Below are 124,837 nucleotides of genomic sequence, written 5' to 3' on the forward strand. Positions count from 1 at the left end.
AGCAAGATCATGCAGCCTAGGTATAGCACGCCCAGGGCTTTACCCTCAATGTTCCTCTCTGCAGGTCTTCAACGACCGCCCATTACTAAGGGGTGGACCGGTTTCGGTTGAATTTGCATGTTATCTAAGCCATTACAAGGCTTTGTTTGGCAATGGTATAAAGCTTGGTACTCCACATTACTCCAGACTTTTTGAATTGAGAAAGCTTCCTGGAGAGGAAGCGAAACGTCTTCTACTATGGAAAACAAGTCCAGTTGTTTTTTTTTTTTTTACTTTTTTTTTTTGGAATGACCATGACCTGGATCACTGAGAATCTTCACCTGCTCTCTGCAGGTGTTGGGCCCACATAGCGGGGGCATGATGTTGCTTCTTCTAAAGCTTGACCACCAGGGGCTCAACAGCGAGCCCCCCAAGGTCCGGCTCCATCAGGGTTCCAACCAGTCACCAAGAGAAGGGCCAAATTTGGTACCAGGAGCCACGCTTTTGTCCACACTGCCAGTCCCGCTGAGGCAGCGCTGCTTTGTCCATGAAACACTCCTCACTCATTGGCTGGCTAGCATACAACTTTTTTCCCCCAACGTACCAAACGGGTTCTGCTTTCTTGATGTCTTGTGCGTCTCTTGGCCAGAAAAACAGAGGACACACCGCTATCACCACGCCACAACAGTGCTATTTTCTGGGGCACATAAGGGTGCACCATGCTTAATCCCAAATCATCTCTTAGGATGTGTAGAAGTAGAATAGTACTCAGAAGATTACTTTATGTGCACAGTGCTGGGTTGTCCGTCCACCTTTGAGGGCTGTGCTGCCGGGTTCCAATCAACTGGGCTTTCCTGTGATGTCTGTGGCTGCTGCTTTGCTGGCATGCCAGTGTTCCTCCTGCTTCCCTAAACCAGGGAATCTAGTTACCTGCCAACTAATAAGTCTCTTTACCACAAGTGTGATCAGCTGCTGATTGCTGCTCTCCGCTCCACCTCCTGACTCTAAAGCCAAATCAATGGCGTTCAAAACAGGCTCGCTTTAAAGAGGAATTCACAGGGGGGAAATAAACTAAACAAATACAACACACAATATAAACAAATCATGCATTCAGGCTCCAACCCAGCAGGCTTTAGATTTTAAGTATAGTCTGGTTTTAATGTATGAATCAGTTTTTTTAAGTGATCTTTATCTCATAATGTCTTATTTTTGCTCTGCAGAGATATTGACAAATAAAAACAATGAACGGAGATCACGATGCTTGCAGAATCTGCAACCTCTAATGGTTCGAAGAGAGAAACAGCTGCACCTGCCACTGCTGTGGCATTGAGCAAGGATCTGTTTCGGCTGTTCTCTAATTATAAAACTTATTTAACATTGCAAGGCCATCTTCTTTACTTCCTTGGTGACACTTTAGAAAATTCCATCATTTCATACTACGTTACGGTCACATTCTCGCCTAACCTTGAAGTGTGTTGCCAAAACATAGCATTGAAATAATAAATGTCTCTTGAAAAACGAGTTTCTGCATATCGCTTGAATATATCCCTGAGAGTAAAACCCTGAATGTTAAATAGGGAGTCAGAGGACATTTTTGCCTTTTAAAGAAAACATTGAGAACAGTATTTTTTCTTCAACGTGGCCATATGAGTCACACCATATTTTAATGAAACAAACCACTATTTAAGAAAATAGAAGTTCAATACATGCCTCTTAGCTATTCGTGGAAAGGATTTGCAGTGGCTTGTGAGAGGAAATGATGGGACCACTGAATTTAGCTCATGCATTTGTTGGTTCTCCTTATGCCTTTGTTTTATTTTTTTTTAGCCTAAATTTCTCCTCCTTCTGTATAATCATCTGGTCATCCCTTAACTTGACAGAAAACAGAGATTTTATTCATATTCATTTTTATCTCATGTTTAAATCCTCCATGTGCACTAGATCACAGCTGCATTTTTCTGGTTGTACCAGAGGACGTCTTGTAGGGTAAAGAAATTCCCGCAAGGTTGTTGCATATGGGAAGATCTCAACAAGTAAAGTCTGGTTGATTGATTGATGCCTCCACCTCCATCTGCAAAGCAAGTTTCCGTCATCTCACCACGTGAGCTTTTCAGAAAATGAATCAGTCTCCCAGGAAACATGTTCTTAAAACGAGAATGTTATGTGTGGAACGCACAAATAGTCTCAGCTTTGTTGGAATATGACTCTAGAACAATTGGGATTTGAAGCCATTTTTTATTTACAATGCATACCTGTGGTTAGCATATAAAGCACTGAATGCATTTTCAACCCTAATCACCATTAGAACAAACAAACATTAGAAATACAGCCAGAACATACACATTTCACATATTATTACTTTAAGGAAACTTTTCGTCATAGCAATTCTTAAGTTGTTTTATTTTGAAATCAGCTGAAGCTGTGTTTTTAAAAAGCCATTATAGTTATTATTTTTTTTTTTTGAATGCCACTCACGTTCACTCATTTTTTTTTGACATTCTCCATTATTCACACCCACCCTCCCACACATGCACACACAAGCGCAGACTATCTCAGCATCTTGCCTGAGGCCACCTCAGCTTGTCGACTGAAACCACAGTTTTTCTGCTTTGTAGTTCCACAGAAACCCACATTCCCACAAGAAACAGCTGGTGTACAACATTTTTAAATTACTTTTCATTTTTATACGAACCCAGGATGGATGGTTTATACCGTTCAATAAACATGTTTATTGGCGTTTTTAACTGACTCCTCATGTTGTGGAGTCAGTTAAAAACAAACCCTTCACCCTTTTAGACCCCGTTCAGACTTGGCATTAACATGAATTCTGGCAGATTGAGCTTTAAGTAGGAATGTGCCCATCTGGTGGTAGAATCTAGGATCCATCCTGTGGTCAAATAATGTTTATTTTTTTTTGTTCTAAATGCAAACAACTATTTGATGAACATATATTTGTGTGAATTCTCCAAGTTTTATCGTTCAGACTTTAACAAGGATAAGATTCAGCAGAGTTGCATATTTTGGAGTTCCTTAAAAATCTTCAGGATTTTTTTAAGTAACTTGCGGACTAAATATGCAAAGAGGGTTATATTTAACTCCATGTAACCTACCATATTTTGAGACGGCACGCTGAATTGTGAAAATAGGTGAAAAGGCAATAGAGAAACAAATGCTACTCTTTGAGTTCCTCTGGTGGAAACATTTCCCAACAAATCAGGATGTATTTTTTTTTCAATAAAAATTGAGTCTATTTAAAATTTTTTGGTAAAATCAAACCCATCGTCAAATAAATATACTGGAACGTCCAGAGCGTGTCTTCAGAAAGTTTATGAAGGGATGGAAAGTGAGGTCACTCCTTCTTGAATGAGATGATTCGTTAAAACCAAAATGATAACGGGATTTCAGAAGTTTTATTGTGTTTTGGGACAAAAAATTATGGATATCCAAAATTCAAGGGCTATGAAGTCATTAATTTTAAACTAGATGTTTACATAAACTGTTTAAAACAACAAAAAGTAATTTTCTTTAACTGAAAGACAGAAGAACATAAAGTTCTTTCTTGTTGGGACCTTTCATACTTCACAAGAACTCACACACAGACCTGGGAAGTCGTCATTGGTCCCTTCAGCTGCAGTACACCCACTTCATATTTTCTGAGAACACCATATAAAAATAACAATGTTCAGTCCAGAATATCAGAATTAACCTGCAAGGATTTCCAAAACATGGCTCCAAAAGCAGAATGCCATAATTGTGTTCTTACAGATATGTACAATGCTTAAATGCTTCAATGTTTTGAGTCAACAAGGGGTATCAAAATTATTAATATTTTCTAAATGCAATGCAATATCATCTTTGGATGACAGAGAGAGATTTTTTTGAGAAGTTTTCATGACTCACTTTACAGTGAGAAGTTAACATACGCTAACCTGCGTTCAAACAATTTTCGAAAGTTAAGATTATGAACCGTTCTCCCTCCTGTTGAAACAGGAGCAAACTTGGGATCGGATGCAGAAGACGGGTATCTGTTGTGTTTGTTCAGCGAGTTCATTTTGTTTCGTTCACCGAGAGTGGTTTGTAGACTTTAACGCAAAACCAATCAAATTCATCCCGATTTCAGGATTTCTCTGACCTCTGATGAAGCCCTCCTTAGTTTTATTAATCTTATTAATGCTCCATGCTTTGTCCACATCAAAAACCACTGAAAAAGGCTTTGAGACAAGAATTATCTGTTGGGCGTCTGAACGTGCGCCTGCATAGTAGTTAGTGTGATCGAGTTTCGGGAGAGTGGGTGAGGATGGTTTGAAGCGATAGACAGAAGACAAAAAAAAAACTGTAAATGGGTCTCATTGTGGGTGGACTTTATGGTTTATTTGTGGGTACTTGGTTGCTTAAAAGGCTGTTTGGAAACATTGCTATCAAATGGTTACGAACTGTTGCTGATAGCGAAATGGTCTGTCTGTACATCCATAAACTTCCTGACGGTATTTCTCTGCCTGGCATTCTCCTCCACAGCACATTACTATTATCTCTACAATACCTGCCTACTATGCAGGAATGTTTGTTATGAAAGTAATGAAAGCTACAGTATATTGGGAGGAGTGTGAAGTCACTTGAATTTTATTTTATGAAACAGTAAAATTTTTGGAAGGATAGATGTTTGACTGATCATTGTTGTTAAAGATTTCCACTTCTTGAACCCCTGTTGAACCTATTGCCATCCCATGTCTTGTTGTTTTTTCCCATATCAATTGGGCATAAATGATACACAGGTTAAGTGTTTACTCGTACCGTAAGTATATGAGACAGTTTAGCCTTCATTCATGTTGTTCCTCCAATCATGTGAGCAGCTGTAATATTGACTCAAAACACGAGACCTTTTTCCTGGTCGGCTCCAACAAGACAGCTTTAGAAACGGAGGAATTTGTTCCTTGGCAAATCCAAAACATGTGATATTTACGCTCACTTCAAAACACCTTGTCTCTGCTGCTCCACAGGATCAATAGTGATTTAGCTTAAAGGTTTAGCTTGCTCAGGTCAGCAAGGCCGATCTACAGACATGAATATTATTTACAATAATAAGCATGCCAGTTTAATTGCGTCCTCAGTTAATGTTGAGGCTGCTCCTTCAGGGTCAAACTCATTACTCCTACCTTTGCAGAGCAGTTCACACACAGGCCAAATGGGTTCCTGTAGCAGCAAGTAAACTCTTTCCTAAAAGTTACAATATGTAAATCTTTAACAAGGAAATCACAATAATTTTTGCTAGAGTAAATTATTATTTTCTTGTCCCTTTAAGATATTTAAGAGACTAAAAGCTGACTCATAATTCAAATGAACCTTTTAGAGATTGCGTGTGGAATCAGCTCCACTGAAACGCTTGAACATCAAACCAATTATTTAGCTTTTTTTTACTGCTTGTGTGTGCATTATTTTGAGTAGCTGTACATTACCAAATACCATTCAGAGAAAGGCTTATTTGCTGTAAATAGTGTTTCTTGCGTGTAAACAGGGTATTTTTCACTCGAATAGCAGAGAGAGGATCATTAGCAAAATATTAACCAGAGATGAATAAAGATTTATCAGGGTGTCAGAAAAAACTACAATTTAAAACTAGTTTTATTTTGTTGCAGCTGTGGGATTTGCAAACAAACAACTGCACAGGTTTTCACAAGTTCACTGTATCATTTTATTTTTTAAAAGATTACATGTTAAATCATTACAACTCACACTTAAAAGCTATCTTGCATCACAGCAAATGGAGGAAATCTGCTGTTAAAGTAACTTGGCAACAGTGGGAAGAAAAATCCTTTACTTAAAAGTATAATTTCTCCAGAAAATATGTTTGCCCTGAAGAATCGCAGTTAAGTTATAAAAATGTATTGATTCAATTGCAATCAGCTCAGGTACATTTTTTTGCAAAAGTTTTTACTTGATATGGACAACTGATCCGGTCTCAAGATTTCTCCCAGCCCTGTCTGAAACACACTGAGCAGGATATTGTTTTAAACACTCAGAAAGGACCACACTGAATCTGCTGATCGTCTGCAGCAGTTTGTGTTATGTGAACATGAATAAGCTGTTGTATTACATATGAAGTTTAAACGAAAGTTCAAACTGGAAGATTCACCCCCGGTGCACCTGTTTCCACTGATCGCCTCGTCATGCGTCTGTGCGCCAGCCAATCTGCGTCAAGTCCTCATCCTACCATCCCACATGACTTTGCTTATGAGGTGCCTCACCCATGGATTCTCCTGCTCTTCAGCTGAGCTTTATCCCTCCTCCACCCCATCTCCTCCTTCATGCTCTCAAGTTTCACCTGACTACTTCTCCCCTACGCCCTCCACAACCTGTCTCTGGACCCCAGGGGGAAGACTTCCCTAATCCTAATCCTAAAATTAACATCCAAGCTCGTGGACATCTGCAGCTTTCACGTCTTCTGCCAGGGTCCAAGCGCCAAAGATCTTTTCTAATTTATGTCAGTAAATCTCTCTAAATGTGGGGGGTCATGGCTGAGTGGTTAGAGCAGCACGCTTGCAGTCAGAGAAGGTTGCAAGTATCCGGTTCGATTCCCGGTCCCGGCACTCTGGGTCCCTGAGTAAGACCCTTAACCCCAGATTGCTCCCCGGGCGCCGCAAATGGCAGCCCACTGCTCCCCAAGGGTGATGGGTTAAAAGCAGGAAACAAATTTTGTTGTGATGTATGTTTCAATGACAATAAAGATGATATTACTATTATTAATTGCCTCTTTTTGTCTATGCGAGTCTCTCCAGATTGAATTTATCTTATATAATGTTATTTTAACTGCACTGTGATATTTGCTTTGGTTGTGTTTTGGGACTCAATAAATCACTGTTTGCAAGGAGTCCTGAAGGACTTTACAATCTAAAATTCATGGACAGTATTTTCATACATTCATGAATAAATGCATTACCCTGCAGAGACATACAGTAAGACATCAAAAGGCTTAACAAGCCAGGTTTTGTTCAAAGCAATTAATTCAGTGTACCAGATGATGCTTTAGTCATACTGCTATGCTGAGCTGCTGTTGCCATCAGCTTATTGCTTATACATGTAATTTATTGTTAACAGCCTTACATTTATGGTTCCAAATTTTGAAAATCCCTCTGTCTAATAAGCGGTAATCAAACCATCTGACTACTTTCTACAGAACTGTGTTGTTCTTGTTGTTGTTCTCTGTAATGTTCTGTTGTGGTTTAGGTTATTTTCAGTTAGTCAACCTTTCTGTTTTAGGGTTTATTTCTGTGTTGTGTTGTTTTTGATTTGTGCTTAGTCTGTTTGTAGTCATCTGGTCTTAGTTATTATTTATGTCAGCTCGTGTGCATTAGTTTTGGTCTTACTTTCTTTATTAGTCTGTATGTTCCTTCTATTGCTTTCACCTGTTTTGGTTAATTGGTCCCGCCCTGCTCACCTGTTCCATCCTCCTATTTAAGCCTGCCTTAGTTGTTTGTTTGTTGTTACAGTTCTGCAATTTGTTGGAAATTCAAATTAATGCAAAAAAGTACCAAGTCACGGCAATTTTTTTTTAAATGCGATAAATGACTTATGTGTAAAAACGTTATTTGAAAATGCAGCAAAATTTAACTTGATTCTGAATTAGAGCAACAAGACAAAAAGAACTTTGCTCAGGATTTTATTTCATGTTGAGAAGGGATGAGAACAGTATCAAAAAGGCTCAGGAATACAGATATCCACTTTTGTGTAATTTTCTCAACCTTTATATGTACGTAGAGTAGCTCACATCTTATATATCTGATTGATGCATAGAAAAAGCAGGAGTGTAAAATGTGATCCCAGGAAGAACAATACAACACCTGTGTCCACTGTTTATTAAAAGTGACAGAAGCAACATGAACATACATAAATATATACACTATATTGCCAAATGTATACTGGGTCGTATACCAAAACACACAAACGCTTTAATGAGATTCTTTTTTTAATGCAAAAGTCTTGAATGTGCTGTTGGCCACATGATTTGAAGCTACAATACTTTTGACTCTTCCTGGAAGACGTCAGGTTTAGGAGTTTGTCTATATTAACTTTTAACCATTCTTCCAGAACTCGCTCTGTAAGATTAGCCACTGATGTTGGATGAGAAGACCTGGTTCTCTGCAGACCAATCATACTAAACTCGCTCATCCGTGTTTTAAGGGACCTTTTTTTTTGTGCTGGTGCACAACCACGTTAAAACAACTCAAGATTGTTACCACAATGTCAGGAGCATAAAATGTTCCAAATGTCTTGGTATAAACCAGCATTAGGGGCTCCTTTCAGTGGAACAGATTTAGAGCACCACCCCTAAAACAGCCCCGCACCATAATCCGCTCTGCAACAATCTTTGCATTTGACATCATTTAAGCAGGTTCTCCAGCTAAACCCAAATTTGTTCACTGGATTGCCAGGGACACAATTTGACACTTGGGAGAACACTCTCCATTACTCCAGAATCTATTTGGGTTTTGTTTTACACCACTTTATTTGACACTTGGCACCACACTTGATGATGTTAGGCTTGGATCCACCTGCTGGACCATTGAAACCCATACTGTGAAGCTCAATCAAATGATTTTACATGACCTACCACTTTGTGGCTAAGTTACTGTTTTTCCTAATCGCTTCCACATACCTCTAATGGCACTAACAGTTGAATGTGGAATATTTAGTATTAATCCATCCATTTTATCTTGCCTTTGTTAGATTTATAGCTTTAAATAGTTCTGTTATTCTGTTTTAATCTCTTACTGCCTGCCTTAAATCTACTGAAAAAATCAGAATGCCAAGATTTTTAATGTTGGTTAAATTCCATAAATGTGATTTATGTAATTTAACCAACAGTGCTGGTACACTGAATTCATTTCTGCTGGTAAAGAAACCGTATGAGGTGGTCAGCATGGATGTGAAGCACAGTAAGATAAGTTGTCCTTCATCTTGTGTAAATGTGGCATACAGCAGGAGAAGGCGCTCCATATCTGGATATTTGACCTCCACAGTGGTTTGAATTATCCAGGGGCTCTTGCTGCTACAATGTTTGTGTGTGTGCAGGGGACTTTTCCTTAATGGATTGGTTCACCTTGTCGCCTCAAAGGAAAGTGAATTTTAAAATGACGTGAATGATTTGCTGCAGCTTTAGTCCCCACATCTCAGTAAAACTGAACATCCACAGGTGATTTCTAGCAAATTGTGTTTGAAAAGCATTGCCCATAGGCATTAATGAAACACTCCAATAAACACATATAAATGACCAATAAACATTTTTAAACGTCAGCATGTGGATTTAAACGAAAATGCACACATCATAATATCTGCCAAAACGCTGCTGTATGCCAAGCCGAGAAGCAGCCGGAGCTGTGCAAGGTTAGAGGGCATGCATATATTAAACTGCATCTTTTATGAAGACCCTCAGCACAAGAAAGCAGAGGCAGACTGAAGCTAGAAAAGCAACAATGTCAAGAACTAAAATTAGTCTCCATCTAACTGCAGATCAGATCTTACCAGAGAATGCTGAGCCAGACATCAGATCATTGTCTTCCTCATCACATCTCCAGGTTGATACAAAAATAGGATACACCAACTAGACAAGGAATAGAAAACTTTATTGCCATTTGTATTCAAAGGACTTTGCTGCTGTGACAGACATGGACTCTCATCTCCAGGTCAAGGTTTTTCTGTCACAAGCCAATCCCTTTCCAGTAAGATATTTCTTCCAACGCATATTCTTATACTTTACTATTGTTCTTCTTCTGCCTGTTTTTTTTTAAATGTGTTTTTATTTATTTGTTTTTCATGTCTTTGTTTCTAAATTTGTTTTCTTTTACTATACTACATTCAATAAACTACCCCCCCCCCCCCAAAAAAAAAGACAATTAGAGTACTAAGTAAAGCATTTATGATTTTGTCTGAAATGAGCTGTTTCGGACCTAAAATGTTAGCATTATTCAGTTCTGTTAATCAAGTGTCAGTATATGAAGGTTTGAATCACTTTTTCAAACGTACCAATGCAGCAGATAACAATCATAGTCAACCGCACTAATGGTTCTGTACTCTTGAAACTATATGAGGTAGGTAATTCTGCAAAACTGTGGCAGACAATGAGGTAAGGGTTAGCCAATTTCTTTTTATAAAATGCTGCATTTAAAGAAAACAATACTAAAATAAAAAATAAAAAATGCAAACAATCCCCAAAACTGGTACCTGAGATGTCCCAGTTTCTGCATATTTTACCTAAAATGTTGTTTTGCAAGGATTGCTTCAGTCTCACTCCCCTGTGATGCTTCCTTCAGTATTCTTATGCTGCCATATGTCTTATCTTCATTCATATTTGCCTTCATTTATGTTTTGATATGTGTGAGAAATTCAAATGGGAACCCCTGTTCTTTCAACATCATATTCATCCGGTTCCCAGACTTGCAGACGTTCTCTCCATGTGGGATCTCATGATAAAAAGACTGCATATATGTACATAGTTTTATATTCTTCTTCCTGAACACACCGAAGGATTTGAACAAGTCATACACACCTACATATCTCTAAGGATACTATGGATATTTTGATAATTCTCTGGGTCAGAACATGTGTCTTTTTTTTTTTTTACAGGGAAATCTTTATAAATTAAACCAGTGACCTTTACGGCCTGAAAACGGATCATCAGGCAAATAAGTGAAGCTTATTAAATGACAAGATAACCTAAGAGGAAAGGCAAATACTGATGTGATACTGCATGATACAGGAAGTGAAACTTTCACATGACACTACACTTTTTTTTTTCACATGACACTACAGTTTCTTGGCACTTTGTAATCACTTTTCAGTTCACTGGATACTACGGGCTTGATCTGGGAAACATGAAACGTTGGATGGACACGGGAGTGGGGTGGCAGGCGGAGACGGACATATGACGGGTTGATGATCTTCTCAATTTCGTACGGACTGGTGAATACGGGTGCAAGTTTCTTGGCGGACGAATTGGTTAGGACGTCTCTAGAAGATAACCAGATTCTCCTGACAATGGAGAATGTACTGGTTAAAGGAAATGACCGGTATATGGAGTTCATCAGTAGGCAGGAGAGGGGGTTGGTAGCCTAAGGCTACTTCAAAGGGCGAGAGTCCGGTGGCTGGGGAGACATGTGAGTTTAAAGCATATTCAACCCACGGCAAAAATGTATTCCAGTCACAGAGGGACAAGTAAGTGAGACATCGGAGGGTGGTTTCAAGTTGTTGGTTCATTCGTTCTGTTTGGCCATTAGTCTGTGGGTGGTAACCGGAGGTGAGGGTGTAGCGGGCACCGAGAGGAGAACAGAAGTGTTTCCATACCTGGGAGACGAACTGCTGGCCCCGGTCAGAAAGAATATCAGAGGGGATTCCGTGAAGTTTAAAGACATGTCTAATGAGAAGTTGGGCGGTTTGTATGGCGTTGGGCAGCTTACATATGGGTATGAGGTGGCAAGATTTAGAAAACCGGTCCACAACTGTTGGTATGGTTGTCATGCCTTGTCATGAAAACAGACCAGTGATGAAGTCCAGGGCAATGTGAGACCAGGGGTATTTTTGAATGGGAAGTGGGTTAAGGAGTCCAAAGGGTGCCTGATTTGAGGGTTTATCCTGGGCACAGACTGGACAGGCACGAACGTACTCACGTACTTTTGTTTCCTGTTATGTAATGTTGTAAATTTACCAAAAATAAATTAGATTAAATCAAAGTGAAAAAATGCAATCAAGTTAGTTTCTTTAGCAAGTCTGATGACATTCCAGCAAAGCAAACTGGTGTAGTGTCAAAAGTAAATCAGTCTCACTGGGGTTATGATTGTTAGATATTTAACTAGATCTCAAAGTAGCAAGCAAATAAAACTAAAAGTCATGTTTACTTTGTAATCTTTTAATCTGACGAACTAAATTCCCCAAATAGATTTGTCCTTTGAGTTTTAGGGCACACGGCCCATTAACAAAGTAGAGTAAGAGGATGGTAGACTCAGTGTCCTGTATCAGCTCCCTCATAAGTCTCTCAGCTTTATCAGCATGTGGGTTTTTTGTTACATTGCCCTCACTTTTCTGTCATGCTTCAGCTGAGACAACGGCTCATTAGTAAAACCGCCTTATTGCTTAACTTGACAATGCTACACTACATGAGGAACTTGTTTTGGAAGTTTCTTATGGTGCAGACTTAATCTTCATGAGGTAAACATGTCAGAATGATTAACAATAATTTGCTTTCACACTAGCAGCCAACATACAACATTATTTTACAACCGTTTAAACTTCTCAAAGCAGGAAATGTAATGATTTCCTTTGAGTTTTTTTTTTCCTTCAGCGTGAACACCACACCCAAACCTGGAACAATTAGGAGCACAATTTCATGGCGTGTTGGCTGGGCTGCAACAAAGCAACATTAAGCTTACTCATGTAAGGAATGTGTCTTTTTTCTTAAGCTCGACGAGAAGTCTGTAAGTTTGTAGGCTATACGAACAAGCTTAACTTACAGTCCTCATCTAACCCAATTATTCTTCTTTCAGCACTTTGCATGTCTCAGTATTAAAAAGCTCTTTTATGTTACTGTGCAACCATGTTACTGTCGACTCCTCTTCATCACATTATCTTCTGTTGCTTGAAACCTTCATTTAACAGGTCATCCCAGGATGCCATCATTCTCTTTGGATGTTTCATGTTTCCAAGCAAAAAAAAAAAAAAGCCAAAAAGACTTTGAACTTTATGTTAGGGAAATTTGTGTGGACAGGTTTTTGGTATTTTTATTGTGTAATCAATGATATGACACAACAGAGTCTATTGTTGATGTTTTTTTTTTTTTAATAATGGACAATATGGCTTTCCACCCAGGGCACAATAAACCAGGGTGTGCCACTAGCACTAAAATAGAAAAATAGTTCTGTCATGTCCTGGCCTTGGCCATCTGTAACTCAACTGTGCCATGATTATTAGTTTGTTCCTGTCCACGTCTACCAGCTGCTCATCAAGTTAATGCGCTACACCTGCGCATGCCTTTATGTTCTGAGATTCCACGATCACTAGATTATTCGTGTGAGTAAATGTCCAGCAGCCCTCGCCTACCTTGCTTTGTTCTTGACCAAATCCTGGATTTCTCTGTCTCGTCTTGCCTCCATCGGACACCTCATCGGCTTTCTGCTCTCTGGACTGTCTCAAACCCTGCCTAGCCCCCGGCCTACGGATCCCTCGGTCATTGAACCATGCTTGCTTCTCAGACCAGATTCCTGCCTCAGCCTATCTGCTGTGAGCTTTATTATTTTTAATAAACTTTTTAATGGAACACTGTGTCTGGCTCGAATCTGGGGTTCTCTGGCTATCAGCGCATTACAAGTTCCTTCCCAAACAAGTTTTCTGCTGTCTGTTTGGCAGCACATTGAGTCAGTGGAGAACACTGCTTCTAGGGTTACACACACGCACACTCATTGGGGCAGTGGGTGTGTGTGTTTGGTTGTGAATGGGTACTGTGGGGACTGGTGGGGTTACAGGAGGAGGGGCTGCATCCATGTGGGAAACACTTCTGGGATGTATACTTTAATAGATATAATCTTCATCTTACTGATTTCTTTGCAGCTTTTAACAAAATTATGAGGTCATAATGAGGTGTTTATGTTCAGTATTTTCTTTTTTTTTTCATTTCAATTTTTGTTTCAAACAAATCCCAACTTGTCTGTTGTAAATTGTGGATTTAAAACAATCTTGTATTTTTGTATCTGTTATCCTCCTTACATAACACACAACTTTAGGTATTGCTATATTGTTTTCTTCCCATCGTACACAATGACAGTTTTCATTCTTGGTGAACAGAGTTCTTTGGATGGGAATTTTCCTGATAGGAGTCACATGGTGTTGATTTCGCAATCTGTACTGGGTTTTGTTTTGGATGCTGAAAAAATGCTTGGCGTATTGATAATCTGACGGTAAGATAACTTTTAACCTCCTTATCTGACTTTGCATACCAGTGATTCAGTTATCTATGCGAGTCTTTAGCCTATCCCCAGGTTTTAATGTTTTTTCTTAGTTCCAAAGCCATAACATGTTCCCCACTCTTGTAAAACCTCATAATATCCAATATACTGCTATGAACCTAGAGCTCATTTGTGTACATGATGGATAAATACAGTCTTCATGCTGATTTGGAATTTGAACAAGATGCAGATGAGAAGAACAAAGCTGCTTTATTGGAACAATGGTGTTAAAAAACATGTCTAAAAAAATACCTGTAAAAGAGGGGTTTCAATATATACTGAGGGTCAAGAAAAAGCACAATCTGTTAAACGTGTCTTTATTTTATGTGGAGTTATTTTTACCCCAAACATTTGCAGATTTATATAAAATACTTTAAAATGCTTTATTACCTTTTTTCAAAACTTTGGTATTGCTATTGGTTGCACAATATCACAGCTGAAAACTTGGAAGGAAATCCAGGAAATCTTTGTATAGTGGTATACTTTCACATGACTACCCATTCTTGAACCAAACAAGCTAGGCTCTCGCCTTCCTGTTGCTGTATCTTCTTCAAACACACCAAGATGTACATAGCAAGCAGCACACATGATCCTGCGGAATGATCAGCGCCTTTGACAGGTTTCCCTCCTGGCCTTCCATATGGCAAACATCTGTTCCCCTCCAATGGCTGCACAAGCTGCTGCAAGGTTAACACTGCCAGGGGTTTTCAGAAAACATCACAGTACACCGTGTTAAGCTTATAGGAGTTTATGTGGATCGTGCTGTTTCTGCTTGCAGTTGTTTTATCCGATTCTGCTGTGCCACAATGGCTGCAGCTTACAGCCACCCACGAAAAAGCATTTCAAAGACGCCCCCGACCACATTACCTTCTCCTTTTTTCAATGCTTTTTCCTATATGGATCCCATAGTCTCTGTATTAAAATGAGGGGAAAAAAAATCTGTAATTTTCACACTAGCTGTTTTGAGTAATATAGTCAAGGAAACACATGAGATACAAGCCTGTGCAGCAGTCACGTGCTCTAAAATTCATTAGGACAGCTGGAAGGACAATTCTACATCTGTCAGAAGTGAGCAAAAAATGTTCAATTATATTTGGTCAGGATCAAGCTTAGAGTTATGTGAAGCTTACGGATTTTAGGACTCCTACTAGAAGCTGAAATCACCCATTTCACAATAAAGAGACCAGATAAATGGATGCATTTAGCAGCTTTGACTTGCATTACATTTGCCTTCCAAAGGAGCAGGTTTACCCAGCTGCAGGCTCTCCACCCTCACAATAAGTGCAGTGTAAAGATTTCAGATCAGTGTGCAGAAAGACATCTGAGATGAGGAAGGAAAGAAAACCTGCGGGATGAATTGATTCTCGATGATAATCGATTCTTAGCCATGCAACAGTGTGAGATGTTTCTTTTATTTTTGCAGAGATGTTATTTGGACTTGTAATGTATCAAGCAACTGTCTCTTTGTGTTTTTCTCAGTTGTTGTTATTAGCAATCATTGCCCCCCCCCCCCCCCCCAAAAAAAAAAAAAAATGCTTGAGCGCTCTTATATCAACTGCAAAGTAATCAAACTGTGCTAGTATGTTTGGAAGCTTAACTTCATCTCATGCATACATCTGTATAGGCTGTAGGTTTAATCAAACAGTGTATTATTTTATGCATGGGTATGATTATTGTGAGCATATTATTTACAGGCCATGACGGTGAACTCAAATGCCATCTAATGCCCCCACCGCATACTGAATTATTAATTGTCATAAACCAATTACATGCTGCTACAGTATGTGTGATATGTTGTGTTCTAAGTGAATGCAACTTCACATAAAACTTAATTTTCTCGTTTGTTTCGGGGGTTGTTTTTATTCATGGATATATAACTTACCCATTAATTTGGTTGTAAGGAAAATAATTTCTATTTCATTCTAGTTTTTTTCTATGACTGATTCTTCTGACCCTCTCTGCTGCTCCCCTCCTTACTGTCTACCATCTCAGCTTATTATCTGCGTCTATTTACATAGATATAACAATGAATAATTAACCAACAGCAGCAACAAATCATTCACAAGTGCTTCACTGGGCACTATTTTTAATTCTACTGAGGTTTAAGGGTATTATTTTGAAAGGCCACACCAGAAATTGCCCTGCTATTTTCTAAGTAACTTTGTGCAGACGGTGAGCGCTTCAGGGAACAGCTCAGCATTCGGCCGCTTTCAGTCCGACTAGCTCCACTCTCCGGGTCAGCAACATGAGCGAGAGTTAATTTAGAAAAGCAAATCTTTAATCATGACCAGAGCAACAAAACTGACAAAATAAGTGATTTTGCACTTTATCTGTGGATCAGAGAGAATCTGTACCATCATTAGCTTTCTTTCTTTCTATTTGTTTTTGGGTTTTTTTACTTGTTGGTTTTCAACGCGGTTGGATGCGCCCTGGCTGTGCGTTCTGGTTCTGCGGACTCTGACTGCGGTGATGGACCGGCCCGGAAGCTGAACGGTGGGCTTAATTTGTGGGCCCTGCCAGGTGCACATGAAGAAGTCTGAACCCAAAGGTAAATAAACTACTTTAAAAAGATTTTTAAAGCTATTTCTGTGTCCAAAAGTGAGCAGATTCTAAAACATTTGATTGGCGTGTTCTGTCTGTCATCACGAACGAAGATCCTGGACTTTTCGGTGATTTAAAAGTTTGTGGCATTTCCATCCTAACACTACAATTATTAATATATCTGCAAATAGGTGAGCTGCGGCTGACTTCATGGTCAATCGCGGTTGGAGGCTGGATGCGCGCATTCCTTTTTACGCGGACTTTAAAAGTCATACAATTTAACTTTTCCTTCGGTTCTTATTAAGCGATTTATTAATATACCAAGGTTTATTTTTATAGGTGATCTGTGCGCCCTAATGCTACAGATATAATGCCGCGTGTTGCAACCCAGCTGTTTTGTAAGACACGATAACAAATGTGCATTGTTGGTGTTACAGCCTATCTGATTAAGTGAATGAACACACTTTGCTGCTTGCATTTGTTTTCCTGCGGGACTTACAGGCTTAAAATGAATTTGGAAGCGAGCATTCTGTGCGTTTGTAAATGTTTTAAGTTGGCTTCGTCTTTGTTCCATTTCCAGTAAACAGGAGACACTTCCCTATTCCAGACGTGATGCCTTGTGACCCACAACTCATTCATGTATCACGGCGGGCAATCTCTGCCATACTTCTTTTCTCATCTGAACCGTGCCGAGAAGAGTTACGCACGCCTCTGACTCTGCAGCGTAGGCTGCCTTCAGGTTCCGACAGCGCAGCAGCAGCAACCAACAATAAAACAAATGAGAAATGCCCCCCTCAAGGTATTTACGGTGGTCTGTCAGACAGAAATGAGGGGTTTCCAGCAAAGCTTCTCTGGAGAGCTCTAAAACCTAAAAAGTTCCCCCTTGATCAGGAAGCATATGTGGAGATTTTAGTGCGAAATATCTACAAAAAGAAAAATACTTTGAGCTATTTACATTTTAATACATGTGTAAAAGCTCTATACGTGTCAACTTAATATTTTATTTAATTTCTAGTTTATTTTCGTTAAGTTGGACACGTACCGGTAAATACTAATTGTGCAACATGATATTTCGTACGCTTGACATATTTTAATTAACAATTAATTAAATCATTATTATTTGTATTTTATAGTTAATTCAGTAACTGAGATGAGGGGTGAATTGCTGCCACTGAAAAAAGACTCACAAAGATTTAAAGCCGCCTATCGAAGTACGTCGTTCTTCTTTCTGCGTGACTTCTTTGATAAAATCTACATTTGTTCCTAACGTGTGTTTATGTCGCATGAAATGAAGGAGAAAAAAAGAAAGAAACCCTCACATGACTGGATTCCTAAAACCATTTATTTTCTACATTCTAACCATACAAGTGTTACATGATCTTGATGTCACATGAAAAAGGCTGTCTTTGTTTGTATTTTATTTAACCTGTATTTGGTGAATGTGTTGTAACAGATTACAAAAGCTGTAACCGTTGCTTTTGTGACAGCTCCATGCAAATGAAATCATTTATGAGACAATTTTTAAAAGAAAACATAGTTATGTATACACTTTAAACACTGAAATAGCATCTTTTGTCATCAAATGCTGCATGTTTTAGCTGAGGACACGTAGCTATTTACATATTCTAAACTAATTCGGCGCCCACTGAATACATCAGCAAACTGACTTGTCAAAGGTTTATTCAGCGTGGGCTATTTGTATTTGCCCCTTTGATATCTCATACCTACACATTTCTAGTTTGTCTCAACCTATTCCCATGTCGGCAGACAATTTATTTCCCCCTATGTCCTTGTGCATAGGCATTACTTCTTTGGGGGATTAATATTATGATAAATTGTCATAGAAATGATCAAATCTGGTGTATTATTCATATTAATTGTTCTTTGTTTACTGAAGACTTTAAATTACACCCTATATCCAACGGTGGTGCTCCTGGTCTCTATTTGGGTTTTATTAAATATGGGAGATCATGACTCATAAAAAATCTAAACAAAACTGCATGACCTCCTGCTGCTGTGTGTGATACATCACATTTGTGTAACAACATTTCCTTAAACGTAAAGTGATGTGACAGAAAACGTCTTTAAAATCCTTGGCTGTCTTGTAATGCCCCATGGTGTATATGAAATAATGCTAGGCTCACATAAAAAGTCCCATGGAAGACGTTTCCTTTTCCAAAATAAAATTGGGTGTTAAAAATACTATAACTGCAAATAAACAAAATGGCAAAAGAGCAGGAGAGAAATGGTGGCAAGTTCAACGTTCATGTTTATTCTTGCTACTAACCCCCAGGTTCCACAACGTCTGTGCTTGCTAAGTTCCGTTCTTGTCCGACTGACGAAGCGACTATGTTATGTCATTTAATCAGAATGGTTGGACATTCTCCGTGGCTACACCGTCCTTCACCTTCAAATTACGAAACGACTCCAATTTTCTGTTCCATTCCGGTCTGTTGCGCTCCGGCCAGTCAAGCTCCACAATTCACATCGTAGCAAACAGGAAGAAGAATGTCAACAACCTCGGGTTTGTCAAAGTTAACTGCTATAAATAGAGATATTTTTTATTAAATATTTGCGATAACATTAACTGTTTTATTTAAATATCGAATGCAAACCACTCTTTTTATACCCTATCAGGAAGCAGATTTTTCATTTCAGTTTGAAGCGTGGTAATCCTCTGCAAATAGACTTGCATTTTTCTTGTAATGACAATGATTGCACATGCTTTTCTCGGGCTCCAAAAAACTCTGGAGAGGAGCTGGATGGAGTAACTGTGGCTGTTGTAGGCTTTTCTTTTCACGGACTCAGGGAGGCCGAATTGAATGGAATTGACACATACAGGAGCGGAGGATGTGGAATTAAGTTTATTTTCCTCTTCAAGGTTCCTGTCCAAGGTCATTTAAAAGTAATCTGTCTGTTTCAATCTTTGAGCGCAAAAATCACCCCATATTTGTGTTTTCCTTAAATTAAATCCTAAGATCCCTTTAAGTCTGCCTGTCTATGTCTGCTTTTTCCGAACTCTCCTGCCCGAAGGCTCATTGTTTTCCCTCAGACATCTCTTTGTAACAGCAAGAGCCCATAGGATTTTATTTATCTGGCCAGGATGGAACAACACTGGGGACATTTGCAAAGGAAGGATATTGATTCAAAGAGGCTGGTCTACAAACATGTAAGGGGGCGAAATGAGATAATGACTTTTTTCCATTTACTCCAGCCAACTGACCTGAAAATTCAAGGTTTCAGTGGAAGTTGTTCAGTCAATATATGGACAAAAACAAAAGGGTGTTGTGAACTAAAGACTGGGCAAGTCTTAATCAGCAATCTGACTTTTAATTAACATAACCTGATCAAGGTAATCAAATACATTTATGATGTGTTCATTATATTTAGTCAAGGGTAAAATTAGCTGCTCACTCAGAGATTTCTAAACACTATAAATCCTTTGATTAACAACCACTGGTGTGATCATATGCACAGATACTCAGATCTTCTGAGGAGTCTTAGGGTGCAGAAAACCAGCTTTCTTTGTGTTGCCATCTTGTAAATACTCGCCATCCTGAGAATAACACCAGGATCTAATTGTCAAGAATAACAACATAATACGTCTCCTTGTACTCTGAGTTACTAAATCAGTTTAGACATAATTTACTGTCCACATTTGTGACCAAGGGGAAAATAAGCTGATTTGAGAAAATGTGGTTAGGTCATTAAAATATACAGTCTTATGATTTTGCATCTATAATACACTTTATTTGATTTTCTGAATGCATCTGTGTCATGTGTCAACGCAATGCTTTAGTCACCTAAAATATTGGGGGAATTATATCCTAATTATGCAAATAAGGTTGTGCTCATGCACAACACCAGGTTGTGTTACCTGCAGACAGTAGATGTTAACTCCAGCTTTAGAAATTTAGATAAGTCTTTTTGATTTGATCGTCTCAAATGGATGGATGGGTGGGCCATCTAGAATCTCCCCCTAACATCTGTCATGATCAACTATAGTTACCACAAACTACTTCAGACTCGTTACACAAAAGCTTGGAGGCAGTAGCTCTCCCTTGTGAAGCCAAGATGATCTTTCCTTTTCCTTTGACACACCTGCATTTTGTTTGTTATTGGAAAATGTGCGGAAAAGCACTTTTTATCAATTTATTTGTTTTTAGCCGATGTGTCATGAAGTACAAAGGCAAGGAAGTGTGACTCTAAACCAGGGGTCACCAATCTTTTTGAAAATGAGAGTCACTTCATTGGTGTTGTGTCATATGAAGAGCTACCAGTACTGACCTTGGAACTGGAAGAGTCAGAGTTCATCTTAACTTTATGTAAAATATGCTTTGTCAATTAAATCTATAGAAATGCAAGTGTGAATAAACAGGAAGAGTAACGGAATAAAATAAAGTTCTTGATTTTTTAGAGCAGGCTTGTGTGCACCACATGTGGCCCTCGGGGGCTACTCGGTGCCCTAAACTTATTGTTACAATATTGCCATTAATTCCTTCCTGTTTAAGCTCAAAAGGTAAGGGTAGACTTAATCTATTTGGCTGGTAGAAATGAATAAAAAGTAGACTACATCCATAAGAGCAATGACTTTGTGTCTTGATGACTGGCAGTGTTATAACAGCTACAGAGTCACAAGCACTGTGCTCAGTTGCTGATTTTCATTCATGCTTGACATTGTAAGCTACACTGGAAGACGATGTGAACACACACTGACACAACAGCGCTCAGTTGAGCAGCCTGTTTTTACTGACTCCTGCAGTGTGTTTTTGATCACAGGGCAGAAATAAAGCCCCGTGATAGCAAAGTAATTAATAAATGAAAGTCTTGCATAAACATTGATATTTCCAACGTCTTTATTCCATCATTCAGCTCATCAGCTGCCTGAGCACACTTCCACTCCTCTCTGCAGCCGCCCTGCGCAGAGCAAAGCCATTAGTAGAATCCTGCTTCAGAAATAAATGAAACACAAATACATTTGCACCCACAAGCATCTAATAGCAATGTATAAATTACCAAAAATTGATGTTTACAAAGCTGATCTGTGTTTCTTGCAGGAACTCCACAGTTTTAAAGTGTGCGGGGCCATCCTCATAAAAAATAAGCATAGGTTATATTCAAAAGGATATGTGCATATTTAATGCATATTTTCTTTTGTGGGCTCCTGCATTTGATCCGTGTGTTATTTATTTATTAGTGCTGCTTAAATTACAGGGTGAGTGAAAATAGCCCAGTAAGATTGTCTGTCTTCTGCACATTCCCATGAATACGATAAAGGTGCACAATGCATGATGAATGACAGGGGTTCCCTTACCATGATCCCATTCTGCACAATGAAACAAAAAAAATCTACATACAATGCTGTGAAAAAGTATATGTCCCTTCCCAGAGTTCTTCAATTATTATTATTTTTTCTCACAATTGTTAAACAAATGTCAGTATCAGAAAAAAGATAACGTACAATATATATAAACTGATTTTAAATATTAATAACAATAACAACCATTAAGGAAAAAGGGTTAGCACTCGACATTCAGCTTTCTTCACTTTTTAATGTGGGCAAATTAAAAAAAAATAGAAGACTACCAGCAACTGCTGTTTATCACTTTTTGGATGTTCTGCTTAATTGTGAACCCATCATTTTGTTTGGATTCTGAAGCAGTGAGGACTGACCATTCTACTTGAAAAAGGTTATCCAGACCAACGTGGCTCTTTGTCAATAGTCTTTGCTCCCCTAAACCTAATAAAGATTGTGTTGCCTGTGGCACCAACAACTGCCTTCAAGTGAGTTTGATAACTGGCAATCAGTCTTTTACATTGCTTTGAAGGAGTTATGGCCCAATCATTTTTGCAGAGTTGTTTTAATTTTGCCATATTATAAGGTTTTCAAGCAGCTTGTTTAAGGTCATGCCACGGAACATTTAAAGCTAGGGTCAGCATTTTTTCGGATGTTTCCCCACGTCCCTTTTTGAATAACTGTGCATGCGCAAGACCGGCTTACTATACATCGCTCTTTCGCTCTTTAGGGGATTGTGCATTCAAAATCTTCCTCTTCTTTTCATAAACATGAACGTGGTTCGCTTCATGCGACTCTCAGCCATGTTCAAAGTCTACGGTGAGAGCAGTGAAGCTACAATGAACGGCGAAACCTCTAAGCTAACCATGTGTTGCTTTTTGAAACCATTTAGCCTGGTTCATGTTTTCAGATAGGCTGCATCTACTTAAAGCTGCAGTAGATAACCACTGTAAAAAGGGTTAGATGTGTTAAATCTATTATGCTATTTCTTAAAACAGTTGCTATGTCCTGACAGTAGAAGACAGATAATCTGTATAAACAGACCTCTCAACTTTTATCAAAAGTTAGGAGTGAGATTATGCTAATTTGGGGGCGGGGCTTGTTTGGGGGCGGGGCTAACCTGACCCTGGAAGAGCCGGTGGAGTCAACTCCATCTCATTTTTATCCCACCAGACAATGAAGTAGACATGTATTACTTGTGTTAAAAAGAGAAAGAGACATATTAATACTTTATTGTTCAGTTAATGGATTAAAACATAAATAATACACAATTGTTCAAATAATACTGAATAAAATTAAGTAGATTTTAATTATTGCCCAAGTTATTATACTGTTACACATTCATCTATGGGTTGTTTATCATTGTAAATCTATAACCTGATTGGTGGATCAGGCTGAGTTTCATCAAGCCTTTATGGTCCCCTCAGCAGCAACACTGAAGCACACAGAGGTTCCCGCTGCGTCTTTATACACGATCCAGCTGCTGATGTGTCCCTCCTTTCAGCTCAATGCACTTCTAGACTGTTACAGTTTATAACATTCTCATCACCTTTCACAGCGACAGGTTTCTCAGTCAGTCGCCGCGCTGACCAGACAAATCTCTATTGCTCTCGTCAGTGCGCTCTGGGCGCACAGAAAGCACCTGCTCTGGGAAAGGAGGGGAGGGAGAGGAGCAAGCGCGGAGGCACAGAAATACGGTGCATGTAGTTAAAAAATGCAGAATTAATAAAAACGAAACTTATAAACTGACCAAGTGGCGTTTTAAACTGCATCTGGTTAGCAGAACTGTTTTATTATCCAGCGTGCAGCCATGACTGGTTCTGAATGAACCGGTCATCTGGCAGCAGCTCTCCCTCCGCCCCCTCCCCTCCTCCTGTGTACGCGGTACAGGACCTTACCGGCTCACTTTTACCACTGTTAAGACTAAAATTATTCATAACTCTGATCACTCTTCCTGCTGCTCTGTTAAAAAAGAACTGCAGCAGGAATTACTGATGGTGAAAGAAGCCGAAACAGCTCAGCAGAAGGCGGAGTTTTGTGGTCCGCAGCCCAGATGGGCTTTGTGATTTTTATGCGTGAGAAATTCCATGTTTGCGTGTGAGCGTGTGAAGTTAGTGAAATGCGTGTGTCACACGGTCAATGCGTGAGAGTTGAGAGCTATGTGTATAAATATGAAGCTCCTCTGGCTCTTCTCAGTGGTCCTACTGCCAATGGCGTACCGCGCACGTGACGTCACCATCTCAAGAGCAACGCCCCTTGCCACTTTGGTAGGACAAACAGGTAGACAGCGCCCGTAGCCACCAGCCATTACACGCCCAATAGAACCAGCGATATGACCGACTTTATAGCCGTTAAACTTTCGCAAGACGATGTCCCAGCCACACGGTTTACTGGTCGCACTGTCGAAGAACACACCAACCTTCAGCTCAAACGATGGCTTGAGTGTCGAGGGCTTAAAAGACCGGAAAACTGGCCGAGCTGATCGAACGGTAAGTCGTTGTTTTTTTTCCCTGCTTGGCGTTCATGGCGTCGTCGGCCGTTTTTTTTCTGTTTGTAATCACCGTCCAGGAATCGGTATAAGTTGCCAATAGGTAGCTACAAACAGTGTTGTAGTACTCGAGTCCGAGACTCGAACTCGAGTCCGAGTCATTAGCTAAATTTAGAGACTCGTGACTTGACTTGGACTTGAGCACTGATGACTCGAACTTGGACTCGGACTCCTACATTCAGATCATTCTGACTCGGAAATTGAGAAAAAGACTCGACTTTTTTTTATATCATTAGGCTATAATTTTAATATGTCATTAGAATATTATTTTGGTGTATGATTTTAATATCTAAACCGCGCACGTGACGTCACCATCTCATGAGCAACGCCCCTTGCCGCTAAGGTTGGGCAAACAGTGTGAGAGCGCACGTAGCAACCAGCCATTACACATGCAACATATACAACGATATGACCGACTTTACAGCTGTTAAACTTTCACAAAAGGATGTCCAGGCGCCCATTTTACTGGTAGAACTGTGGAACAACATACCAACGTTCAGCTCAAACGATGGCTTGAGTGTCGAGGGCTCGGAAAGACTGGGAAACTGGCCAAGTTGATAGGAAGGTAAGTCGTTGTTTTTCTCCTGCTCGGCGTTCATGCCGTCATTTGCAGTTTTTTTCTGTTTGTAGTCACCGTCCAGGAATCGGTATACATTTTCCGGCCCGCCGAACAATTTAGTCCGGTCCGGTGGCCATGCATTATCATTATCCAACGGCTGTATCTCCTCGCTGCATCGACCGATCCACACCAGATTTGTTGTGAGTCATGGGGGAACGCTGCCGAACGCGTTTGTGGGAATCGCCCGGTGGACGGGCGAGGAAAATGCGTAACAGCATCTGCGGTGGCGGGCGGCCGGCGGTGTGCGAACCCCGCCCGCTGGCCGGCCGGCACCGCGGCGGTGTGCGAACCCCGCCCGCCGGCCAGCACCGCGGCGGTGTGCGAACCCCGCCCGCCGGCCGGCCGGCACCGCGGCGTTGCGCGAACCCGCGGCGGTGGCCAATAGGCCGGAGTGCGCTTGGCTGCGAGGGCCGATCGACGCCGCTTGCGGCTTTAACATCCTTCATATGCGGCCTATCAGCGTACCTCGAGTCGCTGTTGCGCGTTCCATAACAACAATGTTTAAAAACCATGGTTAGGCGACGTCTTAGACTTGGAAAAAGCAGTCGTTTTACCGAGTAAAACCAAGGGTAACTACAGCGAAAGAGTTATTAGTGCAATGGAATGTTACTGCTTCATGTCATACATCACACGTCAATAGTGACTCGACTCGGACTTGACTCGGATGAGTAGTGGACTCGGACTCGACTCGGATTTTTTTTTTAATGACTTGGACTTGACTCGGACTTGAACACTGGTGACTCGAACCTGGACTCGGACTCGAGGCATAGTGACTTGACTACAACACTGGCTACAAAACAACTGTTTACATCTCAGCTGCCATGATAGCCTATATGCTATCATGGTAGCGGGCGCTTCATTCGATTGCTCGGCTGACAAAGGTAAATGGTATTTAAAATACTCTTACCTGTTCACTACTTGATGTCGCTGGAATTGGGTCAGGATGTTCTTCGGTTGGGCCCTTTCCTCCAACAAAATGCCTGCTACATTTGTACGTGAATTTGGTAACTTTTTCCGGGTTGAACTGTTGTGTAGGCAGACCGCACCGGTGTACCCAGCGCACACATTTCTCCTTGGCAGTCTTGAATTTCGGGAAATTAATGAAGAAGACATCCTTCATATGCGGCCGATCAGCGTACCTCGAGTCGCTGTTGCACGTTCCATAGCAACAATGTTTAAAAACCATGGTCTTAGACTTGGAAAAAGCAGACATTTTACGAGTAAAACCAAGGGTAACGCACAGCTCTTTTACAGCGAAACAGCGGAGGACAGAGCAAGCTTGCCCTACTGCGTACCACGTGATATGACGTCTCGTGACGTCACGTTCTAAAAATAGCTCGCTCGCGGTACACCATTGCAGAAATACATACATCACTCCCGGTCAGAAACAACCAATCAGAAACAGGAGGAGTGTCTCATCAGTGTCAATCACGCTCATGTTGCTCACACCCCTCCCCCTGCACAGCATGTGCCATCATTTAAGCTCCAGTGCCGGTGTGCTGCAGCTGTGTGCAGAGAAATGGCATTGAAACAACCTAACATTAAAGGAAAGTGTGGCATCTGTTTAGAAAGCAAAGACATGTAAACAGAAAAAGACTGAAGATGATGAATAGCAAGCTAAAATGAAAGAATAACACTGAGCCTGAAATAAAATAAAGATAAACAACGGAGCAGCACTGCAGTGGGATAGGAACTACTGTAGCTTTAAGTAAATTCTTGATACTACAGATCAAGCAACAATGAGGCCTTAATGTGGCATCTGTCAAGCTAAAATAAAAGAATTACACTGAGCCTGAAATAAAATAAAGGTAAATAACGGAGCAGCACTGCAGTGGGGTAGGAACTACTGTAGCTTTAAGTAAATTCTTGATACTACATATCAAGCAGTAATGAGGTCTTAATGTGGCATCTGTCCAGAAAATGTTAGTGACTACTCATGATTTAACAAGGGGAAGAGGAGGGGTATCACTTCTTCAAAATAGGTCTTGAGTTGAAAAGCTTTTTGTCTTAAAAATGAAAGGCTTGTATGATAGTAAAATCTTTTTGATGATTTTAAACATTATGTGCTGCGATGATGTGATCTGGGAACCTGATATTCAAGCCAATACTCAGAGTATGTTTAAAGGTTTATTGAGGTGAATGGAGTAGATGACAGGCAGGTGATGACGACAGGAGATGGTGGATGACAGGCAGAGACAGGTTAACCAGGTGAGGATGGCAGGAACTCACTAACCAGAAGATGGTACAGGAGACAGGCAGATGACCACATGCAGACGATGCATTGCAGACAGAACCAGACTTTACTAGGTGTAGCAGACTGAAGCAGACTTGAGTAGAAGCTGCAGATGAGTTCCAAGTGAGGCAGAGCGAAGCATGAAGAATCCAGGAGCGACCTTTTCCAAGCGGTGCACACAAGCACTTGTAACAAAACTAGAGAGGTCAAGGCATGAGCAGGTCCAAGGAATAATCAGGCAAAGCGACGAGAAGGCAGTGGGGGACAAACATACGCAGGCAGCCGGACAAGACAAGACGTTCTGGCAGGGAGTGGACGAGTGAGGCAGGTATATGTAGGCAGAGGATCAGGTAGAATGACTTTAGGGTCAGGTGGATCCTATAATGGTGTTGAGTGGTGGCTGGGAAGTGACTGAAGAGAGTGGGGAAGGAATGAAAAGTCCAAAAACCAAAATCATGACAAGGCGTGCCAGAAAGGCACAGTTAGAATAAGGGCAAATACCTTTTCACAGCACATTTTGTATGCAGCAGATTTATCTGTTACTGGACACAAAACAGATTTCATTTTATGTTGAGAGCTGGATTGTGTTATTGTGTATATTTGATACGCATACATGCTGAAAGGAGGGCTGCTCTATCAACACAGTCCTTTATTTAATCAACACAGCCGAGACAGTTTTCTGATGCAGCCTGTGTTCAATCGCACACTGTTCGGCTTCTGTGACTTTAGAGGATCTTTTTTTTTTCCACCAAAGCCAACCTCAACCAAAAATACTGCTTGACTTATGTGAACTAATAGTACATTAAACATGACCAAAGATCATACTGACAACATAAATTGCAATGAGTGCAGGTACCAGTAATGTCCCTCGCGTGTGCGCGCGCACGCACACACACACACACCTTAAGAGCCCATTAGGAGCAGATTGTCCACTGCCTGGTTGAACACAGATATTTTCTGTGTGTGAAAATCACATTAATTAATCTCCCCAATGTGATGTTGATGTCATTGAATTGACATGCTCTGGTGGCTGTCAGGTAAAATAGCTGCAGGGTACAAGGACATGGAGGTGTTAGACTTACAGTTTTTTAAACCTCCCCTCTCCCAAACTCCCTGAGCTGGGAGCGTCTTTGCTTTGCTGAAAAAGGTTTCCAAGAATGGGAATGGCATGGATGAACTTAACACCAATCTGGTGTTAAAGGGCATAGCTATAACTTTTCTAAACATACATCCACAAAATTTCTAGAATGGTACACAATAAAATTATTAATTTTAATGAAAAAGAAAAATATAGTATATAAATAATTGTTTTATACATTTTGACAGATCGAGAATATATAAATATTTACCTCTAGCTACGATGCCAACGTCTACACGAAAGGTTTCTGCACAAGTAGGACTAGTAGATTGAAGTCACGTGAGACGGTGCTCAGGCGTTGCCGGATCATAGTAGCTCCATGATAGCGCTGACAAATGGCTTCTTCTCTGAGCTACATTTCTCAGATTCAAGTGGCAAAGGGTTAGTTTCTATTAAGGAAGCATAGGAGTTCAGAAGATATGCTCAGGCTGCCTCTTTCCTTCTGGACAAGTAAGTTAAATATTTGCCAATGCCAACCAAACCTGGCAACCGGCTGGCAAACAGTACAAATCAAAGTTGGAATTAGAGTGGGGGAACGCGAGTGTGCCACCTACTGGCTGGCTGGAGTTTAACTTCAAGCGCTCTCCTTTGACATATAAACCTGCAGAAAAAAAAAAAAAAAACCTTTTACTAATTGATTTTTGGATAATGTTTATTTTTAAAAATAAAACAAAATGATGAGGCCAAAGCCCAGTATTTTGGGTATTATGTCAATTAGAATGAAATACAATATGCCTGAATTGCTGGAAATGATTCGCACATCTGTTCTATTCTGGTGGTTTAAGCTGTCATATTCAGGGCCGGCAGCTTAAACCACCACAGCTTCAAATTATTGTATTCCCCAAAAATGCCAAGTCCTTACTTTTGTGGCGTTATCGCCACAAAGCATTTGGACTTAGGGCACCGAAATGGCTAACACCGCCCCTGCATGCATGGGGTCACTGTGGCTCAGTGGGAGGAGTAGTTTCCTCCTTTCAAATGTCCATGTGCCCCTGGGCATGACACATAACCCCATTTTGCCTGCAGAGCTGCGTATTAGTGCATAAATGTGTGTGCGTTTATGAGAGTGATCGGGTGAATGTGGCTCGGGGGAAAACAGCTTTGTTTCGTCTGTATGACTAGAAAAATGCCCTATAAATTCAGTCCCTTTATAATTTCACGTAAATCCCTAGATATGTAAAAAAAGATCTGCTGGGTTTTAAGAGCCATCAAATGGTAGAGGTTTAATCAATAGTACATTCAGAAAAAAAAAAAAACATCTGGAATACTAGAGTGAGGAAGACTTATTTATTTGAATTAACTTCAAGACCACTCTTTTTTTCTCTATTAAGTAATTGCTGCTTCTTTTAACACTTTCATTAAAAAAAACTGAGTCATAAAAAACAAAACTTACATTTTAATGATGTTATAAAATCACAACAATTTCACGGCTGCATTCTTGTTATCTGAACGTTGTGACATGGATGTGTAGTGACCAGCCTGTCAGACTCAGGGAACTGTCTGTTAAGGTCATAGATGATTATTTCCAAGAATTGAGTTTCTTTGACTGACAGCAAAATTGAATTGATTAAATTGACTTAAATTAGGCAATCACTCTCACTGTGTACCTGCGTCATCTCTCCTGCTAGTTAAAGCTTTCTAAGTGATAATTTTTACCTCGCCATATTCACACACAATAGAGATTAAAAACCCTTCTCGTTACACCTGCATTATTCTGTTGTAAGTCTTTCTTTATCCTTTTCCCTTTTACTGTATTACCTCCTTACTCCACGTTAGCCATCTCTCCATCCTCTACTACACCCACCCACGCACTCGTCTTGCATGGGCTGCTCTCAAATTACCTCACTTCTAATCTCCCTATATTTTCTCTTTCTCATTCATGGAGCATAAAATTGAACCTCTCCTGCCTCTGACCAGTCCGGTACTTAGTGCACTCTGTGACGTGTGTGTGTGTGTGTGTGTGTGCGCGCGTGTGTGTGCGTGTGCATTCATCATTTTATTTATGTCTAAATGATACAGGTTCATCAATTTGCTTAAAGTTTTTGGTCTTAACTTTTATTTGACCTACAACTGAAAGTTTCACAATTGGGAGGAGGCAGCCTTTCGGGATATTTTAGTAAAGATTAATGTTCGCTATGAGCTTTAAAAACAAATGATGTGTGATGAGATTTAATATGAAAATATCTGAAGCGTAAGGGGAATGACTGCACAGTAAGAAAAAAATCTCACTAAGAGATAGCAGAGTGCTGAAGAGAGGAACTGGTCACCAGAGAAATGATAAAGCATTAAATGTAATCCTGTTGTTTAACGCTGACTGTATTTGGTAAAGTCAAAAGAAGTGGAATTAGGTTGGGGCTATAAAATCCTTATTAATTGCTTCTCAATGTTACTGTTAAATTGGACATGTGCACTTTTGAGATTGACAATTGTTTTTTAGAGAGAATTGCATTTTTTAGCTTAGATTGTGTAGATCATTCAGTGAACATCATCTCAGCTGCTGTAAATTGTCACTTTTCTGTCAGCAGAACTAGCAGTGAACAGTTGGCCAGGAGCAAGTTTATTATATCTTAGAGTAATTGCATCTGAGATATTTACAATATCAATGAAATGTTTTTTTTTTATATTTCAGTAATTTGGTTTCAAATGTGGTATATAGATTTATTTTGCACAGAGTTGTATGTTTTATTGGTTTATTTCTTTTTGTTTTGAAGATTTTGCCATACGGATAATAAAAACCCACAACTCAGTGACTTAGACTATTTGAATATCAAGTTGATACACTAGATTTTGTGCCAATCCTCCCCCAGACTAATTTTGTTGTATTTGTTGTATTAATTGGCCATTAATTGGCCATTGAGTGCGCTCCCAGACGCAATCTCCCCTCCACTCTGGGGCAGCAGGACCCTTCCTGTCAGTCTATATGTGAAATCCCCGTTGAGGTTTGAGCCTCCATGCATTGACGCAACCAGCAGGAAAGTAAGCCACTATCTGTTTTACTGCTGTGTTGTTTTATGGGTTAAAACTCTGTGTGCTTATACTTTGAAAAGCTGGACATTTTTTCTCGTCTGTTAGATTGTGTTTGTTAAAACTACACAAGTAATCTTAAAAAGAATCTGATGCCAAAATATCCATAAAAATGTATTTCAGTTTACTCTCCGTCATATAGATTAAATTATTGTGTGTGTGGTGTCAAAGAAACATCAGCGGACCTGTTGATTGATCAGCCAACAGCTCACTTTTTGTTTATTTGCATGCAAAGTGGATAACAGGAGGAATGTATGACTTGTTGTTTGGTTGGTTTACTTACAATGTAATCAGCCCGGAGATGCTGTATGTTAATACTGAGTCTGAACAGTGCAGAGGAAACACAGGGGAAATAACTGAACAAAATTATAATAGAAAAGCACATGGATTTGTATAACAGTCACTGCAGGAACATGGCTAAAACCTAAAGTAACTAGAAAGGGAAAATATACAGCTTAACTGCAAATCCACATTTCTGAACGTATATTGCAGGTGCTATAATGAACCGTGAAAATGTATGTGATTTCCTTTTTATATATTTTTAATTTTTAAAAAGGCAGTGTCAAATATTTGTAGCTTTCTTCAATGTGGCTTAAACAGTGTTAATAATTTATTTATTAAATGCTTGGATTGTTTTGGCTTTTAAAAGTAAGAATTTAAGGAATAATGTGTGTTTGATAATTGGACTATTTGTAATGTGTGGATTAGATGTGTGCATTTATTTAAGACACAAAAGGAGTTACATTCAAAATACAGATAACACCTTCATGGTGACAGATTCTACCTACAGATGACAAGTGAGGAGGACATGTCCTCTTTGAGGGATGTGCCTAATTTTAGGGGTCGGACAGGAAAAAATGGGAGGAGGAGATAAATATTTGTGATTCCCTTTGTTCTGCCTCTTTTATTGCTGGAGTGTGAGGAATGACCAGCAAGGAGCCCAGCGCTGAAACTTGTGGTAATTTCTCAGCCACATCTAGATTAAAGTGTTAGTCTAACATTGAATTTGTGTCATACTTTGAGGGTGTTTTATAGTGGTAAGCTGCTTAGAGGAAATAAACAGACCTATGGGGAGCGACCAAATTTGAGTGCCATTGGGTGTACTAATAGAACAATAATCCATCAGGGGGTATCACATGGTAAGAGTTCTGCAATGAAATCACATGCAAATCCTTTTTGTTAGAAATATAATAATTACTCCTAAATTAAAATGTATGCATACTAGGCAGTTAAAGGCAAATTTGTGAGTGAATAAAGGGGAAACATGAGGGAATGTGACTGAATGTTCATGTGGCATCATTGTAAAAAAAAAAAAAAAAATCTTTGTAGAGTAAGCACGTTGACTTCCTCTAAGGCGACAGGAGCACTTTTCCTACAGCTCGTGGTGTCCCAATAAATGTTCTTCACTGAGTGCAGTCAATGGACCAATGGGCACAATGGGGTAAAAGTGATTTGAAGCTGGTGAGTAAGCCACATCCTCAGAGCTGATCCATTATACATGAGGAGCTAATTTATAATATGATCCACTTTGCATCACCCTGAGGAAAAAAAGGAGAAGATGGAAAGAGAGAAAACTGGGTAGGAAGTGAAGTTTGATCTGTCTGACACTGAAGTGTCTCACCTCAACCTTTTTTAGACCACACAGACAACCAGTTTTAGTTTTGTGACAACAATGTATCCATATTTTATAATCTCCTCCACTATGCTTTTCCACATTTTGTTTTTGATATTTTAATTTTTCAATTCAATTTTATTTATATTGTGCCAATTCACAACATGTCATCTCAAGACACTTCACAAAGTCAAATTAAACCAAATCATACAGACAGATTTGTCAAAAACTTTCCTGTCTAAAGAAACCTAGCAGTTTTGACAAGCAGTATTCACTCCTCCTGAAAGAGCGTAGAGCCACAGTGGACAGTCGTCTGCATTGTTGATGGCTTTGCAGCAATCCCTCAAACTGAGCATGGTTGAAGTGATAGTGGAGAGGAAAACTCCCCTTTAACAGGAAATAAAAATCTCTAGCAGAACCAGGCTCAGTGACAGAGAACATAAAGTAAAAGGTTTAAATAACAACAAACAATGCAAATTGAAGAACAGTAGGAGAACTCAGCAGAGTGAGAAAAATAGATCTCATGTTCTCCAGCAGCCATCATGTTCTTGATTTAACAGGAAGCCAATGAAGGGAAGCTAAAATTGGAGAAACATGATCCCTCTTGTTGATTTTCATCGGAACCCTTGCTGCAGCATTTTTGATCAGTCGAAGGCTTCGAACTGTATTTTGTGGACTTCCTGATAGTAAACAATTGCAATAGTCCAGCCTTGAAGTAACAAATGCATGGACTAATATTTCAGTATCACTCTTGGACAGAATATTTCTAATGTTGGCAATATTTCAGAGGTGAAACAAGGAAACCCTGGAAACCTGTTTAATATGGGAATTAAATAACACCAATGTTTTTTACTTTATTACGAGAGGCCAATTTAATGCCATCCAGATGAAGTGATTGATTAAGAATTAGAATTTAAGGACTCTGCTCCAAAGATTACAATTTATGTCTTGTCAGAATTTAAAAGCAGGACATTTAAAGTAATCCATGTTTTTATGTCATCAAGACATGTCTGTAGTTGAAGTAATTTATTGGATTTGTCAGGATTTATGGATAGATATAGCTGAGTGTCATTAGCATAACAGTGGAAATGAATCCCATGCTGTCCCAAGGCCCAAGGACTGAACCCCGTGGTACTCCACAAATTTGGCAACTTTACTAAAGAGAAATTTAGGATTTTTTTATTCTCCACTATTTATGATGAAAAACACGCAGCTCTTACTCTGTGAATGGTCTTGCTATACAAAAGTAGACTTTTTTTCCAGATTAGGTAAAATTCATCTAGATGTGTAAAGTGCCATTTCCTCTCAAATTTTCTAACGTTGTGCTTCAAAGAACGCAGCCCTAGATTAAATCAGGGAGCCAGCATCCTATGAATAATCACCTTCTTTTTCAAGGGGGCTACATTATCTAATGCAAAACACAATGAGGAAGTAACACCATCAACAAAAGCTTTAATTTGTGAAGGTGAAGAAGTAGCATTGCTGCCTTCCGCTGGGCATTTCTTTGATAGGAAATTAAAAGGGGGACAAACTCTTTAAAGTTTGACACAGCATTTTCTAATAAAGATTTACTATACTGAAACCTGCTTTTGGGGAGTTGATAACTCAGTTAAATTGAACTCAAAGATTTTTTTTAAATGGTCAGATAGGACAGGGTTGTGAGGAAATACTGGTAATTATTCAATCAATGCCATATGTCAGCACAAGGTCCAAAGTGTGAAGGCAGGAATGTATCTGTTCATGCACATTTTAAGCAAAACCAATTGAATCTAGGATTGTTTTAAAGGCTGCATTAAGGTTATCACATTCAGTGTCAGTGTAGAAGTTTAAATTATTAGAGGGAGTTGACTTATTTATACTAACATAGTCTTTTTGCAGCCAGGTTTCTGTGAGACAAAATAAATCAATCTGATTATCAGAAATCAATTCACTAACTAACAATCTTTGAAGGGAGAGAGACCTTATATTTAATAAACCACATTTAATTGCCTCTTCCATCAGGTTAGAGATACGTCCTACCAAGGTGTCGAACCAATAGACTGAAAAACTCATTTGTCCCTACAGTCACTGGCTTTTTAAACAAACTGTAGATTCTCAGCTTCCTGATTTAAGGACGCTATCTAGTTAGTGCACTTTAACTTCAACTTCAGCTTTTATCTTTCATTTTTACTTCAAGTCTTAGCTCCAGTCTTATATCTTTTACGAATGTATGTTTTAGAATGATATCTTTTAACTTTTATAAGTCGCTTTTTATCCTTCTTTCTTGTCTATTGTCTGGATTGTTTATGTGATTGTTTTATGGTTGCTGCTACTATTACTTGCTACAAACGATTTGCCCTTCGGGGACATAATAAAATAAAGACTAAAGTCTAATCACAGGCCAGGATGTGACTAAGTTTTCTGTAAAAAAAAAAAATGCATGGACCCTTATAACATAAAAGGTCAGGATTCACATTTTTCCAAGTAAGTGAATATAGAAATGTTTATAGATACATCTTGATTTGTCTCACTGATTATCATTTTTAAAGTTGCTTTTTTACCTAAGAAAATGGTTGTACAAAAAGGAAATATAGTCTTCATTCATTATGCAAACATTCTAGCCTTTATGCTACTCAAAATAATTCAGTATTCAAAATTCAATGACAGCTTCAATATAAATTTAATTTAATTAAAATGCCAAGAATATGCTGCAACCTAAAATGGACATAATTGAAAGTGGGCATCTCTTTGAATCTTGCTGGCTGCACACAGATCCTTTTAGTTAAAGGAATAGGGTCAGCTAAGGGGTTACATAAGAAGCAGTATGCAATAAATAAAAGGGTTTTTAAAGCTGTAAATTATGCAAAGCTATGCACAGTGAGTGTCATGATGACATAAAAAAAAGCACGGAGTAAGCAATTATAGGTATTTTTTGTATGTACTGGTCACAAGTAATTGGTAGTAAAACTAATAAGTGGTTGCTTATGCAGTCCTATGTGGGGACTTAGACAATTTTTAACTGATTCCATCTCTTTAAGATGAACAAATGATTGAAGTTGAAGCAGTGAAACAGGTGTTCAGGGTTTTCAATGCCGAGATCCTTCAGGCACACTGGTAATAATCAACATGGCTTTGCTGAAAGCTGTTTTGGTTAGAAACCTAGGGTTAGGAAGGTCTTTGGAGTTTCTTTTCTAAGTTTAGGAGTTTTTTCACCCAATGAAAATAGGCATATAATTGATCAATTTCAGCTATTCATATGTTAGAGGGCATAACTTTCACAGACATTCCATGTTGTAATAGCCTGGTATTTCCTCCTTTGGCTTTGCTTATGTGCTTTGTGCATTTTGAAACATGCACTGCTCAATAGAATTTCCCAGGCAGGTATATAGACTGGAGCAGCCAAAGTCAGATGTAAAACATTTAAAAGATTTTCATCAAGCCTGAAGAATTTCCTTGCCAGGGCACTTTGAAAGATGGGCATTACAACTTTTATGAATTTGCTTTTATAGTCAAATGCCACTTTGTCATTGTTATTTCATGAATTGCTGAACTATGACATAATCACTTTTGGTTCTGTAGATGCTCCATGGATCTTGAACAAGTTATATGCACAAAGACACTAAAAAAAAGCCTGAAAACTGACAATCCTTATTTTTTTGTAGGAACACACTAAGACCAGAGAATCTGACCAGATCCCAGGGCAGCATAAAAAAAAAATACAGTCTTAGATGCTTTGGGGATGGACCACATTTGCAGACAGTCGGAGACAAAAAACATCATCCCATATTTATTGGCTTCCAGTCATAGTAATTACATTGTCTGGTGTCAGAGTATATTTAAATCTTGTGACAAATGGAAATCTTTATTTTAGCCATGAGTCATTTTCTGATATCATTTCTGTCATTCTTTTTTTTCAGAAAAACATAGCATTTAGAGAAGTTTTTACTACACCGTCTGTTGCAAAGACATCATATTTTTGACGTAATAATAGTTGACGTTTTTAATTCTGACACCGACAAGAGTGCCTAATCACATGAAATCATTGTCAGGAATGGTGCATTTTATTTTTTTTTATTTGATATCTTATTTGATTGATTTCATGTAAGGGAACAATAAAAGAAAATAGATGTCCAAGCTGTGACAGGCAAAACACACTGCTTTTGTCACACAGCAGGAAATAAATGTTGCTTTTCCCCCTCTGGGATACGTTTAATCTATGAATCTTTGAATATGTCTGTATTCCATTATAGCTGCTGTGCATCTTGATGCTTTGCAGAATAAATGAAATGAAATATCAAAAAATAGGAAAACGACACAACACACTGAGCAGAATATGTGGGATCATTGAACTAAATCTTTAAGGACTGGACCCTAAGAGGCTCTAGTGCATTTAATACATCTGTAAGTGCCTGTAAGTACCTGCTGAAAACCTGAATGTCTTTTTTGTCCTTGTCACCAACGTATGGCAGAATTCACCAGATTAAGGTGTCATCCCCACTCGAGCAGCTGACATGTGCTCAGGTCTGGCTCTCCTTATATCTGAATAACGTTTCACATCCAGGTCGATGGCAAGTATTCAAGAACCGCAACAAACAGTATTGATCTTGACTATCAAGAAGTAATCTACTTGCAAACATGAATTGCTTTTGAGGGGTTTCTGTGTTTTTGTGATGTTGGATTTATCGACTCAGTTACATCCTAAACCAAAGTCTCCCTTGGTACATGAGAACAATCAGCTCTGGGAGCAAAGCTCTCTGCAGACATGAAGAGTGGGTGTAGCGAAGGCCCATCTCACATCATTATGCCACAGACTATAAGTAAGGTGGATTAAGACCCTGAATAAGATTTGGGTTTAGGTTTAATTATTAGTCGCAAACAACTGAGTAAACCCCTGTAGGTTTTTCACATTTTGCCACATTATGATGAACATCAGTGTGTTTTGTTTGAATTTCAAGTCATGGCTTTTAGCGTTCTTTACAAACCAGAACATCTGAAAAACTTGATTACAGCAGTAAATCTGCCAGGGTATGTAAAGATTGCATTCTTAGTTCCTTTTCCTTAGGAAAATAGCTCAAGCTGTGTTAGATGGAGAGGGTCTAAGAGCAATGATTTTTCAAAATCTGCCACAAATTCTCCTTTAGGTCTGGACGTTGAATGGTCCATTCTGAAGTATGAATATTCTTTAATTTAACCCATTCCGTTTTTTGGTCTGGCTGGATGTTAAGGGTTACTGTCCTACGCCAAAGTTCTTTCATGCTCATCTCTGTAGTCTGTGGCAGCCTTTAACCCCTTTTTACTCCAGGATTGTCTGGTAGTTTAATCCATCCATCTTTACATCAACTCTGGTCAGCTCCGCCTTTTGCAGATGAGAAAAGCATCCCCACTGCATGATAAGCGGATGACTTTCTTTAGAGCTGGCTCAATAACAGAGAGCAAGATGAAGCTTGGGCATGAGACACAGAGGTGTGAGTAGACGTTAAGGAGGAAGGATGTGATTGAACATCTCACTTCTCGCTCTTGGGTTTCTGCGCATGGAGGCGGATTTCATGGGGATGTAATGTTTGTGTTACACCCATAGACTGTTGAGTGAAAATCCATTCACCCTTAATGACATATGAGGAGAACACTTAAGTTATTAAATTATTGTAAAGTCGTGCTGCTAAAGGCACCCTTCAGATTTATCAGCATTCTGTGTAAAGATGTGTAAAAGCCCTAAAATGAGATTATCTTTTATTGTAGTTACATAATTTCATAATCTCCCTCAGAAAAAAAAATGTGCATCTCTCTAACAGAGAGATTTGGAGATTTACCTCACTGTGCAACTTTAGTCCATATTTTATTTAACGGTTTCAGAGTAAAAGAAGTTGGATACCAATTCACAGCACACTTTCCAAATTTTTTTCATTGCACGTCATTTTCCTATCACTTCACATTAATGCACTACTTTGTGTTGGTCTAGCACATGGAATTGCGATAAAAAATTGTGAATTTTGTACTTGACAAAATATTTAAAAGTGCAATTGATCTGAACACTTTTGCAGAACACTGTGCATCCAGGAAATGTTTTCTCACTGCAGAAGAACCAATCAAACTAAAGTAAGTGTATCATGGACAGTCATTATGGAGCTTTAAAATTAAACATTCATCAACTTCAAAAATAAGCCTGAAATCATCTTGGTACAGAAAGGTTTCATAGAAGCTGACAGGTTTTTGTCTTTGGTTTCACTTATTTCCCTCACGTCATTAGTCTTCCATCAGATGAAAGTATAGCACCCACTACTGTACATGGGATTTTATAGGTAATACTTACTTTTTCTATGCAAGCCTTACCTCTAAAGTCCCCCACGGACAGTTTTATGACTGCATATGCGGTGTCACTCTAAAATCGGCGACAAGAAGTCTTTACATCAAACTGTTTTATATGTGACACCAAGCTTAATATGCTGGGCTGCTCCAAGCAGGCGGTCACAATGACGCGCGGCATCACAGTCCCTCTGTTCTCACTGACAGGTGTGTGGTGGGAGCCTGCTGGAAAAGAAAACGGCTCACTAATAAAACATTTCACCATCCCTTCTCCCACTTTGTCCCACTGACAAAAAGACTGGGAGTTGTAGGGATCTGTCACAATGTACGCAATATGAAGGATAAAACATTCATGGTGAGTCAGCACTGAGTCCGAGCGGCTCACAGAATGCGCACAGTACGTCAGAGAATGTGGGAGCCTTTACATAGAAAGTCTGAGAGGTCAGACTTAATGTCTGTGCTTTCTTCTCAGGAAGTTATTGGAGCAGAAGTTATTGTACCAAAATTCTCAATTAGATGGTGAAAATGGTGGCATAGCCTGTCTAAATAATAGACTAATGAGTATTTCTGTGCCTATCCAGTTGACCCCCTCCCACACACACACACAAACACACAGACAATGATGTATTGCATGACCATCATATTAGAGTTAAACAGAAGCATGCCTGCTATCTTGATGCAGTAAAAGCTTAGCTGAATTTCCTAAATGAATTTGCACCACAACAACTGCACTGCTTATAAACCCTCAAGGCTTCAGTGTTGGTGGCAGAACGGTTCTGAACAAATCTATATATGCTTGGTTCATGCTACACAGTCAGATATACATTTTGTGTAGTGTGTTAGTAAAATTACCACATGACCACCGTATTCCTGGGACCTGGTGATAAAAAAAATAAAAAATAAATCACACTGGCCTTGACATGGAAAAAAAAAAACAATCTCTTCAAATATTGCTTTATACTGATGGCAAGGACACCTGAAAAGTCAGTTTTTGACAAAATCTGCTGAGAAACATTCAGAAAAACTTAAGAACTGACTAAGTTTTAGCATGAAAACAACATTATAGGACAGCAAACCTAAACCAGTTTTTTTAGATTATTGTATAGACAAAATTACTGCATAGTCTACATTAATTGTAAAATCCTATACATACCTATAAATATTTTTAACTAGGTATTTATTTAGAGAGTATACCTGTGCGAGTTATCCTTGTCATTGCAACAGCAAACAGGCTTAAATCAGAGACAATGATGTTTTGCACCACTGGATGGAAACGCTCCACACCATAAACAAAACTCCACAGACTTAATTTCCAAAGTCCGACACCTCAGACTTACACCGGGTGAAACAAGTGTTTCTTTTGATGTCCCTCATTTCACCTGGGCGTTTTTTTACAAATTGGCCAACAAAACTGGTAGAATAAGACAACACTGCGTTTAACACAGAGGAGAAAAACATTGTCATCCCCATATGTGTCAGAAGTTTCTGAAAAACTCAAGAGAATTTTCTCAAAATACAACATACTGGTAAATTTCAAACCAAATGACACCCTTACACAAAAACTTGTTCAACCCAAAGACAGCTGAGTGGGATTTTGTATGCAGTCCAAAGCAGTGAGGACTGCTCAGACTCCTACATCAGAGAAACCAAACAACAACTACATATACGCAGGGCACAGCCCAGGAGGGTCAGACTTAGTCTTGCCCCTACTCAGTAGCTCGGGGCAAGACTCAAGAGCAAAGGACCTACTTTAGATGATGGTGATGTCCAGATTTGGGACAGAGAAAACAGATGGTTTGAAATAAGCCATCTTGGTCTAAAGCATAAAGGGAGCACTGAACAGAGGGGATGATTGCACTTCCATCTCCCCTGATGTACAATGTATATCAGCAGTTTTATCATGATTCAGGTGACCACACAAAGCAATAGCCTCTAACGATCCAGGAGAATGGTGGGTAGGTCATTGATTTTCATCTGACTTAGAATGCGCTTAAGGCCGCTACCTACTCCAAGAGACATTTGTTCTCACTCCCGCAACGAATGACTTCATTTATTCTGTCAGCCTCGTCTTTGAGGGTCTCTCGCCACAACGTCTGGGCAGAACCTTTTCCCAAGGGGTGTCCGACTACTGTGATTAGACAAAATTTAGATGGGTGTGTTTAGGTTGAAGAAACGGAAATGTCTCACATCTGTGGAACTGCAGCCGCGCAGTCCCACAGATCAACTCTGGTGGTTTAAGCAGCCTAACATGCCAATTCTACTCACTTGCAGCATTTACTTTATAAATGATCCTAGCAGGGCAGTATAGACGTAGCATCGCATGTACATGGTGTTCGCAGCCTTTTCAAATAGGGGCAGAGCACACCGTGGGCTTTTATGTCTGCCAGCTCTTTGCGTGCTCCATGCTCAGCTCTCTGCCTTTCTTCCCAGCCCGTCCGCGATCTTCAATGATGTGGGGCTGACTTCTGTAGCTGAGGGTTTCGTGCAATATGAAAAGACAGAGCCAAAACAAAGTTTTTTTGTGTTTTTCCACCCTGACTAGGAGGAAAAAAACCTCTTCTCTTCCCTTTCTTCTCATAGAGTATGTAGCAAGCTTTAGGAGGATGGGCCTCCACATCCTTAAAAACAGCAGTGCTCCAACTACAGGTTGTTCAAGTGTAACCCAAAAGAACTAGCAAAGATTCCTGGATAGGTGTTGTAACGTTTTCAGAAAAAACTGAGTGGTAGTCAAGTTGCCTCTGATTCAAACTTGTTTGCTGTTATTTACAGAGGATGAATTGTTAATTTATGTTTTTATTTGTAGTTACTTTTAACAAACTCAATGGAAGACTTCAGTGTGTCCATATAAAAAAGCCTCAGTACCAACAAACTTATGCATTTGTTTTCCCTGTCCTTTCGTTGTTTGTTGTTTCGGTCAGTACACAACACCAGTCAGCCTTTGCATTATTACCTTATCCAGCCTCACCAAAATTAATATATTTTCTACTTATATTTACTTTTTAATCTTTCTCCAGAGGGAGAATGTTGCTTTTTTTAATGAGACCACTCTTGTTAATTTTTCTGTTTTGATGCTGACGCTTCAACGTGATGACAGACATCTGTTGCAATCTCTGAACAGCTTAATGCAAAAAAGTGCAAGATCAGCAACTATTTTTTTTCATTGCATATTTATTCATGTATTCTCTTCTTCAATATGTGATTAATACAAATATTCTACTTATGAATCAGATAAGCCAAGACCAGCAAGCAAGGTTTTCCAGAGATCGGCAAAGATTCAACGCAAATACATAAAAATAACCAATTAGATCTAGTGCAATAATGTCAGGACTCAGCTGGCAGGGCCAGGCAGCCTGTTGCCATCTCTGCTTCGTCCACAGGTGTTCGCGGTTGGCTGGTGGGCGGAGTAGGCGCACCTGCAGCTCGTCAGCAGCACCGGAGCTGCACTATAAGATCTGCACTCGGACAGCGGGTGGATGCCTGAGTGTTACCGTTGTGGTATGCCTACCAGCCTCGACCTCACGCCATTAGACTTTGCTCCCTCGCTAAACCGCTACCTTTGTGTCTCCCAGGTACCTCCTCGTGCTCCTTCGTCCTCCTTCGAGCTCCTCAGTCCTACTCGTGCTGCCTCTTGGGATTTCCCCGTCCATCTTGAGTGGAGCCTTGCTTCTCGGACGAGACGCACTCCCGACGACTCCCAGGTTCCATCCGCTGTCCTGAATCCTCCGGTGCTGCTCGGACCTCTCGCCCCGCTCTCAGCCGCCCGGACACCTACGACCAACATTCAGCTGAGTCCACACTGCCGTCCTCCCCGGTCGGGTTTCTTGCACCTCGTGGTAAGCTTACGTTCCCCTGAATACTTTCCTTGGGGCTTTCCCTTCCCAGAATTAACGTTCTCCCCTTACCTCCAGATCGACCTGGTCCCCGCCGCCCGAGTTCCTGCCCGAGTATCTTCCAGCCCGCAGATTAGCTTCGCCGCCTGGCATTCTCGCCTGTGTAAACAATAAACCTTTTAAAACTTACCTGTCGTTACCGAGTGTGTTTCTGCATGTGGGCCCGACATCTCAAGGCAAACATGACAAATAATAAAGCTGTTTTATTAATATTGCGAATTAAAAAATAAAATTGCATTAGTTGCTGTTTATGCTCTTTACAGGGGGCATATAATACTTTTAATTTCTTCCTTTCACATTTAAATAATTTAGTTCTGGTCTATATAAAGTGGAACTACAGTGCTTTGGTCTGATTTACTTTTGCTATTTTGTTACTATATTTTTGCCTCACAGTCCCTCTTTTTACACCTGTCCTGAGGTGCATCTGAGAGCAACTCGATTTGGTGCTGTCTCTTTAAATTTAAATGAGGCACTTCACTCCCAGCACCCCTCCATGTCTCAGAGCGTTCCACTTCACCCCGTTCTGCCATTTTTGTAGTATGCTTGGGGATGGTCAACTAAATTCTGTAGGTTAATGCGCCAAACAACTTATTATTTAGACTTACTGTATCTAATTGTTGCTCTGACATCCTTCAGCTTGAACTACAAAATTGCAGCAAAAATAAAAGTGGCCGATTTGCAAAACTGGTTGGTCAGAAGTCCATGACGTTGTTTAGCAGTTCAGCAGCACACACAGTGGCATAATTGTCCAAAGAAGCGTAATAGAAAACAATGACCCAAACAGAATAAAACAAAAAATAACGTTTTTCTTCCGAGAGAGAGAGAGACTGGAGCTGCTTTCCGGTTCGTTTCATTCAGTTCCTGTTTTCTTGATTAAAAAGACAGTTTAGCATTTCTGATCATTAATGGTGCTTCAAGTTATTATGTTAGCTCCATAAGGGTTGTTTAAAGGGTTTTCTGGATAAATAGTAAGATAATTCCCATAAGAGATAACTTGACAGGTACTGACATGTATTCGGACGACTTTGACCACATCACTCCAGCGTCAAGATAACACTGCTGCCTGTTGAAGATTCAGGGAAGCCATCACTGTGGAATCAGAGGTTATTTTCCTGATCGAAAATAAATCTGTAAAAGATACTGAAGAAAAGAAGCCAATTAGATATGTGAAAGGTTAAACCCGGGCATTTGTTGTCACATATTTTAGATTTTATTGATTTCTTTGGAGAGTTTCTCTTTATTTCCTTTTTTCATCTATTGGTCTTTGACAGTAATGGAAAGTGCAGTCACTCCTATCGGATCTGTTTTAGTGCCATTAACACTTGACTGTCCTTGGTCTGGGTACCTCCATCACTTTTGAAAACACTTCGGAAAAACACAAAGACAACAGCAGACTTGTCTCATCGTCAGGTGTCTGGGCAGGTTAGATCCATCGTGATTGCTGCTGATGGCAAAGCAACACTCCTGCTGAGTCTGTCTCCGCATATCAGTGCACAAATAATAGTACCCTCATACAGACACATCCTTGCAGATTTCTACGGGTATAGTGTATCCCGGAGGCTGTGGAGTGCTTAGTAATAGCTGCTGGCTCTCTGCGGCGCATGCTGAGCTTCATTAATAACAGAGCACGGGATGCAGCTTGGACAAGAGACAGTGAGATGTGCACAGACGTTATGGAAGAACGATGGGATTAAACACATCGGCTCTTGCGCTCGGCTTACCGTGAATGGAGGGGGAATTCATAGGGGTGCGGGGACTGAGTGGTTGCGCACACAGACTGTTAAGTGAAAATCTATCCCCCTTTAAAACAGATCAGAAGGAGGACACTTAAGTTATTAAATTACTCTCAATTCATGCTGTTAAAGCTGTTAAGGTTTACACTCAGGAGCAATAACAGCACCTTCCATATTATGGGCAATCCAGGTAAAGATGTAAAGCCCTAAAATAAACTCAACTTTTATTGCAGTTGCATAAACTCTTAATTCTCTACAATTCTCTAGCAGATAAATTTAGAGATTTTCCCTCCTCATCCTTGTGGCAAGAATGGTTTGGGTCCTCAGCCAGTCATGTTTTTATCCCATACAGTAGTTTAAACTTTTAAAATACTGTTCTTAGAGAATAGTAGGTGACCAGTCCAGGGTGTACATCACTTCTGGCCCGTAGATTTGAAGATGGGCAGCAGCCACTTCCTCTACCATGACAACATTAATCAGTTATTGAAAATTGGAGCATGGATGAATGGATGGCATGGGTAGTTTTAGACAAGTAAGGATTTTCTTACAAAAAATGAATGACATGTTTTATAATCTTTCACATTGTAAAGCGTGTGTTAGAGAAATTAGCTTTTGTGTGACATTTTTATAGAACAAAATCTCCTCTTCACATAATTTATATTTCACTTTACATAATTTGGATGCCCGGGGCGCGTGTATCTATAGCTCTTGAGGAACACATGATGCCAGAATGCATGATGGGAAGATGGCATGAGGGAGTGGTTAGAGAGCACGGCGCCTGCGTCCTGCAGTGTCCAATGTCTGCTACTCTGTGATTTTCAAACAAATCAGAGCCCATCACGGCATTTAAACAACACAGTGAGCTGTGTCACATCATTTAAAAACAAAGTAATTCTACAGACATTATGCATTTGTTAAGTGAGAAGCTATAAACATATTGTGTGTGCACTACTTATTTCTTGCATTACATGCATGGAAACATTTCAGTCTACAGTTTACAGCTTGTCTTCTATGCCTTGCACAGCTGGATAAGCTTCTTGCCCTTGGTCAATAAGCTTATGCATCATTAATTCTGATAAAGGTCGAAATTAAAGTTAACTTGAATAAATGTGAACAGTTGGATAGACCAGATGATCCTGTCCCCTCGCTGGCATTTCAACATCTCACACGTCTTGTTGACTGCAACCAGAGCCCCCACACATGTCGGGTAATTTTGTCACTGTGCAAAAATGTATGTTTGAGCATCTAATTCATCCATCCATTGTCTGTACTCGCTTTTCCACGCGGAGGGGGGTATCTTTATTTGTCATTGGTTTAGAGGGGGGTTCACCCTGGACAGGTTGGCAGTCCATCGCCGGAGTTTCTGATTGTTGACTGCAATTTTAGACTGGAGGCAACTCATGTAGAATAAGTTTGTTGCTGTACAGATAGTGGTATTTTTTTTTAGTTAAATTATCTATAATATTCAAAGTATAATTAAGAGAAATTTTATTTTCATAATAACTTAAGGAGAAAAAAACATGGTTCCTCCTGTTTCCACTTGTCATTAAGATTTAAACATTGCTATTGGTCAGGGATGTGACAGTACTAAGACAAGGACTCTGTGAACTTGATCTAATTCATCAATAGTTATACTTTTATTACTTCATTTCCATTTACTGAAGCAGTTTCTCCATCAATGATGAACCCCCCTAGCCACAGAGCTCATACAATCAAATAAGCATGACTTCTTATCACTACATCACATGGTGAAGGTATGCTATAAGTTAAAATGTTCCTCTCAAAGGGGAAAACAAACTGATCCTTTACTGACTACAATGTGTGGGGAATTCATGGAGATTTAATCCACGTGCCTACTTGGTTTCCAGAAGGAAACCACCTCATGTGATGCAGAAAAGACCAAAATTAGCCCAGATGTTGTTAACTGGAGAACGTTTAATTGGCAAAGCCATGTAATAATTCCTCAATTCCAACTACTTTGTCACTTATACTCAGCTGTAGACATGCAAACAAAACTGTCTGGGCAAAAGCATTTGTTTAAATCACAGTTTTTGCAGAGAGAAGACCGGCAACTGTAGAAAAGATAAACTGCGAAGGAACTTGATCGTTTTAAGAAAGGAAAAATGCTTCCACACGAAGCATTTGGTGCATGAAATGTACCGAATAAGGAAATGTAAAACATTTCCTTTTCTCCGTCATCCAAAAGACCTTGTTTTGAACTACCAATGTTTTTCACTGACACACCTGAAAACGTAAGTAAAATGTTAAATGCAACCTGAGAATTTGCGAGCTGACTTCATTAAAACTACCGAATAACCCCACCATCATAGAAAAAATATTCTGGGTCTATTTTCAGTCTGCACATGCTTGTAGCCTCAAGCATGAAACTATGAGAGATAAACACAAGCTCTTAAGATTTCAGTTGTGTCTCCACTGCTCTGAAGTGTTTACAGAAACCTGTACAATGTCCTGCATTGTCCTTTTCCCCACGTGCTTGTCATACAACCATGCAAAGTATAATTAACAGTTTTTTTTCCCCCTATAAACTGCATTCCAGTGTTGCTGACCAGTTAAGGGGGCAAATCTGGGTTTTTCATATTGGCCATGTGGTTCGCTGTCCAGAGCGGAACAGGCTAGGGAATGGGGTTACCTGTCAGCTGTAGCTAAACAGGTTATCTGTTGCACAGACGATGGGAGATGGGTCCCCAACAGTGTAGTGCCATGAAACTATAAAGTCATACAACCCGAGGCCTAATGATGCTTACGATTTTCAGGCTCCCATTTACTGCTAAATGAAATACATTTTCAATGAGTCTGGCCTAAATAATTTAATCTGGTCGCGAATTCCGTATTGTGAAACCTTTACTCTGCAAAGCAAATGTATAGCTAGCACATGGCAGGTGATGAGAGGCTCTGAAAGAGAGGCTGGTCCAGGAAAGGCCCTTGACTGGTTTGATACATTTTTTTAAATAACTAGGTTTTTTTTATATATATAGGCATGCTTGAATTCTGTCACTATCTTACTTCCTTCCTCTGTTGTAAGCTGAATTTCGCATTCAAGATTTAGACCATTAGAGTAGGGAAGGTTGTCTACGAGAGTAACAATATAGGTCTTGTTATAAGTGCAATCACATATTCATATTACGGGTGTAATATATAAATGCTGATCTTGGCAGCAGTGTTTGACAATGTTCAACACAAAGTCAGCCTAAATTACTTTCTGCTAATCACAACTTTTTACACAGCATTGCAAACAGGAGTTACACATACTAATTTAAGTTGAATGGATGCTCACCCTGCGATAGACTGGCGACCTGTCCAGGGTGTACCCTGCCTCTCGCCCATTGACAGCTGGGGATAAGCACCAGCACCCAGCGCCTGAACTGTTGCCATTTTGTTTTTCAAACTGTGTCATAACCGAAGGATATACTGGGCAAATACGCTGTAGGGCTTTGTCACCATCTGATTTTTTTTTTCTGCAGTTATATCAGCCGGTCGACTGAAGGCATCCTTGAATTAAGTTTTGCCCCTTCTTCCCCAGTGGTATTTTTTGGTCTAAAAGCCTCAGCTCCAGGGTACCAGGAGCCCAACTTAAACCCCTGACACGACAGTGGAAATTCTGCAGCACCGATCTAGTTCTGGCCTCGTTGTCTCTGTCACGACAACAGCAGTAATTTCTTTACATTCTGAGGCACCAACCAAGCAATGCACTGTCAAATAGGAACATTTACTTTTAGTGATCTTCATAAAATAAGATATTTTTTTTCCCATAATGGCGATGTAACTTTTTGTTTTCTTCGAATGTAAGTTCAGTTTAGCTACTCTGTCTTCTTTGTCAGTCTGGGACAGCCTAAAGCTTGTATAACAGTGAAATGGATTAGTTTACGCGTGACTTACTTTTACTGACCAATTTGATGTATTTTTAAGAAACTCATTCAGTGTTTAAATTATTAGACTTGTTGCTGAGTTTTAAGTTGCCTTTGACTGTGTCTAGTCTTTCTGTAAACAACTCAACAAATCTAATTATCTGTAATGTGGTTAACAAGGATAACAACTGCAACCATACAAACCCAGCTGACTTATGAGCCAGGCTCTCTGGGGAGCGCAGCATCACTAGCTGTCTTTTCTGTGAGCCTTTCTGAGCCACACAGGAAAATTAAGCTTTGTGCCTCTTCGTTTCAGTGCCTCTGGCAAATATGACTCTGTTTAGATTTAACAGACTTATCTAATTAGGTTTTCCTTTAAATATGAAATTTATGCCACCTGACAGAGAAAAATGGTTTGTTTTTGTTCCACAGTTTATTAGGCTTACTTCTGCGATTTGCAAAGACTCTAGTTTTCTTCTTTTTTAGTCAGTAACCTAATCTATAAAAAACAAAAGAAATGTTCTATTATTAAATGAGTCTGAAGTCCAGCACGGTTTAGGGAAGCTTTATAGTGGTCCAGTCCGATTTTGAAAGAGCTAATCACGTTTGATCTTTTTGCATTATGGAAGTAACACGTAGAGTTTAAAATAACTTGACTGTGATTAAAATGAAAAGAAATACAAATTGTAACTTACAATGAAAACATAATTCTATGACTACTATACATCTGAGTTCATAGAAAGATATCTCCAGATCTCGGATCTGCGTCAATAGTTTTGTTTCAGATTAAAAACTCACTGTCAAAATCAGACACACAAATTAGTGAATGAAGGATATATATTTAAAAACAATTCATAATCCTGCTCCTGCAAAAACTAATGAGATAAAGAAATGATGTGTAGTGACACTTGTGCATTCATTTGACCATGTTAAAAATAAAGTTATTCTGATAATTAGACTTAGACAACTTTATTGTCATTTTGTATGTACAGAGTGCATACGGAACGGAAAGGCGGTTTGACTGCGCTTCCGCCGTCGGTCACACTGCCTTTGCTTGCTCCTCCTCCGGCGTGTCCTGTTTGGCGAGTCCGCTGCATCGTGGGCCTCTGGGACTTGTGCCCGAAGCACTCTGAAGCAACATAAACAATCGAGAGTAGTTGTGGTTACGAGTCCAAAAACACTTGATGACCGTAACTCCAGCAGGCGCTGGCGATCAAGTACTGACCTACTGGGTCGATGTATGGTTTCTAGCGTGTTATTTTGTAAAAAATGCACGCGGGTTGTCGGTAGCTGTACGCAGCCACTGCTGTTCAGGGCGCCGCCGGAACAATTATGTTATTGGATGAAAATAAAAGGTCATAGATAAGAAATCAGTTTAAAATGCTAACACAAAAAGGAGCCTTCGTCAGAATTTTCTTCTTTTTGTGGTAGGATTGTATTCCTGACCAAAACCCCAAAGAGAAACAACGGGGTCTGCATGCCAGTCAAAAACAGTGAGACTGTAGACATTGGTATGTTGACTGGTACCAATTCTGCTGGAAAACAGAAATCAGTATTTCCATAAAACTTCTCAGCAGAAGGAAACATTAAGAGCTCTAAAACGTCCCGATGGAGAGCAGTGTGGATTTCAGAAACACATGCCCAATACCAGCAGATGACATGGCACCCAAATCCTCCCTGACTGTGGAAACTTCACCCTGGACTTGACACAAAGCTTTTTTTGGACCGCTCCACTCTTACTCCAGACTCCTGGGAGTCTGGAGTAAGAGGATTTCGGACCGAACGGCACTGAACGTACTGAACGGCTTTCCGTTACACTTTTTCCTTAGCCTGGGTAAGACGCTTCTGACAGGTAATGAAATAGTTGTGTCTTTATCCTGGACATGTCTTTGTGTGGTAACTCTTGTAGCTCTGACTCCAGCTTTATCTGGACTTTGTGAATCTGCCGCAAACTCTGAAGTGATCCTTTACAACCACCTTTAAAGCTTCATTTATTCCTGTTTCCTTTTCACCTTTTTCTACCACAGTTTTTCCTTCCTCTCGGAATCTTACTAACAAGCTTGGATACGGCACTCTGCCAACAGCCAATGTCTACCTTGTGACCTTTTGCTGCTTACCCATCACTTGAACGGTATCAATGACTGTTATGACCAAAACATCTTCAAACACAAGAAAATATCACTCTCTGTGTACTAGTACTTCATAATACATGTATACAAGTTTCACTTTTTAAATTGAGTTACTGAAACAAATAAACTTTTCAGGGATTTTCTAGTGTATTAAGATGAATAGGTATTGTTTCCATATTCGTTGGAGTTTTAAATAATCAATTTCCAGGCATTGTTGGAAGACCTTGCTTTATTGTGTTTATGAACACATTTCAAAGACTGCTTTGATTTTTTCGTTTCTAATGTAGGTTTTCCTTCTGCTTGGACAACTTGAGCATCAGAAACAAAGACAAACTTAGAGAAAATGTATCAGAACTGCAAAATAGAGGCTTGAGTGGACCCTCATTTTAGTTCATATGATATGATATTTTTGCATCCTCTGGTTAGAAAGAGTGAGACAGAATAAATGTCGCTCATGATAAAGTACCAAAACATCCCAAAGGTTGTTTAAAGATTGTGTATCTCACTTTTTCACTGCTGACCTTCTTTGTGATTAGAACACACATCTTTTTCCCCTAAGATAATTTTGCAAAGCAACAAAATGCCTTTATTAACTGTCAGTCAGTGAGTTCAGTGGTTCCATTCCCCCCTCATGCAAAACAAAACAAACACAAAAAGGAAAATAAATAAATAAAAAAAAATCTTTAACACTTGGTCATTGATTGATCAAGAATTAATGTTTTTCAGTAGTTGACCAAATAATATTACTGAATTCAGACCTTTATTTATACTGATTTACGAAAAAGCCAATAGAATGCAGCAGTTTAATCTGTTTTTATGTATTTTCAGATTCTAAGAACCAGGCAACAAAACATGAATGATTTAAATGTGATTTAGTTAAGCTTTAGAGCGGTTTGAGCTTTTCAACTTATGTCAAATATGTGAAGGTTGACGGTCAGCGAGCTGAGTGAGGCGTAGTGAAGAGGCAGGGGAGATTGTTCAGGATCTCATTCATCATGTTGGAATATTTGTAAATGAAGTTGCCATGTTTCTTTAGTCAGTGTTAATCTAAGGTTGTGCACCAAAATCCCTGATGAGAGCATCTTATTTCTGAAAAAGTGTAGATTCTTGTTCAAGAAATAGTCTTTAAAATGTGAAAAACAGCATTGAATGAAACTACAAAAACACTTAGGAGATGGCAAAACAAGATGAAAGAATACTAAAAAGCAATATTAAACATGCTATATACTATATTTTGATACAGTATATATCAGCAGAATACATTTTAAATACTATATTGTACTGGTAGAGAGATGTAAAGGATGAATTATACATGATTGCTGTCTTTCTACATGTCTTATGCTGCAATTCCTTTTGTTTTATTAGTTTCGAATGGGATTGTACTTTATTTATAATTATTATTTAACAGGTCCTTTCTGGCTGTGTAGCACTAAGAATGGCTTTCTTAGTTTGAAAGAGAGCCCAACATATTTACTTTCACAGGTGGAGCATTACTGCCAACAATGTGTTGTTTTCGATAATATCCAATCAGATTTGCTACAGACTGCCTAAACCTTCACAAAACAATCAAAGCTAGCATTTAAAGCCGTCTCTGTATGGGTTTTCTGAAAGTACAGAAACCGTGTGGGAGGGTTAAAGTCAACCCACCACTGTTGTGCTTCTGACATAGCAATAAAGTTAGTCACCACCATGTATCAGATTATTTGTGCAGGGGTGGGAAAGCCTACTGGCTGAAGGGTGTGAGGGAGTTATTAAAAGTGGGACCAGTTGGCCCTTGTTTTTGCCCCACAGATCATATATATATATATATATATATATATATATATATATATATATATATATATATATATATATATATATATATATATATATATATATATATATATATATATATATATATATATAGATCCTCTTGAAGAGTCTTAGTCAAAAGAATCTGCAGCTGCAGTTGAATGGCCAGAGGCAGCTCAAAAAGGAGCTTGTCTTTGTGAAGTTAAGATGGTACTGCTTTGTAAAGCAGTCTGTCAACTCTCTTTCATGTTTTAGATTGGATTTAGATTACGTCTTCACTTTGTAAAAGCAGTTTTTAGATTTGGGTCATTAATTTGCAAACACATTTTCTAAATAACTTGATCTGGCTCAAAAATCAGTGGGTCGATGCAGCTTATAGCATTAACACTGGGGGGTCACTGTTTTAACCTATGCTCTATTCTTCCTGCAATTCCTACTCTAAGCAGCTGACAGCATTATATAGAAAGTAATATAATTGAAGCAGCAACGGAACGGAGAAGAAGTCTTGTACGGAAAGTTTATTCTTTACATACATGTTGGGATGGATCCAGCTTCTTAAAAACATAACAGTTATAAGGATACTCAAAGCAAAATGGTGCAGATGTTTGATTCCCAGGTTGTGGTATTACACTACCTAGGACTTAAAATAAAATATATGAGTAAAATAAGATAGATGAAGAACCGTAGAATGTTCACTGTAATTCCTTACTACATGGTTCTGCTCCTGTTAATTTACTGCTGTCATGGTAACTACAACAAAGGTGCTCACATCAACATCAAAGGATCACATTTCAAGGATAAGTTTGAGATCAGAATGAGTGCTGTTAGAGATTTGTTAAAATATTAAATTAAATCTGCATAGTAACATGAGAAGAACAAACAGCAGTTCTTCTCTGACTTTCACTAAAAACTGATTTTTTTCCCCTTCCTATCTGTTTTTTTTTTTTTATTCCATTCATTCTAGATAATAGCTTTATTTTATCCTAACTCTGCCCTGAAAAAACATCATCTAATTTAGGCTGATTGTAGGGTGTTATCTGCTGGCTTGTTAGTTGGAGTTCGTGGGGGACACTGGCTGCACTTTGTGGGTCATGACTGATGATTTTATCTTTCCATTGCAGCTACCAAAGCTCTTAAACTTGTACAAATAACAGCAGTACCAGTAACCTTAATCCATGTCTGCTACATTGGAAAGTTTCAAATAAATAAAAAGACATTTATCTTACAGAATGTATTGTATCATGCATTTTATCTACCCATTTATCTAAATGCTTTTCTTGCATCCCTCTGGTTGGGGTCGTTTCTGGGCCAGACAGTTGTGCGTTTCCTCGTTAGCCATCATCTTATCTGTTTTAATGTGCTACAGTCACGGTGGAGGTGCCAGGATTTTCTTTATGCATTGTTGCAAAAACGCATGTGCAGGCATGTATTTATGTGGGTGTCTGTCCACACTGCTGGTTTACTGAGAAACTGGCTGTTTTCACAGAGCCAGTGTTAAAGTTGACTATTTTTTGTACTTTAGTGTTGTCGATCAGAATTTTAAACACAATTTAAACACTCTTGAGCTGCTTTGAACTTTCTATGTTTTTATCGTGGAGATTTTACAGTGGTGGACCGTGTTGTGTCATCAGCTCGTGTCCCCCATATTCCTGCATCTCACAGGGGTGACGATGTGTGTCGGTCGATGCGGCATCTGCAAATGCACGACAAGCAGGCTGCTTGGTTAGTTTGGATGTGATACACTGTAACATGCAAACTTGGGACATTTTTACAAGGAGGCATAGGCTTGTTCGAACAGAATATGAATCGAAGCTGCTGTCGTTGTGCTCTTTATCTTTTGTACATTGTGTATTCTCCTTGTCTTATCGTTGTTGATAAATGTCAGATGAACAGGGGGATTACAGTGATGTAGATTGGTTTACAAAATTACACCTTGAACAATTTAAAATAATATTAAATTATAACCACAAAGTCATATTATGCAATTAGAGCTGCACAACTTTTGTGCAATTTATCTTGTCCTGCTGGAAGGGGAACCTCTGTTCCTGTCTCATGTGTCTTGTAGACTCTAGCAGGGTTTGTTACAGGATTGCCCTGTGTTTAGTTCCATCCATCTTCCTATTAAGTCTGAGCAGCTTTTCTGTCCCTCCTGAATAAAAAGGCTCCTCACATCTCATAGTTAGGTAGGTGCAGTTTGCAGTGGCGGCTCCAGCGTTTATTTTTACTGAGGGTGCTATGAAGGATCATTTGTTCCAACATTCCTCAACACACATAGACACAAGAACAAGCAAAGGTTCAACCAGAACTCTGACATCTGCAGCAGTCACAAATTAAGTGGATAATGAATATGTGGTATTCTGCAATTAAATTAAGGCATATATACAAACATGACATGTGACTGTATAGTGTGGTATGTAAACTATTACATCGGGTTCACTGTGTTGTGTTTCCCCAGATGTATCTGCATATGTGAAAAATTTTCATCAGGTCAGCCTTTGTTCAAACTTTGCTGTTTCTCCAAACGGGCAAGAAGGATATTTTTTGCAGAAGTGGACCTCTTGGTCCATTTTGACTTCTGCTTAGATGCTCTAACCATCCACTGCTAATAGCGTTAGTATTCTCAGCAGGAGTGGAGGGATGGCCGCATGGTTGATCCCTTTCATCCAGGTTCATATTTCTTTGTTGGTGGGTCTGCTTCCAAAATATCCTCCTTCTCTGATTCATCCATGGAAATTTGGGCAGTAATAAATTATATATTTTTGCATTACGTAATCCTTTCAATCAGTGCTTTAAATGGAAAAGAAATAGTGGCAGTACTTAATGTAATACAAATATGGGACAGAAACATGAGTGATAATTTTATATAGATCTATTTATCAGTCTGTAGATCAATAGTTTAATTGTACAGAATTGACAAAGAAAAAATAACAAACGTAGTTCTGAATCAAATCCACATGAGCAAAGTTCAAAGTGTCATGAAGCCACTTTTAATTTCAAGCCTCCTGGTGTTTAGCCTCGTGAGACCATCCTGATCTCGCAAGCTTTCAAGGTTTCACTCGCAGATCAGTCTGGCTACTTTCCGTTAAAGAAAATTTGGAGCAGTTCACCAAACGAACTTCCAATCAGCGTTGGCTTTGAGGCGGGTTGAGGTGTGATGCAACAAGAAGCGCGACAGTTCAGTCTAAAGAACATGGCGGCTTCAGCTGATGAAACTAGCGTTAGTGTGGCTATTGAGCAAGTTTTATCGGAAGAGTATTTCTTTGCTGAGCTAGCAAGCCTTTACCTGCAGCAGCAAGAGTAGCTTGGCTTGTGGTTGTGTTTTCATTGTCGCTCTGTTAGTACGTCATATGCTTCGTTGATCTGATTGGTTTATTTGGCCCGTCTATCACCAACATAGGCCAATCAGCTAACCAGTATTTTCGCCCCTTCCCAAAATTACTTCAACGGAAGGTTTCCAGATGGATATGCGGAGCAAATCTATCTGGCGGAGTCAGGTTACCTGGTTTTAACATTGACATGAAAAATATCATAAAAACTAAAAATGTACAACAAATTATCCTCAAAAACAAAGAATCGATACGTTTTAGACTTAATATTTAAATAAGCTCATTAGAGTTACAGTTTCCTAACATATATTTCTTCTCAGTATTGGTTCTGGCCTCAACAAACCTATGTCATTTTAGCAATATCATCTTACCATTAATCTAAGAATATTTTACTGGGATAGAAAAAAAAAGAAAAAAAAAAAGAATATGTTTCTGTCTTCAAAAACTCAATAAATTGACCAGCCATACTCAGGGTCTCCACTTGCATATTTAAGCATTTTATCATATTTAATATCAAATTGTCCATCAGGTAACGAGCTGTATACAGAAAGTGTGAAATTTATAAAGTCATCAGGCCTGAACTTGTGAGGCTGACTAGAGGAGAACAACACAAGCTTTCTCCACTTCCATCACACACAAGGATAGGAGATAGCAGAGGATGAAAGATAAAGCAAATAGAAGCAGAAAACACGAGCCATATTGTGAGAACATTTCACTCTATCAGGAAGTGCCAAATTTAATACATTGAATGATTGAAATATAACAGCGGGTTTTGGACATACAGTATAATGTTGAAAATTTAAACATTAGTAATTATTTAGAAAACAATAGTCTTCATCTGGTACTAACGGTGATGGCTTACATTTGAATTAAGATATCAGCTTACTTAAAAAAGTCTCCGGCAGGTCGTGGGTTTATCTTTGCTGGACTGGTTTGGTGCTACCAGCCCTCTCATCAGCAGCATCCTGCACCTGGTCCTCTGACCAACATCTGGCCTCTGCTCATCTCATCCGACATGTTGACTTCTCTATCTGCAGCTAAATCATCAGCAACAGGTGTGTCGGGATCCCTGTTAGATGTGCTAATGCTAACTTGCGGTGTCCGACCTCCATTTTTATTTTATTTTTGTGTAGTTAAGGCCTGTTCAGAGCTGCTTTTATCATCCAGTTCAGGTCCTCTTGAGCACTGCTTTTCCTCTCTCACCCAAAACACCTAAAGCAACTTGAATATACAAAAAGTGTTGTGCACCAAAACAAGGATTTCTTTTGAGGCTATATTTTTAATCAACCCATACATAGTTCAATTTCTGTCACATCATAGGTTTTTAACACGACATATAAAAGTTGATTGTATATTGAAATTGGATGTTTTGTGTTTTGTGAGGAAATTGTCACAACAATTACATGTTAAATTATATTAAATTAGATGAAAAAGAAAATAATAATGTAATATTTCCTTGGGGGTGCTATAGGGTTACTATACCTTTTCAAGGGAGAGCTACAGCGTCCCCTAGAGACCCCCCTCCCGTTCTGCCACACATTACAAAAAGTTAAACATTGTTCTTATCTGATCAAGCCCCCTTCTTTCACACATTTGTGGACAAACTTTTCTCAACAGTTGCGCAATGTTGCCACTGCTCAATAAAGGTCAGATTTGGGTGACGGGTCAATAGCTGAAAACTCAGTAGACATAAAAGACGATGTTCCTAAAGTGATGTATTCTGTCTGTAAAATAGTGAATTATCAGCAGCTTTTAAATGACTTGCTCCTCATTGTGTGCTGCAGTATTGCTGTAGCTGAAGCTTTGGCTATACGGTATTGAATTTACTTTAATAAAGCACAGCTATTTTGGCTGGTTCTGGTGAAAAGTTCACATAAATTCATCCTTGGAACAAATGTCACATCAGCTTTCAGTCTTTGTATGATTTATTTTATCCAGGGGGGAATGATTTTGCACTTTAAATGTATTTAAATGTATTTTAGAGACAGCAATGAATGCAGAAGTTTGAATTTACTGTTGAATTTCCACACATGTCTATTAGCTCAAATTTATAAATACATCCCAACTAATTTGTAGTTCCTGGTCCTTTTGCAAACCATTTTCCTTTTGTAGTCCTCAATGAGCTTCTGGCATAAATCTTGCTTGACATTTGACTTGTCTTCTTGGTTTGATTGATGTGTTTAAACTGATGTTTAAACACATCAGTCACACAAGCAGATAATGTTGACCTTCTTATCTGTGTCTTGGCCAGATTTGATGTATTATTTGCTATCATTGTCCAGTTGGATTTCCCAACTATTTGCACTTTTCAACCAACGTGTTGTTGATTTAAGATAAAATTAAAGAATATGGAGGTATTCCAATTATGATATAATTTCATCCACCTTGTGCAAAACATGAGAACAACAAGCAGTGAAACAGCTCCACAATATGATGCCACCACCACCGTGCTTCACAATTTGTGCACTGCCAGTTTGAAAGCCTCACCACGACTCTTCCAAAAAGTCTTGTCTGTCCTTTTTTAGGCCACTGTGGACATTAACCAAACAAATTTCCAGTTCATGGCAGACTATGCTTTAGCTTTGGTGAATGCTGGATTGGTTCCGATGATTCTAACCCATTTGCTTTCATCTGAGGGTGTGAGTTTGGGTCAGAACAATTGTTTGTTACACATCAAACCTTTGCAATGGACAAATCTGGGAATATCAAGCTTCTGGAATGTCCTTCCTTGACCTCAACTGTATATTTTTTTTTAAGATTATCATTAAAAACTGGGTTTGTGTCACAAAAGTTCCAAAAAGCATGTGATCGAGTTGCAACAAGCTAACGGTCAAATATTAGTTAACTGTATGTATATGTATGGGAATATACATAAAATTTTCTGTCCACAGTGAATTCAAGCATGTGAATTGAATTTCCTGATAGCAAAAAAAAAAAAATCATTCCACATTGGAAAGTTGTGGCGGACCATAAGGGGGCCTCCTCCAAAAACAACAGTGTTAATATTTACAGTTATGTGCTTTTCTTATACTCTGTTGTTTTGAGTTCAAGCTGAATAAACAGGGTGACTGAACTTAGCTCCTGTGTTGTTTTCCTTTACTTCACCAGATTATAAATTAATAAAATGCCTAAATAATACAAGGTTCATATCGATGACGTGTTTGTGCATTTCCGACCAGATTTGTATTTTATTGTTGTTAAGGCATTTGCTCATTCACGTTATCCACTGAAGCTTATATGTGATTTTATTTAATTATTTGTCCTAAAATAATCCTATAAGATTTAACAGTTGTTTTAAGACAAAATCAAGAACTTTTTGTTGTGTTTAGAAAGCAGTAAATCCCATACAGTAACCTCTACATAATCACCAGTCGCCTCCCTTTGGCCTTTTTATTCAGACAGCAAACACACAAAATATACAATAATGATCTAGGATCACCCAAAGCTGTCTAATCTTGTTCATACGGATGCCTCTGTGAGTCCTTTTTTAATTTCATGATGATTGAATTGAATCTGGGTTTAAAAAACAATTCCTTTTTGTAATTTTGTCTTACTCAGATTCAGGAGCATAAACTTCCATATGAGCTCCATTTGTTGAAGGAAACTGTGAGATGTTGTGTTTCTACTGGAGGCGGGGGATTGCTGATGATGGATTTAGGGCCAAAGTAGAATGTAAAGGGAGTAGCATAGGGGTGGCAGGAGATTTATGGAGCCCAGAGAGCACGGCTGAGGATTTAGGGTCTCGCCCTGGGCATTCTCCACGGGACACTGAGAATGGTATGTGCTGGCCAGGCCATCTTCCCACATGTGTCCCACCACGCTGCTTCTTACTGTGCTGTTTTTCTCTGACTTTCACACACAACTTTTACGATCTCATCTGGATCCTGCCGCGTTCATCCAAAGCTGTGACTGGACATTTTTGTGCAGCGTTCATCTAATTTGACAGACATGTACTCTGAGTGTAGCAATCAGGTCTGAGCTGCTTGAACCATCTGCCAGTAGTACACTGCTTCCCAAATCTCTTTCCAATCCAGATGTCTCCTCGGTGGAAGTGTTGATAATTTGAGCATAGCGGTTGCTGAAAGTATCTCAGCTATTTCCTAGCGTTAACCCTGAACAAAACATATGGATTTACTTAGTGTTCTGTAACCAGCAAAGACTGAGCAACTGTTTTTTTTTTTTTTTGTTTTTGTTTGTTTTTTAGATAAGAAATCACAATGAAACATTGCAACTTCTCAAGCATGAGATTAAAATACAAAGGACGGATGCAGGGAAAGTGTACACCTATTTAGTCCAGTACAGCATGGGCAAACTTTAGGGAAGTTTCTTTATCGTCTTGACTTGACCACAGATGACATGTGGGACTGAAACTCATCTCTGTCAGATCCTCTGTGTGCTTACGACTCCCCTGACTTCTCACAGGCCAAATCAGACAGGAAGCAAGATGGTCTTGAGGACAAAAAGGGAATACCAAGCACATAAAGTGTATTGGACCCTTTGAAAGCTTTGGCTGCTGGTGCTTTATTTCAGTTTCTTCACAATCCAGTTTAGCTACTGCAGAGAGGTTCAAGGGCAATAAAGCAAACAAGCAGGAGAAAGAACAGGGAAAACACAGAAGAAGAAGAAAAAAATAACTCCATCTAAGAAGATTAGGTTGTCAAGGGCATAGTTTTCATTATCTTTCAAAAAGAAAAAATCCCCACAAGAAAGAACTACATTCGAATACCTGTATACAGCATGAGTGTAGTGTGCTACATGTATATAAAGGATTAGATTGACTGACTCGTTTCATCATCCCTGCTCCATTTTTTTTTCTTTTATCCTGCTGGCTAGAAAGGACTTTAGATGTTTAAGCCACTGTAACAATGTTTCTGTTTTTTCTTTTTTTTAAATATGTTGGAACACCTAGTTTTTGTGTGTGCATTGGTCTAAACATGGAGAAACCAAGTGCACTTGCATGCACATGTTAACTTTCATGGCCCATGGTCTCCATTAAGTTCTCAAACTTCTTTGCAAAAGCACGCCGCTTTGACCTCACCAACGCGTAGACCAGTATTAAGATTAGTCTTTCTTCAGATGAACCGGACAGTCCATTTAAAGATGTACAGTTTTTAAAGAAGCCCCATATGGGTGTTGATACGTCTATGTCAACTACTGTCCACTCGGAGGAGGAAAATAAAATAGAAGGACTGAAAATGAAGAAGCAAAACTTTATTTTATCATATCAGTGCATGAATGTGGAGCACTTGGATCCATATTCAGCTAAGGTTTGACCAGGCTCAATTTTGACTGACTAGCCAAAGGTGGTCTCAAATCAAATAAAACACTAATAATAAAGACTGCATACATCTTAAAATTAATGAATTGTTCTGTAGTGAATAATTATTCAAGTGTTTAGGATTTTTAGAACTACAAATTAAAAATAAATTAAGAAGCAAAAATTCAAACACCAACATGCCAAGTTCAGTGTTTTTTTTTTTTCTTCTTCTTCCCAAAGCTCATTTCCACATTGATTGGACATGCATAGAAGCACTCAAACCATTAAAAAAAAAAAAAAAAAAATGCTAAGCGCAGCTGGCAGATAAATTTTCTTTTTATTTTGTTGGGGGGGAAATGCCCTCTCTAAAGCCATCCCGCTCTAGGTGGTCAGCCATTTTACCCGTATCCAAAATTGTCAAAACGTTTTTTGAGAGATAAATCCCCAGATGGAGGAGAACAAGATTTAACCATACTGTTCCTTTTATAGCAGGGCATTTACATCACAGTTGTTTATAATGTCATATGTTCACTGTCATAGTTTGAATGGTAGTTTAATTTGAGCTGTTTTTACTCTCAGTCAGCATAGTTATGAAAACCTGGGCTCCATGTTGGCATCGGAGGAGAGTTCTGGCAGATGCTAGGGGACAGGTACAGATGACAAATTTTATATCACCAAGGAGTCTGAGAAAAGCAATGTTGCAGCGGCCTGGAATGTATGAAAAGTCCTTTATGTATATTAAGTTTGCATACATCTTACCTTTACATCAAGATGTAAGGGTAAGATGTAAGCCCCCAACTGTTTCAGCTCCCTGAAGGGCTCAGTGCTTATTCCCCATATTGACTGTGTGTCTCACTTCTGCATTACGTTTGAGCTGCTCTGAGCAACCCTCAATAGCAGCCAGGCTACATAGGCTGGTGTGTCAAAGAAGTAAAAGGGCTCTGCAATATTGTTTTCATTTTGTTACAGCTGCGTAACTTTATATACCCAAGGCAAATGGTATGATAGGTAATAAACTTACTGAAGAATTTATTTTTATTTTTTTACGAGTGATTATTACTGCTTTTCTCCGAGTAGTTTAGAACTTGTCTGGCTGACTTACCCTGCTGTGGTAATGTGCACTTGCACTGTCATAAAAATCTAATTTTATCATTTCATGCTGTTGTTTTATGTGAGCCACATCACAGGAGTCGCTTCGGCAAACCAGAAAGTATTAATTTTCAGAGCAGCATTGCTGAAATCTTCCCAGTAAGCTCCTTCAAACACAGGCTGTATTAAATTGTAAAGTTTGGATGGCAGGGGTTTTCGAGATCGCAAGGGTTCTGCTGCCATCTCTATACAGATGAGCTGAGGGGGAGTTTGATGTTTGATGCTCAAAGCTTTGACAATTCTTTATAAACAGCCATCAAAAAACATCATATGTATTGTTTCTTTAGCAAGGAAAAAAGATCACTGTATGCTATGTGGAGTACGTAAGTCTCTCCAGATTATAGACATCAAACAGAAATACTTTTACTTTCCCTCTTTCAGACCTTAGATTCAAGTGTAAATTGATATTTACAAGCTACATAACAACCAGGGATGTAAAGGTTATTTTCCCCCTTTCAGATGTCCTCTGTTCTTTTTACTTACACCAAAATGTTTTAGATCATCAAAAGGATTTTAGTATCTGACAAAGAGTACGAATAACCACATTTTTGGACAGCTGAGGTACATTTCAGAAGAAACACCTATGCTTTCTGAATGACTGGCTTGTGTAATAAAAAAATCCCCTGAATGAAACCTTTGAGACATGAAGTGGAGAAAAGTATCTAAATGAGCAAGACATAGTGTTTCTCAGACTTTTCAAACCTTTATAAAGAAATTAAGAAAAGATAGAATGGTAGTAAACCTTCCTTGGAGTGGCTGATCGCATAATCAAGCTAAGAGTGCAGCAATGTCCCATCCAGGAGTTACCAAAATAACCAAGAGCAATATATAACCGAAGGCTTCATTTAACTTCATAAGGTTCAATCTTCATCACTCAACAAAAAGAAACAAATTTATTTATTTTTGAGTAAACATTTATACATTCTAAAGAGACAGTAATCAGTGACCAATATGACCATACTTTTCAGTATGTGTCCCAAAGCTGCTGGTCTGTTAGTTTCTTGATATGTCAATGATCAACATTTTATGTCGCATCACTCTCAGACACTTTTAAGCAAGGTGTACTTTTTACCTGGAAATCTGCTATTTAAGAAGGCCCCACAATTCTCAATAGAGTTCAAGAGATGAAGTGATCATGGGATTCTTCTTTAATTTTTTTAGGCCGTTTCTGGTCACACAGTGGTGTCCTTCAATGGATACCAACAAGTTGTGACTGAACACCCTTAAAGCTCATCAAAACCAAAATGAATTATTTGGTAAAGCTAATCAATAAAAAAGGCTGAAAGGAAGCAATGTTAGAACAATATTAGTGTATAACGTACAGAAACAGTACAAACTATACAGATAAATTACATTAGAGTTTAGTGTCATTGATCATATGTGCCACAGCGGCTTGGAAAAGCTGAAACAACATAATTACAGCTCAGCTTAGAGCCATTACAGCCACTGATCGCTTGTCTCTGTTACCTCCTACATAGTCTCCACACTCTGCTTAATTATCTTCTCCTTGTCACCCGGGGAAGGCTTTATTAATTTAAACAACAGAATTTGGAAGCACTCATCGTGGATAATGTTTTTACTCAGTAACACTACGCCCCACCCACGGGTGGCCAATGTCATGTTAATGATAATCAACAACAGCTGATTTTTTTTTTTTTTTTACATCATTATTGGTCATTTGATCATAGTCCAAAACTTCAAAAAGGATCTGAAGCCACATCAGTCAACTTTTCTTAGCTCCTCTCACTGCTTTGTGTTCCTCATGTTTCTCCCCGGATAAGCATGCAATGTTGTGCACTTTGATGAAATTGTGTGAAAGGAGGGAAGCGAGGCATGGTCTCACGACAGACACACTGTTACAGTCTGGGAAAGATGAGGGGAAAGCCATTCAGTTTAATTTTGGAGAGATTATGATAACTGAGACTGACTAATAATTCAGTTATTTATCATGAAACATTAGAGAGCAGATACACCCCATATAAACGCAGAGGATGCATGTACTGAAATATGTATTTTTTAAATGCCTCATGGTCAGCTCTTAAAGCCACTGGCCAGAGGTGTGTTTCCTTTCCAATGATATTGATGCAAATGCAGAGCATGAATGTTAAACAGCTGAATGTTAAAATATGAATTACCACTGCAGGAATACGAGCCGTGGGTGCACAGGTTTGATGTGCATCAGGCAATGTCGAGTCTGCAATACTTATGTGAATCAAAACATACATGAGGCTTAAAACACCTCAGCTTCACCTTTTCCCTTATGCGCTCCTGCATTCATTGACAGTCATGGTGCTTGTCATCCATGTGAATGCCGTTTCTCCCTGACTCTATGTCATTTAGGAGTGTCTTCAATATGAAGTACTTCTTCTCCTCCTGAGAAAACATCATTTTTGATCGTGTAGAGGAGAGAATTAAACATGCAGGGCATTTTTATGTCTATCTGCATTTTGAAATTGAGTCGTCAAGGGAGGCCTCTTCAAATATTTGACTGGAATGTACAAAAGGAAGCATTTTTGGATTGGTTTGATTGTGCAGTTTTCTTAATTTAAGCATACATCCTGTTTCAGACTGTTTCTAAAATCTAAGAGAAAACATTTTTTTTTTAGTTTGTGAGCAGGATGAATTCTTTTCACTCTCAGATCTTACATTGCTCTCTCATTCACTAAAAGTCCAGCTTGCTTAGAAGTGTGCTCCACTTTCTATGTTTCTGCAGTTAGATTTAATGTGTCTTACACAAATAGCTTCTGTTAATTCTGCTCCTCATGCTCAAGCTTTCTTGATTAAAACCTGCTCTCTTAGTTCTGTTATCTGAGGCACTGATGTGAAAAGTCAAACAATTTTTTTTATTGGCAGGAACTATTGGCCGTTTAAAGTAACCTCTTCGTTCCACGGGAGGGAAAATAAAGTTTGTGAGCAGAGAAACCAGATCTATGAGCGCAGGTTTAATCCCAGGAGAAGAAGTTGAAACTCGGTGTCCCTTTTCATTTCATCTTTATTTATTCTTTTAGATCGTTTGTGCTAAGAAAGGTGAAGCGACTATCCCATCATCAAACACTGATCAAATGTGGCCAAAAAGGTGTTGGCTGACGATGTTGTTATTTCCCCACACCCATTATCCGATTTTTTTTTTTTAACAGATCCTCTAAAGAAGGTGTTCACAGAAGAAAGAAAATAAACAAAGAAAATAAACAGCAAGCATGTAACCAAGAAATAAAAAATGTTTGTTACACTCAAAATATTACAAAAAACTACTTTTGTAATTTACATTTGAAGACATGGAAACAGTTCTATAAAAAAAAAAAACGTATGTTACGCTTCTGTTTTGTTTTTTAGGACTTCAAACAGAAGTATTTTTCTGTGCTCAGATTTGATACCTGTTTATTAAAACCCCCCTTTTCCTGAGTGGAAGCAGAACATGATTTCTTGAGTTACAACAGAAAGTTTTAAGAAATATCAGTACAATATTAAGAAGTAAAAATAGGACATCCAACTCTTACTTTTGGAAGACAAATTACTTGGGTGTGTCCTGCATAATACATTTAAATACTCAAAGAATATTTAAACATTTACTAATTTAAAAATAATTAGTAGTATAAAAGTGTGAAATATTTGATAACTTTCTGAATTTCCTGTTAACTGAGTCCATAAAACACTGACAGAAATTATAAGCTCTTAAGCACATAAGTACAACGCCACATAGGGCATGTTTTACCAGTACCTTCTACACATTTCGACATTTTAATGTCACAATTAGACTTAGCTTGAATTGGGGCAAAAGTTCGGGTCAGGGTGTCCTCTATTGATGGGACATGCTGTAAAGTGAGGCTTATTCTTAGAAACATGATGTAGCATAGAAAGAGAACAGGATGGATTATTTTATTAACTCACCCTTGCTACCCCATTAAAGAAAATAACTGCAGGGGATGGAGTGCTGTTAGTGGCTCACAGATGCACACAAAGTGTGTGCTGTGCGATCACTGGTAATGTGTTATAATTGACATGGTGCGTTCATTGATCTGAATATTCCAAAGGAAAACATAAAAACACACAGGGTAACCTAGCCACATAACAATCATCAGATATTCCTCTTATTACCATCACTTGCTTCATAAAAAGACCCACAAAGAAGAGTCACGCCATCCAGTTTTCATCATATTACCGTAGGACACAGAGGCCAAGCCTTTTTTTCTTATTGGAACTGTGATTTAAAATATTTAATCTGAAACATCAGGAAAAGTACTCTGATCTCTGAGGTCTCACAGAGCAAAACTATAACAAATAAAATAAAATAAAGGAGGTCACAATAGTAGATGAATCATACAGTTTTTAAGGGCAATGCATCATTATATCAAGATCCTAAAAAGCCCTGAATCTGGATTTAACTGATAAATGACATCAATTCTAAGAGAGAAAACTACAACAAATTCCGAGAATTTCAAGTTAGGCTTTTTAACTACTAAAAATCTCCCAGAAAAGCTCTAAAGTGCACCAGCATTAAGGTAATCTTGTAGATCCCAAGATACTGTGGTTATAAATTAAAGATTAGGAAAGATGCTCTCGGGATTTAATGTCTGGCTTTCAGCCCCAGCTCTTCTGTCTAGAATTCAAATATGATGGTAAATTATAGTCAGATATCCTCATTCCATAGCATTTTTTTTTTATCTGTGTTTGTGTGTAATGCAAAACCTGCATGTGCGGTCGATAAAGCTATCAGTTTGAGACAATTATTTGCTGTCCTCTGCCTGCTGTCCTTTGTTGCGTGTTCTGGTTGGATGAAAACAGACACACTCACGCTGCCGGCCTGTTGTACCACCCGTGGACTGGAACTCCCCCATGTACTCCCTTCACATCTACGTTAACCTGTTTAAACAGACATATCTGTCCAAATCCAGTGCATCACTACATAAACCTACATACAGACGTTAATCTCCAGAAGGTTTTACACTACTTGGTTGAAATTTCCGCCTGTACTTTCAATTGTGATATCCAGAAATTGGGGTGAAAAATACAACAAATTGTAAGATATTTAGACGTCTTATGCTCCCTGCAGTGGAGATGGTAAGAATAATTGATATGATGAACAAAGGTTCACTAATGATTATTCTGTTGAGATGCAGAGTTTTTTGATTATATGCATTTGTCCTATTGGAAACAGATCAACTCCTTTCTTAGTACAAGCAGAAAGAGACAAAAACAAAACATCAGGGACTTGGTGGATCAAAACCATGTTCCTAAATCACCTATGTAAATATGTGAACATCAAATAAATGTTTTTTTCATTGCAGTCCAGTTTACTGGTGGAGCACCTGTCTAAAACACTTTACAAAAAAAATTCTGATATATATATATATATATATTATATATATATATATATATATATATATATATATATATATATATATATATATATATATATATATATATATATATATATATATATATATAATCTTTTCACAATAAATGATGTCTGCAAAAGTGTTGAGCAGAGCTTTAGCTGTTGTTACAGCTTATTGCACTTTCACATGTTAAAGTTCCTAAAAAGGAAGTACCTTACCTAACAATTTTAAGGTTAGGCTCTTTCCGGTTTTGAAGTTGCCATGAAAGTATAGTTCTCCCCTTGATGTTACATCTCCAAATGTTCTACACATTAAGATCTGATTTTAGACATTTAGTATTAAGTGCAACTGAGATTCACAAGGCTAAGGCGGATGCACAGGTTCTACTCCAGACATTGTTAATTGGGAAACCTTCCCACAGATACCAAATGAGAGCCAGTACCACTATGTTTATATATGAGTGATAAGTTAGAGGTAAGGCTCTCCTGATAGGAATGATGTAGATCAGGGCCTATTTTGGGTAAATGATGATGATATATGTGCCTTGGAAAAAGCAGCACACTTTCTCTGGATTGTACTGAAACATAGCTTCCCCTACGGGGGACAATACAGCAATTAAATTAAATTATCATGTGCACATTTAGATCTACAATGGCCAAATTCAAAAAGCAGACACACAGAAAATATAGCAAAGAAGTATTCACACCAAGCTTGCACACTGTTTCCACAAATATTTGTGAAAGAATGGGTGACACTCAGGAGCTCAGAGAACTCCAGCGTGATTCTGTGATAGGATGCAACCAAAAAATTTCTTCCATCCTAAATATTCTACAATCAACTAGTCAGTGTATGATATATATTATATATCATCCACCTTAACCTTGTAGAAGATATGTTATTAAAAGCTCTAGAATTATATCTTAAAATGGTACAATTCCTGCTGAAAAATGGGTAATGATCACAGACTAAATGGAACACACCCCTGCAGCTTACAAAGCAACATCCTATACAACAGTAGAACATTGTAATGATTTGTGATCAGAAGATGAACCCGGTATTTAGCCAGACACTTGAGTTTTATGCTTCACAGGATTTACTGGAGTGATGACGAGGGAGGATCAGGCAGGTATACACAAAACAATCCACAGCCAGGTACAGAGAAGACATCCAAGGAAGGCAAAAACAAAAATAGACGAACTGGGCAGACTCAAAAAATAGGCAATGGGATAAGGACAAGAAATCAGACAGGCAGATAACAAGAATGCTGGGAAACTCTTACCGGACAGGTGAATGAGGAAAGCAAAACATATGTGACGTTCTGGCAGGTAGCAGAGAACTGAGGCAGGTATAAATAGGCAGGAAAACAAAGGAGAGAGGGAGAGCTAATTGAACACAACAGGTGGAACTAATCAGAACGAGAAGAAGTGGCTGAAAGACTGACAGAACAAGTGGCATGAAACAGGACAGAACTGAACTAGACAAAATACTGAACTAAAGTAACATACAAACTAATCCAAGACAGGAAAGCTAACTTTAACCAAAATAATAACATAAACCAGAACAGAACATTACAAACATGTGACATTCTGACGTTATTATGAGGAGATACTGAAAACTTCTGAAAAACTAATAAATCACAGATTGTCTACATTCCCTGAAGAAGACTGTTAAAATCTTAGGATGCATACTTCCTGCTAGAAATGTCATCAGAATACATATGAATGCAGATGCCTTCTTTAAATGTTGAGTTTTCCACATAATGTCGACCTTTTCCTGTATTTCGCTGGCAAAACCTGATAGTCACATGACCTGGTTGCAAGCCAATGTAAATTAATAGGCCAAATAAAATGTAGGACTGAAACCTATTGAAGAGCCACATTGCGACAATAATACGTTTTCCCCTTGTGGACCAACGTGGCTATTACACATTTTTACGCGAGACTGGGCTGCAATTTGCAGTTTGTAAAAATACTAAAACAGATCTTAATGTTGCTTCTTTCTTAGTGGTTTGACTTTAGCGTTTCTAAAAGTAAAATCTGTTTCCTATGGTGGACTGCTGTTTATTTCAGTTGAAAAAATATGGTTCGAAAAAAATCTATATGGTATTCTGTTATGTTCTACTGATAAAGTGTAAAACAGAAGACATTTAGTGTTTGTGGGAGAGTCAAAATGAGACCGAATGAAAAAATGGAAATATTAATGCTACCAATAATAACACTACTACTGATGATATTAAATCATGCCTTATGCTGCAGGAAAAGGGATTTAGTTTGCTTCCCTTTCATTGAATTGTATTAATATATTTTGCAAATGTGAATACATTTGAACAAAACTGTGATAATATTAATTACTGTTTCATATCTGAACTTTATAATCAATCCGTCCGATATTTTTACCTGCTTATCCTTGTAGGGGTGTTTGTGCCTGTCTGCAGTGGTTATTGGGTAAAAGGATCTGAAAACAATAATCTTGACAAAAAAAATAGTGATTACTTTCCAAACATCTAATCTTTGCACTATGTACATATGGCACCTACAATTAATGTGTATATAAAAAGGCTGCTAAAGAACAGATGTGACCATTTATGAAGCAAAGATAATCTTTATACTTTTCTTTTCCTTTCCACTTTATTTTTTACTGGGTATATTGTATATATAATATACAGTGTTCTGATCTGAGGAATCTGACCTATGCTTTTCAAATACCATCAAAAAAAGGTGAGTTCATGGCTTTTTGTGTATGTCTTATGCATGTGGCCCTAAATCAATATTTCTCTACAGCGCTGTATGAACAGTACAAGAGCTCCAGGGCAATTTTACACACTATTTTACTTTTTTTTTTTTTTTTTCAAATTGTTCTTATAGTCCCTTGATATACTGGAAAGGAGGATGATAATCTTAATATAATTTCTCATCACAGATAGGAAATCTAAGTAACATTTCAATGACAAACTTAGTGTTATTGTTTTTTCCCCCAGCTCATTGCACAAATAACAATGGATCATTTCTAGTGCTGTTGTGTTTACACTAGGAGTTAGTAATTTAATTGTTTTCTCTAAAACGGTATGCAATCTGGGGAACACAATCAGCAAAGCAGCAGGAATAGCTCACATTCTCAACTGCAGCAGCTTAAAGGATAAAAACAGATTACTATTATTATTTTTGCCATTGACCACAAATCTATGAAAAGAGCAAAACCATCAGTGTTTAGTTTGCCTTTCAAACCTGACATATTTTGAAGCTTATCTTTTTTAATCTTCCTAAACCCTGTTGTTCAGAATGTTTAGTTCTAAAAATAAGGGCGTAGTAATCCAGTCATAGATGTTATATATATAAAGAGTTTTGGTAAAGATTCAATTAGGAATAATATTCTGAATTTACAAAAGATTCGAATTGATTATCCAAATAAAAACATACATTTCTGAAGATACTTGTTGATGCCTATTTCATCCATTTTGTACCATGAACTCAGCCCCAAACCACGTATGTTCCTTCTCTGCCTGCTTGTTGCACACTTGATAGGAATCCAGTGTGTTCATACAAAAAGAGGATTATAACTGCATAATCCAAAGAAATAAACTCTTTTACAGGGTGGAAAAATCTCAGCAATTTTATTTATTTATTTAATGTTCTGTAGTCCTTTTGTCAAGCAATGTCCTAATCTGTAAGGCACTGCAGGCTATTGATGTTCTGCTCAGATTTCTGTGAGAAGCTGGGACTCTGCACTTTAAGATCCTCTGCGTCTGAAGGAAAATCGACTGGAACAGAATGGAATTTGAAACGTTTTAGCCAAAAATGTTACAATGGTCAAAGTGTTTTTTGCAGAAACGTTTCAGATTTCGTTTTGTTCTCCAACTGCGTGGATGAAAAAAAAGGTCGACTGATGCCGCAGGATGCCAGCCTGGAAATAAGCATACACATGCACGAGTGCAGCATCTTGCAAATCTATTTGGGGTTCATGAACTTATTCACATTGTGTTACGTTAAATCCACAAACGTCAGTATCTTTTAATTACAATTTATGTGATCCTTTAAGTAGTGGAAAAAAGAATCTATAGTGGAAAGAAAAAATACTCATGGTTTCCAACAATTTTTACAAATATGGAAAGTGTGCCTCATCTTTGTTATTAGAAAACTTTTTTTTAACCCATTCCTTTTTGCTAAATATCTGAAGTTCTGTCAGATTGGCTGAAGAGTGTCTGTGAAAATCACATTTCAAGACTTTCCATAGATACTCAATTGGATTCAGGTCTTGATTTTGACCTAACCATTTCAATACAAGGATATGCTTTGATGAAAACCACTGTAGCTCTGGCTTTGCTGCAATAGCCTCTTTTCACCTAAAGAACATTTTCTAGGATTAAAAGGACTAAAGTCTCAACAAGATCTTGAAAAACAAATCCATGCATTTATCTTTAGTTCAATTGAGTGCTGCACCAGTGTTTTCGCAGGTCTGCCATTCACTAAGACTAAGAAAGTAGAGCACATCACCCCAGTTCTAGGGTCCTTACACTGGCTCCCTGTATATCAGAGAATAGACTTTAAAATCCTTCTGTTAGTCCATAAATCACTGAATGGCTTAGCACCTAAATACATCACAGACTTGTTATCAGTGTATCAACCCTCCAGACCACTAAGGTTTTCTGGCTCAAATCTACTCTGCATACCCAGAACCAGAACCAAACACAGAGAAGCAGAATTTAGTTTTTATGCTTCACTTAGCTGTAACAAACTCCAAGAAGACTAAAAGTGTTGAAACCCTGAGTTCCTTTAAATCAAGGTTAAAAACCTGTTTTTCAAGAGTTGCCTTTAAATGTTAATGTTCAATTTAAACTGTTGTAATTCACTGAAACATCATTAGATTGAGTTGCCTGCCACTATTATTCTACTGTAATTTACTTTCCTTCTGTATGTTTTATTTTCTTATTGTCTATCCATGTACAGCACTTTGAATTGTGTTGTTACTGGAATGTAATAAACTTGTCTTGCCTGGGTTCATCAGCTGGGTTTGACCTTGGGTCTTTCTGCATGTTTTCTCTGGGTATGCGTGGGTTCTCTCCGGGTACTCCGGCTTCCTCCCAAAGTCCTAAAACATGACTGTTAGGTTAATTGATGACTGTCTGTTGGTTCTTATGTGCCACCCCCTCCCCCATTAAAATGGATGGATGTATGGATGTATGGATGGATGGATGGCAGAAGTGTGCTGCAAAAAGTGCGATCAAAGTTTGACATCTTACAGGTTCTGTGACTGTAACGAAACTTTTACAATAGCTGTGGAAAAGTGAAATATCTGCTTGGTTTATAACAATATTGCTTGACTGCAAAAAGCTTGTTTTGGAAGATGCCTTTTCCTACTCAGCCTACAGTCAGGTCGCCTCGCCAGCTGCCTGCTGACGGGTGGTTGAGGCTTGCTATACTTGCAGAGAACGTTACAACGTTATCATTGTTTTCTGTGACCTCACATAGCCCTAAAGCTCCACCTGAATAAAAACTATGGCAAAATTATCCTTTTTCTGGCACTTATGGCATGCTACATCTCTAGCTGTACAGTCTTTCCATGAGTATTTGTTCTTTTGATTGATCCACAATCTTGCTCACATTTTCAATTCTCTGTCCCTTCTTTGAACGTTGCCATGACTTTTCCTTCACTTCTTTTATATTTGTTTTTTCTTGGCATCCATGTTTGATAGTTTGTCCTTTGCAACACTGCTGTGCAGTATCACTTGCTACTTTTTTATTGTTTCACTTCGTCAACCTTTTTTATTGGCTTGTGTTGGTTTTAACTCAGATTCCATGTGCAGTTGTTCTGACAGCTTTTTGTCTTTTATTCCAACTTCCATTACGGCCCTTATGAGTTTGTCTTTCCGAAACCATATTTTGCTGCAAGTTTGTCTGTGGCTGTTTTGAAATTTTCTGCACTCTCACTGTCTTGTTGACATCTTGAATTGAATTGTGCTCTTCGAAAAAATCTTGGAGTTTTTTTCCAAAATAATCTTGTTCAAATGGTGATTAAACTGCATTCTTTTTATGTCATTATCAGTCAATGTTAAAACAGCCAAAACATCATCAGCTGTGTCCCCGTTACATACAAAAGTGAATTCACCTGATTTTCCTCTTCTTTTTCATTTAGAGCTGTCGCAGTACGAAACCTCTCGAGTCTTCTAATCCATGTTGGCCATTTGACAGTGACTGAAAATTCTAACGCCTCTGGAGGACTTACTTGTACAGATGTAGCCAGTTGTTCATTTCAGCATTTCTTTCATTTTCAGAATGAAAAACAAATACTGCATTACTGCTGTATTTCTCCTGCCTGCCTACGGCTAACCGTATCATAGCAACACTCGCTCACTGCGCAGCTTGATGTAAACTGTGCAAAAATAATAATTTCTCACTACTTTACTCCTTTACTTCTACCCATTGTGCATCACTACACCTGAAAACCCCACAGAGTGTTGTAGTTCGCCACTTCTGACACTATGTAGAATGAGGACCGTCCTGGTTCACTTAAAGCCCAGAAAACATACAAGCCATGTGTTATATGAGCAGTAGAGCATTATGGGATGAGTAGTCCTACTGCTAGTTTCCCCTTACATTCAAAAAGCTTACCTATGCAGATCCTTAATCATCTGAGTCATGGCAACTACAAACATTTCTAAGTTTTTGTGAGTATTTGTTTACTCCAGGAGTCTTTGTCAACTGAGGAGCCTCAAACCATCTGTCCTCACTGTTGAAAAATCTGAACATCATTGTCCTCAAAATGGAGTCCTCTACTCTTGAGGTGCAGGTCAACTACTTGCCCTGAGTTGCTGGCCCTCCTGAGGTGTGCCATGCATTTATGCGGTTGTTGGAAAACATGCACAATGCCGTTCAGCTGTGCTTTGGCTGTTCTGTCCCTTTGATGAACAGGAATCCAGAATCACCCAGAATCTCAATAGAATATATTGAACGTTGTGGTTGTAACATAAGAAATTGAGAGAAACAAATTTAAGAAGTAAGACCATTTTTCCAAGGCGCTGTAAAGTACCTGTATGATTAACTGATCGGCGTATTGAACGAACAAGTATTAACAAGGGATGTTCTACAGTAGAGGTGAAAGTGTTTCCTTATGTTATAGCTTGATCATTCACTGAAAAGCTGAAATAAATTAGGGTGTAAATTGTGCTCCTGGGTTTCATTATACTTTTTTTTTTTAAAACTGACACAGAGCAGCATTTGTTTGACTGGAAAGCAATAAAATGTCCTGTTGCAAATGCTGTCTGACAAGTTTATCCCAAACCACCTCTCCCACACTCATATAAGAAGCCTCTCCATGTTGTGTGTACAGGCCTTGGGGTGAAATAGGGCCGAGACTGCCTCATGTGTTGGGATTCCTCTGTGTTCTGGTCCCCACCGACCCCTATCTTCCCAGCATCGGTGGGATGTCCCAGGTGTGTCTTCTCTTGGCCTTGCTTACTCTCTCCAGCTGCACTAAGGTACGCTGTTACTGATACTCTACTTCTCTTTCACACACTAAATTAAACCTAACTTTAATCCCTCCCTAATCCACATATCCTTGAATACCTCTGAGTGGGACTGAGAAGCCACAGAGAGAAAAGAAAAACAGCTGTTGTCTAGTTGGAATTTAGTGCAAAGCCTCTCCTTTTACAGGGGTCCTTTGCTAACTCTCTGGAGCTCTTGAAGGAGAAGTGGGGCAGCTACAAGAACCAGTGCTTGGACTTTATCGATTCCACACCCCCTGCCACAGGTGAGTAGGAAAAACTTCACGGAGGTGAATTAAATTTCTGACCTACATGAGCCACCAGCAACAATTTCTGTTCTGTGTGTTACAGGGTTGGTGTGTAACAGGACCTTTGATTCATATGCTTGCTGGCCTGATGGACTTCCAGGTACCACTGTCAATGTCTCTTGCCCATGGTTCTTGCCATGGTATCACAAAGGTCAGTATCACAAAGCAGTAGTCTGCTAAAATAATAATTTCCTACAGTTTTAGTTGTTATTGCCTTTTCCTGACCTACGAATGTCGACAGGCCTTTTACCTCACTAGAACGGCATGTTCTCTTCTCTTTCCAATTTTGGTGGCTAAGAGAGGTTGGCCTCTATGTTAGAAGAAACAAAAAGTCATGGATTATTAATGGCAGGTTCCAAGATCAACTTTAAAAATTACCATCCAATGTGCAAATTCACAAAAGAATGTGTAGATTTCAAAAGAGAGCAAACCTCAGTTTTAGTCTTCTTCTAATTCAGAAACAAGACGAGGGTAGATCTTCTCCTGCAAAAGATTCAACAAAAGTAAAAAGATTTACATTCAAAGGGGGAATTAAACCTTCCCTTAGATTTATGCTCTCCTGTCTTAAAAACCAGAGCTGTGGGGGGAAAAATGCTGAAAGGTATATTTATTTTAGATGCTTTGCAGGTGATTTGGCAAAAATACACTCTTGCCTCTTGACAGTCGATCCTAGCCTTCACATGCTAGTGCTGTGGTTCGAGAAAAAATTCAGACTTGTTCAGATTTTTTGAAGTAATGATACTTCACATGCACATTAGTGGAGTTTCAGAAATGAAATGATGATCTAAGTTTGTTTTTTCTGTTAATCATAATGAAGCTCTAAATATCTTTTTTTTGTGTGTGTTGGCACATTTCTTTGGTGTTACAGCTTGTAAATTGTACATGTATACTCGGTCTAAAGGGTACTGTTTTTAACTGTACCATGTTGTCTCATTATCACTGCACACTCATGATGGTTTATATTCAAGGTGAGCTAAAGTCAAAGCATCAGGGTGTTGAGGTTGATTACAAAGCTGCATTGTTTCATTAAACGATGATTTGCAACTGGAAAAGTATATATGTGGTCTTTGTGACGGAATATTTGTCTAAAAGCTAAAAGGATTTTACTATGTTTGACATTCAGTTGAAAAACACAGATCCTCATGTGGCCCGTTTTGTTACAGCAGGAGAATTTTTCCAAACCAACAAATGACTAGTACATTTAAGGTCTGTCTTCTGTTCACAAAAGAAATAAAATGCTTCCCGTCTTCCAAGTAAAGTTTCAAACACATTTCTTAACAGGCTTTTCCGTCAAAACTTTTTGAGCTCAGTTTCTTTGAAAATCACATCAAGGACACGGTTCTCATCCAGTCTCGTTGATACTGCGGATTAAATGGAAACAGATTCGTAATAAAAACCAAGCTATTTGTGTGTCCTTGCAATTTAATCAAATTATTCTAAATGAATGAGGTGAAGTGAAATCTGCAATATGTTGAATGAGAGATACATTAAATGAAGCGTACTGTACTTTAAACTCTGAAGGTCAGATGTTTGTCAGCCCTTTCAGCACATTAAAAAGTAGGCTTTATAAAGGGCCTCAATGATCCATCAAAGCAGTGTTCTTTTGCTATTGAGGCATTAGTCACTTTGACGTTTATATTACTCAAGTTGTCATTGAAAGACACTCTTAACATTGATGATCACGGCAGTTTAATACTAAACAAACTTCAATGCTACTTTTTATCTACAGTAATTCAGTTATTTCACGTCAAAGTAAGGGGAATCATCGCCGCTAAGAGGTACTTTGCTGTAGTTATCCAGGTCAAGAAAGCTTGTTTGAGATCAAAATGTCAAGAACATAAAACAGTTACGCAACAAATCTAGATATTTCACTCAACTGTCAAATGTTATCTGGCAATCTAATCTCTTTGAAATTTTCACTGTGTTTGAACTGCCCACTCATTCAGAGTGTGTTTATTTCAGTAAAATCTTGTAGCACCACAACAAAACAACTAAACATTTCTTATCAATGTGTTTAATTATGTCAAAATAAGTGTGAGCTAATATTACGAGTTTTGAATAGGAAAATGTGTGTTGGATCTAGCACATGTTCTCAGTGTTTTAGGCTCTTAATTTTAAGAAGGAGAGCAAGTAGTTCTTGAGTTTCCCTGTTGTGTTGACGGAGTAAACTAATAAAGACTGCTCCTTGAGCTGGTGAGTCACACACAATTACACTAGTTTTTAAAATGCTCTTTAATAAGTACTTAAAACTCTTTTAAATGGTTGGTGTGATGGCATTTTCCGTACAGAGTACAAAAAGATATGGTGACAAAGCTCAATACAAAAGTACAGCACCAAATATTGCCACAATAAATTGTCCTGTTAAAGGTGGACTGAATTATTCTGCACTAATAACAGATTTTTTAAAAACACGTCTTGCCATTTGAGAAACCTTTATTCTATTTATGTCAAAGCCAAAGCCTTTGCTAACAAAACACAGTTAAGTTGCGCTGAACGCAGGACAGCATAGTTCCAGGTGTGGACATTCCCACAGAACAGGAAGGTATGTTGATGCATTGCTGAAATTAATGTTTTAGTGATTTATTTTTAGACGGTAGGGAGTATAGAACAGATCCCACCCTTATACAACTTATGTGTCTTTGTGAACAGTGCAGCGGGGTCTGGTCTACATGGTCTGCAACGAAGACGGTAAATGGAGACAAAAGAATACCAGTGAATGTGAGGACGATCCCGATGAGGTGTGTGAAATCGTTGTCTTTGAATATTTAGCTCTGAACACGTTCAAAGCAGCTTGCTGTGACAGATGGTCAGGAAATTGGTCTGTATGATTTGATTAAATTTGACTTAGTAACATGCCTTGAGATGACATGCATTGTGAATTGGTGCTATATGAATAAAATTTTTATTGAAATGAAACTCAGACTTCTAACACAATCTAAAAAGACAGCATCTGAAATCTTCCCATCTGTTCTTATAGAAGTCTTTTCTGCATTTTGCCCCCAAAATAATTTGATTAGCATTTTTGTGTGTGGCTTGAGTATGAATGCGGTAGAGATAACTGTGTTTGTGTTTCACTTGGGTTTGCAGGAGTATGGTCGCACCCTTAGCAAGCTGCGTATCATGTACACAGTGGGCTACTCTCTTTCACTTGGAGCCCTCCTCCTGGCCCTGGGGATTCTCATCAGCTTCAGGTACAAAATGAATAAAACATAAAGAAGGATAAAAACAAGATTGAAAAACTATTTCTACAAAAAAATATAAATTGTAAAAAAAGTACCCATGTTGAAGAACTGGAAGAATAAAAAATAAATTTGTGAGACCAAAAATAACTGTCATAAAAGAAATGATAGCATAATATTGAATTCGAAGATGATAAAGGTATAAAATTCAAGATATAATATTTTAGAATTAAATTGATAGAAAATGATCGAAAGGAAAACATGTACTGCTTTGAAAAGTAGTTGTCCCCTTACAGACTTCTGTTTAAATTTTTTGTTATACATGATGGGAAAACAATATTTTAAAACTGGAAAACGCAGGCCGATTAAATGCATTTATTGAGAAACATAGCTTTCCAAACCAACCTGGAGGTCCTATGTGAAAAAAACTATTCCCCCCTAAACTTATTAGGAGGCTGAGATATCTGGCAAAGAGTGTTTTAAGATCGCTACAAACGAATTTTGGCCCAGTGTTCTTTGCAGAATTTTTTTTACACAAGCCCTGTTTGGGTGTGTCAAGCATATGCGGTCAATTAAGTCGAGACTTGGACTAGGCCACTCAAAGACCTATTTTTTAGAGCCATTCAGAGGTGGGTGGACTGGCTGGTGTACTTTGTACCATTGTTCTGCTGTACGAGCTTGAGGTCACACACTGATGGCTAGATATTCTGTGTCAGGACTTTTCTGCTACAAACTATTTAAACTTTCATAAGTTACACAAAGTCATTCAGGTCTTGAAAGAGCAAAGCAACCCCAGACCATCACATTTCCACCACCGTGTTTGACTATCCATATATTCTTCTATTCTGGAATGCTATGTTGGTTTTAGACCAGATGTAACAAGACACAACTTTCAAAATATTTATCTCATCTGTACACAGTATTTTTTTAACAAGCCTTGGGGATCATCAAGATGTTTTAGTGCAAACATAAGACGGGGGTTTATGTTCATTTTGGTTGGAAGTAATTTTTGTCTTGGAACTCTGTTATTAATGACATTTTTGTCCAGTCTCTTTCTTATTGTTTAATTATAAAGACAGATCTTAACTGAACCAGCTTGGGCCTGCAGTGCTTTAGATGTTATGTTGTAACCTACAGACATTATATTTAACGGCTGTGTGCTGTGAACACATGAACCCGCAGTCAAATTCCTTGTTTGTTACACAATCCAGACCAAAAACGCTCACTCTGATTTGTGTTCTTGGCTATTCTGTGGCCTCCTAGATGAGACATGGTTGCACTCTCGTAGTAATTTAGGTGGCCTGGCCCCTCCTGGGAAGGTTTACCACTGTTCCATGATGTCTACCTTTGAAGAAAATGGCTCTCACTGTTATTTGCTATAGAGTTGCAAAGGTGAGGGAACTAAGCTCTTAACCTTTTCAGACTGATAGTTGCTGATCATTTTTTCTTCTTATTTCTGAATTTATGTAGATGGGGAATGACTTTTGAGATCTTTTAGCCTTCATGTATTCCGACAGGTACTATTTAGGCGGTTTCTGCATTGTACAGGACGATGTAATCATACCTGGGGGTGGCAAGTCAATAAATAAAACTGTAATTAATTATACAATAATAATAATAATAATAATAATAATAATAATAATAATAATAATAATAATAATAATAATAATAATGGGAAAAGTTGTTTCCCCACATAAGGCCAGGCTGGTTTGCATTACTTTGTCCCCTTGATAAATTAAATCCTCATCTGAAAACAGATTTTTGTTTTTACTCTGGTGGCCTTTGCTTAATATTACAATTTGATTATCCAAAATCAGAAGAAAGTTAAGGAGGCAACATTTTCACAGTACCCTAGGCATGGCAAAACAAGAAAGGAGACAAGAAGAATAGTAGACAAAGGGTAAGGAGATTGAGGGAAAGCGAGATGTGTTGTAAAGGTATAGCACTGAATTTTAAATATGACACATGAAAACATCAGGATATCTCACGTGCCCAACTCTTCATTAGGAAGCTTCATTGCATGAGGAACAACATCCACATGAACTTGTTTGCTTCGTTCATCCTGAGAGCTGTGTCCATTCTGGTCAAAGACGCTGTGGTGATCCCCACGCTGGACCTAAAGAGTGACAATGCCACCAGGGCACAGACCTGGGTCAACATACCAGTAAGAACATCCACACCACGTCAAGCTCCTCTGCTGTCCATGTTTACCATGTTCTAGAGCAGGGGTCGGGAACCTTTTTGACTCAGAGAGCCATGAAAGCCAAATATATGGAAATTTATTTCAGTGAGAGCCAATAGGATAGTCCACGTGTGACGTCACGCGCGACGTCCGCGCTACTTCCGGGTCCCGCTTGTAGGCAAACACAGGACTGTTCTGGCATTCTATTATTACAAAACGGGTGAATTAGAGCGTGCTTTTATTTAGTTTATTTTCGAAATGTAAACAGTGCCTACGACTTGTTGTGCTCCCGGTTGCACACAGAGGCATTCAAATTCATTGGATGTACGTTTCTTTCGTTTACCGAAGAAAGACAAAAGAAATGGATATTTTCAATGAAGAAGGACCCAGGCACATCGACTGGGGGAGCCATCATACCCCGACAGAATGTGCAGTCTACATTTCATCTCCGTTAAATACAACTTAATTTTGCACTGGTCATTGTTCTACTGAAATAGCGGCAGACGGCGGCTGCATTACACCCTTGTTCACGCGCGCTAGTACGTCTGTGTTTAGACTGCAACGTCGCCGACACCTCCACCCATTTTAATAAGACAAAAACACCAAAATCATCCTTTGTGAAAATTTTTAACCTGCCGGGCGGGTCTTCCTCTCTGCTGAGGAGCGGTCTGTGTCCGTGAACATCCATTCATCCATCCATCCATTTTCTGACCCGCTTAATCCCTCATGGGGTTGCCGGTGCCTATGTCCTGATATCAACCATCAACTTACTCTTAAAACGATCTTGTAATACGTTATCTAAAGAAGAAAAATACGTTGAGAACTCGTCGTTTCCTTTGTTTGTGCCCGCCATTGTGTTCGCCTTCTGCCTTCCAGTCCGGCGCGCATGCGCGAAAAACCCGGATGAAAACAATAGCAGTGATATTTTGTTTTATCTGCGAGCCAGATGAAATCATTAAAAGAGCCACAACTGGCTCGCGAGCCATACGTTCCCGACCCCTGTTCTAGAGCCCAGTAAGTTGTTTTGTATTTGTCCAATAAATGCTATTTTATAACAATGACACCTTGGGGAAAGCAGGGATTCATTTCAGAAGTGGTGAGACATTAAGTCGGCATCAACAAAAAAAAATATATGATTGACACCTGTGTTAGAAATCTATCCATCCACGCATCACTAACACATCTATCCCTTGTGGGGTCACGAGCAGTGTTGTATAAAGTACTGAAATCTCGGAGTCAAGTAAAAGTATAGTTACCTCTCCAAAATATGACTTTGGTAAAAGTCCAAGTCACTGACTGAAATGTTACTTGAGTTAAAGTCTTAAAGTATCTGAAATGTCTTGTACTTAAGTATGAAAATTACTGTAAAAATATATGTACTCAAGTAATGTAATAAAAAGTATAAGTAAAAAGTAAAACAAAGCAAATGCAGTATGAATGACATTTTTTTAGATTTTGGTAAACTTTGAAAGTAAAATTCACTTAAAATAATATAAACAACCAAATGCAGGAGAAATTTAGACCAAGTTTAGACAGAAAATACAACCTTTTTCTAAGCTTTCAGTTTTCCTTCTTCAAGTAAGGTCAGTGCTATGCACTTTAAAATTATACACAACCAAGTGTAGGCAAAGGGGGTGTATACTAAGAACATGGTTAAGTGATAAACCAGGTCTAGTTAACCTACAGGAAGTGGTAAACCTTCTAATAGATACACCTGCAGGTTATCATTTAGTTAAGGAAATTAGGACTCTCTGCTATTAGATGCTTTACCTATACCACAAGGTTAATTTAACCTGCTTTACCACTGAACCAGCTTCTTATCCTGTTGGTGATGAACAAGCCCAGGCAAGTCCCGACTTTGTCGCAGTAAATCAGTAGGTGGGGTCAAAACACTTGCGTGCATGAGTCTCTCTTTTTGTAACGAGTAACTAAACCAAACATTGAAAATGTATTGGAGTAAAAGTATGCAATTAAGTTCAGAAATGTAGTGAAGTAAAAGTAAAAGTTATCAAAATAATGTATACTCGAGAAAAGTATAAAGTACTCCAAAATATACTTAAGTACAGTAGTGAAGTATTTTTACTTCACTATACAACACTTTACTATACAACACTGGTCACGAGAGGTGCTGGTGCTTATCTCCAGCTGTCAATGGGCGAGAGGCGGGGTCCTGGACAGGTCGCCAGTCTAACGCAGTGTTAGAAATCTATTGTGCAGGAAATTCACTTTTTTACTGTGGGAGTTCCCATTCAGAAATTAATTGGGAAGGTCCTCTGAAGTTTGAATTACGACTTGCATATGAAAATGCAGTGAATGTTGCAAGTATTGCTACGGTTTGTGTCTCATCCAATTTGCAGCATACATATGTCTGTTAAACATGTATTTAAATGTTTGGCTTAATCCTATTTCATGGGGTTGTCTCTGCCTATCCTCTTTTCCTTATCAATAATCACAATGTTTAGTTAGTTGACTAATGCCATGTTGTTGGTTTGTATCTGGAAGCCCCACAGGATTTTATCCTGGTTATTTTCCACCACCTTAGGAAGTGGTTCCCGCTTGGAACTAGAGGTCTCTAATTTGTGTTCTGTACATGTTTTTCTGTACACTATATCAGCTATCTGGGTATGTCATTCCACATATTTGTTTCCTGACAGGTGTGGCGTTCCATGTATTTATTACTGCCTGCTGTGATTTATTTGATTGTTTCAGCCTGTACTGGGATCTTGCCTGGTGTGGTAAATCTGGGCCTCTGTTGCTATGCTGCTCAAGGCCTGTTCCTGCAATGCTAGGATCGGTGCTTCTGTGCTGATTTGGTCATATCATCTGTTGGTGCTGCACCCAATGGAGGGGTTTTTCTCCCCACAATGGTTGATCTCGCTTCTACTCTTCAAGTTTTTATTGTTTGAGACATTCACTGAGGGCTGTATCCCTTGAGGCCATCTTCACTATATGCTCTTGGTGCTTGGATGTTTCATCTTGGATAGAGGCTCCGATGCTCACAAGTCCTCTGCCTCCTTTGCATCTAGTGTATAGCTTGTGGATACTGGATTTGGGGTGGACTCTTCTATACATATATAGTAGCTTTCATGTTTTAACATCTGTGGTCTGAATGTCCTCTTTTGATAAACATTTATTCAAGTGGGGTGCCTGATTATTGGGGAAAAAAAACATCAGCAGAAGGAGCTGCTCAGAACTTGCCCTACCTGTTGCAGGCATTTGGCTGCCGCTGCTTTGTTAACTGCTCCTTCATGGCTGCCATTGGCCTGTGCTATTCAAAGCCACTCACAGCTCTAACTAAAAAACTGCAATTCTCCCTTCTGGGACTGCCTTTTCCTAAATATGGCTTACCTTCCCTCTCTTTGTCTTCTTCTGGCTACATTTCTTTCATCCCAAAAAACATTTCAATGTTCCTGCTGTAGATCCTGGCAGTTAGGATCATTGACTTGATGGCTCACTCAATCTTAGCGCACAACTTTGTCATCCATGTGGAGGAGTTGACTGATAGTGACCCTATTTCTGAGTCAGTATTCATAGGGAGTGTTGCTGATTAGTTGGTTTGAGGTTGTTCAGGCCTATGGAGAACACCAGTGAGGATAGAGCATCTCTTTGGGATTTGCCACATTTGATTGAGGATTGTGCAACTGGCGTGCAGCTGGCCTCCAGGATGGTATTCTGCAGCCTCATGGAGTTTTCAATAAAGGCTTCTAACATATCTGCAGACCCCACACCTCCCACACACAAACAAGATTATACCTTTAGGCCAATGCTACAGAGTTCTGTTTGCAAAAACTAGCTGCCAGAGATAGAGTTTCATCCCCCAGGCACAATAAACACCTTAAAGCTTGAGTAGTCAGCTACGCTCCTGTGAGACAGAATCAGTAAATTGCAGCTTCCCTACTCACAACCTTCCTTTTTTCTTTTCTTTACATAAAAGCTGTACTGTTTGTACACTAAATATCTTTAAGCTGTGAGTACTGTAACCAAAGTAACATTCCTTGATAGTGCAGGATCATAGCCGAATCAAGTTGATTGTGATTCTGAAAAGGCCTTCCTTATTAAAGGCAACAAGGCCACTTCCCTTAGCCGTCCGCCTACTTGAAACGAAGAGAAATACTTTTGTAGCTTGCATTGCAACCTGCAGTGAGCACCAAAATATTAGCAAATGCCACTTATTTTTCAACAAATAACTAGTGGATGATGCTCTCGTGTTACATGCTATTTTCAGATCTGAGTTAATCTATGCTCCTAAAATAAATGGAAGCACAGCATAAATATTGCCAATTCGTGTATATTTTAGTTATAGAATAGTCAAGAAAAAAAGGATAAGCAGGTGCTGGAAACACTGAGTTGTTGTATAATACATAAATGGTCCAGAACAAAACATTTAGGGATTAAAGGCCATGACTTCTATATATGCCACAGGGCTCGTGGCCTAATAAGAAGCCGATTAGATATTGATTATATGTCAAGACAAATTGCATCAATTATTGTTGCAAATCAACAACTATCTGTTTACTGAGCCATCGCTTTGTTCTTTAACATTTTTCCTGATTTTATATATATAGATAGATATATATATATAGATATAGATATAGATATATATATATATATATATATATAGATAGATAGATAGATAGATAGATAGATAGATAGATAGATAGATAGATAGATAGATAGATAGATAGATAGATAGATAGATAGATAGATAGATAGATAGATAGATAGATAGATAGATATATTCCTTTTAAAGGGTCTATGTCTAAATCCTTCAACATAAAGTCTAAACATTACGCAAACAAAAACAGCAACAACAAACTGTAAATAAGGTAGAACGAATCTGTTTGCAGTAGTATGAACTTAGCTTGTCTTCCTTAATAAAGGGCAATGCCTTGTTTTAAGAAACTATATTCAAATTAAGATCAAGTGAGACTATGTCTTCCTAGGTTTGTCATGATGCTGAAATTTCAAACTAGATGCGATCTAAGAAAAAAATCAATACCTAATTGATACCACAACATTATTCGAAGGCACAGTGTTATTTCTGGTTAAGAGGAAAAAATATGATTACGTAATTACGATTTCACAAACTTGACTTTAACTTCTTTTTTGATCAGGGCAAAACCAATAAGAAGTTGACAATACAGCCGTTGTTTAGAGAAATATATAATCTAAGCATAATTTATTTTTTTGGCAAAACAGTTAGCGAGATAACACTTACAATAAGTGCTAATATCCTTTGTGGATTTGTGTACACTTTATTCAGTCATGAAATGATGTTATTTTATTATAATTTCTCACCTTTTGTGAGCAACTGTGTGTTTCCATTTGCTTCTCAATTAGCTGCTTATACAATTAAAAGCTACTACTTACATGGAACCGGCTCTCTGTCATAACCTGTTAGTCTCCTATAGCTGTACAACGAAAGGAAGAAGTAATGAGGGGGGCACACTGGTTTGTTTCTTTGCTTCGCTATTTATTAGCTGACCGAGCCGTCAGCTGATTAACATTTACTTGTGTTGGTTTGTAACACAGAACGGTGTGGAAGCGCATTTCGATGGGGGAACTCAGACCAGCCCAATCAAACTCTATACCTTATAATATCCCTCCTCAGATAATAAGGGTGTACATTCTTCTCAGAGTTATTGTTTATTTGCTGTGCAGTATTATGAGGAAAGAAGGAAGTGCAACATACACGGTTTCACAATCAAAAACTAATAAGAACTTCAACAAATCATGTCTTCTGAACTTGAATAAGCGCATATTTTATCATTAGAATATAGGCCGCATGTCTTGACAGTAAGATAAATTTGGCAATGATTTATGTGGAAGTTTTGAAAATGTATGGATTATTTATGAGGCTATGAAATGTAACAACATCTTAGCTTTTTTTTCGGCGTCTACCTTACTTCAGACCATGTTTTATTTCAGGCTGTGATGTGGTGCCGAGGTGCCATGGTCATGATGCAGTACAGCGTAATGGCCAACAACTACTGGCTGCTGGTGGAAGGAATCTACTTGCACAGCCTTCTCGTCATCACCGTTTTCAGCGAGAAGAAATACCTCTACATTTACTTGGCCATCGGCTGGGGTCAGAACCAAACCATCACACACACTTAGTAACACAACTGTCTTGATCGGAAAAATTTTGATGTTTACTTCCTGAAGATTAAGTTATTATTAGGAGAATATATGTAAGAAAACCTGAATAATGAGTTCTGGTGGATTTAGAGTGGGAATCTCTGGTTCAGATGGAAAGGCTCACCATCTGAGTCCAAGTATTCACCTCAAGAACCATCCAGCATGAAAAAAACCTGCCGAGTTACAGAGGAATAACACATATATCAATTACAATGTTCTAGCTATCTTGCCGGCCGACAGGGGGTACAAACGGGCATTTGTCCCAGGCCCAAGACAGAGGAGGGGCCCAAAACTGACACTCTGACTGACCATTAAACCAAAATGCCTCTCTGTCGATCAATCCTTCATAAAACCTTTTTAATAGGGCAATTGTTATGCAGTCTATAGGCTGTAAACATTAAGCTATGATTGAATGCAGATTCTCTTGAACGTAACAACTTTGCGCAAATCTGCAGAAGACAGGGGTGCTGGGTTAGTATTGGAAATTAGGCTGTTTTACCTAGAAGAATATGAGTTTAATTTATAAACTCTTAAAAGAGCATGAGGTGGTCTTTTTAAATGTTGCGTTCTCCAGGAGGTATTGGTATATTGGCAGTTCTGGTGTTCTGTGGCGTCTCTGCATTTGGGGCCAGTGGGGCACATTACAAAAAATTAAAAACAGCACCTTACGATCCCAATCGTAACATTACATTAAAATAATGAATAATAATTCTAGAAAATGTTTTGTCAATGTTCTGGTCTTGGTCCTAAACTTGATCTCAACTCTCTCACAGTCAAACTCCTGTCTTGGTAAGCTCTGCTCTTGACTCGGTTTAGGATCAGATACTCTTGACTAACACTATAGTTCACAATCAAAAATGGTATTTCTAATTAATTAAATTACCATTTTTATCTCCTGATAATGGTTACTAGTGTGGTTATAGCTCTGGAGTTATTGCCCTTTAGCAAGAACATGACAAACTTGATCTCAGGCTTTCACACAACCCTTCCCTCAATCTCTACATTTGATCTGCATCATTCTCACAAATCAAATTTAGACGACCTTTAAGCCTCCTGGGCTCTTGGCTCATAATGTGTTGGTCACCTACAAGTTGCTTTTTGAAAAAAGCATCAGCATAACAAATCCAGACAATGTGTGGAATTGATATTTTCCTTTAAATGGCAAGATTACATATTTTGCCATTTAAATGCTTACCTTAACGTCTTCATACATTGTATTAAAAATGTATTTTCTCATGATTCTACCTGATAACGTGTTCTGCAGCTATTAATACTAATCCCCACCCCCCAGTTTAGCCCTTAACAACTGCTTACAATTAGCTCATCAACTTGTTTATAATAACTCATCACTCATACTGTGTATCTTCTGTTTAATTAACATTATTCCTGAGCTTCAACTCTCGCTAATCCCACACATGACATTTACAGCTGTGGCTCCTCTTTTGTTATGAATGAATCTTTTAGGTTTCCACATTAATATTTTATAGACAGCCCACCATGATATGCTGCCAGATGAGTACAATGACAGAAGTCCTTTATTGGGTCTTGGGATTTATTTGGATGTTATGCCTAAAATCCCCAATGAGAAGAAATTTTAATGAAGGGATTTATTGTGAAGGAAAACATATAGTTATTAAGCCTCTTATTAGAATAATTGTCTGCCTCAGTGATCAAACGCTGCAGCCGTTTATTCCAGCAATGACATCAAAGCCATCGCCTGCTGTGATCTGGTGTTGTGAATATGAGCTTTAAGATCCAATAAAGACCATAAACGCCTCGGTAGCAGGTTAAATATCCTGCTGTTTTTATTACAAATACACCCAAGTTACTTTGCATCTACAAAAGCAAGACAGAAACAGTTTTTGCTCAAACCTTTTAATTTCTGTTTAAGGAGCTTTTGTGATTTACAATACAAACCCAGTGACACAAATTACTACTTCAATTGGTTAACACAATAATTATTAATTATCCCTTCGGTTGGTTTAATGTTTGAGTTTAGTTGTCAGATTTTTCAATGCTTTAACTCTACATTTTTGTTGGTTTAATGCAACGGATAGATTGCAAAATTGGTCTGAAATTGAGTGGAAACCAGCTAATGGCCATGTTTATTCATCTGTTCAGTTGACATGATGCAAATGAGTCATTACCTGTAGCCTGACTCAGCTGTGAACCAAAACAACTGCAGATGCCCATTACTTATTCGTATTTAGAGACATTTTAAGCATTCATCAAGTAAGATGAAAGCAAAAACCTTTGCCTTGAAATGTTTGTCTCACAATGATGAACCAGTGTAATGGATTATAACTGCTTAGTGAAATTGTTAAAGAATAAATGTTAGGTTGAGCCTAAACATTTATGACCTTGCTTCTTTTCAGGTGCGCCTCTCATATTTGTGTTGCCATGGATCACAGTGAAATATCTGTATGAGAACGAAGAGTAAGTACATATGATGTGAAAGATGTTTCAACGTTGAAGCTTTTAGTGACAGATGGTTATTCATGGTGTACAGGATGAAAAATGTTTACAGAATCACAATAAGCTGCACTGTAATATATTCATGTGTGCGTATATGTAGGTGCTGGCAGAGGAATATTAACATGGGATATTGGTGGATTATCCGTTCTCCCATATTGTTTGCTTATCTGGTAAGTCTGTTTGTGTTACTCTGTTTCTCTATGTGGTGTTCCTCCTCTTTTTTATCAGTTTACACGAGAGTGACTGCTGAATTCAATATTTAACAGATAGTTGTTGTTGTGTCAGAGGTCAGACTAGAGTCAGAGGTCTTCCCTGTTTCTACTTTGAATGATGCAAGAGTTTCAAAACAGCAGCAATGGTTGGAACATCTGTTTGAAAGTGAATTGCTAATTTGTTTTTCTCAATTTAAAAGGTGCCACAGCCATGGTATTATTTATTTAATTATATTGTATTTTTTTGTGAATTCATGCAGCAGCGCCTACTCTAACAGTTGGTGCTCCAGGCAACCCCCTGAACAGCGTATGCCTCCTGATATTTTATATTGGGACAGTGTGACCACGGTTAACCTCTCAAAGTAACACTGATTACCTGGTGTGTATACGCTGCCAAGTCAGGGAGTCACACAAACATCAGTGAACTCTTTGTGTTGACCTGAGTGAACAGAGGTTTGAGAGTTGAGGCTGTGCTTAAGACATTTTTGGGTTTCAACAAAGAAGTGCCTAAAACTCACAGGGCTTTTAAAATAACCTTTTCATTATTACACCTTTTCAGTTGTGTTTACCCTTTTAGCTGATTCGAGTTATATTCATTTTCATCTATAAATTCAAGATATCTATAAAGACAATTTAAAATATGAAACTGAGCACAGAGAAGATAAGAATGCATATAAAAGTTGCCAGGAAGTAATACATTTACATGCTGAACACTAAATTAAAGTGCCAATGCCCATAGCAACGACCATCCATAAAGTCTCTCCATCTCAAATTTGGACTCATTCAGTGAGGACATATGAGAGGATTTATATATTAAGGAGAGGCAACATAGAAAACAGTGCCCTGGAGACCTAGGGCTTCAAAAGCTATTTGTTGTGACCCTGGTCTGCCTGTAGTTTAACACAGTGGCGAACAACTTATGTTCTGGTGAAAGAAAAACTTATTCAGGAATCTACAATATGGGCGGTGTTCAGGTAGATGTAATTTCCATTCTAGTTTTGAGGAGCCTTAATATCTGATGTTCACAGGACTTCAGTTTCTACAAACAACTGTGTCACCAGATATTTTTTTATTAGCCAGGCATGCAATGGTGAGGAAAAATATAGTGACAGACAAAGTTAGCAGCTGAAAGTTTTCCTCTAGCTCAACTGAATCAGTCAGTATTTTCCTTCACAGGCTTTAGCTGAACCGGAGTAACGTGCAGGGGTTAGAATGATTAAAGGTACATAGCCATGTTAAATGCGTAATAAAAAAGATGTTTGATCATGATAAAATAAGGTTATATACACCAAGCGCCCATCCAGATAGTGTTCTGAGCCTAAATAGAACCCAGCAACGGGCACAATGAGCAGATATAAACAGATGTGGTGCCATCTATCGGCAGTATTGCAGACCTATCAGAAAGCCAGATGATGACAACTTAATCACTATTAAATAATGCTGGACAGAGCCTCTCTGCAATGCCTCACGGTAAAGCGGCCTCACGGTGTGATCGAAGACCAACCGTTATTAATTAAATAAACCGATCTACAGCAACTCTAAGAGCCTCATGTCAGAACACCATGGAGAAAGAAAATGCCCGTTCATAAATGGAAATAGGGACACTGTATCTAGGTAAGAACCAATCAATGGATCTATTTATAATGTTTGTGCCTAAGACTGGAGAGGCTAAGAAGTGCATTGCTATTACTATTATCACAGTATAAATAAAGACATTTACTCACCTGAGCCTCGGCAGCTTTAGCTTCTGCTTCAGTGAACACCAACATTCATGCTGTATTCCCAGCGCTATTCCAGCCTTTTCACTCTTGGAATCATATATTTTTTGTGTGTGTTCTTTTTTTTTTACACTGCATCTTGAACCGTTCTTCATTGTTTCCACAATTCGCTGGGAGATGCTAATAGCTGTTAGCTGCTTCCTTGTTTATCCCTTGCACACATGCACTGTGTCATACTTCCGTTGTTATTATAAATAAACACGGAGGGCTTTATTTACTAACAAATTGAGCAAAAACATAGCGCAAAGCACCAAAATAACTAATACGCCAGCAAGTCGTGATAATCTTTCAGAAAAACTTTGTTTGCAGTGAGATACTAACATATAAATAAATAAAAAAAAGTCAAATAACATGGCTATGTACCTTTAACGACACTGTCTGGCATGCCATGTGACCTCTAGTGGCTACAGATAATTTCCCCACAACCCTATCATATGGCCCTAAAACGTCACATTAAGCTAATAATACACATGATGACTGAAAAGGATGAAAAGGAAGGAATATACCTAATCAAATGCACCTGCAGTCAAAATTTTTTGGCTCATTACTGTATACCTAATGACTGAAAGCACAAGTCCCTCCAGCAGCCAACCGTATGGAAAACCATCCATGGAGAACAGCTTGGGAGAATGGTTGTTGATATAATTTAATAATGCAATCTGTGGATGTCATATGATGTTTTTCTGCTGATCGATAGCAAATAAAAAGCTAAAACCACATAAAAAACACATCCTCTTGATAGAGACTTTCCAATCAAGATCCATAGTTGCGTCAATGGTCTGGCTGGTGACTTTGCTTAAGTTATCGATCATAGCTGACCTCAGCTTTGTGTTGCTCTTTCCTTTAGAGTCAAGAATCTGCATAAGGTATTACTTTAGTATGATATGGAATAAGACTAAATTGTAATGTAGAAACACATACATATAATTCTATGGCAACTAGTGTTTTGAACAGAAAATTGTGAGTGAGGAGACATCTGTTAGCTTGTGTTTAGAAGCCTAACCTAATTATCCTGAAAAATTATAACGTTATCTCCATATTTTTGGAGTTGGTAATAAATATCTGCTCTTCCACTTGGCATTTTAAAGGGAGATATTTGTCTAACAAACAATCTGTTTACTGTTTACCCCAACAAGGCCCTCTTCTGCTCCACACGATGAGTCATCCCTTCATTTATGTTATTGCAGAAAGATGCATTAAACCATCACTTACAGTATTTGCAGAAAAAACAGTGGAAAGACTGACTGTGAAATATTTATGTTGGTGCTGTCGACCCCTCTATGTTTTCAGGGATGCAAGTTGTCCTTTAAGGAGTGGAGCAAAAAAGAGTTGCTAAGGACAGTCGCCCAAATGCAGCATGATCACACAATAAGAAGTTATATAGATATTTTTACTATTTTTAATTAACACTTTACCTTATCAAAAAAGAATAAATAGGTATTACATAAGCTTGTTTTAACGAGGTGAATGTTCAAAACTTTCCAACTTGGATTTTCTAAATGCAGTTTAAATCTGCTTCTGTAAAGAGTTACCTTGCCCAATGCTGACTTTTAATAGTTTCTAATCTGCATTATTATTTTATTCATTGGTTGACAGTATCACAACCAACAATGATTTACTGTAACAAGAACCAAATGGGACCAACCTCAGTGTAAAACAGTAATGAAATTAAAAAAAACCACATTCCCATGTCTTCTGGCAACCATCATAGCACTGCTGGACAGCTAATAAACATACTTTCCTATCTTAGCAAACTTTGTTTGTAAGCATGCATACACTCATTTCATTACAACATACTGACATGTTACCCAAGTTGGAGCTCCAATAACTTAAGGGCTGTATTGTCTTCTAATATTGCCATGCACTTGATTATCATGTGTAGGTTTTATTGCAATACATTAATGGCAGATAAATGGTTCCCAGGATTCCCAGATAGCTACGTCCGACTAGGAGGACAAAAATAAAACTCATCACACAAACTGATGCATTACTATAAGTGCCCAGGTCCAAATGTTTGTTCCTTCATGTATTTCTCTTCTCAGTTTCTGCATCGTTTTTCTAATTGTTTCACTGCCTCTCATCTTATTTCAGATCAACTTCTTCATCTTCATCCGAATAATAAAAATTCTGATGTCTAAACTTAAAGCCCACCAAATGAGATACACTGACTACAAATTCAGGTGAGATGATTACTTTTTTTTTTTAAATAAATCAAAAAATAAAGAAAAAAAGTGGACTTGCTAAACCGGTTTTCAATGCTCATGAGACTATGACGATAAAGACAAATTGGAAGGACAATAAATCTTAAGGTACACTTCCACTGCAGGAACCTGTGTCGAATCACACATTATTGGGTAGAAATCTACCCGTGGCTCCTGGGGGCTTCAGCGTTGCGGCGGCTGGGGATTTCCTGGGGGATGTCTCCCCTCTTCCCTCGGTGGGGGTGGCGGATTTCCTTTGTTGGCCCCCCTTGGGCACCTTTACTTTGGGGGTCCTGTAGGGCATCTGGGGTTTTGGGTCCCCTGGGGCCTGCATTGGTGCTCCGTGGGGGGGTCTTTGGCTCTTCACAACCACTATTGATCATTTTCCCCAGAGATAAGCCTTATGCACACAAGCGCACGCTCACAAACACCTACACTTGCTTGGATCCGGCTATTTACATGCTCGTCAATTTTTATCTTGAGCTACCATTTTATTAATTTCATATTGATTAATACTGTATATACTTCAGTGATGGTATCAAGGTGTTGCTGTATTGTATCTGTAGTTCTATTGGTTGCGCTGTTCTTTTTACATCTCTCTTTGCAGGTGATGAAGCAGACTGATGAAGTTTTGTCGATCTCTCTTCTGTCTTCTGTTTCTTTCACCTTTTCTCCCTTTCTTTTTTTTCTTCTCATTTTTCTCTCCTCTTCAACTTTTTCAATGTAGTGTCCATATAACATGAATTGTTCCCTACATAATAAAACTATTTACATATATAAATCAGGCAAAGCGCTATGGCGAAAGCAATAATTCTCCACTTGTGATAATAAAATCTATTGGGCTCTTTTTGGCATTAAGACAACAATTGGTATTGCCACATTGCCAGACTGGACACACAAAAAATAAAAAAATAAAATAAAAATATACCCTGAAAGATTTTCCCAGGAGGGCGGGAGGACGTTTTGGATGAACCCTGAACTAAAGGTGGTGAAATGATTTCAGCTGAAGAACCCGATATTCAGCCAGACACAGAGATACGTTAAAAAAGTTTATTGTGAGGATGCATCGTGATGGGTGAGGCAGACGAACAGAACCAGACTTAGCAGATGAATCTTGGTTGAGTTTGGCTTGGCTTGGTTGCGGTAGCAGGCAGACAGGGATGAACAGGAGATCAGAGCAGGCGGTGTAGATTAGGGAACCACCAGAACAGGAAGAGTAAACAGCAGGGGCTCATGACGAAAACCGGCAGAGCTGCAGTACGCAGACACAGGCAACTTGGAGTACCGCTGACTGAGCACACAGGACCTGGTAGAGCAGGGTATGTCACACATGAGAAGCGAAGTAAGGTGACGTTCTGGCAGGGATGAGTTGGCAGAGGCAAGTATAAGTAAGCAGGTGAACAGGTGACCAGAGTTGAATGTAATTAGTGGCAACAGGTCGAGATGATCTAGAATAGGGTGGTGGCAGGAGGCAGACTGAGCTGATAGGATAGTGGCTGGTGGCTGAGAGGTGACAGGCTAAATAAGAAAAGTCCAGAGGCAAAACAAACCCTAAATCATAACAGGTGGAGCTTCATGATGGCAGAATGCTGAACTTCCAGCATTTTATTTCAGTCATCTACCACTTTATCCTCCACTGTAGATTCTATTTTCTGTTAACTTCAAATTGCTTGACAGAAGTTTTGTATTCAAAATACATTGGTAAATTTATCCAATTTCCGTGGGGGTATCTAATTAAAGGAAAAGGTAGACTTCTGATTGCAGCGTCTCTATAGAGATGAAGAGAGAGTAATTCTCACTTAAGAGATTTTAACCAATAAAGTAAAATTACTTTACAGCGTTTGTTTTCTGTTACACAGATTAAAGCTATTGCAACTGCCCAAGATTGTTAAATTATCATCAATTTACATTGAGCTACCTGAACTGACCGTGTTTCAGACCCCCAGAAATGCACCCAAACAACATCATAGGAAGTTTAAAAAAGGTTCAGGAACCCACTGTACAAACGTATGTTTATTTGAGAATGTTTGTTTTACCCTATGCTATTTATCAAAACAGTTTATTATATTTTATTTTGTTAAAAACCTTTACTTGGCATACAATCTTAATTTTATCCCAAGAGGACATTTGCAGAGGCGGTTGAATTTTAAATGACCTTTACGCGACCTTTTCGGTATGTGTCATACTTAAAAAGTCCTAACTATTTTTCTTTTTCACCATCTTGTAGGTTGGCAAAATCCACGCTGACTCTTATCCCGCTGCTTGGCATTCATGCCATCCTCTTCACCTTCGTCATTGATGAGTCTGTCCCAAAGGGCTCCATGCTTCGCCTCATTCGCCTCTTCTGTGACCTCCTGCTGAACTCTTTCCAGGTCTGAGTTTAGAGACACGTGTAAACTCCTTTCTGTTAATTTCAATATTTTATTATTATGACCTTTGTATACTTTATCTGTCTTTGCCATGTGTTATCTATGAAGCAGACAAGATCAACAAGCAATGATTTTTGTGCTTTATCTGTACGTTTAGAAACAAATCATCCAATAAACATGCATGCGTCAGCACATTCAATTATACATGTCTATCATACAAGTGCAACCTAATGCGTTTGGATATTATTTAAAAGCTCATTTATTTTGGTTATTCAATTAAGAAAGCAGAAACTCATATTATACACAGTCATTACAAGCAGTCACGTGTTTCAAATGGTTTATAAACTTTGATATTATTTGCCTGCAGCTCTGAAAATTAAAACATTACATAATATATATTGAAAGTATTTTTATGCTGATGTGGGCGCTGCACAGGAACACAGTTGCTAGCATTGTTGTCTGGGGTCTTTCTGCATGGTGTTTGCATGATCCCTGTGTCCCTGTGCATGTGTGGGTTCTGGGAGTTTTCCCAGTTGCCTGGCCAGTGACCTGGCCCGACCTGTTCTGGACCGCAAATCTGCGGGTCGCTCTTTTTTTTTTTTTTTTTTTCCAGTGTCCTGTCCAGCAATGTGGCAATAGGAATTGATGTCTCAATGCCAGATAGAGCTCAACAGATTTTGCTTTTACAAGTGGAGCAAACAGCTTTCGCCATAGTGCTCCACTTGATTTATGCTTGTAAATAGCTTTATTGTGATTCCTGCAGGGAGAATTTCAAATTATATGTACATTACAATGGGAGAGTAAAGAAAGAACAAGAAGTGAAAGAGAAAGAAAAGAAAAAAAAGAGTAGAGGTAAAAGAAAGAGGAGATAAAAGGGAGAGAATGATAAAACCTTCTCCGTCTGCTCCATCACCTGGAAAGAGAGATGCAAAAAGAACAGCACAACCAACAGACATAAAGCAACAGATACAATCGAGTAACACCTAAATGCCATTGCTAAATCATATATATTATTATGTAAGCTGACATGTGTAATGTGATACTTGAAAAACGAAAGTGAAAGAACATAAATAAATAAATAAATTATAAGATTACTGTATATAAGTGAACATTTAATACCTGGGACCCAGCACCTGTGGGAGTTTGTGAGAGTGCACTAGTTTAGGTGAAAATTATCCAGAGGGAAATAGCTTGATAGTGGTTGTGGAGAACCAAAGGCCCGCCTTCCCCGAGCACAGAGGCAGGAGTCAGGGGACCCATAATCCCGGACTCCTAAAGGGGCCCCTAAAGCAGGGCGCCCAGGAGGGGCTGACACAGGATATCTGCACCCCCCCCCCCAAGGAAAGAGTAGAGACGACCCCGAGGAAATCCCCCAGCCACCGCAATGTCGACGCCCCCAAGAGCCGCGGGGACGAGCCCGTGGGCTCCGCCGGCAGCTAGCCCCGCTGAAGTGGTCCCGGCCATGGGCCCAGGGAGGCAGGGGCGCCCCGCCTCCGCGACGGGGGCCCTGGCAGCCCCCCGGGAGGCCAGGCCCCGCGAAGAACCCGCCGGGAGTGGGCCGGCGCACGCCCGGGAATCCGCCCCAAACCCGAAGCCCACCAATGCGCCAGAGGGCCAAGGCGCCTGCCAACGCAGCGAAGGAGGGCAGGACGTGGGGGGATGGGCTTCAGATGTTCTTGGGAGAGGGAGCGGACCACACCCATACCTGAAAAAAAACTCACCACACACAGAAAAAAAAAAAGACGCACATTCCCACATAACACTCGCATCCAACACTGACCAGAGGGGGGGGGTTACCCCAAATCGACTATACGACTGCTTGTGCCCGACCCCGCCCCCAGACCAGACGCCCCCCGGACCAGGCCCCCCAAAGAGGGCGGGACAACACGGCCCGTACGAGCCACCCAGCCAGAGCCCCCCTCACCCCCTAAATGCCTAATAAACCCCCTCCGTCCCCCACCTTACCCTAGCCACCCCTGCCCCCCGCCCCTCCTGGGGAGAGCGGAGGCGTCAGCCCCAGACCTGGCAAGCCGCTGACTACCCATTGCCGCCCCCCGCCAAGACCCCGGACATAGTGGCCCGCACCTCCTCCAGGCCCCAGACTCCTTGCCGCCATCGGAGAACGGGGGTGTGCAGAAGACCCCGATCCTCCCTACGCCCGCTCAGATGTTGTGTTGTTGCATGTTGTTCTCAAGTGCGTTTAAAAACTGGGAGCGCCGAAGGGGGTGCACGGCACAGCCCACCCCCCCCCTCCGGAAGGAAGCTGGTGCCAGCGCACCCCCTCCGGGCAACTGCCCAGAACCCTCAATGTCTAAGTGGGAGAGGAGGTGAAGGGAGCCGTCCGAGGTGAGGCTCACACAACATAAGCCCCCCCAGACGTCTTCCCCCCACCCCCCCATAGCATGGCCTACATAAGTGTGCGTTGTGAAAATGTTTGGGGTGAAAGTGTCTAAGATGCATGATAAAATTGGGGAGAGGGGCGTCACCAGAAAGTGGCAACCTCCAGTAACGCCCTCTCCCCCAGGACCTACATGTGTGGCGGCGTGATGGAGCAGGCAGAGGGAGGAGTCCGGGGATGGGGAGCAAAGGACTGGGAAGCCATCCCAGGGAGCCAGCTCCCCTACTGACTCCAATAGGCACCCCCGCTCCCTGAAAGCCCCACCCGGAGAAAGGGGCCTCGTCAGCGGCACCACCGTAGCCTGGGGGCAAGGGAGAGGCCGCAAGGCCCGCCAGCCAACCACCCACCAGGACCAACACCTCAACCCCCCCCCCCCCAGCCCACCCACCAAGCCTACTGGCTTTATTATAATAATAATAATAATAATAATAATAATAATAAATAAATAAGAGGGGGGGACCCTGGCCAGCCAGCCCGCACGAGCCATCCCAAACCCCACCCCCCAAGCGAAACCCGCACCGGAAGATGACACGGACCAGGACCGGGACAGGGGGCATGACACAAGCCCACCAGAACGTCCACCCCCCACACCCGTAGATTTAATCCCTCCCCAACACTAACGTTCAAACAACTCACCATACATTCGACAGTAGACATCCAGGCTGGGTAGGTCCCTACTCCCCCTCCTATCCAATGAAGTGCCTATCCAATGAAGGAGAAGAGCATCTGCCCTGAGATGTTAATGACCATGCCCCCCTACCAGCTCAACAGGCCCCGAGGCCCCGTGCAGGGGCGGACACCCGGGCGCGCGCCGGCCCACACCAAAAGCGGCACACCCCCCGGAACCAGAACCCCCGAGGCCCCACCGGGGCCCCCGCCCGAGGGCGGCGCGCCCCAGGGGCCCCAGACCCCCAGACCCACCCCGGCCCCACCCAGCGGCAGCACAGCTACCAGGTCAGTAACCCACATCCGTCACCACGCAGCTCCCCAAGAGCGCCGCAAGCGGCTGCTGTAGGCCGCCCGTAGGCCTCCCAAGCTCCTCCCAGATGGGGGCAACAGACCCTGGAGTCGGATCCACCAGGCGCCCTACTCCAAGTGCCCCCAGAGCCCCTCCATCCAGCCACTGCGCCGTGGAGGAAGCAACTCACCGCCCCCTATTCCACTAAGTGATGGTGTTGATCAGAGGAGCCCAAAGAGATCTATCAGATGTGGTTGCTCTTAATAAAAAACAACCCATGCCGTTTATGCAGCATACCAGGGTATCTGCCTGGCTGAAACTCCCACAGATTGCAGTTGAGATAGGAAAAAGACAGACAACTCCCCCCCCCCACCCCCCACCTCACACACACACACACACAAACTTTTTAACAGGAACATTCAGGCTCAATATAAGAGCACAAAACACACCTGCAAGTTATAAGGTTATGCTGGTGGTGGCGTTTCCTGGGATGGTACAAAATGTCCGTCCTGAATTATTGTCCCTGTCCGCTCCTGCTTAACACCTCAGGAGAGCCACAAGGCTGGTTACCTCCATGCTACACTGCACTAGTGTTGTGTATCGTTCATGAATGTGTCGTTGCAACAAACAAATCATTTGTGTGAACAAATTAAGTTGAATCACTTCTTTAGCTGAGCCGTTATTTTCTCAGTTCAGTTAATGTAAACTCGAGCTTACATTAACTTGTCACATAACTCCCACAAAAGCATCTGTCACTCCGAGCTAACAGCTAAAGTTGGCTTAGTAAATGTCCCTCCCTTCCTAGTCACTGTTCTCGCTGCCTGCAAGTGTTTTTCCTAGTGCCTCGTCGCTCCGCCTGCTGACCCTTTGGACCTGTTCTCACCCAGCCCTCGCTAGTTAGTTTAACTAGTGCTTGTGTGCACCACCTGGTTAAGGTTGCTCCTGGGATTTCTGTGTCTTGCTCTGCCCACGCTGGGAACACGCCAACGGCTTCTGGTTAAGTCTGTCTCTGGTCGCAACACCTGGTCAAGTCTGCTTCTGCATGCATGGTCTGGTCAAATCTGTCCCTGCCTACATCATCTGGTCAGCCATTCCTGCCTGCTTGTCTCCTCTGCCAACAACTACATATTTTACAATAAACGTTTTAAAAGACAAAACACTATGTCCGGTTAAAATTTCAGGTTCTCAGAGCTCCCAGCCATTACAGTAACTCAAGAGTCACCATGCTAACCTTGTAGACACACAGAGAAATACTTTTGAAGAGTGATTCGGCAAATACCACTGTACTGGAAATGGTGCTGAGAAACTCATTCTTGTACTACATGATACAGTATGTGTTTTGCTCGAGCTGTCACTGAGTCAAGATTCGCTAACCAAAATGTGCATAATATAAATTGGTTGCTGTTGGATTGCCAGAAGTGTGCATTTTTCAAACTTGCATTTCCTGCTGCTACGTAGTTTCTTTAGGTAAAAAAGAGCAATTCAATCCTTAACCAGTGTGAAACTTTAAAAAGCTGAAAAGTGATGTTTAAAGCTGCTTTCATTCATTGGCCCAATTACGCTGCAGTCATTGGTGTATCAGAGAGAGGGAAGCAAAACGTCTTCAGCTTGAAAATAGAAGTCCAGCTGTTTTGTTTTTTAACCTTTTTTTGGGGCATTATTGCCTAGAGCCATCAGCATCTATAACAACTCTCAAAGAAACCTCCCTAACATGACTTGCAACAACATTTAATCTCTCTTTGGGATTAATATGGTAGTTTCCATTTACACAAAATTTATTTGGCACACTATTGTTATCCCTGTATTAAATGACAAAGCTATGACTGTTTGGGGTCTAATGTTCCTCAACTGATGTCTCACAGCTGATTAACTCATGATTAACTTGATTAAATCGTGCAAACACAATGCCTTCTTTAATTACTTCACAGGGTTGGTTGAGTGAAGCTGTGAGTAATGTTACGGCAAGAAGATCAGGGACTGCTGAACCTGCCACAGTAGCATATCGAAAAACCCTTAATATAACGTATCTCTATTTGTTTGTATAAAGCATTTTCATCTGTATATATTGTTAAAAGCAAATGTCCAACTTTCATTTCAGGGCCTGCTGGTTGCCATCCTATATTGCTTTGTCAATAAAGAGGTGAGGGGCCTTTGCTTTCTTGTCAGGCACACTTTAATTTGATCTTTGCTATTGTTACATTCCTTTGTATTTGTAAAGAGGAAGCTTTTTTCTTGATGGAAGTTCTTGCTTCAAGCATGCATCGTTTATTTTAGAACAGCTAAAAGCTATTTCCTTCTTATCTCTAAGAGGTGCAATAGCCATATATAAATCTAAGCTTTTAAGTGCAGTCATTGGCAAATATCCTTCATCTAGCGAAGTGCTTTGTGTTGTTTTTAATCCCCTGTGATCCAATCGTGTCTCAGGTGCAGTCCGAGATGCTGAAAAAGTGGAAGAGGTGGAAACTGGGAAAGGACATTTATGAGGAATACCGCCACACCCATAGCCAGACACCGCATGTCAAGAGCGGGAGCATCGCCACCGGGAATCTGCCCGACCTCCAAGACAACAACAGTGACCCAAGCACTGACTCGCTGCGCACCAAAAAGGCCGGCGGCCATCCGTCCTGCTCAGCTGCACCTGAGGAGAATCGCAGACTGGTGGTTTCCTACAGCAACGGGACGGGAAAAGGCAGATCTGCCAAGAGTAGACAAATCCTACAGCTCACCTTCCCACCTCAGAGAGACAGCACCAGCAGGGGCAGCACCACAACAGAGGATATCAGCTTGGGGGATCGAGTACACTACCGCTCATACCCACAGGAAGGAGATGAAACTGGTGTCTAAAGACACCATTACACTTTTTTTTTAATCACTGAAACTTAGCATTTTAAGGATCAGGCCACAACATAAAAACCTAAGTGGGAAACATATGCAAAAACACCCCATATAGATCATCATGTTTACTGCTTAAATGAATAAAAGCAAACCAATATAAGATTCCCATGTTTAATGTAATTCTCATTGTTTATGGAAAACAGTAAAAACGATTTAACAATTTAAAGATTGTGCAGCATGTGTGTCTCTTTAAATGTATTGCTTTTGAAGGACCAACTTTCCAGCATCAAACCATATGCTGCTGCTGTCATTGTGAGGACTGCTTGGATTAGGTGTCTTATGGTACTCAGTAGCTTTATGAATGCAGACTGCAGCAAGCACAACTCTATTTTCCATTCTCTGAAGCTATGGGAACAACCACATTGAGGTATTCACTTAAGACAAATGAATTGTTGCACTTAATGTTGAGAGTTAAAGCTTGTCACACTGAGGGAGCCTCACGAAAATGGGTGCTTTCGTTTTCCAAAAGTCTTTGTGATTGTGTTGAAACAACGGTGGTTTAAAATATCCGATGCCAAATAGAAAAAAATGGTTTTATTAATATAAACGTTTTTCATTAGTTGGGTTTGGGATTTAGTCAGTTTTTCGAGGTGTGTTTGTTTTTTATACTAAAGGCAACCTTCTATCCATTTTTACAAACATTTTCAACTAAATTCAAATGTAAGAAAACAGGTGAATTTAAAAGTATTTTCTTGTTGCATATAGGCCTATGTATTCTAATGTCCATGCCTACAATCTATGATTTTTTGCTGAATCTGTGATATTCATATAAAGATTCACACTCATGGCATAAAAAATGCTTTTCTTTTAAGTAAATATATTTGCTGTATCTTAAAGTGAATGTAACACTTTATTGCTATAATTGCACAGCCATTTTCTATGCACTCATACGTTAATTTTTTTCATATTGTATCATTATAAGCTGTATGCACCACCAAGTAAAGATGTTAAATTTGATGAAAAGACATTCTAGTGAAGGGTTTGCACCCAATTAAATAATATCTGATCTGTGCATTGTGATATAAAGAGCACCAGTTCAACTAAGAATGGCTTATTTCTATTTATTTATTTCATTCTGTCTGCAGGTTGAGACAGGGCTCATATTTATTGACAGAAACAAAACTTTATAAAATATTGAAGCATTTTTATTATGTTACGCTATAAGAAATGAGCCAGCAAGAATTTTCACTTAAAAAAAGCAGAAAAAAGTTTGTGTTTTGTCTTAAGTGTTTTAATGTGCCGTATATATATTGTAAATACTAGTAAAAGTATTGAACATTATAATGGTAATGAAAGGTTGGTGAAGGGGCTAATTATTATGTGTAGTGCACATGGTCAAAAAGTGACATTTTGATATGTTTAATTAAAAAGGTGTCCAAACTAAACAGTTTAGAAAAAAAAAAGTTTTGTTTGAAAGCCAACAGGTTGTGTCTTATTTGTTTCTGTGAATACAATTAAAATAAAATTCTGTCAGCAAAGAGTTGCTTCATACATCTTGTGTCTTTCCAAAGGGTTGGTGAATTCCTCAGCATGCTGACTGATACATTTGTCAACTTTGTGGCATTTTGGTGGGTAAGGGTAAGGGTAAGTAATTTGTTTCAGCAGAGTACCTCAATCCAAGCACCTCTAGGTGTTTGTGAGAGCGCTCTTGTCTATATAAGGGTTTTCCATAAGAAAAATTACTCCAGGGTACCAGGACCGCAGATGCCCAAAGGGACCCCTTGAGCAAAGGTTCCCATGAGGGGCAAACACATGGAAAGCTGCCTCCCCCGTCCCAGGGAAGAGCAGAGATGAGCCCCAAGAAACCCCCCAACAGCCACAACGCAGAAGCCCCCAGGAGCTGCAGGGAAGAGCTCGTGGGCTTTGCTGGCAGCCAGGTATGCCGGAAGGGATCCAGCCATGAGCCTAGGTACCCGAAGCTCAGTGGCGTACCGCCCCTCGGCGGGGCCCCTGACAGAGCCAGGAAAGCCCAGGTCCTGTGAAGCAGCCGCCAGGAGCGAGCCCGCTCCGCCCGAGCTCCCAACTCTGGACACCAAGGACCACCAACATGCCTGTGGGCCAAGGCACCAGCCAGCAGAGAAGAGAAGGATAGGGGGATGGGACCACACTTAGTGGAGACCTGAATAGAGAAGGCAATTCAAACCCAAACTGATAAATACACAAACAGAAAGCCACGTTCACACTCACAATCACACACTCCCATCCTAGTACCCCTGCAAACACGTATAAATCAAGCAAAGCGCAATGGTACCCCTGCAAACATGGACATTCTCTCCTACCTTTCTACTTTACTGCTTTCTTTGCACTCATTGTTTTTTTTGTTTTTTTTCAGTGTCCTGTCTAGCAATGTGGCAATGAGAATTGATGTCTTAATGCCAAATAGAGCTCGACAGATTTTACATTCACAAGTGGAGCAGTCAGCTTTCACTATAGTGCTCCGCTTGATTCATGCATGTAGATAGTTTTATTGTGATTCATGCGGGGGGTATTTCAAATTATGTGGACACTACAATGGGAAAGTAGGAGAGTAAAGGAAGAGCAAGAAGAGAAAAAAAGAAAGACAAGAGGTGAAAGAAAGAGGAGATAAAAGGGAGAGAATGACAAGACGTCTTCAGTCTGCTTCAACACCTGCAAAGAGAGACGCAAAAGAACAGCACAACCAACAGACACAGTATAACAGATATAATAAAGTAACACCTTGATACCATTGCTGAATTATATGCATTATTTAATCTGACAAGTATAATGTGATAGCTTAGAGAAAAAAAAATAATAAATTGTGGGCTTTCTGTATAGAAGTGAACACTGAGCACCTGGAACCCAGCACCTGTAGGTGTCCGCGATATCCCACCCGTGCATGCATGCAAAATCCAAAAGAAAAATGCTCAACAGTGGCTGCGAAGAACCAAAAACACCCCCCCCCCCCCCCCCCCCCGAGCAATAAGGCAGGCGCCGGAGGACACACAACCCCAGACCCCCAAAGGGGCCCCCAAAGCAGGGTGCCCAAGAGGGGCCAACACAGGGAATCTGCCCCCCACCAAGGGAAGAGGAGAGATGACCCTGAGGAAATCCCCCAGCCGTCGCAATGCTGAAGCTCCCAGGAGCCGCAGGGGTGAGCCTGTGGGCTCCGCCGGCAGCCAGCTACGCTGAAGTGGATCCGGCCATGGGCCCCAGGGCCCCCAAGCCACAGGGGGGCCCCCAAATCCCATGGGAGCCCCGACCCAGCCCTGCGGGGCCAGGCACCGCGAAGCAGCTGCCAGGAATGAGCAGGAATGTATTTCACATTTACTTGTCCCCATGTTCTAGTGGGTCCCGTGGAGACTCTGAAATAAAAGAACAAAGTAAATATGAAATTATTAAAAAGCAAAAATACATACTGTAGAAAGTGATAGAAACATCTAACATGGACAGCACTTATGCATGTAATTTGTCTGCTACTTTTTGCCAGCCCTCTTTCCTGGCTTTAGCAGACTTTGAGGTGTTACCTGTCGTTTTAATTAATGACTCAAAATTCGGCATAACCTTCCATTAAAAGCTGGTGGGCGTTCTTTGGCCATGCTGAACAGCCAATAGCAGTGTTGCTGGTCATTGTTTCTACTATCGATACATTTCCCCTTTTAAAGCAACGCATGAACGCGCAGTTATCTCAGATAACTCAATACAGCCATACTAATCATAAACAACAGGTGTGTTCGAAGAACCTAATTAGCCGGATCATGATTAGCCGGATGAAATCATCTTGGATGTCTCATTTGATCTCGGATATTTTAAGCAACGTACGAAGAACGGGCCCCAGTAGGCAGGTTTGTAATGTTTGTAATTTTTTTTCTTAAATGCAGATGATTTTTACAGTTTCAGGGCAACCAGGCACATTTGGAAGTGTTAAAAATGTTTTAGTACAACAGATTATAAGCCAAAATATGAAATCCTTTTCACCAAAAACACATTTGATACTGTAGCACCTACAGTGCAAAGAGTTGCAAAGGATAATTACAGCAGTGTTTACAACACAATTTACTCTTTCATAGATACGATACATAAACATTTAAATTCATAATTCTAACTATGGCCAAACCTAAACTAAGACAAACCATTCACACAGATAATAAATACAGCAACACCATGTGTTTAAATAAAATAAACAAGTACTAATAATTTCCAACAACACATACATTTCCTTTTCATCCTGTTGGTCCACAAAATTATAAAAACTGCACTGATTGGAGAAATCATGTGGCTACATACATGTGGTATGGCCCTTTCATTAATGCTGGTTCTGGGACTGGACCCACATGGGTTACACCATTATATTGTAGATCAATGAAACAGGTAGAAGTCTAAATGAGTTCTAGGTCATGCCAACCTTCTTACTTCTTTGTCACATTCTTCCTGTCACATTCCTGAGCACTCTTATGTTATTCTGACATATTTTTTTCCTGTTGTGAGAGGTCATGAATGCTTCTCTGCAACATATGGTGCGTTTTGTTCATTCATATAACATATATGGACTTCATTTGTACGATCTTAATCAATTGTGAATAACTAATAACTATGAGCTGTGTGATTTCTAGCCGGTCTTCCATGTACTCTGAAGGGTTTAATGCATGGTCTCTACATAATCTACTGCATACAAGGTCTAGAGTTGTGCTTTCTTAACAAGATTATAGTAGCTGGTGTCTTGGGGTATAATTCTGGTTGTGTACAAGCATGTTGTACAGTCTGTGGTGTTAAAATACAGTTGGAGACACTGAAGGTCAGAAATCTCATTATTCTTCATTTCATCCAACCTTCTGACTCTGATGTGCCCATCATTCTTTTAAAAGGTAAAACAAATAAACAGAGCCCTGGAATATATATAATTTAAATTGCTCCAATCTTAATGTTAATAGGTGAATTAAAACCTTTTTTATTCTTCATAAGAGGGTATTGTAAAGCAAGTGGCCATAAGTCCATTTCATTTTTAGCACATGTACAATATTGCAACAACATAAAAACAGGTTTACCAAAAGGATACTACAAAATAATTGTTTCTACTAAGTGAACATCGAGGTCACCTGCTTCACAGGGTCTATATGAACTGACAGCAGGCAGTGGATATAATAGCAAACAACTTGGATCAATACAAATAAGCAATTTCAGAATGATTTGTTGGCTTTCAGAAATCCAATGCTAAAAAAGTAACTTTGGACAGATTCTAACATGGCCTCTGAAGCATTTTCATCCAGTCTAATGGAGTTTGTTTTTTTTAACGACAGAAAAACAACTCAACAATTCAACAACATTTGAGCTGCAAGGAATTCAATATTACACTCTAGGTTTGAGTCTGAATATAAGGTAATGTCTCAAACTGCTCTTGACCACATTTTTCCTTGATAGGAGATTCAAATTACCATTAGACATTTTTTTGTTTCATGCATGGACAACTTTCTACACAAAATTTGGATGCTCGCTGCAGTTTACCCCTTTGAACATAACAACATCTGTGCCACAGCCATAAGATGTGTTCAACATGGTAAGAGTGAGAGGTTATTTAATGCATTAGTTTGATTAACTATTTATATAATTTAAATTTTTCGTGCAAAAGGTGCTTCCAGGTTTAGTTTTGCTTAAACCCATGTTTTATTGTACTTAAAATTATGTCACACACCATCTCTCTGATTTGTTTTCCAGTCTCTTGTTCACTGGGCCGGGCTGGCTGTGTGTTTACACACTTACGCCCATGTGAATGCCTGCCACTGAGGGCTTAGCCCCTCCTTACCCATAAATTGCCACCGCCGTGTTCACCTGCAGACAATCAAGACCCATTATTAAAACACAAAACACAACGTTCTTTGGCAAAGAAGTTGTCAGATAAGAAAACAGATAAAATAAGGATTAATTTAGGCCTTGCGTTCTTAAGGTGGAGAGCATTTCAAGCGCAGAAGCAGCTGCAGTTTGACTCAGAGCTAGCTTTTCTCCTCTGGACAGGAGAGTAACAGCTTGAAGTTTGTTTTTGTTGGTGTTACAGCCAAAAGCGACACAGTGTGGCATTGTTTAAATTTACACCAGTCAAACGCAATACAATAAACAACTAGAATCACTCTGTGGGTTCCAGTCTAGTGGAACTTAAACGCGTCATTATAAAATGGCAACCTCCATGGGTGAAAAATATAACAAAGGATATACAGCTTTTGAAGTAAATACGACATTATTCTTACTTGAGTAAAGTTGTTGGCTATTCTAACCACCTGTGGACACGTCACTGAATGAAGAAGAAACACATTTTAAAGGTGCCATGACAACAAATTTAATTTTTCTGGGGTTTTGGGGGTATAATATGATCTGTTGTGCACCGGTGTGAATGTCAAAAGTAAATACCAAAGGACCTGCTCAGTGGCAGTCAGCTTTGTTGCTTTGCTCAAAAATGGTCAGGTTAGAAAATGGCTTATCTTTCAATGTAGGTTATCTTTCCACATAATTTATATTCTCCAATCAGAACACACTATCAAGCAAAAGGCCTTCCCCTCTCCCTCCTTCCCCCAGCTGATATACCGACCGGCTAATTTAGTGGCAAGGGGCGATAGCATGTCTGACTGCTCCACTCAAACAGAGGTTGGCTACTAAAATGGAGAGCTGTCATGTCTGAGGGTGTTCAGAAACGAATGTAGGCTTCCATTTACTCCCAGAGGATGAGAGAATAAGAGTAGCTGAAGTTCATTTATGGGGAGATACCACACTATTATAACCACAATTTGAACCGCGGTGAAGTTAGTTAGGTTTGATATTGGATATCCGTGCCCTGCGGCTTTGGCAGTCACTGCCTCCTACTTGAGCCAATGCAGGGAGGGTGATCTGGGACTGCTGCTCTCTGTCTGCTTGCTTGCCACCAAAGCTGCAGTGCTTAAATGAGCAATATCCGACCTAAAACTAATTTCACCACAGTCCAATACAATGCTGTGTTATCTTTGTCAGGACTCAGCAGGCTGTGCTGTGCAGATTCTGCCGGCCCTGCCGTTCTGTCTCTCTCCGCAGGTGATTGCATTTGGCAGGTTGGCGTGGTGCGCACCTGTGCCTTGTTCTGCACCGTGGCTGGGAGTATTTAAGCAGTGAGCTGACAGCTGGAGGACGAGAGAGTGTTAACCTTGTGTGGTACACCTCAGTTAGCCACTGTCTGCTGAGAGCTCTCCTTTCCCTGTGTTTATCCCTGTTTTCTGTCTCTCTCAGGTTGCCTCACTGCCCTGGATCCCGTCCCAGGTGCTCCCTCGTGCTCTCTTGGTGTTACCAAGCCGGGCAGAGAACCCCACTGGACCTCCCTGGTTCCTCCAGCTGCTCACGGACCACTGCTCCCTCCATCCCTGCTGCTCGGACCCCGCCATAGCTCCATCTGCCCGCTCACCTATTGCTCAGTCACCTGTCACCATCATAGAGGAGAGATCTGCTGAATTCGTCTCTCAGCTCCACTCCCCCCGGCTAGGTTTCCTGAACTTGGCAGTAAGCACACCACAAACCCCGTACAGGTTGATTCCCACGGCACAGCCTAACTCACAGAGAAATCGGTTCCGGTCTCACGTTTCAGTCAGGCGCTCGCCCGACAAGGCTCCTCCACATCACTGTAACTCTGTTTTCCTAAAACACTTTAAACTGCTTTCTGCCTCCCGATTGTGTTCTGCATGTGGACCAAACACCTAAAAACCATGACAATGTTCATATGTTTTATTGAAGCTGTTTCCTGAACCTTTTTTAACAAACTGATTTTGGAAAAACCTTTGTGTGTCATTACCCATGAGTTTGCTGTGTGTGGTTGGGGGGGGGGGGGGTTGTGGACTACCAGAAAAAAAAAAACTAAGAAGAGATTACAGTTTTTTTTCATGAAATTCTTCGTAGAATTTCATGAAAAATTTATATACATACATAAGTATTAATATATATTTTTTCTCCATCCCAAAGCAAAAATAATCAGAGAAAAATTTAATCAAAGAAACATATACAATAAAAATATTTTTTTAGTTGAAGCAATTGTTATGGCTCAATTTGAGTTTACTTAAATGCATGATAGTCAAATATTCAGAAATCCTCTTCTTCAATTTCCTGGAGGATGTGAAAGCAAAGGTTTGACAGAGCAGAGATGGAGCAGCCTTCCATGTGTCCCCCTTTCTAAAGCAAAGGCCAATGTGATTATTGAATAAATTATTAACCATGGAGTCTGAGTATATAAAACCTAAATCTAATTTTACTCAAAAGATCGTCTGACCTTTAGCAGCTGGAATTGAAAAATATAAAGCTTGAAATTACAGTCCTGATCATTTCCTATGTGTACGTGTTGGATTCCTGAGGTCCCCCAGGTTCTCCTTCTCAGTCTCGATAGCATACCTGACTTCCTGTAAGTTCAAACTGTATAGGAAGTTGCATAAATATGCTGCACAAGTTAGAACATCTAATTTTAGAGTCAGAACAAAGACACTGCAAGGAGCCCAGTCGGACTGAGATCAATCACATGTGACAGCTCCATTGTGGAAAGCACTTAAGTTCTAAAACAGACAAATGTTGGCTGAGTTTTACAGAGCCACCAAACTGAAGGAAGAGGAAAAAACACTGTTCACATCTGTGCATGCACAGGGAGAGATTATGGGTGCAGTGTCGATATTACATAAATACGCTGACATGCCTAGTGAGCACAATACAATCAGGTCAGTGATATTAATCAAACATGCCAGAATGGGATTACAACTATTTCCCCTGAGCGCAGTGGTCACAGAGAAAGAGTAAATCACAATCGCAATGTGATGGGTTTCCTTTCACTTAAAGGAAATAACAGTTTTCAGCCGTAATCAGCAGACAAACCTCAGACTTTGCTTTTCTCTTTGTTGTGGTTCAGTTCAGCTTTGGACATTACAGCCACAGCAGCTTAATCAGCAAAGACAGCAAACACTTAATGCCAACACCAAGCTCCCACCCTTTAGCCAATAAAGATTATTCAAAGAGGATGGCTATCTTGTTGGTACTGATGAAAGCAAGTAGGAAATTGGAAATGGGACTTTAGGCTGTAATGGTTATATTCTCAATAGACAGTTTATTTCTTTCACATCAAATTACATTTTGTCTATGTTAAAAACTAGTGCAGATTTAAAAGTTTCGTACCTTTTAGAAAAGTTGTGATACTAAAGAACTGACTATTTTTTGATGCGCATATAATAAACACTCATGGAAAACTAACAGAGGTCTTAAACGTAGGGTGGATGATATTTTTGAAGATGTTGGTAAGAAACACCCAGTTCCCTTTCTAAATAACTGTGCATGCGCAAAACTATCTTAACTTCTCTTCCACTTCTCAGAATGAAAAAAATCTCCGAAATACAATCTGGTCTTATTTATTTCTTCTAATGCCTTCCTCTTCTCCTTCTCCTTCTTCTCCTCCAAAAGTGCTCTCTAATTCTGCTCCACAGGTGGCTGCAGTTGACGGGTGGGCGTGGCCCGCACCTGCGGCTAATTTGGGAACCCTCGTTTCTGGCTTAAAAGGAGTGCACAGACAGCTGGAAGACGCCAGAGTGTTACCCCATCATGGTATGCCCAGGCCATAGATCTGCCTCCAGTGCTTCGTACCTGTGAGTGTTTGGAAACCCTGTTTTTGGATTAATCTTGTCTCCTGTCTTCTCCAGTTCATCATGTTTTGGATTTACTCACCTGTGTTGGCCAGTAATCCGAATCCTCGGGCATGAGAACACCCTTCCTGGATTCACCTGGTTCGTCTGTCACACTCTGGCTCTTCCAGCTGCTCCTCCTGCCTGCCGCCGCACTGGTGCTGTTCGGGCCCCCCGTCTGTATTACATCTGCCAGCCCTCCTGTCACTGAACCACCACCTCCCATCAGAGAGTTGCGTTCCTTTTTCACTCATCCACCCCCCCACGCCCCGGACAGGTCTTCCCTTCCAAACGGTAAGCGGTGCAACTTCTGGAAGATTTCCCCCTGGTTCAATCCTCAGTAATAAATCCTCTTTCTTCCCGCAGTCGTTCCGGTGCTAATGTTCTGACCTCGACTGTTGCACACATCGTCGCTTTTCCTTTGTTGAGCCTAAGAATAAACATCTTAAAACTGTTCCTGCTTCCGTCTGTGTCTCCGTGTGGGCCAAACACCTAAAAACCATGACACACTATACCTTTAAAGCTTGTGTGAATAGAAATATGCTGCACCTATTTCAATAGACTTTTGATTTCTAGTCATATACTAAATTGAGGCTCGTTTGTCAGAATAAAGCTATGTTATGAAAATGAAGACTTTTTCATGGCACTATTGGCCATTTTATTTCAAAGTTGGCTGAAAGGAACTGGGGTTTAGAAAGACGTGAAAAACAAACTGCAAGGGTCCACAGACCAGGACTTGAACCCGGGGAGGGTTGCAGTGAGGACTGAGGCCTCTGTACACAGTTCTGGCGCTCTGCCACCACCATGCCCCATGAAAATAACAACTTTTAAGCAGATATTAAACATACTTTTAAATAAGCCCATATTTCTGTTTTAAAATGTCTTTTTTATTGGTCTGGTATAATTTTCTAATCCTAAATGTATTGATTTTGTTAGCTGAAAGTGTGAAAATACCCAAAAGTAACATCAAATCTGTCTTTGTCTTGCATGAGACTTTGGTCTTATGTCGACAATAGTGTTAGGCAAGTTTGCTATTGGAAGATTTTCTTTGAATGCACCTCTGAGTTATAGCTGAATAACCCTAATCCAGTGTTTATCAGTTGATAAATAAAAAGATTAAAATATGAAAAATACAAAAGCTGTACAGTCATTTGGTAATTTACCTGAAACCCTTCAGCTGTTAAAACTGGAGTGCTGCAATAAATGGCTTCATCGATAACAATTTAACTGTCAAAAACAAAACAAAAATAACTTATAAAAAAAGTAAGACAGGGTGTCCAGCTGCCTGATATTCAAGCACCTGTAGAAAGCCCTCGGATATGAGGCAGAGCAGCAAGAGGTGCAGAAGAGCTGCAGAATGCTAAAACATCAAAAGAGCTGGAGAGGAAAAAAAAGAAGATGGTGCTCTACAGATGGATCAAGCAGAATTAATAATTAATAATTTATAATTTTATAATGGCTTAAAGTGTTTGCATCATAAATGTGGAGTTCTAAAATAGTGTAAATTCAGTAAAATGTCTGCCCCTGTCATGGTGGAGGGTTTTTGTTCTGTGATCCAAATGGATGGACAAACTAAGAAGTAAAGTTGAGATTTAATGTACAACGCAAATATTGTTTGAATCTATTTGAGAAAGTAATGCTCTTAAGCATCAGACAAATTATTTGAGGAAGACGACAGTGTGTGCGTGCGTGGGCGTGTGTGTGTGTGTGTGTGTGTGTGTGTGTTTGTGTTGCAGTAGCTCACTCTGGTTGCATACAAAGTTTTTATGTAAACATTATCACATCCTGCATCCGTGTTAGTTGTTATATTGGTGTTTTATGCTTTGTTTTTGCTCAATTTGTTAGTAAATAAAGTTTTTTTGTGTGTATTTGTGATATTAACATATTCTAAATGTGCAGCAGGGGTTAGGACAAGGGAGCAGCTAATTAGTATGTCGTTTTGAAGAATGGTCCAAGATTCAGTGAAAAAAGCACAAAAAACAAATTATTCCAAGAGGGAAAAGACTGGAATGTCATTGGAAATACAGTATGAACATTGTTGTTCACTGAAGCAGACACTAAAGCCGCCCATTGCTCAGATGTGACCGCAGAGTTGACTGACATGAGTAAATGTTCTGATTTGAGGCTCTTAAAGTTGCTGATCAGTCCAGATAAGTGTATTTAATTAATAATGGTTAGTCTTCGATCATGCCTAGCTGCTGCTTTATTGCGAGGTATTACAGAGGGTCAGGCCTGCGATACTGTCACTAGAGGTCACCACGTCTGTTTATATCCGTTAATCGAGCCCGAGAGCAAATTCGGCTCAGATAGGGCTATCAAAACACTATCAAGATGGAGGTTTGGTGTATATAACCTTACTTTATCATGATCAAACAGTTTTTGGTCTTTTTTATAAGCATGTTATGCGGGATCTATTACTATATATATTTAAACTGTGGAAAAAGCACTGCAGAAGCAGCTTGACCCTTGCAGAGATTGAGTTGCAAACAAAAGGAGTGAGAGACAGAAGAAGACAGAACATGAAAACCACCCGGGATCATGACAGCCACATGAAATCTAGAGTCACTGGGTTCAGCTTGTCCAGATCTATAAAATTTAAATAAAAGCAACACGGACAAATACTTGCAACATTTTTAAATTTCTTTAATTTGATTTCTTTATGGTTTCTATTAGTGATAATATTTGAAGAATTTACAGTGACACAATTAATTCTAATAATCTAATTATAATTATAATAATTTTAGTCTGGAATTACTTAAACATAATATCTAATCTGAAAGATAAATGAACAATTTGCAGGCTGTGCTAGCCCTCCAATGTTTCAATATCCTGCTTGCCTTTAAACAGACTCCTTACACTTTACTAAGCACATTGAAAACACATTGCTTCATAAACCTTGTGCCTCCTATCCATGTTTTATGTTATTTTAATAATTTCTTCAGAGCTTTGACACATATCTACCACTGCTTAATTTGACAATTTCAGCAAAAACATTGTTTAGATATTTTTAGTAAAAGTGGGCAGTAGGATTTTGAGTTTTTATAAATATTTTGTAAAAAAAAAAAAAAAATGTTTCATTCATCATTCAAGAGAGGTTATGGTTAATTAAATCCTAAATGCTAAATAAATAATTCCCCTCAGAACAAGCTTTCTAACATCTAAATTGAGACAAACTGTTCTTTTTTTGCTATCCCTCTCAGTTCTATGTTAAGTACTTTGAACTACAGACCTAAAATTTTTGGGTTTCATTTACAACACTTGAGCAGTGGCTCTGCCTCTGCGGGTGAACTTTTCCCATCAACTGTTCTCTCGTCCGTATTTATCCCCGATGAGTTCACTTTGCTTCAACAGCACAGCTCAACTGTATGATGTATTGTACTTATTACCTGATCCTGAGCTGCTGCTGCAGAATTAGATGATTGATGGCTCATTAATTTGCAATGTGTGCAACAGCTTCAAATGAATACGGGGACAAATGTAGGTTTCTTTGACATTTGGCTCAGACTTTCATAAAAGCTAATAACGTGCCAGCCCATCTGTCAGAATCACATCGGTACTGTATACTTTTTTTCAAAGTACAACTACTATTTGTCTTAAACACTCTTGTTGAAATAGATGGCTAACACTTTGTATCATAGATGAATTTGTCATGAAAGGTTAAGATAAAGAGTAATGGGACGTTAAACTTTGGATAAACACATAACCTAAGCAAATGAGTGAAAATACACATTTTACACTTTTGTGTTCATTGTAACCACATCTTTCATTATCGGATATTTTTCCTCCAAAATCTGTACTGCTGTTCTCCACCAACAGCTCACATATTTCTAGGCACCTAATTGGCACCCAGGTGCAAGCCAGGATCTTCGTGCAATATTCAGAGCAAATCAGATTATCATATCCTTCAGTAGAACAAATACAAAGTATTAGTTGGATGCCCAAGCTGAAAGACAGCTCATTGCTTTAGGGAAATTTACTGAGTTTCATAACTCAGATTTCTCATAACAATGAAGAAGGATATTCATCCAGTACTGACAAGTTCAAAAGTCCAATGAACTGATTATACCACGGCACAAGTCAGGGTTTCCTATTTTTAGTTGTTGAAAGTTTAGGTTCGGTCATCTTATGGGTTGAGCAAACATCAAGTAATGGGAAGTGCAGCTTTTTTCTTTAACTTTGCTCATTTAGGTGAACTGACTCTTGCAGCTCCAGGGCTCTCCAATGAGAATCACTCTGAACAAATTTAATAATAACAAATAGCTTTAATTTTTTAATACTTATTTTTATGCATTTTCTGTCCCAAGGAGGTTGACTGGCTAAGGAGCCTCCTCATCTACAGGAGTGCTATCTGATGGGTTTGGCCAAAGCGCTAACCTGACTCTCGCCAGATGGATGTAGTTCCGCCGAGCTCCACACATCCATCTAGAACTGCTCCCATTGGGAGGGATTTCAATACCACATAAAATGGATGAGCAGGATTTTCATAGATGTACGTATCAGAGAAGCAACTGTTTGGATTCATACAATAATAGTGGCTTGCAGCGAGGAAGCATGGGTGACCAGACGTCCCCAAATCCCCATTTTGCATGACAGTGTTAGCTCCAGTGGAATTTTTTTTTTTTGCCAAATTACAATAAACACACAAAATTAAGGAAAAGGTTGCAAATTGTCTGACAGTAATCTAAACGTTTAACCACCATTTGATGACCAGGGTGTCCCCAGAAGATAACTGCTTTTTAAAATCACTAATCACCGCCCTCATCCTTTGGTTTATATAAACATTGTCACATTTTCAGAGAAATGAGGCCACAAAGACTTTGTGTTTGTTTAGTGACAGATTTGTCTGTTTACAATGTTCTTCAGATTTCTGTTTAGAGCAGTAGAAGTAAACATTGGAAATAGTGGCCCATATGTCATATGAAAAAGCATATGCATGTATCTGCTTTGTTTTGAAGGGTTGTTTCACAAGATGTACCTCTGTTGGGGTTGGAAAAATCCTAGCAATTGGAATGCATTTTCTTTAGTAAGACCTGAAAGCCAAGGTTGCACACTGGGCGCAAGCAAGCAAATAAAATCCTCTCCTTTGATCTTCAAAAAAGGATATACATTAATGCTGCTGTTTTAAATTAATTTTTTTAAACATATTTTAATGTAGTTATAGTTACAATAAAAGCTATATATTACTGAAACAAAACACTTAAATATAAGTAGCTTTATTTTTCTTGTTCATTTGAGTCATCTGTGGTCATTGCCATACCTGGGTTCCCCTTGTTGTGTAAGTCTTTTGATTAAAAATACATCCATCTAACATGCACCTTACAATGTCTGTAATGGATTTGTTTCTGAGAACCAGATATTCAAGCCTGACACAGAGGTTGCTTTCAAAATGTTTATTTTAAAAAGGAGTGTCAGGATTCTGTGTGTCTGTGCTCTACTAACTCTGTTCCACAGGTGGCTGTAATTGACGGGTGGCCGTGGCCCACACCTGCGGCTCATCAGGGCTGCTCGGCTCAGGTTTAAAAGGAGCGCTCACTCAGCTGGAAGACGCCAGAGTGTTACCCCATTGTGTTATACCTAGGCCGTGATCCTGTCTCCTGATCTTCGTACCTGTGAGATTTGAAAACCCTGTTTTTGGGTCTGACTTTGTCTCATGTCTCCTCCAGTTCGTTGTGTTTGTTGGATTTATTCACCCATGTGACTCCCTACTCCGAAGACCAAGTCTCATGAGTCCCTGCCTGCTCAGATTCTGCTCTGGCGATCTCCCCCTCAAACTCACTTGGTGTTACCAAGCTGGGCATTAGGTTCCCCTTCCTGGATTCAACCTGGTACTTCTGGACTCACCCTGGTTCTTCCAGCTGCTCCTTCCGCCTTTGCTGCTGTGGGCTGCTCAAGCTCCCCGCCAGTATAACATCTGCCAGCCCTCCCGTCACTCAGCCACCTACTACCATCAGTGATCTCACGACCACATAACGCCTTCCCCACTCACCCTCCACGGATAGGTCCTCTCAACTAAGCGGTAAGCATTGCAGCATCTGGAGGAATTCCCCTGGTTCGATTAGAGTTATTCTTGTGTCCCTTTTCTTCACAGTCCCTGACGTTCCGACCTCGCTCTTGTGTGCAATCCCTCCGTTCCTGCCGGTTGCTCACTTTGTGTACAAGAACGTGCAGAGCCTTTAATAAACATCCTAAAACTGTTTCTGAATCCGATTCTGTCTGCATGTGGGCCAAACACCTGAAATCCATGACAGGGAGAAGGTAATATGAATGGCAGACAGGACTGGTTGACCAGGGCAGGAACAGACAGCAGCAGGCTGACCAGGTGATGCAGACAGGACCAGACTAGATCAGGAGCAGGGGTTGCATGCAGAACCAGACTGACCACGAGTTGCTTGCAGAATCAGACTTGACTATGAGCTGCATGCTGAAGCAGACCTGACCATGAGCTGTATGCTGAAGCAGACCCGAACAGTAGCTGTATGCTGATGCAGACTTGAGCAGAAGCTGTAGATGAGTTCCCAGTGAGGCAGACCGAGGAACAAAGAATCCAGAAGAGACCTTAACCAGGTGCTGCACACAAGCACCAGTTAAACAAAATAAAGTGAGCAGGGCGTGAGCAGGTCCAGGAAATAAACAGCGAGAGCGACAAGAAGACACTGGGGAACAATACATGCAGGCAGCGGGACAAGATGAGATATTCTGGAAGGGAGTGGTTGGATGAGGCCTGCATAAGTAGGCAGAGTGACAGGTGAGCAGTGACTCCAATCAGTCGCAGCAGGTGGAACTGGTTATGGTGCTGAGTGGTGACTGGTGGCTGCTGGCTGAGAGGAGAGGTCCTTCAATTCCACAGACATTGACAGAATGACTCGACCATTAAAAGGACCACATTGTGCAATCACACATGTTTTAAAGTTGTTTAATGTTTATCAAATAACTCTTGGTCTGTTATGTATTGTCCAGTGAATATCAGGCCAAATGGCTTTGATATTAGGACAATAGTTGAAAGAGTGATTTGAGCACTGGCATTATTCTAACTGGAAACTCTGCATAAATATGGAATAAATGAGTCACAACTTCTCGTCAAGTTCAAGATTTTAATAACAGAAATAAATGCTAATTTATATCCATTATATCATGTGTTTGACCTTTGTTAGCAGTATATTTCAATCTACAAATCTGCTGTACTTGGCTAGTGAACTAAAACTACCAAGCAAAATAAAGATTAAAGAAACTAATGAACTATGCACAAAAAAGAAGTGAGGGGACAAATACAGATAGTTCAAAACTATCACCATAAGAATAATTCAGCAAATTTAGAGTTCACTAATCCTTCAAAGGCATCTAAAAACAATAACACATTTCCTGCAAATGTTCCTCGGGTGATAGAAGGCCAACTTTGTTATTGTCTTTAGATGCCTTTGAAGAATCAGGTCTGAGTCAATCCCTACGCCCAGATGTTGGGTCTCATTAGTGGATATTAGCTAAAGCAGCTGAAGCTCTGTGCAAACCCTTGATCCCTACACAAAAATGATTACTTCAGTTTTGTTTTTATTCAACTGAAGAAAAATGTGGCACATCCATGCATTGATTTCTTCTAAGCATTTATTCAGCGTTTGAATGGCTTCATAGTCACCTGGTGTTGTTGTGATGAAGAGTTGTGTATCATCTGCATAGTTATGGTACAGCTACACCAACCTGGCTCCAGCCTACTCTGCATACCCAGAACCAAGCATGGAGAAGCAGCATTTAGTTTTTATGCTCCACTTATCTGGAATAAAGTCCCAAAGGACTGTAAAAATGCTGAAACCCTGAGTTCCTTTATTTTAAGGTTAAAAACACATTTGTTTAGAATTGCCTTTAACTGTTAATGTTGAAGTCTGAAATCCAACTTGTCTTATATATCTGACCTACTGCTACTATTCCGGTTGCAATTTGCTTGCCTCTGCATTGTTTTTCCTGTCTCTGTAATACTTTCTTTCCTGTTTTTTTTTTATGTTTATGTACAGAACTTTGAATTGTTTTATTGCTGAAAATGCTTTATAAATAAACTTGCCTTGCCTTGACAATCTATTGATTTTATACCCTAAATTTATTTCAAAAAGTATGTTAAGGTGTTTTTAAGCAAGAAAGTACACCTCAAAACATCATCTGTACAGTCAGTTTATCAAGATTGTTAGCTTCTTTTGAATCTGCTTCTCAAGTTTTCGGAGCAGCAGAGCTCCGTTTCAGGTGGGAAACCCCTGTTACTGTAAACTAGTCTCCCGAACACGCAGGGATTTCCCCTTAGCCCCTCGCTGCTTGCCATGCCTGAAAGTGGATAGAGCATTTAGTAAGTTTAAGGTAGATAACTGTAAGTACCATAATACAAAATGTTAAATTTTTCAATGGACATTTTTAGCATTAGACCTGAGAATTTCGGTCCAAACATAGGCTTTTAGATTTTTTTGCTTGATTTTGTTCTATTTTTATTCTCTAATGTTTTAATCATATAAAGCACTTTGCATTGTCCTTGTACTGAAATGTGCTTTACAAATAAATTTACCTGGCATAGACAGTTGCACACTATCCGGCAGCATGTAACATAGCGTGTGCAATTCCAGTATTTTGATTGGACGACCCAAGCTTGGGGCCATAGTATTTATGCCCCACAGCTGTTTACTGAGAGTGTGTTGGGCATGCGCCCTGTGATTTATTATTTACTTATTACTTAGACAAACGTTACTGGGCCAGCCCAATATCAAGGTGCCTCAGGAGGACTTAGCCTACTAAGCTTGTCAGTATTCTGGCAGACTTAGATATATAGACACAATTGTTTCTAACATAATTTTATTGTTAAGGGAATCGGTCTTTTTTACAATATTACTCTATAAAGAACGATCGTGTCCCACTGATTATTGCATACACAGAGCTCCACAGTGACATTTGGTGGGGCCTGGCCCCACTGGCCAAAAACGCAGAGACGCCACAGATGTTTAGTTGTTGGCCTGTGATTTCTTATTACCACCACTTGCTGTACTGAAGGTGAAGTGCAGTTTTTGTCACAACTTCGCTATTCATCATAAGTTAGGCTGCTTTAAATAAATGACCCACTGCAAATGGAAACAATCCTACTTAAAGGTATACTATGCAACCGGGGTTGATTTCCCAGCGAGGCTCCCCCCAGAGGGCAAAAGTAAAAGTGCACTGTCATAAAGATGCTCAGCTGTTCTGGTTTCTCCGTCAAGCCAGGCGCGGTTGTTTTGAGCTTAGCAGACAGGCGAACGCAACGAAAAGTCGAAAAAACGGCAGTACAAACAATGACTAACACAGTGAAAGTATGAACATCAGGGTTTCCCGCAGCGCTATCTTGGCGAGGCGGTCGCTGCGGCCGCCCCGTCAAACTCACGCTACCGCCTCGCCAACATTAAAAAAATAAAATAAAAAATAATAATAATAATAATAATATTAATAATAATAATAATAATAATAAAACTCGATATGCTTGCATGTTTATTTGACGTTAACATGCGGTTCTTTGTTGTTGCTTTCGCGTGTGCATATAGTGAATGGCAGGGCAAAAACACATGGAGTTCTCGCCGTAAAGCAAGACCGACTCTCGCGGTCTTGCACGAGACTTCTGAGCCTGAGCCTGGCCGAGAAAACCTTTGTTCGACCTGAAATGACTCATTTAATCATCTAAAACGGTATGGAACACATTAATTAACTGAAAAATGTTGCATAGTATGCCTGTAAAATAGTCTGGGGTTTTAAATCCTGGGGCATGTGATGGAAAAGGCACTAATATCAATTTAATACATTCTGCACACAGTCTATACATCTGTAGATTTTCTGACAACTAATGCCCTGTGAAAGTATTCAAATCCCATTTAACTTTTTCCTATTTTGTTCCATTGCAACGACCAGCTTCAATATTTTATTAGGGATTTTACATGATAGACTAAAACATTAGTGAATAATTGTGTAGTAAAAGGAAAAATGTAATTAGTTTACAAACTTCTTCACAAATAAAAATGAAATGTTTGGCGTGCATGTAATAATGCTGTGTGTGTGCTTTGGTGCCAACACATATCTCCTGCCTTCTCCCTGCTCTATCAGTCTCACTTAGTCCACGTGTGCTATGCCTGATTGCCTTGCAGTTTCACCTGTACCCTGCCCTAACATAAAATTATCGACTCCCTTGTGCCAGTGTAAGTCCAATGTTGCTTTTCAATGTTCTCTAGTGCTTTGTTATCAACCTTGTTCCACGACCTCCCTTTGCCTTGCCCATGCCGGATCTATATTGCTCATCCATGTATTAAGCTTGCCTATACACACACACACAAAAAATCTGTGACGCAATGTTTTATACACTAATCAGGATGTATAAAAATGAACGTTGCATGAAAGTGTGCAGAAATCCACACAAACTTTTTCGATACAGGGAATTGTTTTGAATTGACAGTAACGATCCACAAAGTACTAAAACTCAAACCCAAATACAATATAATGAGTTAAAAACCAAATACATTGAAATATATCTCCATTCAGTTTTATTTAAAACCCAATGATATTTTATGAGTTTGAGCTTTTATGGTCTAAACCTTTACAAAGAAACTGAATCACATTTACCTTCATACAATAATCTTACACATCTCAAAAAATAATGAAATAAATCAGAATCAAATGTAAAATTTAAATATTCCTCTATTTTTGTCACGTGTTGATGTGAATGCAAATCAGTGTGTGTGTTAAGAACCATGTAAGTTATTTAAGGGGCTCTTTCATTCTAACTGAGATGAAAATTGTTTAGGATTGGGGGATTAATTCCTAACAAGTCAGGTGCAATGATTCATAAGGTGAAAAAGGTGTACACTATCCCATATGATGATGGTGCATAAAGTTGCAGGTAATTGTGGAATGATCGCAGTGTTGGCACTGCTGGAGGACATCGCCGATGGAAGAATGTTAGAGGAAATGTGTCTTCAGAGGTTCTACTGACCTGCTGGCACATTATGATGAGTGGCTTATTAGCCTGTTCAGATAGCCTAGGGAAATTATTTTTAAACTAACCCTAGTGTTGCAGAGGGAAACCAGCAGGGACCATGCATCAGCGGTGCTATTCCAAGTTTTAACTAGATGCAGTCTTTACAACTGGAGCTTTTCAGAGGGAGCTGACTGACAGGTCTGGTATTTCACCGTCATACCTGAACTGCCTAATGCCAGCCATATGTTGTTCAGATGCATAGATTCCCTGAACTGTGGCTCTCATTTGCAGCAAGGAGCTGATTTCATGAGTAACCAGAGCTATGACTGCACTCATATCGCTATAATGGCACCAATCTGTAGACAAATTCACTTTTGTTTATAGAAAACATTTTCATTTATTATATGTGCAACCTACTTGTTATGCGCAAATGTCTCACTGTACCGTTACGTTGGCCTGCTCATCTCAGGATTCCTCTTTACTATCATACTGATCATACCTATTCTCAATATAATAGTTGTGTTGTAAACAAAATAGGAGAAGGCTCCGTGTGTGATGGCTGACTTAATGTGTGTAGATAAACTCTCTGTCTGACACTTACCATGGTTATTTGGATATGTGATGGGTGCCTTCCGGGTATCTATACTGATTTACATATGTATTTAGGGGCGGGGACAGGATGACCCAAGCTACACATGCAGCTGAGCAGAATTTCCCAGATATTAGGATGTATAAAGGAAAGGTGTACACTGACATTTCTTCTCTCAGTTTTATACATCTGAATTCTTTGTGTGCCTCAAGTTTCTAAATGTATCACCAACAACAACCTTTAGTACAGATGCTGCATACCCTTTTATGCATGAGGCCCCAGATATCTGTGCATCGACTCTTGCTTTGCCTCGCGAGTACCGATTCTCGCCTAAACCCTCTGATAGGTATTGCCTCATTATACCTCGCTTTTGGCTGCTGGATAATGGATCTTTTTGAAAGTATTTATTAGTGTCTGTATAACTTCTGGTATCAGTCTCACAGACTAAAGAGGACTGCTTGATAACGTTCACACCCCACGTGACTGGGATCAGTCTGTGCTCCCAATCTATCACCTACCGTATTTTTCGGACCTTAAGGCACACCATGAATTAACATGTCTATGTGTGTCTTTGTCCACACATAAGGTGCACCGGATTATAATAGGAAATATTTTTCCCAAGTGTGTAATATCACTCCGCCCCTTCATGTACACAGCTCTCTATTCGTCTCTGTCAGGTGGACAGAGCAGTTTAATGACAATGCCCTGTTTCTAACATAAGGCCAATATAAACATAACTTTTATATTGCATTGACTTACTAGGTTTATTGTTGCTAGCATGTACTCCGGGCGCGGGCTGCCTAAAGGCTCCCACATACTTGGGCGTACTATGCGCATACTATGAGCTGCTCTGACTCCACGCTGACTCTCCGCGAACGTTTTACCCTTCATAGTTGAGCGTACTGTTGCCTACATTTCTTGTGGCAAACTTTCTGCCAGTGGGACGAAGCGGCGCAACAGATGGTAAAATGTGTGATTAGCTAGCTGAGCACCTAGAGACATTTCTTTTCCAGCAAGCTCCCACCTCTCAGTGAGAACAGAGAGGGACTGTGATGCTGCGCGTCCTTGTGACCGCCTGCTTGGAGCAGCTCAGTGTGTCACATATGAAACAGTTTGATGTAAAGACTTCTTGCCTCCGAGAAGTTTATGTGTGACACATACCTGTATGCGCAGAGCAGTGTTGTAGTACCCGAGTCCGAGACTCGAACTCGAGTCCGAGTCATTAGCTAAATTTAGAGACTCGTGACTTGACTTGGACTTGAGCACTGATGACTCGGACTCCCACATTTAGATCATTCTGACTCGGAAATTGAGAAAAAGACTCAACTTTTTTATATCATTAGGCTATAAATTTAATATGTCATTAG

At 39.6% G+C, this 124,837-nt stretch overlaps 1 protein-coding gene across 1 annotated transcript; it reads left to right on the forward strand.

Annotated features, from left to right (window-relative positions):
* Positions 1 to 16,154: 16,154 nt before the first annotated feature.
* gcgrb (glucagon receptor b) lies at positions 16,155 to 103,784 on the forward strand. The gene is made up of 14 exons (XM_012853991.3): positions 16,155 to 16,512; positions 75,058 to 75,205; positions 75,381 to 75,477; positions 75,563 to 75,670; positions 78,169 to 78,257; positions 78,607 to 78,710; positions 80,706 to 80,862; positions 86,809 to 86,968; positions 89,394 to 89,454; positions 89,594 to 89,663; positions 93,575 to 93,663; positions 95,912 to 96,056; positions 101,508 to 101,549; positions 101,834 to 103,784. The coding sequence occupies exons 2-14, from the start codon at positions 75,152 to 75,154 to the stop codon at positions 102,251 to 102,253; spliced, it is 1,596 nt and encodes a 531-aa protein (XP_012709445.3). The 5' UTR covers positions 16,155 to 16,512; positions 75,058 to 75,151; the 3' UTR covers positions 102,254 to 103,784.
* The last annotated feature ends 21,053 nt before the right edge of the window (positions 103,785 to 124,837 follow it).

Source organism: Fundulus heteroclitus, chromosome 5 (genome assembly GCF_011125445.2).
Source record: "Fundulus heteroclitus isolate FHET01 chromosome 5, MU-UCD_Fhet_4.1, whole genome shotgun sequence".
Taxonomy (NCBI): domain Eukaryota; kingdom Metazoa; phylum Chordata; class Actinopteri; order Cyprinodontiformes; family Fundulidae; genus Fundulus; species Fundulus heteroclitus.

Excerpts from the sequence above, each read along its gene's own strand:
- gcgrb (XM_012853991.3), top strand. The coding sequence starts at position 75,152 with ATGTCCCAGGTGTGTCTTCTCTTGGCCTTGCTTACTCTCTCCAGCTGC. Across the intron at positions 78,711-80,705 it reads GGGATTCTCATCAGCTTCAG|GAAGCTTCATTGCATGAGGA; the intron begins GTACAAAATGAA and ends ACTCTTCATTAG. Across the intron at positions 96,057-101,507 it reads TCCTGCTGAACTCTTTCCAG|GGCCTGCTGGTTGCCATCCT; the intron begins GTCTGAGTTTAG and ends CTTTCATTTCAG.